At 34.8% G+C, this 128,968-nt stretch overlaps 4 protein-coding genes and 2 long non-coding RNA genes across 8 annotated transcripts; 3 read left to right on the top strand and 3 right to left on the bottom strand.

Moving 5' to 3' along the window:
- Positions 1-9,114: 9,114 nt before the first annotated feature.
- LOC144342287 (uncharacterized) lies at positions 9,115-24,772 on the bottom strand. 3 transcript variants are annotated; one of them, XR_014930886.1, is made up of 6 exons: positions 24,679-24,772; positions 19,510-19,574; positions 11,445-11,571; positions 10,460-10,518; positions 9,564-9,699; positions 9,115-9,465 (listed from the first exon to the last, which is right to left on the bottom strand). It is a non-coding gene; the product is annotated as an uncharacterized LOC144342287 (long non-coding RNA). The 3 variants fall into 3 exon arrangements; XR_014930885.1 differs by lacking the exon at positions 19,510-19,574; XR_014930884.1 differs by lacking the exons at positions 11,445-11,571; positions 19,510-19,574.
- Positions 24,773-24,995: 223 nt separating this feature from the next.
- On the top strand, positions 24,996-32,193 carry LOC100368769 (cyclic GMP-AMP synthase-like). The gene is made up of 2 exons (XM_078007042.2): positions 24,996-25,049; positions 28,682-32,193. The coding sequence occupies exon 2, from the start codon at positions 28,719-28,721 to the stop codon at positions 29,817-29,819; it is 1,101 nt and encodes a 366-aa protein (XP_077863168.1). The 5' UTR covers positions 24,996-25,049; positions 28,682-28,718; the 3' UTR covers positions 29,820-32,193.
- Positions 32,194-34,232: 2,039 nt separating this feature from the next.
- Positions 34,233-38,791, top strand: LOC100313731 (Sin3A associated protein). The gene is given in 3 exon segments (NM_001168185.1): positions 34,233-34,322; positions 35,781-35,887; positions 37,719-38,791. Coding segments are annotated over 3 exon segments (468 nt in total). The 5' UTR covers positions 34,233-34,244; the 3' UTR covers positions 38,002-38,791.
- Positions 38,792-41,367: 2,576 nt separating this feature from the next.
- On the bottom strand, positions 41,368-50,852 carry LOC100367710 (acetyl-CoA acetyltransferase, cytosolic-like). Its single transcript, XM_002732148.3, has 8 exons — positions 50,720-50,852; positions 49,473-49,607; positions 48,397-48,578; positions 45,889-46,006; positions 44,612-44,878; positions 43,734-43,888; positions 42,527-42,637; positions 41,368-41,765 (listed from the first exon to the last, which is right to left on the bottom strand). Exons 1-8 carry the CDS (start codon positions 50,766-50,768, stop codon positions 41,595-41,597), a joined length of 1,188 nt encoding a protein of 395 aa, XP_002732194.2. The 5' UTR covers positions 50,769-50,852; the 3' UTR covers positions 41,368-41,594.
- Positions 50,853-51,277: 425 nt separating this feature from the next.
- Positions 51,278-102,393, top strand: LOC100368924 (peptidyl-prolyl cis-trans isomerase-like 4). The gene is made up of 13 exons (XM_085505373.1): positions 51,278-51,434; positions 53,030-53,097; positions 54,135-54,199; positions 58,285-58,402; positions 59,876-60,018; positions 60,233-60,329; positions 61,442-61,558; positions 61,995-62,119; positions 64,887-64,953; positions 68,935-69,049; positions 86,053-86,122; positions 101,142-101,259; positions 101,779-102,393. Exons 1-13 carry the CDS (start codon positions 51,365-51,367, stop codon positions 102,079-102,081), a joined length of 1,476 nt encoding a protein of 491 aa, XP_085361499.1. The 5' UTR covers positions 51,278-51,364; the 3' UTR covers positions 102,082-102,393.
- Positions 102,394-107,416: 5,023 nt separating this feature from the next.
- LOC146735859 (uncharacterized) lies at positions 107,417-113,219 on the bottom strand. Its single transcript, XR_014930883.1, has 2 exons — positions 113,022-113,219; positions 107,417-107,587 (listed from the first exon to the last, which is right to left on the bottom strand). It is a non-coding gene; the product is annotated as an uncharacterized LOC146735859 (long non-coding RNA).
- Positions 113,220-128,968: the final 15,749 nt, after the last annotated feature.

Raw genomic sequence — 128,968 nt, 5'->3', positions numbered from 1 at the left:
TCCACAATGGTGTAGTACTAAAGGGTCATCGAATCATCATCCCAACGGAAATGCGAGACAGAGTACTCCAAATACTCCACAAACAACACAAAGGTATAGAAAAAAACACGCCTCAGAGACAATCAGTATATTGGCCTGGTCTGAATGCAAACATAGATTACATGATAAAAGACTGTAACCAATGTCAAACATATCAGAGAAGTCAGTCAAAACTCCCAGTACAAATAATCTACAGTACTGAAGCCATAAACATGGTTGGTTTGGACATTTTTGAATTTGATGGCTCCCAATACCTTTTAATCGTTGGTTACTATGCTGGTTATTTTGGGGCATACACACTTCATAACATGACTAGTTCAACTGTCATCAGCAAGATTGATGAAATATTCTCCATTTTTGGATACCCAACAGACTTAATATCGGACAATGGGCCACAGCTTACAAGCAGTAAATTTCAAGAATATTGCCAGACTTATGAGATAAGACATACAACCAGTGCACCCCATCACCAACAAGCCTATGGATGCGCGGAAAGTAAAAATATACACAGCGCCAGTGGCTAGTATTTATAGTTCACCAGCGGCTTGTATTTATAGTTGTGTGCGCTCCTTTAGTAGCGCTGTGCATGACGGGTGTCTTCCGCCATTGTTGTTGCTTTTCAATAAAGCTGTTTCTTATCGTTCACCGGTGTTTGTATCATTACTGGCCCAGTCAAAATTATGCTCAAAAAATCTCTTCAAAAATGGGAACCTGAGAGAAATCCTAACAACATTGAGAGACACTCCCATTACAGCTGATATTCCAACTCCATTTGCATTAATGTTTTCCAATAGAAAAGACCAATCTCCCATTTCTACAGTATGGACGCCATCAGTCTACACATAGTTATAAGGAGAAGATTGGACAGAGAGCAAATTCTTATGGAAGTCAAACGGACATTACACCATTCAAAACAAACTCTCTATGTAGATTTCAGAAAACACCAGGTTCAAATTAATAAATTATCGGACAGAAAATACACAGTGCTGACGCCTGACAGCACTCAATACCAACGTAATCTATCTCGCATCAAACCTGCACATGATAAGCCGACCATGGATATGCAAACCAATCCTACTGAAAGCAAGAACCACAAGGAATCAAAAACACACCTAACAAAATTAACCCACCAGCCAAAGAAAGACCAAAGAGACATTGCAAAAATCCAGCAATGTATAAGAATTGTGTATTGACATAAACTGTAATATTTGAAAAGCTCAAATGAGAGCTATGTTATTCAATTTCTATTGTGTTTATTGAGTTCCAGAGTTTTAAGTTGATTTAATATTTAGAAGTTCCATAGAAACTTATTATCTGTATCGATACACGACTATATATATTTCCATCCTAGGACTCTGAACCAGTACCTGAACATTTATTATTTAACACTTCGTGGATTAGCATTATTTAGCTTGAGGAGGGGGATGTTATGATATCACATATGTATAGTAACTGTAGTAGTGCGCCCTCTCTTGGCGGTAGCCATTGCTATCAGTTTCACGTGATGTAAACCAGAGTTGTTTAAGTTGAATTATTATAAAATGAGTTCATCAATACATAACAGAATCTAGACTGTCGACAGTCCTCAAGGCCTAATGTCGACAGTCTATATAGAATCATGCACCGGACATCACGGGAAGGCAATAACTGAAATTATACGGATTTTTCCACATACAAATGTATGTACATAACTCAGTAAAGGACTCGGGAGCATTGATCGGATATGGCGTTCAAATTAACTACCAAATAATTATCTTTAATAGTGTCCCTTATGTCACCCCAAGGATCCCCATAGAATAATAGTCTACCCGGTATGTGTATCCCACGTGACAGCTGACCACCAATGCGCGGAGATGATACGTGTGTTAAGACTTCAAAAGTGTCCTTGACTTCAAAAGTGTCCCAGAGCGTAAATGCAGTAAGATAGGGGGTTATGCTCGGTGTGTATCCCATGTAACGATGTAGTAAGTCACCATAGTGAAATGACAGCAATGCTAGCAAACACTAAACACCGAAGAGATATATAGTTTATTATATAAATATTAGGTTATAAATAAATGATATATACAGGTCGTATAATGTAACCTACAAAATAGTTTTAACAAACACAATTAATATTGCTTATAATTTAGTATTTATAACATATTGAAGTTTCGTTTAGAGATTGTTAAGATTTAGTGACTGAGGCTAATTTGAAAGTGTGATGAAAATTAGTTCAAATATGCATTTCTAGTGCGTGCAAAATAAATGCAATTTATTAAATTATAAATATTAAGGGACACTTTTGAAGTCGTATTAATTTGTTATATTCATGAACAAGTAATGGTGACATAAATGCTAACTATTAAATTATAAATATTAAGGGACACTTTTGATGTCATATTAATTTGTTATATTCATGAACAAGTAATGGTGACATAAATGCTAACTATTAAATTATAAATATTAAGGGACACTTTTGAAGACATGGGGACACTTTTGATGTCATATTAATTTGTTATATTCATGAACAAGTAATGGTGACATAAATGCAAACTATTAAATTATAAATATTAAGTGACACTTTTGAAGACATGCAGACACTTTTGATGTCATATTAATTTGTTATATTCATAAACAAGTAATGGTGACATAAATGCAAACTATTAAATTATATATATTAAGGGACACTTTTGAAGACATAGGGACACTTTTGAGGTCATATTAATTTGTTATATTCATGGCCAAGTAATAGTGACATGAATGCAAATTATTAAATTATATATATTAAGGGACACTTTTGAAGACAGGGACACTTTTGATGTCATATTAATTTGTTATATTCATGAACAAGTAATGGTGAAATAAATGCAAACTATTAAATTATATATATTAAGGGACACTTTTGAAGACATAGGGACAATTTGAAGTCATATTAATTTGTTATATTCATGAACAAGTAATGGTGACATAAATGCAAATTATTAAATTAAAAATATTAAAGGACACTTTTGAAGACATGGGGACACTTTTGATGTCATATTAATTTGTTATATTCATGACCAAGTAATAGTGACATGAATGCAAATTATTAAATTAAAAATATTAAGGGACACTTTTGAAGACATAGAGACACTTTTGAGGTCATATTAATTTGTTATATTCATGGCCAAGTAATAGTGACATGAATGCAAATTATTAAATTATATATATTAAGGGACACTTTTGAAGACAGGGACACTTTTGATGTCATATTAATTTGTTATATTCATGAACAAGTAATGGTGAAATAAATGCAAACTATTAAATTATATATATTAAGGGACACTTTTGAAGACATAGGGACAATTTGAAGTCATATTAATTTGTTATATTCATGAACAAGTAATGGTGACATAAATGCAAATTATTAAATTAAAAATATTAAAGGACACTTTTGAAGACATGGGGACACTTTTGATGTCATATTAATTTGTTATATTCATGACCAAGTAATAGTGACATGAATGCAAATTATTAAATTAAAAATATTAAGGGACACTTTTGAAGACATAGAGACACTTTTGAGGTCATATTAATTTGTTATATTCATGAACAAGTAATGGTGAAATAAATGCAAACTATTAAATTATAAATATTAAGGGACACTTTTGAAGACGTAGGGACACTTTTGATGTCATATTAATTTGTTATATTCATGAACAAGTAATGGTGACATAAATGCAAATTATTAAATTAAAAATATTACAGGACACTTTTGAAGACATGGGGACACTTTTGAGGTCATATTAATTTGTTATATTCATGAACAAGTAATAGTGACATAAATGCAAATTATTAAATTAAAAATGTTAAAAGACACTTTTGAAGACATGGGAACACTTTTGATGTCATATTAATTTGTTATATTCATGAACAAGTAATGGTGAAATAAATGCAAACTATTAAATTATATATATTAAGGGACACTTTTGAAGACATAGGGACAATTTGAGGTCATATTAATTTGTTATATTCATGAACAAGTAATGGTGACATAAATGCAAATTATTAAATTACAAATATTAAAGGACACTTTTGAAGACATGGGGACACTTTTGAGGTCATATTAATTTGTTATATTCATGAACAAGTAATGGTGACATAAATGCAAACTATTAAATTATATATATTAAGGGACACTTTTGAAGACATAGGGACACTTTTGAGGTCATATTAATTTGTTATATTCATGGCCAAGTAATAGTGACATGAATGCAAATTATTAAATTATATATATTAAGGGACACTTGAAGACAGGGACACTTTTGATGTCATATTAATTTGTTATATTCATGAACAAGTAATGGTGGCATAAATGCAAACTATTAAATTATAAATGTTAAGGGACACTTTTGAAGACATAGGGACACTTTTGATGTCATATTAATTTGTTATATTCATGAACAAGTAATGGTGACATAAATGCAAATTATTAAATTACAAATATTAAAGGACACTTTTGAAGACATGGGGACACTTTTGAGGTCATATTAATTTGTTATATTCATGAACAAGTAATGGTGACATAAATGCAAATTATTAAATTAAAAATATTAAAGGACACTTTTGAAGACATGGGGACACTTTTGATGTCATATTAATTTGTTATATTCATGACCAAGTAATAGTGACATGAATGCAAATTATTAAATTAAAAATATTAAGGGACACTTTTGAAGACATAGAGACACTTTTGAGGTCATATTAATTTGTTATATTCATGAACAAGTAATGGTGACATAAATGCAAATTATTAAATTAAAAATATTACAGGACACTTTTGAAGACATGGGGACACTTTTGAGGTCATATTAATTTGTTATATTCATGAACAAGTAATAGTGACATAAATGCAAATTATTAAATTAAAAATGTTAAAAGACACTTTTGAAGACATGGGAACACTTTTGATGTCATACTAATTTGTTATGTTCATTAACAAGTAATGGTGACATAAAAGCAAATTATTAAATTATAAATATTAAGGGACACTTTTGAAGACATGGGTACACTTTTGAGGTCATATTAATTTGTTATATTCATGACCAAGTAATGGTGACATAAATGCAAATTATTAAATTATAAATATTAAAGGACACTTTTGAAGACATGGGGACATTTTTGATGTCATATTAATTTGTTATATTCATGACCAAGTAATGGCGACAGAAATGCAAATTATTAAATTATATATATTAAAGGACACTTTTGAAGACATGGGAACACTTTTGAGGTCATATTAATTTGTTATATTCTTTAACAAGTAATGGTGGCATAAATGCAAACTATTAAATTATAAATATTAAGGGACACTTTTGAAGACATGGGGACACTTTTGATGTCATATTAATTTGTTATATTCATGAACAAGTAATGGTGACATAAATGCAAACTATTAAATTATAAATGTTAAGGGACACTTTTGAAGACATGGGGACACTTTTGAGGTCATATTAATTTGTTATATTCATGAACAAGTAATGGTGACATAAATGCAAACTATTAAATTATAAATATTAAGGGACACTTTTGAAGACATAGGGACACTTTTGATGTCATATTAATTTGTTATATTCATGAACAAGTAATGGTGACATAAATGCAAACTATTAAATTATAAATATTAAGGGACACTTTTGAAGACATAGGGACACTTTTGAGGTCATATTAATTTGTTATATTCTTTAACAAGTAATGGTGGCATAAATGCAAACTATTAAATTATAAATATTAAGGGACACTTTTGAAGACATGGGGACACTTTTGATGTCATATTAATTTGTTATATTCATGAACAAGTAATGGTGACATAAATGCAAATTATTAAATTAAAAATATTACAGGACACTTTTGAAGACATGGGGACACTTTTGAGGTCATATTAATTTGTTATATTCATGAACAAGTAATAGTGACATAAATGCAAATTATTAAATTATAAATATTAAGGGACACTTTTGAAGACATAGGGACACTTTTGAGGTCATATTAATTTGTTATATTCTTTAACAAGTAATGGTGGCATAAATGCAAACTATTAAATTATAAATATTAAGGGACACTTTTGAAGACATGGGGACACTTTTGAGGTCATATTAATTTGTTATATTCATGAACATGTAATGGTGACATAAATGCAAATTAATAAATTAAAAATATTAAGGGACACTTTTGAAGACATGGGGACACTTTTGATGTCATATTAATTTGTTATATTCATGAACAAGTAATGGTGACATAAATGCAAATTATTAAATTACAAATATTAAAGGACACTTTTGAAGACATGGGGACACTTTTGAGGTCATATTAATTTGTTATATTCATGAACAAGTAATGGTGACATAAATGCAAATTATTAAATTAAAAATATTAAAGGACACTTTTGAAGACATGGGGACACTTTTGATGTCATATTAATTTGTTATATTCATGACCAAGTAATAGTGACATGAATGCAAATTATTAAATTAAAAATATTAAGGGACACTTTTGAAGACATAGAGACACTTTTGAGGTCATATTAATTTGTTATATTCTTTAACAAGTAATGGTGGCATAAATGCAAACTATTAAATTATAAATATTAAGGGACACTTTTGAAGACGTCGGGACACTTTTGATGTCATATTAATTTGTTATATTCATGAACAAGTAATGGTGACATAAATGCAAATTATTAAATTAAAAATATTACAGGACACTTTTGAAGACATGGGGACACTTTTGAGGTCATATTAATTTGTTATATTCATGAACAAGTAATAGTGACATAAATGCAAATTATTAAATTAAAAATGTTAAAAGACACTTTTGAAGACATGGGAACACTTTTGAGGTCATATTAATTTGTTATATTCATGAACAAGTAATGGTGACATAAATGCAAACTATTAAATTATAAATATTAAGGGACACTTTTGAAGACATAGGGACACTTTTGAGGTCATATTAATTTGTTATATTCTTTAACAAGTAATGGTGGCATAAATGCAAACAATTAAATTATAAATATTAAGGGACACTTTTGAAGACATGGGGACACTTTTGAGGTCATATTAATTTGTTATATTCATGAACATGTAATGGTGACATAAATGCAAATTAATAAATTAAAAATATTAAGGGACACTTTTGAAGACATGGGGACACTTTTGATGTCATATTAATTTGTTATATTCATGAACAAGTAATGGTGACATAAATGCAAACTATTAAATTATAAATATTAAGGGACACTTTTGAAGACATAGGGACACTTTTGATGTCATATTAATTTGTTATATTCATGACCAAGTAATAGTGACATAAATGCAAATTATTAAATTAAAAATGTTAAAAGACACTTTTGAAGACATGGGAACACTTTTGATGTCATATTAATTTGTTATATTCATGAACAAGTAATGGTGAAATAAATGCAAACTATTAAATTATATATATTAAGGGACACTTTTGAAAACATAGGGACAATTTGAGGTCATATTAATTTGTTATATTCATGAACAAGTAATGGTGACATAAATGCAAATTAATAAATTAAAAATATTAAGGGACACTTTTGAAGACATGGGGACACTTTTGATGTCATATTAATTTGTTATATTCTTTAACAAGTAATGGTGGCATAAATGCAAACTATTAAATTATAAATATTAAGGGACACTTTTGAAGACATGGGGACACTTTTGATGTCATATTAATTTGTTATATTCATGAACAAGTAATGGTGAAATAAATGCAAACTATTAAATTATATATATTAAGGGACACTTTTGAAAACATAGGGACAATTTGAGGTCATATTAATTTGTTATATTCATGAACAAGTAATGGTGACATAAATGCAAATTATTAAATTACAAATATTAAAGGACACTTTTGAAGACATGGGGACACTTTTGAGGTCATATTAATTTGTTATATTCATGAACAAGTAATGGTGACATAAATGCAAATTATTAAATTAAAAATATTAAAGGACACTTTTGAAGACATGGGGACACTTTTGATGTCATATTAATTTGTTATATTCATGACCAAGTAATAGTGACATGAATGCAAATTATTAAATTAAAAATATTAAGGGACACTTTTGAAGACATAGAGACACTTTTGAGGTCATATTAATTTGTTATATTCTTTAACAAGTAATGGTGGCATAAATGCAAACTATTAAATTATAAATATTAAGGGACACTTTTGAAGACATGGGTACACTTTTGAGGTCATATTAATTTGTTATATTCATGACCAAGTAATGGTGACATAAATGCAAATTATTAAATTATAAATATTAAAGGACACTTTTGAAGACATGGGGACACTTTTGATGTCATATTAATTTGTTATATTCATGACCAAGTAATAGTGACATGAATGCAAATTATTAAATTAAAAATATTAAGGGACACTTTTGAAGACATAGGGACACTTTTGAGGTCATATTAATTTGTTATATTCTTTAACAAGTAATGGTGGCATAAATGCAAACTATTAAATTATAAATATTAAGGGACACTTTTGAAGACATGGGGACACTTTTGATGTCATATTAATTTGTTATATTCATGAACAAGTAATAGTGACATAAATGCAAATTATTAAATTAAAAATATTAAAAGACACTTTTGAAGACATGGGGACACTTTTGAGGTCATATTAATTTGTTATATTCATGAACAAGTAATGGTGACATAAATGCAAATTAATAAATTAAAAATATTAAGGGACACTTTTGAAGACATGGGGACACTTTTGATGTCATATTAATTTGTTACATTCATGAACAAGTAATGGTGACATAAATGCAAACTATTAAATTATAAATATTAAGGGACACTTTTGAAGACATAGGGACACTTTTGATGTCATATTAATTTGTTATATTCATGAACATATTTAAGAACAACTAAGGGCGGCATAATTGCTAATTATTAAAATAAACTATTAAGGGACACTTTTGAAGTCATTCTCAGGGCCACCCAACTCCTACAAAATGAGATGAGTGGTACCAATAAAATGTATGAGATAAAGATTGAGCAAGTGCAAGTGTTATTATTTTTATTGCAAATTACAACTTTTATTCAAAATTTTTTCACAGCACATGGTTGTTACAGTGGCATGAATAAACTAATACATTGTTCTCAAAACTTGACAAACTCTGTGGATGGTACATGTAACGCTAATGTCTGTTGCAATCTCTTCTTCGTTTCCAATCCTGCACTTTAGTTACTAGAATTATAATCTTATAATTCAACCACTCAAAATGCATTTCTGATAATTTAACAACTCAAAAGATAATTTATGTTTTTCTTCTAATAATTCTATCACTCCCAAAAACAATTATTTTTTCATGGATTGTGGTAATGTCTGATGAAGCTATTGAAGTCTGGCTTTTCCCACCTGATGACAAAACAGAGATAATTTTGTTAATGTATTTTCTCAAGTGTTGGTATAAGATACAATAGAATTCAAGCAGATTTGTATTTACATGTAGTTACCTTATCTTTTTAGCATCTCTGTTAGCTGGCAAAGATCATTGGCTGTTTTTCATGATGTACGGTACCATTCTTTCTTGCCACTAGAAATGCTATTGCTTCTTTAAGCAAGAAATCTTGCACAAATCTGGTTGCAAAACTGTAAATAAGGCAGTAACATCTATTATAAATACATAGGTACGTTTTATGAAAAATAACATAGTGAAAGTATTATAAGCTTCCCTGTGGTATAGTATAAATGCTATAAGTATATTATAATCAACATGCATTGAACACCTTGCAACATGTAATAAATTTTTGCTTAATAAACATTTTTCTTACTCTAAACCTGGGCTAAAATAAAAAAGTAACTCATTACATTGGTGAATCAATCACTTCCTCCATCATTACAATTTGGAGGGATGTACACAAAAATCTTGTACACACCTCAAAAATATTGAAAAATAAAATAGTACCGTAAAATCTGTATTAGAAGCCGCATCCCTAATAGAAGTCGCACCCAATCTTTTTGTACAATTGAGAACCAAAAATTCATCATTTCTCATATGTGTAGATGCTCTAATATAAGCCGCATCCCCTCTGTTGCTTTGTACCAATTTTAATAGAAGCCGCGGCTTCTAATACAGATTTTACAGTACATGTATCATAAATATATCACGTAACAAGCAGTAGCACAAACAAGAATACAGTTTCAAATAAAAAAAGAAATACATATCACCCCAAATGTGAACATTTACAAGAGTATGCAATGACAAAAACAATTTTACACTGGGAGACATTATCAACAATTTTCATTGGCAAGTTTACAATCAACTTGCAAAATGATACATTGATGCTTGGATATAATAGTTAATAAGCTAGCATTGGATAAATGATGCATATTATACAAAACTAAATACCTTTCCGTCATACTCTTCAGCAAAATATATTTTTCTCTCCAGTTGAAGGAGGAGTTGTTCTGAAACAAATGAATATCCTTTTCAAATATATTTATACACATATTGGGGAGAAACCATTGACAAAAAGATCTCTGAGATTCTTTATAGATCTTGCTTCCTACATACAATTTTCTTTTCAAACGTTTTTTTGTAATTTCCACACAAGACACTTTCCAATCAATCATGCATAATACATGCCCCATTGTAGTAACAGGCAGAATAATTTTACTACTCATATTTCATAACAGTTGTCACATATTCTTACTGGTATTTGTATGCAGTAACTGCTATAACCATACAAAATTAAGGGTTTCCTTTTACAATATGTTGAATTGAACAGTGTACTTTTTTATAAAGTCTTTGTGCCTAATTAGGTGGTTTTGCAATTTGTATGTAATTTGTAGAAGGATTTAGCAACAAAATGTTTCCCATATTTGTTTTTATTTTGTATGTATTCCTATGGAGAAAATAAAATACCTATATGGCATTAATTCAAAATGAAATCGGCTTTCACTCAGTATGCAATGGAATGCTTCTGTCCATATTCTGAATTATAAATATTTCAACCTTTTTAAATATGTATACTGTACTTGTATCAAAAATGCATCTTTAACAGTAGAGCATATAAAACCTGAAACAGTACATTTTCTGTATGATATGTACTCAGAACATTCATTCAATCTTTCAGTTCTTCACTATTCAACACAGCACTAATGTAAAGACAAACAACAATTCATTGTCACCGAATTAGTCCCCATCCAGTCTTAATAGACTGACATGCCATTATAAATAATAGATTTTAAGTATTCAGCAAGGTAAAAATATGGCAACATGTGACCTCATTAATTATGAAACAGATGCCTGAAAGCTTGGGTCCAAATGATACTACTTGTGGCTTTAATTATTCATATTAAGATATTTGAAATTGATTCTAATGGAAACTTACAACTGCTTTGCATTTTCGTGTTGTAGTTTTTCGTTATGGTATTCTTTCTACAGCAAACTTTGTTCATTTGGTAAGAACACTTTTATTTACTTTCTTCAAACATGACCTTGAACACTGGCAAAAAGAACTAGATAGAAAAAGAAGGAGATAGTAGTTGAGCAAAACTACAACTTTTAAAGGAAAGAGTATATGTCAAAAAAATCATAAATTGAATGTTGCTATGAATATCTGCATGATTGGAAGCAATCACTTTTACATGATTTAAGAAACTTTAAAGGCATTGATTATTAGAACTGATGCAGAGCAATCTGATTATGGGGGGGGGGGGTTATATGCTGTCATACTGGTTTACATTTTGTGCTTGCATGTGTGCACAGTAACTGGTTGGCTATAACAATGTATTCGCACCTGAAGAGAAAAACATAGTTGATCTCTGGTGACTTTACCCTTTGCTATATAATGTTATTCCTTTATCATAGTTTGTTTAAATATGAATATGCATTGTCATAATCAATTTTGAATTAAAACAAGTTTTGGGAATGAAACAGCAGTGGGAATGCTCTTAAAATATAAATATCTTACAAAAACATTGATGTCTAATTTGTTTAATTATTTTAAGCTTTATTCAAAGAAATTCTGATATTTTAGTATAAAAACAAATGCCTCATCTCCGAAAAAAAGTGCTGCATTTAGACACGAATAAATTCATATAACATGCAAGATAACAGAATATTTTAGCTGGCTTTTGTCCAAGTATTTTGTACAGGTGTCTGTCAAAAATTAATGATTCACTGAGACAAATATGAACTGCCTTATCATATGCAACTACTGTATTGTTTGAAAAATAAAAAAAACACCCTCTATGTAAATCAAATCAAACAGTTGGTTGGTGTCCAGTGAAAAGCTAAATCAACAATACTGTTACCTCCTAAGAATCTACATCTTCAAACACTGCAATCTTTGTTTTTGAAGTACATTTTTAAATTAGCATTATAAAAGCTATATCATTCTGTTCTAATAGCTGAAAAAAATTCCTGTGAATTTTAATTTTAAAAATTTATACATTTCAACAAAACATTATTTGTCGCTTGAACTATATTTTTGAGTACAATTTTTCTTTCAAAATGTGGATGCAACTTTTTGCTTTTTATGTATTTTAGCGTTGTTTTTGTTTTGATAACTTTGGACTTAACAGATTTTCTTTTGACTGCAGATCTTGATCAAAAGTTTGGCACCCAATTCATAGGAGTGCTTATATTGATTTTCTGACATCTTGTTTTCTGTAAAGATTTTATTGGTAGGTTTGCAAATGTGTATCAAACTGTGCAAAAACTCTCTCCATGAGTTGGTTTTGAAACCCAGTCTAGTATTCCCATGGGATTTGAGAGATACCGTAAAAACTCTAAAATTTCGATCGTTCTAGAAATTTGACCGCCAGTGTTTTTGGCGAGTTTCTGTAATTTTACGTCCTCCGAAATTTCGACCCTGCCCGGAAATGTCGGCTTCAGCGACTCTGAAAATTCGATCAAACTTTCATATTCCGGAGCTCTTGGTAATTTGCACCAGCTCTGTCAGATTACGTGTTTCTGTACTTCTGTACTCGTCGAGTGTGAGCGAGGTCAGGTTTGCCTCCGCGTAATTTGCATGAACTAAAATAACATTGAAATCACATGCATTTATTTTTATATCTATGAAATTTATTATTTAATAAAAAAAACATCAGAATTTGTATTTGCTTTTGAAAAAAAGTCGATTCGAATAACAATCACAATCTGTATTTGCTCTTAAAAAGGTTGATCCAGAATAAAACGTTTTTGCCGGTCGTTGAGAAAAACAATTTGCATAAAAAGCAAAGGACAGCCCCCATTGCTTGAATCCAGTTCTGTGATTGCTTAGACGCTTGACTTGTGTCACCGTCAAATAAGTCAAAATTTACAGACGTGGGCGACCAAAGAGTACAGTATGATTATTACTAGAACGAGTACAGAAATTTCTCGAATGTAAGCAGAATGTCCCCGCAAGGAGCTGTATTGAACGGGGTGTCTATTTCCCGGAGTATGTTTTACATCGGCCAAGCTCCCATGCATTTTAAACACTCGGTATGGAATAAAACAAAAATTGAGTAAGTAAATAAATTGGAAACTAAGCTCGCAAGCTTCCAACTTTAACACTTATTTGACTTCCCGGTTTGCGTATTTTAAAGCGACGTAGGCCTATTCGCAGTTTATTTTCCCTCATGTAGACACCGCCAAAAATCACAATTTCACCGCAGTGATTTTCAAAACAACAGTGTCTGGTAATACCAGTCTCGCACAGTTGGGACAGAGTGAAACACATCCGCCCGGACATCCGCTAATCCGCATAACCATTGCACTGGATGGCAGTGAGAATAGCCTCACACAGAACGAACAGGCTGTTTGTGGAGGGACTGTGGTTCAAGGTGTTCACCGACATCCGCAATATATTTTGCTGCACAAATCAAACGGCCCTTTTTCAGGGCCACCACATCCTCCAAAAAGAGATACCGTTACAATCAAAGTTTATTGTATTGAATAAACTAAAGTTGCATTTTTTCAATGATTTACATCATGATGAATTCATACCAACAATAAAAGTTTTATTTATTTATTAACTCAATAACTGCAGATATTGTAATGACAGTGGCACTCTATCAATAACTGCAGATACTGTAATGACAGTGGCACTCTATCAATAACTGCAGATACTGTAATGACAGTGGCACTCTATCAATAACTGCCAATACTGTAATGACAGTGGCACTCTATCAATAACTGCAGATACTGTAATGACAGTGGCACTATCAATAACTGCAGATACTGTAATGACAGTGGCACTATCAATAACTGCCGATACTGTAATGACAGTGGCACTATCAATAACTGCAGATACTGTAATGACAGTGGCACTCTGTCAATAACTGTAAGACTACTGTAAAAAAGGACATTTACAAATTTCATTGATCACTCAAAATGTAATCTTTTCTGAGGTCTATAACTTATTAGTAAACTTTACTTATACGCCGCTACGTGCTTGTTTTTTTCACTCTTGTGTAAATTAGGTCATGTAGGTCGTGACCCCTAGCTGAACATGTACCGCACGTTATTGCAAACAAATTTGTCCATACTATCGTTGTTTATTCCACTTTTTTAAGAAATCCAAAAAGCTTCCCATGTTATTCCAAAACAACCAATATTTCTTCCAAAATTTTGTCAACTTTAGAATTTTTTGTGATTTTGTGAGTCTAAAAATTCGACTATCAAAAAAAAAAAACTAATTAAAACTGGTCGAAATTTTAGAGTTTCTACGGTACATTACCATTGAAATTTTCATAAGATAAATGATTTACTTCATTGAACACATACAACAATGCATATTCCCACTGGGATCAGTGACCTTTGAATGTGTATCACCAGTGATCAGTCAAGTAGAAACAGTCGAAATATTTTATCAGATTTTCCCAATTTTTGCACGATTTTTTTTACACAGGTCATCCTGTCGTTTGAACTAAGGCAAGATTTTATATTGGCGAATTAGGTGACTGAGTTTAATAAAGTTTGGAATAGAATTAGTGAAGTTATTGTGCACACATTGACAATTATTAACAACGATGACGACAACATCGACGACAGACATTCTCCCCTCAATATATCTTTCCCTTCCATCTTTGATGATATGGGCAAGGTAATAATAGCATTACAACTTCTGTTTATTAAATTACATTTGTGTGTTTCTGGTAATAAGACAACTTCATGGTAAGCGACATTTGTTATCAGACAATTGCATGCTGGTTGGCAAAAATATAAACAAGTGACAGCCTATTTGTATGTGTTTAAAAAAAAAAAAATCAGTAATTTTGAGGGAAGTGGTTGCTGCAGCAATGAACAAATTACATGCTTTGCATCAGTTAATAATCAACTGCCCCTTATTATGTTGCGCTGGTTGGGTCAGATAGAGAGAACCACTGACATACTTTCTTCTTTATATTAGCATTTCCACTTTATACATGTTAGTGTCAACCAAGGTTTATTTTTTTCCTGTCAGCTTTGTTTTAGCTTGCAGCTTTATTATAACCTTGTCATTTATTTCATATAATGTATAAGTATGTTTTGCTATATTTCGATGCAACATTGTGCTGCTTCAAAACTTGTTTTACTGGCTTTACTACAAATTTCATTTACCAAAATAATCAATTAGAAAACGCTTGCCTACTTTCAAGTGTTGGAAACTTATTTTGAAGATTCCACTTAAGATAAACAAGCCATGCATGGCACAGTCCCCGTTAGTTATCAAATTAAAGATATAAAGTTTTGTTTATAGTAATATAGCTGGAATATAAACATGTCAGAAATATGATGATTGTTTAACATTTAAATGATTGACATTTGTATCTGATCGTCAAATGAGTATTGAGAGATATTGCTCTAGAGCAGCATTAATTAAAACAAAATCAGCCATTATGAATATATGAAATTTGAACATAGTCAGTCAAAGCATGTCAGAGATATGGCTCTAGAAGCCCATTCATTAAAACAAAATGGCCACTAGTCAGCCATTCAGAATTCGATCTAAAAAATAAAACATTTTTTTAGCACAAAAATAGCCACCATTAGGCCACTTTGAAAAGGATCGTCAAACCAATATATCCGTATATCTGTGACATGATGTATAATGAATATTAAAAATTTGAACATAATCAGTCAAAACAAGTCAGACATATGGGTCAGGAAACCCATTCATTAAAACAAAATGGCCACCGGACAGCCATTTTGAGTCTGATCTGAAAAATAAAATGACGTGCATCAGGAACCCGTAATGTCTAATGTATGTACCAAGTTTGAACGAAATCCATCCATAAATGCCAGAAATTCTTGATATTTGATGATTTTTTTTACACAAAAATGACAACCATTCGGCCATTTAGAATAGAATCGTCAAACCAATATATCTGTCTATCTATGACATGATGTATAATGAATATTTAAAATCTGAACATAATCAGTCAAAACAAGTTGGAAATATGGGTCGAGAAGCCCATTCATTAAAACAAAATGGCCGCCAGTCAGCCATTTTGAATGTTATCTGAAAAACAAAATTATTTGCATCAAAGTCCCATAATGTCTAATGTATATATCAAGTTTAAACAAAATCTGTAAACAGCTGAGAAATGCTTGATTTTTATGATTTTCAAGCACAAAAATGGCCGCCATTCGGCCATCTTGAATCAGATCGTGAAACAAATTGATGTGCATATGTATGATATTATGTTTGATGTATGTGTGAAGTTTGATTGTGATTGGTCCAGGCATTTCTAAGATACAGCTCCGGATGCACGCACAGACGCACGCACGCACAGATGCACGCACGCACGAACGGACACACGGAGGTCAAAACATAAGTCCCCGTTTTCGGACTTCATCCGAACGGGAACTAAAAAAATATTAAAAAATAGAGGTACGTATGGGGGTCTAAAAACTAACTCTGCGACGCGATTGTGCGACTCGTCGAATGTTGATTATTGCACTCTGCGGCAGGATCGCAGTGTCATTCTGCGAAGAGCACGATTTCCATTGGTTGGTTGGTCGAAAAGCGCGAATCTCAATGGTCGATAGATGTAAGGGTGCACAGCATGCCTCATAGAAATGTTCAGTTTTAAATGGTTATTTCGCTGACTGCTCGCGAACTACGGCAAACAAGTATTTATCGACAACATTCCGCACGGTTCTGTAATCAGCAAGTATTTAACAATGATTAATTAACATATATAACATCTCTCGGAGGGAGTGAAAGGGGTTACAAAACACACGCACATTGGTGTTGGCTGCCTTATTATGGTGTAACATCTGGGAGCTGGTAACATTAACGCCATCTTGAAGTTGTAAGGCTTCGTCCGCAACTAGGCTCATTAGCATAGGCGGCAGCTTTAAAGCGAGTAGAGCGCGAAGTATGTTTCACATGATGTTACGTTCTTTTTTTTGTCATTAGCAAGTATAATTTGTTATGACTATATTCATCACTTTGAACTCCCAAATAAAACGTGTAGTGGGTCAAACTGTTTCTAGGTAATCAATATCGTTTTATTAAAAATATTAAGAGAGAAAAAACATAAAGCTGTGTGAATGGATTGAAACTACTGCTGAAGATAGAAAACTAAAACGGCAGTGTCAACGGAAAATTAGATGGTTGCACGCTCTCTGCATAAACGGAAACAATGACTTTGTTTATTTGGCCGATGTTGACGAGCAACAGATTTCCTGTACTCACTTCCTCGTCTGATCAGCGGCCCTCAACGGTCTCGCGTATCGGTGTCGTCATCGGTTAAGTAGTTGAAACTCTTTCGCGTTGATGCAAATATTTCAGCCTAATCGCCCCTTTCGAACCACTCGCGAGGTTGGTCATAATATGATCTATACGTGCTTGCAGTCTGTTGCTATTCTGATGAAAAATTCTTGAAAAATAAATATAAATTGCGTAAACGAGGGGTGAACGCAAGAGTCCTGTAATTTTTCATCGAAATTACAACAGGCTGCAGGCAAGTCTAAATTAGTAAATATGACCCCGAGTTGCAGATTTTTCGTTGCCTCGTCTGTCATTGGCGTCTTTGCTTTCTTTTTTTCATTGCATTGCATTAGTAAGATGGTGTTATTAAAATCAAATATAGAAAATAAAACGATTTCTCAAACAACAGGAAGCTTGTCACCAGTTCTATCAGAATCGTCAACAACAGAGTATTACCAGTAGTATACATACACATGTTATAAACATTATGCAAATATTAACGAAACGGTAGTAGTGTTAGCATTTGAGCACTGGTCTTTCCGAAATTTCGAAAAGCTGGGATGATGAATCAAGGTACATGTACAAAGTAACCGTTTTATCAATTATTCAAAAATCAAGAAGAAAAAAAAAGAAAATTTCCCTTCCCGCTACATTAAGATCAATATGGACCACCAAAATTTGGCGTTCATTTAAAAAAATAAACCATACCGGTAATTTTCAGTAATACTGACTTCGAAAATTATGATACAAAAATAATTTCATTCATACCACAAACCAACGCCGTTTTTGTTTACTTTTCACAATTGTTACAAAGTATTTCATTTCTGGTGGTTAAAATACCAGCTAATCGATCGTAGACCACAAGTTTGGAGTCTGTTTATGATCTAAAAGAAGGCAGACGATTGCAAACAACTGCTATCGTGGCAAAACGTTGCACATCGTGAATGATTTTTTTCACTGCATGCAAATTATTTTCCTTGATGCACTCAACAAAGTCAAAGCAGACGTACAACATTCATTGCAGAACGCGTGAAAAGTACTTCGCGTTCCACTCGCTTTGAAGCCGCCGCCTATACTAATGAGCATAGTCGTCGGGACTAAGCCTTACAACTCCAAGATGGCGATAGCGTTACACCGTAAATAGGCAGTCAAAACCAACGTGCACGTTACACTATTTAATTTTTCTAGCCAGCGGTGTGATGTGTCTAATCACCGTAAACCATGTGTCATTTGTTTGGTCCCACAATGTGTCCTCCATGTGCTTGCCGATCACCGAACAGTGCGGCATGTCGCCGGTACATAGTGTTTACACACTTTTTACCATACCATTTTTACCATTTAAAACTTAATTTTTTATAAGGCAAGCGGTGAACATCGACCATTGGGATTCGAGTTGTTCGACCCACTAACCAATAGGAATCGTGCTCTTCGCAGAGTGACACTGCGATCCTGTCGCAGAGTGCAATAATCGACATTCGGAGAGTCGCACAATCGCGTCGCAGAGTTAGTTTTTAGACCACCATACATACATGAAAAATAACTATAATGGACACACTAATGATTGATCATACGAAAAGCAATCATAATGAAACTACAGTATATGTCAACAAATTTAAAGAAACAAATATGCAATGATATTGGTAATCTTGCTGTCAAAATAATCAAACAAAACATCTACACGTATATATTTTCATTGAGAATGTGCTAATTAAACTAAAAGTTAATTTACACATGTAGTTACGAAAGATAAATTGTTCAGACAACTTACTTCTTCATCAGAATCTTTAACATCAGGCTGTCGAACATACTGATTATTTGGTCTCGCAAAAAAAGCTACAAAAGGAGTCATTTTTGAAAATACACAATATTAGTCTTTTTAACAAAATTACCAGGCAAGAACAAAAAATGTGTTCCCACTAGAGATGCTGGAATGGACATTTGTGGAATAAAATAATATAATAAATTATTTAATCAACAAGTCATTGAAAATGACACAGTCCTTGTTAAATTTTTGAAAGTTCTCTTTGTGCTCGTCATATTAAAGTGGAGGGGTTGTCGTGAGCATATCCTTGAAACTTCAGTCCCAAGTGGCGAATACAACAGATTGTTTATTTACATCAAATTCGAAAATGTGTTGTGTGATGACCCCTCCGGTTTAAGACATAGCAAAGAAAAACATAGATCACAAGTGAAAGCATGTCCCAGTTATCACATTTCAAACAGTCAGCCAAATTTGATCAAATTGCAAATTGAATTGACATGTACATGTATCCATTCATGACATGCTAAATATCAATGAAAATGCTACATGGGTGACAGAGATATAGTAATATGGCCGCAAATAAAAACAGCCGTTATTCGGCCATCTTTGATCAGATTATGAAACAAAGTGACATGTCTGATGTATGTGCCAATTACGAATGAAAATGGTACATAAATCTTGGAAATATAGTAGTAAGGCCAAAAAGTCAGATGGCTGTCAATCAGCCATCCTTGATCCGATTTTGAAACAAATTGTCATGGACATGTATCTTTACATGTATAAAGTATATGCCAAATCATGTCCATTTTGAATCGTATCGCTAAATGTTTAAATGTGCATACATGTATGTCCCAAATAAAGTACGAGGCATGCAAAGAATGAACAGAATCGGTCCAAAGATTCTGAAATATGACCTCGGACGGACGACGCACAGACGGACGAACGGATGCACAGACGGTCAGAGGACATGTGTCTCAACATGTATAATCTATGTACCAAATTTGAATGAAAACTGACAAAGCATGTCCAAAATACAACATTTTCAAAAAATCAAGATGGCTGCCAGTTGGCCATTTTTCATCGAATTGCTAAACCACTGCATGTGCATATGTCCCACATAAAGTACTAGACACATGCAAAGAATGAACAAAATCAGTTCAAAGGATTCTGAAATACGACTCTGAACAGACGGACAGACGGACGGAGACCGAATTATAAGTCCCTGTATTCGGACTTTATCCGAATGGGGACTAATAATTCAATAAAAGATTCTGAGTCCGGCTACAGTCTGTTTTTCCAACTTCTGCCGAAGTGAAACTGCACCACTAAACGGCAGGAGAAGCCATGCAAGTGCAATGCACTGAATACCATAAAAACTCACTGGTGTAAAATTATTCCGTTTTACATGTGTGTAAAGAATTGTCTGAGAATTAAATCGATCAATGAATAAAGCAAACATTTAATTGTACAACAAGCTTTTGTTCTTCTATTTCTCTCGCCATAGATGATTCAACTTTAAAATTTCACTACATATACCGGTATTCATACAGAGAATTACAAGTACATAAACCACCTGAAAATTGGACACTTAATTAATATGAGTACTTAAACATCAAATTACCAAGTGAGTAAAAATCAGCCCGTTTTCTGGACCTATTATTATGAGTATTAATTAGCAGAGCAATTTCAAGCCAGTTTAGATAATTGTATGAACTGTTATTTAATAACTACATAGTTAAAAATCAAAGAACGCTAAGGAAGATTTTCTGTGTGCTGAGAGCATTTATTTCTTATTGAGGTTAGTAGTTTGATTAATTCCAACAAGTTTAATTAAAATCAGATTTTATTGAGATATGAAGATCACCTTTGCAAATGAGGTAACTAATGAGCATTACTTTAATCAAATTATTTGTGTTGTGTTGTCCCAGAGCATCTATGTACCAAATTTCAATGAAATGCAAAAATTGGTTCTCAAGATAATGGTGGGACAAACATACACACATAAAGCAGGGTGACCGCAAAAACATCTATTGCTTCACAATATTATTGTTAAATTTGGTGCAACCAAATGCTGGAATAAATTACAATTTTCAAAATGCATCAAAATAAAAAAACACTATTTTATCATGATTCATATTACATGTGCAAAATCTTTTTTTCTTGACTTGCAAAATGCCATATACAGAATTTTTTTTTTAATCATAAAGATATAACAATCATTAGAGAAATGCACAACATAAAATAAAATAAATATCCCATAACAAACAAACAAAATAGGTAGTCTCTGCCTATTTTCAATCTAAGTACACATACATGTAGAAGTGCATGTGTACATGATGTGCAACATGTTTTATATGTGGATGTGAAGCTTGAAATATGATTGCTCGAGGCATGTCAGAGATATACCGGGGTACATGTAGCTCTGGAACAGCCACCAAACTGTCATATTAAAACTGATTCAAGAAACAAAAGAATGTGCATGAATATCCCCATTATATAAAATGTGTGTTTTATTTTTATAGATCTGGTTCCGAAATGACAGACATGCTTGATTTTAATGAATTTTTGGCATTAAAATGGTTGCCATCGTAATTTAGATTATGATTATACATCCCAAAATATATATGAAGTCACTGTATTATTGCATGTATGAAGTTTGAGATATAGCGGTAGCTGTAAGCTGACAGATTGACGGACAGGACACAGAAGTGCACGGAAGTGAAATTTATATTTATTTATTTATTTTTTTTTATTAACACTTACACATTCCCCGGAGGGATTGGCAATGGTTACAAAAGTTTAAAAAGGAATAAAAGGTTACAAAACAGAAAATAGATAATAAAAAAACAAAAAAAAACAATCTAAGCTAATACATTACAGATAATACTGTAAAGGGGGTAATTATTCACTGGGTTTTAATTTAGCTTATTTCGCTGACTGGAAAAATGCGCTAAATTAAAACACAGTGAATATGTAAAATTTAGCATAGAACACATTATCTAAATGACAAAACCGTGAATTTAAAACCCACTGAATATGCCTGAAATGGCAAATCAGTGAAATTTAAACCCAGGGAAAATTAGTCATTTTACAGTAGCTAGTATAAAATTATGATACTACGATAGATAGAAAACCAAAATGCAAAACTCAAATAGTGAGAGGAGGTTGTCACTGAGGTTGCTGTCTTATTTCAAAACACTTCTTTAGGTACCTTGCTACGGGGAGTGTTAGGCCACTGTTGTTTAGCAAGGCTATGAATTGAGTCTTTAGCGGCAAATTTTTAAAGTTTTGGATTTTGGTTTTTGCTATTTCGAATAGGACATTTCTTTCGGGGGTATATCTTTTACATGACATCATGAGGTGATACTCATCTTCTACTTCATTTTTATCACAAAGGTTGCATAATCTATTAGCAAGGGGTATTCTTTTGTGTCTGCCAGTCTCAATTTTCAAGTTATGGTCACTGAGGCGGAATTTAGTTAAATTTTCGCGCATATCAATGTTTTTCAGGGTAACAAGGTATGTTTCGAAAGCAAAATTGTTTTTTAATTCTCTGTATGTTCTTAATTTATTTTTTTCATTTTGTTTTGATCGATTGTCATTATGTAATTCACTTTTCCAAGTTGATATGAATGATGTTTGTATATTTTTGTTGATTTGTCCTAATTGCCTTGCAGTTAGAGTTTCATCGTTGTCGATCAGGTAAGAATGGTTGATGTTATTTAAAAGGGAATCTATATTGGTGTACCATTTACTATTAATTTCTTTATTTTCTTGGAAAGCTAGTTTTAGTAATGGATTTGACGAGTTCTTTATACGATTAAAATATTTTATCATTTGTTTTTTGATAAAAGTCTCCAATGGGTAACGTCCAAGTTCGCCGTATAAACCCATTGTTGTAGTGTTTTTGGATGTACCCAAAAGAAAACGAAGATAATTTATATGTACATCTTCAATTGGTGATTTTAGTGAAATTTCATCTCCCCATACATCACTACCATATATGAGAATTGGTCTGATTAGTTTATCAAACAGAGAGAGTGACAGTGGTATACTTAGATTTTTGCCTGTTTTTCCCTTTAAGGAAAATGAGGCCTTTAAAGCTTTTCTTTTTATGCTTTTTAGGCCTTCCTTGAATTTTCCATTAGCGCTTATTATTAATCCTAGGTAATTGGTTGATTTTACAGTAATCAACTCACAACCTTCAAAGAAGAAAATATCATTCTCTAGAAGTCTGTTTGATCTGTTAAAGATCATAGTTTTTGTCTTTTCCGTGTTAACAGATGCCATTTTTTAGTGTATATCGATAAATTATCAAGGCAAGTTTGTAATCCTGTTTTTGATTCAGAAAGTATTACAAGATCGTCAGCATACATTATACAGTTAATAGGTGTGTTTTGTAGTTTGGGTGGGTCACATCTAGGTTTATTAAGGACATCAGGTAAATCGTTTATGAAGATGTTGAATAGGGTTGGGCTTAAATTACAGCCCTGTTTTACTCCCACCCTTGAAGTGAAGTGTTCAGTTAATCCTTCTTTGCTCTTAACTTTATATTTTACCTTACTATACATATTTTTTATAATTTTATAGATTTTACCCGATATTCCAAGTTTTAACAATTTAATATACAACCCAGACACTGTCGAAGGCCTTTTTTAGGTCAACAAAGCACGCATATATTTTATTTGTATTTCAGCGTTTTCTGACTTTATTCAAACAAGGACCAATGAGATGATGAGGTGTGGACATAGTTGTGGACGAAGGATCAACACAAAACATTGTCGTACAGCAAAGTGACAAGTAAATTGACCAGATCCAAAAATTGGCGACTAGACTTGATGTTGCCAGTTGATAGCCGGATAGCTCCAAACTCCTTTTCCAAAAAACAATTTTCGATAATTATTACTGGTTTATTTATTATACGAAATTTATGGTAATGAATAAATCAGAAACTCTTCGTTGTGGTAAGGATTAATGCTGATGTGTCATATTGTAAAGTCTATCACAGGCGTTTGATCTCTGAGCCGTTACCACCAGTCCCCGATTACCGGTATCACACGTACTTAAGTTGAGCATAGACAATACGGTATACAGCACAATCGCTGACATACGAGTGTACACGGTTTCTAGTATCAACCCTATTGTCAAATAATACGATTAAATGACACAACTTACCGTCAGTGAATGAAATATAGTCATGCAGCGACACTCTGAAAAACGGCCATACTACGAACTAGAAATATCCCATAATGTCTTCTCCATGCCCCCCTAAGCTAGTGAAAAATTGCGACGTGAATTTCGCACCAGTGTCGGATGATAAAATGATATTGAAAGTTAAAACAACGATTAAAGTGAGGGCATTATCACTAAAGAACCGCAAAACAGATTGGTATTGTGCACAATATAAATATTAACAACTTTATACTAAAATATAAATACAAGTATTCTTAGATTGTGCGGCAATCAATTTCAACAGAAAATAGGGGGACACTTTTGAAGTCAAGGACACGTTTGAAGTCTTAACATACGTGGCTAAGCATCGATAGGTGAGTAGTGTATGTGTAATGTATTGAACAACGAGTTATTGTCCAGTTTTGTTAACGTTGTTCCAATTATATTTAATAATTCTGACACAATTGAACACCTGAGCCTAACAATAACACATAATATCACAGGAGTTTACGTATATGACGTATGACTATGTATTTCTGCCTGGTTTGAGTGTTCGTTTTCCAAGAAAACACCTCTAAATACCGTAAACAACGCTGTGCAACGATTGATGGGGAATCACGTGATCTAATTACGAGATGTGTTGTCATTGTGCAAAAATGAGTTTCGAATAACAATTTACTCCGTTTCTATCAATTTAAATAATGTTCTTATTTTTTATAGTTGATATATGAAAAATACTCTCATTCGTGGTACCCGAAGAATTTAATAATTTGAATATGTCTAACCATGATTCATAACTACTGATCACCACGTCATTATCATTCCAATATGGCGCCGGCATATCAATAAATTCATGACGCCACGTATTTAAGTCATGGAGTCGGGTACACCGGGAGGGGGGACATAGAACTTGTCTAATAGGAACGTGCCCCTGCAATGGGTCTCGTTTTTTGGATTTTAGGTATAAGTATCGGTCTTATTTCTGGTCAAGATAGGTATAAACATCGGTAATATTTTTCCGATTTGGTATACTTATGGGTCCGTATATGAGCGACCATCTTCATCTCAGATCCCGGCCTCAGATCCATATATACATCAACCCGGAAATTAAACAAGGCAATCAACATTTAAACGGAGATTTAACACGGAATAGAAGATGGCGCACATTCCTCAGTAAAACTTATTTGGAATAAACAGTGATGACAGAATGGTACTATCCAGGTATAAAAATGGTCACACTTTTGAGCACTCAGGGCACTCCCTACCCATCGTATGTATCAACTCCCCCCGGGGGGGGGGGTACATCGGTCACACATATCTATTTCATGTCACAATGATTACCGAACATCACACAGAGAGGCTCCAGGAACCAGCATGCCATTTTACTTGAAAACACACCCTTTATCCCTTTATCATAATGCGAGAATATGACATTGTTGACGTCCGGTGTCATTGACCTATAGAATATGTGTGTGGTGGTAGAGAGGGTGTGATACGATTACGACAATAAAACCACAGGATAAAACATAGCCAAAATTAGTATTCAAAATATTTGTTGCACAGAACAATATGGACTTACTTGTCATGCATTATGTTGTGAGTTTTCAGCCTGTCAACAGACTTTCTTTTAGGCGATAAATTATGTTTATTGCAAGCAACTCTACTATTGTCATTTGAGTAAACACTTTGCGTAGTAATTATGGCCATATTGTCGTGTAATATTTTACAATGGCTTTCTCATGATCGAGGAACATTCACATAAAACATAACATTTTTGTATTCAATAATTATAATATAATTGTGGGTATTACATAATTACATAATAAAGGCACAATTCTTATCCATACTTGAGAATAAATTTATCTTGCAATTATGTTAAAACTGGGTCAATTAGAAATCAACCGAGGTCACGCAGACCGCTCGAAGAACGTAGCGGTCTCCCAGAGGTCAAACGGAGCCAACTAGAGGTCAAAATCTTCTTCAATCTTGACTCTCCACATTGCTTTACACATATTTCAAATGTACAATCTGTAATATCGACTCATTTAAACTATGTACTACTTTGTTGTTTTGTATGATATACCTCTTTCACAAGAAGGTTGAGGTAATTAGATGAATGCCTATTCGCGTGAACTAGTGCTCCATGGTTTTAAGGTAGTAAAGGGGTATGTATGGTACTGGTGTATTACATTTAATATAAACTGTACCCTATAATCTTTTACTAGCCATAAGCTAGGCAAAACGTATGTTTAAGTTGAATTACCTTTCAATATAAATTATGTTTTCTGATGACTATAAAAACGTCCTGTATAGTGTATGTCCTCGGAAGTTGGTATACATCTGTATTTCTGTCCTCGCAACACACACACACACACACACACACACACACACACACACACACACACACACACACACACACACACACCACACACACACACACACACTTGACTGAATAGTTCTTTTCTGAGATCCTGGTTTTTATTGCATTTGATGGGTGAGCAAATGGGTTTCAACTTCCGCCTGACACGTCACAGATTCTGACATTCAGAGAGATTCTTTTGTGACTCCAAACTTCCAATTTTTCAAGTGTGGTCACTCAGTCAAAATTTGGAGAGACAGACCCGTAAATCTGTATTTTTCTAGTTTGTAAGACAGGCTTACAAGATTGTTGGTTCAAATGTTCTGAGTGGCTTTTCTTGGTGCTATTCAGCAAATCAGTTACTTTCTGATATCATTGGCTGCTAATGTATTTATAATATTAACCATAAAAGCTTCTATTAACAGTGAGTTTGTAGAGTCTTTAAAATATGTGATACTCTTTTTAATGAATACATTAAGGGGTACCTATCAAGCTCATTATAAATTCCTATTATGGATGTATTTTGAAAGACGCCTGACAGAAATCTACAAACCCCCTGAGGGACTTGGTGACTTAATTAATTTTATTTCAGTTCCCACTGAAATTAACAACATCTTACCTGGTTTGTACAATACAAAATGCATTTAATCTGCATATTGCGAAACAGAGGGAAACATTATTCAAAAAAATGTTTTATTTTTTATTAATTATGAGAAGTCAGACAATTCCGTCGGACAGCAAAGAAATACTTCTAGAAAATAGTTTACATATATTTTGTATGCCATGAACTCCGGTTTTTGTTTTTTATGTCTACACAAATAAATATATATTTTTGCTACCAGAAATAGGAAGCTGGCTAAACACGGGGAATGTTGATCCCGAGTAGGAATGTTGTACATTCGTGAATGTCCTCAGGCTTTGCTTGGCACCCAAAGCACATACATTGTCTGACAAGTTCATCAAAATGCGAGAGAAAATGTGTATTGTTGGAATTATGATTAGAGCCAATTTTTGATTTCAAAGAAAAAGGTGCATTTTGAAATTCGTGTTTTTAAGCTGTTCACCTGTTGTTATGAATAACAATAAAGTAACACTTACTCAGTGTATCATTAGTTAACTCCAAGATAAGCACACATACTTGTATTGCTATATGTTCCGAGGAATCTATCCGATTAAGTTTTAATATAGTTGAATTAACTTTTAATGTAGTTGCGTTATGTTTAGATACACGGTTGCGATTTAATTGAAGTTTGATTAAACTCAATTAAATTACAATTTACACTAGTGTATATTATATTGCATTTTAATTCAAATTTAAATAAATGAAAACGCAACAAAGTAGAAATAACATCATACATTCTGTGAATTAACATATGACATGTTTGTGAAGCTTAGGGTTAAGTGAAGGGATTATGTATGGTACAGTTGTATTTTGTACCATGTGTAAATTCTGTACCATGTGTACCCTGAATAAACAAAAACTTGTACATGTGCACTTGTTAACAATTTTGGACATTAAATAGACCCTTCCCCAAACCTGGAACACTTATGCACAGACTCTCCTATTCCCCACACTCAGGCTCCACGTGGCCGTATACGTTCATGATATAATTCTTTCAATCCACTGTATATGTTTTTCTCTCTCAGAGACTGCGTTTATTGACCATAACAGGACAAGGAGGGTATGGCGGCAGGTTCTAAGGACACAGGCGGCGGATGGAAAACTGTATCTGGCCGCGGAAAATCTTCGTCGTCGCCAGGGGGCGCTTCTCTACTAACATCTTTAAGGCGTTATTCATCAAGTAAAGTGTCCATACCACGAACTGAGCAAGAAAAAGCAAGAAATTTAGTTCATGCTAAAATTGAGAATTTGCTTAAATTTTTAAAAGAAAATGACAAAGCTTTTTGTAGTTTCGATTACCAGGGGAGCGCGTACGATGGACTCAAAGTTGGACAAGCTGATGAATTCGACGTTATGGTAGCGTTGAATGGCAAAAGCGACATTGAACCCATACCAGTCGTACCCGGGTATGCACTCATGCAACCTATCAAAAAAGACGACTTCAGATTCAAGAAGTATGTTACTGATGACGGTTACATGTCAGGTGTCCAGTTTAGACAGAAAAATTTTTTCAGCATGGTCCACAAATGGTCAAACACGGGGCAAGAAGATGATGGGATCAAGCTTAAAATTTCTGCCCACGGACCGGCTGTACAAGTTGACCTCACGCCGCCCAGAAGTACTGGTCTTGCATGCGACATTTCGGTTGACTTGGTGCCCACTTTGCGAATACGCGAGGATGCACATTATGTTGCTAAACCGTACAAATCATACGCGGAGATACATACACCGTTGCCATGCGACAGTCAGTTGTTATGGAGACAGTCTTTTTCCAAGTCAGAGAGAGCAATTTTGAAAAAGATCGACGGGGACGGTGGGTGCAGGAAGGACTGTTGCAGAATTCTGAAAAGTATTCGCAACGAAGACCCTACCCTGCGAGCTTTGACTTCATATCATTTAAAAACGGCGCTTCTTCACGAATGCGATATTGTGAAAGACTGGGACAAAAATAAGCTCGATCAACGATTTTTGGGAATGCTGGGAAGTCTGGCAAAGTATTCACGGGAAAAAAGCCTTCCTCATTATTTCGTTCCTGAATTAAACCTGATGGAGGGATACAAGAATTCGACATTGGATAATATTCACGGCAGACTAAGTCGACTTCAGAATAGCCCATTGGAAAGAAGTAAACTTCTTTCGCCAACGGAAATCAAAAACAAGTGAGCTTATATACTCGACTACAAGGCTAAGTGGTGGTAGAAAAATGAATTGTTTTTATGAGTACTCATTATTACTCCACATTTATAATATTGTTTTCATTAGCTGTAGGTGCACGTTAGGTCAACGCAAGGCTCTCCGGGTAAATGTGGGCGACGTTTTCCAATTTATACCACTCTAGGTCACGTGTACCATTGTTCTCAGCGTTCATTTATTATTGTAACATCTATTGGTTCTTATGCAGATTAGTAAACCTTCGCGGTTACATTGATATTCAAATTAGTGAATCTTACAGTTTTATGAATAGACTCATTTAACATATGAATAAAACTGTAAGGTTTACTAATTTGAATATCAATGTAACCGTGAAGGTTTACTAATTTACATATGATACGTAACACCACGTCACTCAATAAAATATTCAAGACAGATAGAAGGTGCTTTAAAGCACCTGCTTTTAATGAATTCATCAGTACAAAATTACAACACAATATTTACTTTTTTATCGCCATGTTGATTTTGAATAGAAACGCTTTGAAAGGAAACTCTAGATTCACTTTGAATGGTGGTCGCTATTGGTTGCGTACGATGAGGTGATGACACGCGTTCTTTTTGGTCCTTGACGCCAAGTTCAACCACTGGATTTGGCGGTCGCAGAACATCAGACACTGTTTTCTGCAGGGAAGTGCTGGTTCGCTTGTTTGTGCGCAGACCACCATCAGAGCGGTGCCCGGTGCGTTCTTTGATAAGTTGCTCATCGAAGTGGCTGCTGTAACCTCGAAACAACATAAAATTTAATCAGTTATACTTTAACAAATAACAAAAGAGTCAGCATTTCAAGCTCGCAATTCTTGTGCATATTACAAAAAACTTCTCGTACAACAAAAAAGACGTTCTCGTAGGTTTACAATTCTAAACTTCACTGTTGTGGGTAGAACCCCTTCGGCCTCGTGAAGTTTACAACATTCTACCCACAACAGTGAAGTTTAGAATTGTAAATCTACTCGAACCCGTACAATTACCTATATTAATTCTCTGCTACGTCGCCATCTTGTGATGATGACGAGTGCAACACGGTGAAGTTTCGAACCAGATGATGACACCACTATCTGAAATATGATACGATATGTGTAGCATAACGTCCAATGAAAGTTAATTAGTGCTTCACGTGGTCAGGGAATGATGTAGCAGAGCTGTGTGAAGAACACTTGAATTATTTTTAGTGAAACCCATGATATTGGAGGCTAAATTGCTCAAAACCCCCATCCCTTTAAGCAACCCTTTCCAAGAAAACTCACCCCTTGAAAGAAACTCTCAAGAAAACCTCACTCTTTGAAGTAGTATAAACATTTTCTTGCAGCTGAAATCATGGTAAAATTGACCTATCATTGTCATATATTAGACATTACTAGTATATGAACACAGGATAAAAATACAACCTCTTTGATTTTGTCTAAAAGGAACCCCTCGACCTATGTAAAAAGGAGACCCCTTGCCCCATTTTGAAACTTAATTCATAGACCCTTTAGATATGAGGTATATCAGTTGGTATTGTTTTTACTAGTTACCCCCCCCCCCCCCCACCATCAGCTGCAGCCCTTTCCTTACTAAATTTATGTTTCCGTCAATTGTTTCCTAGACTTACTGGTTGTCGGAATAAGCTGGGATAACAAGAGTATAGAGTGTACATATTAGGAGTAGGGTCTTGTATTTTGACGGGGTCACATGAATGGGGTTAACTCTAGTTTATCATATGTCAATTTATTCATATAATCATATTTTTACATCCTTGGGACACATATGTTATGAAATATTTAGAAGGACTATTACAGTCATAATGCAGGATTCTTGTATCGTTACGGTGTGTTCAATGCTACAATAAACTACGGTAGTCATAATTTATGTTTGTATCATTCATTTTCACACACACACAAAAACAAAAACAAAAAACGAACAACTACAGTAATTCTGTTTCCATAAAGTCAACTATATAGTTAATTTTTCCAGTATATGCATGTGTTTTGGTCACTCATAGGAGATCGGAAACTTAGGTTAATTTTTTTCGCAGAAATAAAACGCGAATGACGTCAAATATCAGTCTGCATACAGGTGACTTCAAATTGGCATGTATAGTCTCGTTTCAGAGTGCTGGGTCACGCTAACTTGCGGAAGACGGAGAGGTAATTCCATCATTGAACACACGCCTCGCCATTTGATGGAACATTCTACACATAACATAAATTAAGCGAATTGTTTTCAGCTTACCAGGCCTGGTATACCACACCAAACAAAATACCCTTGCTCATACATTCATATAAAATTTAAGCATTCTTTGTTTAAACTGTTCTTGTAAGAATAAACTTACTTTGCTGAACCTAAACATTTGCATAATTTTGTAATTTTTTTTGTTATTTACTTATACACTTTTTCGGCTTAAATTTTCAAAAAAAAGACATTTTAGGGCGAGAAATATAGTCGTATTTATATACGTAGTCGTCGCGCCACACATGCGCGAGATATATTATGTCGCATAGTACTAGTAAACAAAGATGGCGACTTCTACTGTTGCTCAGATCAATGAGTGCAAACTGAAGTTTACCAAGCTTTAATTAGGTATATTTTAATGTGATTGGAAGGTATCGAAGGAGTAACCGGTGGTAATGTTGCAAGTCGCACCAAGTTCAAACCTCATACTTGTGATTTCCATCAGAAGAGCCCATTAGATTGTGGGAAAATCAATTTTTATCAACACAAATGTCGCACATGCGCAGCGCGACGATCACCGCCCTTTATATCTTGCCCAAAAAGTGAACTAACTATTCTATAACTATTCATGATTGCATACAACAGAACACTAAAAATGCATTCTGCTTATCAAAAAGGGCAATAAATCAGACAAAGTATATATTACCATGGAGTGCGATTTAAATCTGATCGCCATCTCTCCTTTTACGCACCTGGAGTCGCGGTTTAGTCAGGTGCAGCCAACGGCCAAATTTTCCAAAACCGTCATTATTAATAATTGTCCATTATGTACATACTTTTTATCGATATTTGACACGTTTTTAAATTTGGAGGGGAGGGATTAAGCTGTTCGTAATTCCCCTCCCACTAACGTCAAAAAAAAAAATGCCCTCCCACTGCATCTTGGTTCCCGCTGCCCTCTCCCCACCCATCACCCCCTGTCACTACCTTCCCTCCCACTAGTGCCTGCAAAAAAATGACCTCCCACTGGGTAGTGGTCTTCAGAGCCCTCTCCCCACCTGTTCAACCTACTTAAATCCTACATGCAGTTAATTCTTCAACTTGATGTTTTATGTGTAGATTCAAACCATACTCGAGCATACCTCAGCCATGACTCGGCATATTTCATTAAACATCAAGTAGTGTGCGGGCTTTTTTTTGTTTTTGCTAATTATTATTTTGAATTTAATTACTTTTTGTCAACATCTAATCATAATGTTGTCAAATTGGCGTGCCCACACCCACATGTTTCCCATATAAGGGAAGACGTTGATTTATCAACAAAAGAAACTAATATCAACAAACATAAAACTCGATTGATCACTGATGGACGAATGATATCCTGTCGGCTTCTTCGTCGCATTGAACTCTTCGCTGTTTGGTGGCGTTCATCATATCAAAGACACAACTGACCTTGCTTGACCCAATCTGGCAACCTGACGATTCATCGGTATTCTATGGGTATTATCTCTATATTCTCCCTCCCGATATTGTAACCACAAGTTCCTCTTTACCCACTGATAGTTATAATTTTCTGCCCACCATATGTTAACAATTCTGCCTGCCCACTTCCAAAAATGCATTACCCACACCCACTCCCCACAATATTAAGTCAAATTTTTCTCCCTCCCACTGATTAAATTAAATTTTGCCTGCCCACAGAAAAACGTTCGCGAACACCTTTTTGCACGAACAGCTTCGTTGACTGCACCTGTTTAGTACAAAACTTCTGAAGGAAATATTGACATGTAACTATTTTGAAAGGTTGGGCATGTGGGCATCTATGAAATTACATCACCTTCACGAATTTCACTCTGAGGACGGGTGTTACACTGAAACATGTTGGCTGTCACGTGATTAACACTACAACTATTCGAGGTAGCTTGATAGCTAAACAACAAACAATTTTTTTTGGTAAAAACGTTTGCTCAATCCACTTTTGGTGAAAAAAGTTTGCTGGTAAACAAATATTCCTTCTAGCGCTCTGAAAAAAGACAAACTGCTGAAATGATTGTGTAAAAAATATTCCTTTTCATACCATTTTCTATAGCCTACAAATTACAAATGGGTAGCCCGTAGCCCATGCTGACACCCCTCGTAATAAAGTGTTTCGTTCCTAATATTCGATCGTTCACCTTTGACCTTTGTGATTAAAATTTGTTGCGCATTTATTTAGCGCATTTCAACATGGCGGCGATTGAGTCTCGGGTTTTGGAAGTCGACAACAGCCAGAAAGAACCAATAAAACCTGTAGACAGAGAAAAGGTAAGGCGATATTGCTAAGATACTAGATACAACAAATGGCAGCGAACAGACTGGTATTATCTGTTGTCGTTCAGCTTTTTAGTTCCCCCAGTATCATCGACTTGACGAAGCACATGTCCATTTGCGTTTTTCATTTGTGAAAAAAACGGGTAATACAGTACACTCGGTGTTGAGGGACGGTGACTATACACGGCAGTGGTTGATAAACAAATGTGTATTTTTTTACGGAGTGGTTCGTGTACCCGCTAAAGAATATCTTAACATACAAAACTATTGACCTGGACCTCAACGTGCAACAGAATGCACAGACACAAACCATAAACAACAGCACATACTGACGATGAAGTTCTCCAGCGTAATTTGTTCACCCATAATAGTGACGCTGTGCTGTAACCGATGAATTTCTCGTCTCTTTCATCCTAAAGTGTACGTTATAGATTTCCTAGAACATAAACAAGTTGTGAAATGCAGAAATTAACAACTTTCCTTTCGTAGGTGTATTTTTCTTGCCCGAGTTCGGCATATGGCTTCACCAAATAGCACCATTTCTAGATGTTTCGACACTGCTTCCTTCCGGCCCCAATAAATAATAGACGTTACGGCCCTGGTATAAATGATAGTACAGTAATGTTCATATCTAGTACTTGCGCAACAAAGGTACAGCTTAATTAAAACATTGTTTTTGTCGGGCATTTTGAAAATTCATGAAAATAACACAGCAAATTAGCACTTACACTTTTAGCACAATGCAAGATCAGTGTACACTTTCCCCTAGTGTCAAAACACTCACAAGAATTGAAATGGTAATGAGTGCATTCTGAATGATACAAAAATTAATCACCATGTAGAGAAATCTATCACTAGCACAGGCAATTAAAAACAATGGTAATATTTTGAGCAATTTCAGTGGTTATTAAAGTTCACAAACTTTAATTTGGATTTAATTTAGAAAATTTTATTTATCACTATTAGTGAAAATAGCTGAACTATCTGTCTACATAAATTACCATTATATTCTGACTAACTAATTGATACATGCAACTCGCCATGGAAACATCTTCTAACAAACTACAAGTATCCAAAACTGAAATGTATTACCCTGCAATCAAAAACTCAACGTATAAAGAACCAGTTTAATTGTTATTTAATGATACAACGTTAAAACTACTGTTTTGTTTGATGACATAAACTGCTACATTTTTTTTCCTAATTCATTACACAACTCACCATAAAAACACCTTCCAACAAACTTACAAATGTGCATTTGAACCCTAACCGAACCTGAAATGTAATAGAAGCGTGTTGTGTCAGTGGGCCATACATGTCTACTTGCACAGGTGTCAATCAACCTCCAGGGATGTACTGTGTTTATGCCTTGCATTGTGTTAAAATAAAAGTATTTGCTGCATTATGTCCATGAAATTTTATTTTAGACTATGCTTTACTTTAATTTTTCAGACATGCCCTCTTTTGCTGAGAGTTTTCTGTAGTCATAATAACCATCATAGACTAGGAGAATATGCTAGGGGGAATGTGCCTGCAAATGAATTACAGATATATACATGGTAAGTAATAACTGTGTTATCAATTATACTTCACTTTTCAGACAAAATTAACCTTTGAAGGGAAGCACAAATTTTAAATGACATAATATTACCAAACTCTTGATCAAATGCTAGTATGTAGTCATTGGCCCAAAATTATATAGAAAAATGCATGAAAAACTGGTGAAATGTTGCACCAACAAATTATTATTACACTTGTAGGGTTAAACCTAAATTCCGTGTTTTGTGACTATCTAATGATGAACATTTTACTTCAGACAGGATTCAAATATTACATGATTCATAGAGTAGCAGGGTTCTCCCCAGAAAAAATGCATAGCGCCGGGGCTAATTTGCATAATAATTTGCATATGATTTACATATCTTTCCTTCATTGATTAACAGAACTTATTTACAATTATGAATATTAGTGAGCTCAGTCACAGGGCAAATATTTTTTTTAATGGAATCAACACATTATGTTTCACAATTTAGAAGAGTTTGAAACATTCTCGAAATACAAATGCTACAGACTAAAAACAAACACAAATACATTATTGTTGCAATTTAATTGTTTTGTAAAACGTTGAAGGAAACGCATTCAAAACGTTAAGCCAGATTTATGTTCACGAATCTCATAATTTTATTCACTCCAAAAACATTCTCCTTCAAAAAATCGATCACGTAATTAATTGACGTATTGTTGTAATTTATTATTTGTACCATCAACTTCTAAAACGTTTACAATTACAGTAATGAGCGAACAAATGAAGCTTCAAAACGATCATCAAAGTTACGACGTGACATAACTTACTTGGCCATGTTATACACCAGTTATAGCAATAATTCCTCAACAAATTTTACTTCTTTTTTTTTGATATGAAATGTAAGTAAAATCCGACTTATTTTTATCGGGAGCGATTATTTTTGATCACTTGATCGCTTCGGTAAAAAAAAACAGACCCGCCATGATGTTTGTGAAACATTAGCATGTGTCCTTTGACCCGATGGGTCAAGAATTCCATTAACCAATCAAAATGCCGCATGGTAATGCCGGTAGAACCCGAAGTTTTCCGAATGGTAGTGATCATAAAAATTACATTGCGGAAGTAAAGCGATGTCGTAGCACGATGTGTTGGCATCGATTTCAATTGAAAACTGCATGACAGCTTTCGAAAGAGGTGATTTGCAATTTTTAAAAGGTAAATTAGGTCTTGAAAGAAGAGTTTTTACATGATTCGCAATGATAACAGTTCAAATGTATTTTACCAAATCACGCAATAAACACGTTGTTTTTTTCTTGAGTAGCGTGAACTGATCGTGAACTCCGATTTGACCATGTTATATCGAGGTGGAATTGATTTTGAAATAATTTTAGCTTTCAATCTAAAGACTGTGTCTATCGCAGAAAGTATTTACTTACAAACAAAGAGGTGCTAATTCCACAAATTTGACTAGCCGCTACGTATCGTGTGACTAGGTCTATTGTTTATAAATTATAATCCACGACTGGCAGGATGCATGTCGGTCGGTACATAATTATACCAACAATCAGACAATAGTCCTCGTCGGAAGCATTTCCGTGGTGGTCACTAATTTTGAGTGACGGTCGGGGCCGACCGGCGTGGCGAACAAAGCTTTTTCACATCTGATATTGGCATGTCAAATATGAAATCAAGCGCCGAGGTGGGAACACATAGCGCCGAGGTCCCAAGTGAAGCGCCGAGATTCACAGGTATAGCGCCGCGGACCTCGGCGCTAAAAAGCCCTGGGGAGAACCCTGAGTAGTGATGGTATAGTGTGTGAGCAAGATGAACCACAGTCTGACTTCACTTATTTCATTTGATTTCAGGCTGGATGCCACTCTCAAGGAATTGTCCAGTCTAGTAAAAGAAGTCAATCCAGATGCTAGACGGAAAGGCACGTTTTTTGATTTTGCAATTGTATTCCCTGACTTCAGAAGACAAGGATTCAGAATCAGAGAAGTTGGAACCACATGTTCTGGGAGAAAAGGTGCTGATGATGCTGTGACATTGGGAAATTCTCAATTCAAAATTGGTGATTACTTGGATATCGCTATTACCATTCCAGGACGAGGCCCTCCACAAAATAGAAGAGACAATAGACCCTTTTAGTTTTTAATTTCTGGTAGTTTTTTTTGGCAAAGCTATTGGTGCAGTTTTGTATGTAGTGATGTTTTTTTAGCATTTCCTGGAACAAGTAAAAGATATAATCTGGGCTTCACTGTTGCAGTTTTCATCATGAGAACATGATCAGGTTTGGTTTAGTGTTCATAAGTACATTCAAAAAATTCTGTAAATGAATAATTGCTTTCTTTTGCAACCAACAAATACTATAATCCAACGTTCTTGGAGCAGCAAATACATAACTTGTTACGAAGTAATTTTTCACCCGGTGTCAAATTCTGTTGCATCATTTATTCACTGTTTTATTTTCACTGTTAAGTAAAATCCACTAAATTAAATCTTTGTGAACATATAAAATAACAACCAAATTTACTGTTTCCTTGACAAATTTGTGAAATTAAAAACACAGTGAATATGCTCGAAACATTAAAATAGTTATATTAAATGTCAGCAAAAATAAATGGTTTTACAGTATTTGAGTTTTTTTAAAACAGTGCAGTGTGTAGCTCTCTAAGTTTTTGTTGCAGCAGTAAAGATCACATAGTTTCGACATGTCAGATGTGTAGTTTACGCTTTACTTTTAATAAAGTTAAACTGATTTCTTTCTTATAAATGGTATGATCTATTTCAAAATTCATTTTAATGATGCAACATGGCCCTAATGAGGAAAATGTATACATGTTGTGCACATCAAGACACTACATGTATTTAGGATTTTTATTGTGATGCCCGTCTTAACACAAATATGAGAATAAAGTCGTTTGCTAGTGTTATTGGACAGTGAAGTTGTAGAGAAAACATGTCTTGACACCACAGCCCATGTTACCGGTAGTTCAATAGTAAACAAATAAACAAGTCAGCCATTTTGAGTCATAAGGCCAGCCTTTTTTTATTCCCAGTTTCTCAATAAAGATAAAAATAATTTTTTTTAGTAATTTTTTGCACTTACAATTCGGTGGGCGTGAGAAATTACGCTGAAATAAAATTTAATTTTTATTTCATTTTCGGCTCCTGTTCATTCGGTCGGTTTGCAAAACAAGGGATAAAAGTCTGGCTTAACATTTGGTAGGCATAAATTGTGAATGCACTTAATCAATGTGTGTCAGGCATGAATCACGAACAGCATTTGGTCATTTGAATACAATCTGAAAAGAAAGACGACTATCCCAAGATGTGGGCAAAGTTGGATCGGCTGAGACATGTTCTACATACAGGTACACACACACAAAATGGAAGTCTATGAAGTCAAGTTTTTTGACTACATCTGAATGAGGATTAAAAAAAAGGCCTGCATAATAATAATAGAGGGTGCTTGTACATGTGATATTGTTTGTGAAGGACAATCTTGTTCAAACTTGTACTTGGTGCCATTGATTATTAATGTAGATTTTCCTTTTTGACATGCCTGGGGAAAGATATGTCTGTAGTCTTGCACATTTACTTATAAGGGGACCGCTCAATCCCATGGATTGCACCACGTGCTCATGGGTAATTAATTCTGCCTCCGTCCACTAAGTAATGAATGCTTATTATGTTCGCTTACTCAAACTACATTAGCCGCCATTTTAAACTCAAGATTTTTACTTGTCATGGCACGTTTCGACCGAAAACAACATTTATACATCAAAAGCTCAACCAGATGAGTGTATTCGTTAGCGTACATATTCATGCCCCCATGGAAATGTATTTGGAATCACAGCCTGATCTCTAAACATCGTAAATGGCATATTTCACGGAGCTCCCACCATGTCAGCGGCTTGGTTGGGATTAGCATACTAATTGCGGTGGCTCAGCATTCTCTGGGGTTGCACCAGTGCATCATGGGTATTTTAATTTGTATGGTCCACCCAGTTGTTTACTTGGTACACAGCTGTTATCATTTCAACCAAAAGTGTTAATTCTGTAAGCTAACATTATGCATTATGCTATTATCCGATTTGAAAGGACTTATTGAATAGCTTTGTTCAACGCTTTGGGTCCTCATGATCTTTTGAAAGCAACTTTCTTACTTGCATAATGGAGCTCCTTATTTAGTTCTGTGCTTGCACGAAACAGCACATTGTCATAAATAATTGTGGTTTATTTGAATGACCTACACAATGTAGTTATCGCACAGTACAACGTTTACCATAATGTGTCTTGTCGGCTAGACAATAATGACGTCAATAACGTGTGAAAAAAAAGGCGCCAACAAATTAGAAAACACAAAAAAACTGGCACGGGCATACTCGCCTGCTAGACGCCCAATATACACGAATATGTGTGAGATTCGTACATTGCAAAAAGTTCATGAACATGGACAATGTTGTTGGTCACATTTGTGCTTTTGAAATTGTCATAATAAATTTGAGACATATTGTCAGGACGTATTTGTTGACGAGCCCCTCGAACGAACCTCTCTGTTATCATGACCAACCAGAGGCATCAAGTCTACTAATGAAATAAACCACAGCAACTGTGAATGTCTTTTCTTTCAGCGCATAAACTAAGTTATTGGAATGTTTACGCACAGTCCCAGTCTCGTGCACACTTCAGCTCGTGTCATCTGCACATGCTCGACGTATTTTTCCTTTTATACACCCAGAGCCGCAGTTTAAAGGGTAGATGCAGGAATGAGAATTTTCCGTGGATTTCTAAGCCCTAGGGATCGATTTTCTGAAACGTCTAAATCCAAAGAGAAAATTTTAGGGGGGGGGGGGGTAAGAATACAAATCTTGTTCATTCACTGGAAGTAAACACGCTGTTGGGTCATTGTTGTCGGCTGCAAGAGGCCTGTATCAGTGTATGGTCGAAGGAGGACAATTCGCGATGTCTCCAATGCAGAATGTTTGCGACTCTTTTCATCAGTGCAATCGTAAAATCTGAAGTGTTCGAAGTAATATATAACGATTAACATGATTGGCTGGGTTTGCTCTGATGGGCCAATCGGTGAAGAGCTTTCATTTTTCTTTTCACCAATGGCGCCATTTTATTGTTTTAATGGATCGTTGTTTACAGGGTTGTTTACAAGTTTCATGCAGCGATAATGGTGAAATTGGTTACAAAAGATAACGAGTCAGCTGTGCAAAATATTGATAAAGACATTAGGAACAAATTCATTGGGCATGGCTTGACAAGGAAGTGATGACTGCGCGAATCGGGACTACGGTTCTCGGACCCTGGCTACTTTACTTTCAGCTGAAAATTAAAACTCTCATTCTCATCCCTGTAGATGGAACCCGTAGCAAGGATGCAACACATGAAGTCCATAAATAGATGTAAAGTTTGGATATTAAACCATAGATTACTTGCAAATTTGCTTGTGATCACAGTATCTAGTAAAACAATAAAAATGGTGAACAGAAACAACCGACATTGTTTTTGAATTTGTGCAAATTATGTTTAATACGTATCGGATTACAACCAAAAGTTGTATTTAGTTATTTTCATGTTTGTCAAACTTGCAGTCATATACCCAACTAATTTATTAAGAGATTCATCCCTTTATTATACACTTTATCAAATACCGATATTCCAGTAGATTTCATAGCTCTCTCAGATGTAGAGTTGTAGCCCATTTGTCGAACAAACTCAACAGTATTTTAATCTCGTTCTACACAAACTGCTATTCCCATACCACCACCGACACACAATGCAGCGACACCTTTCTTTCCTCCACTGGATTTCAATGCGTGTAGTAGCGTTACAAAGATACGTGTGCCAGAAGCTCCAATGGGATGTCCCAAGGCAATGGCGCCACCACGGACATTAACCTAAAGAAATAAGAAAACCTTATTAAACATAAGTGGAATGATGCAACAACACATAGAAGATGCTTACCTATGCTAGATTTCAAGGATCATAGCAACACAGAGCCAGAGTTTAGGCTTTATACACATGTAAGTATTGGCATCACAAAAAGAACATGTGTGCCAAGTTTTGAAAACTTTGGCGAACATTCTCTGGTAGTTGTATTGTAAACATGTGTAAACCTTTTGTTCCTTAAAAATACCATGTCATGTCACGTGCATTACATAAGAAACCTGTGTTCTAAATTTGAATTACCTAGCTATTACTCCTTATAGCCCATTACATGCATTAACACATACTGTGAGTTGCATGTGAAACACATCTGTCATGTCTTGAAGTTCTGGCTATTTTCCCCTCTAGATATATACAAAACATACATAAATTCAAACTGTGATCTTGACCTTGTCATGTGGGTGACAGAGAAAATTTGTGCCAAGTTTGAAGTATGTACCTATTTTGACTTTGAGTTATATTGTATACATACACACACGCATTATGGTATACTGATATTAGCCTATATGAAGGAGTGCTTCAAGGTCTGAGATCTCTACAATGAGTCCAGAATGTAGGTGTATATATATCGGTAAATGACTGTATTGTCATATTTTAGGTAAAAAATCAGAAATATATATACCAGTACACTATAAAATTGAAAATATTCACTGATATTTCCAGTTGAGTAGGAAAAACAGGCATAGTTGTTTTTTAGGAACAATATTTTTACCTTTTCAGGATTAAGATGAAGGTCCTTTACAACAGCCAGTGACTGTGCAGCAAAGGCTTCATTTAATTCATATAAATCCACCTCATCTTTATCCCAACCAGCTTTCTCTAACTGTAATCAAACGTTCAGTATTAAACAGTGATAGTAGTAGCAGCTGAGCACACAATAACTTTAATGCAAGACTTTTTGTTTATCTATGAAAAATAAATCCATTCGTCATCAAAATTTGTAATATAATAGTTGAATGCAATACTAGTATTATCAATGCAATAATAGTATTATAGTGACCAACCAAAAAGTTATATTTCATACTTCTCCACTAATTTCTGCATAAGTTTTTGTTTTTGTGTCACACAAAAATGAACGGTGAGAGATGTCTCACTTTGTGAAAAAAAATCAAAAAAAAAATCAAATGACCAGAAAGGAATCATGCAGTAAAACAAATGTCCTCAAAAAGCTCATCCCATTAAAAAAAGACAACTGACCAGAAACAGCTCCATGGAAGAATAAAAGAATAAACTCCTGCATGATGAGGGAATTGAATACATAAATATAGCACTGCTGTCAAAGCAATTTGATCCACAATATTGACAGGGGGCACCTATGTTTTAAGTTTCATTGACATATGCAGAAAAGTTCTTGAGTTAATACTAAAATAGCTAAAATTGTTATGCAAATTAGATTATTAATAACATTTGTTAACTGAAAAATAATCAGATCTGGATATTATCACAGTGCATCTATGTTTCATCAGTTTTTGATGTATCACTTGATATACAACTAATTATTGGCTACTTTTCATGCAAATTAGGTAATTAATATGCAATGTTTTCCACCATATTTCTAATCAGGTCTGTGTATTACCCCAATGCATCTATATATATGTTGAACGGTTCTTGAGAAATCAGATAAATTGCTGAAAATTGGCTCATTATTATGCAAATAAAATCATTAATATGCATGGATGTGAACCAAAAACTAATCAGGTCTGTGCATTATCTACCCCGGTATATACCAAGTTTCATGAAAACCCAAACAGAAGTTTTTGAAATACTGATGGAACAGCAATACAGAGAGGGTAACCACAAAGATGCCCAATGTGTGCTTTGCATATTGGAGTCTAAAATACAAATGATCATGTCTTAGTTGACCAAATTTATAAATTAAATATTTTTGATATAATACCTTAACCTCATCCTATACTTACAGCTTTCTTGACAGCTGGTATTGGTCCAGTACCCATAATAGCAGGATCTACTCCGGCTTGTGCCCAAGACACTATCCTTGCCAATGGTTTCAAACCACGTTTACTGGCCTCGGATTGTTTCATTAAGACCACTGCACCTGCCCCGTCATTAATCCCTGCAGTTTAAAAAAATAAAACACTTCTGAGTACACTGAATTTCAATAAACCATGAGTATTTTTATATAAAACATTTATTGAATTTTTTGAATTCAAAAGATGGTTAAAGACAACTTGAACTACTGACACTGACAAACCCTTAGAATGACAAAGACCCATCATAACAAATTCCCGATACCTGAACAAGAATATATTGGATACTAAACTATAGTGACAAAATTACTTATAATATTTTAAAATATATGCAAACATTTTTGTATTCTTTGATGGAATTTATGTTCTGATTGATTTGCAATGGGTGCAAATCAGATACAGAAACTCAATGGCATGGGTTTTATCAAAGTCACTGTACCAAATGTTGAACTTGACAAAACATGCATAAGATACCGAATTTTCAAAAAAAAAAAATGGCTGCCAGTGCATGTGCATATGTCCCAGATGAAGTGCCAGGCACATGCAAAGAATGAACAGATTTGGTCCACAGGGTTCTGAAATATGATGAGAATAGATGGATTATAATTATAGATCCTTGTTTTGAACTTCGTTACATGCTATTTTCATACATGTGTATTATTCAAAATATGTGTATCTATCAAGTAAATAGTGTTTGTTTACATACACATAATTTGTATGGCCAGAGGTGAGTATGAAAATAATTGTCTTGTGTTCTTGATTATCACCTCCAACAGCGCCCTCTGTAGTCAGATCCATGATTATCTTACCTGAAGCGTTTCCAGCAGTCACAGTTCCAGTTCCATCTTTGATGAAAGCTGGTCTTAACTTAGTTAAACCTTCCATTGTACAACCTGCACGGGGGAATTCATCTTGAGTTACTTCTGTTGAGCCCTTCCTAGACGTTATTGTAACTGGTATTATTTCTTCCTTGAATAAATAATTTTTTTGTGATTCTTCTGTTGTTTTTTGTGACTTCAATGCAAACTCGTCCTGCTTTTCTCGTGTAATATCCCATTGTTTGGCAACATTTTCAGCTAACAGGAAATAACACATCAATAATTAGTTTTTAAGAGCATGCATAATTTTTTTAATCTCAATATTGCTCTATATACAATTAATGTTTTGCTTTCAAAAAATTAATATTTGCAATTATTAAATCATGCAAGATGTTACACCTTACTCCATCAGTTACACTTTACAGTAATGCTCACAGCTAGTTTATTAATCAATGATTTTTTTTTGATTTTTTTTAATTTTAATTTTTCAAAAAAAAAATTACTACTGTGATAAACAATAGATAAATTGACTCCAAATATATTTACACATTGGAAATCTATAGGATTTAAAAAAACAAACAGATATCAAACATCCAGTTACATGCATTTACACTATTGTTACCAGTATTTTCTGTGATTGACTCACATTTAACAATTATGGACATCATGTACAGGGGCATTAACTATCAATATTTTTTTTGTATTATGCAGATTAATGGGCAAGCCAAATTACAGATGGGAGTGAGTGTAAGTTACAGTCATCCTGCAGAAACCCACTCCTCTCTGGAACAATTAGAACACATTGACTAAAGACAGAAACACGCAATCAGGCTTTTAGCCAGACATTTGTTCACCTGTTAATTTTAACAGACACTCCAGATTTTAGACAGATACAAAACTTGATTTGACAAATTGATTTGACAATTGAAAACCATTTTTACTGAATAACCACAAATAACCAATAACCAACAAAAAGACTACAAGTGACTACAGACTAGTAACTACAATCTTGCATTTCGACATTGATTTCCAGCTATAACCTTGGTAACAACACATTGGACCAAAAGTTTCTTCTGACTGGATGCTGCAATCCAAACCATGAGCCTAGCAAGTGGGCAAGTGGGCAATATGTGCTTGTTTTGTACTATTGAGTGTACAGCCAACCATGAAAATCAGACCAATAATCTTCCTGATGCAGGGTAGGCATGCTAGCTAATTAAGTCTGATTATATATCATCTCAGTAAGCTGAGTATGCTAATCAACTCACCAGTAATTCCCATGTGATATTTATTTATTGCACATGTTAATCCATCACTCATCATGCTGTCTGCTAATCCTACATCACCAAACTTTAAACCATTTCTCACATGTATACAGTGTGGTGCCTAAAACAATTAAATACAAAAATTATACATTTGAATAATACTATAATATGTATATATGCACTCTCTGCATGTCCTATATATGACAATCAATTTACTAAGACAGGATGATTTATAAATAGTTTGGCATACCCATTTTACATCAATGAATTGAAATATATACATTATGTAAGCAAATTGGGGTCACTATTGACAATTCACTCAATAAGTACAATTTCAGAAAACCCATCAATTCTAAGTCAAAATGGCCATAATTCTGTACACTTGAAAACTGATGTTGTACATATTCATATCTCCTCTATTATGGTCAGTCACTAAACTGACAAAATTTATGAATTGAATCATGGATGAATTTATTCGCAATTTATTGTTCATAGGTTCAAATTATGTGTTTAGTCTCCATGTATTAGTCTAGTGTTCAAATTATGTGTTTAGTCTCCATGTGTTAGTCTAGTGTTCAAATTATGTGTTTAGTCTCCAAGTATTAGTCTAGTGTTCAAATTATGTGTTTAAGTCTCCATGTATTAGTCTAGTGTTCAAATTATGTGTTTAGTCTCCATGTATTAGTCTAGTGTTCAAATTATGTGTTTAGTCTCCATGTATTAGTCTAGTGTTCAAATTATGTGTTTAGTCTCCATGTATTAGTCTAGTGTTCAAATTATGTGTTTAGTCTCCATGTATTAGTCTAGTGTTCAAATTATGTGTTTAGTCTTTATGTATTAGTCTAGTGGTCAAATTATGTGTTTAGTCTCCATGTATTAGTCTAGTGTTCAAATTATGTGTTCAGTCCCATGTATTAGTCTAGTGTTCAAATTATGTGTTCAGTCTCCATGTATTAGTCTAGTGTTCAAATTATGTGTTCAGTCTCCATGTATTAGTCTAGTGTTCAAATTATGTGTTTAGTCTCCATGTATTAGTCTAGTGTTCAAATTATGTGTTTAGTCTCTATGTATTAGTCTAGTGTTCAAATTATGTGTTCAGTCTCCATGTATTAGTCTAGTGTTCAAATTATGTGTTCAGTCCCATGTATTAGTCTAGTGTTCAAATTATGTGTTCAGTCTCCATGTATTAGTCTAGTGTTCAAATTATGTGTTCAGTCTCCATGTATTAGTCTAGTGTTCAAATTATGTGTTTAGTCTCCATGTATTAGTCTAGTGTTCAAATTATGTGTTCAGTCTCCATGTATTAGTCTAGTGTTCAAATTATGTGTTCAGTCCCATGTATTAGTCTAGTGTTCAAATTATGTGTTTAGTCTATATGTATTAGTCTAGTGTTCAAATTATGTGTTCAGTCTCCATGTATTAGTCTAGTGTTCAAATTATGTGTTCAGTCCCATGTATTAGTCTAGTGTTCAAATTATGTGTTTAGTCTCTATGTATTAGTCTAGTGTTCAAATTATGTGTTCAGTCTCCATGTATTAGTCTAGTGTTCAAATTATGTGTTCAGTCCCATGTATTAGTCTAGTGTTCAAATTATGTGTTCAGTCTCCATGTATTAGTCTAGTGTTCAAATTATGTGTTCAGTCTCCATGTATTAGTCTAGTGTTCAAATTATGTGTTCAGTCTCCATGTATTAGTCTAGTGTTCAAATTATGTGTTCAGTCTCCATGTATTAGTCTAGTGTTCAAATTATGTGTTTAGTCTCCATGTATTAGTCTAGTGTTCAAATTATGTGTTTAGTCTCTATGTATTAGTCTAGTGTTCAAATTATGTGTTCAGTCTCCATGTATTAGTCTAGTGTTCAAATTATGTGTTTAGTCTCCATGTATTAGTCTAGTGTTCAAATTATGTGTTTAGTCTCCATGTATTAGTCTAGTGTTCAAATTATGTGTTCAGTCTCCATGTATTAGTCTAGTGTTCAAATTATGTGTTTAGTCTCTATGTATTAGTCTAGTGTTCAAATTATGTGTTCAGTCTCCATGTATTAGTCTAGTGTTCAAATTATGTGTTTAGTCTCCATGTATTAGTCTAGTGTTCAAATTATGTGTTTAGTCTCCATGTATTAGTCTAGTGTTCAAATTATGTGTTCAGTCTCCATGTATTAGTCCAGTGTTCAAATTATGTGTTTAGTCTTTATGTATTAGTCTAGTGTTCAAATTATGTGTTCAGTCTCCATGTATTAGTCTAGTGTTCAAATTATGTGTTCAGTCTCCATGTATTAGTCTAGTGTTCAAATTATGTGTTCAGTCTCCATGTATTAGTCTAGTGTTCAAATTATGTGTTTAGTCTCCATGTATTAGTCTAGTGTTCAAATTATGTGTTCAGTCTTCATGTATTTTTGTTTATTTACTGATTGCAAATTGTACAATGTAATTTACATCTTCACAATTATTTCATGCAAAATTTGCATCAAAAAACTACATTGCATCTCCCAAAATGAAAGTTACAACTTACTTTACTCATGCTTTCTTGACCTCCAGCCACTACGATATTAGAATCTCCTAGTAGAATTGCCTGTGTGCCTAATACAATAGATCTTAGACCTGAACCACACAACATATTGACTACCATTGCTGGCACACTGTGTGGTATACCAGCCTTTATACTGGCCTGCCTTGCTGGATTCTGACCTTGGCCTTTTATAAATAAATGGAGGAAAATTAAAACAAATTAGATAATTGAAATGAAGTCAAAAAATTGAAATAAGTATTCAATGTTATTTTTTTTCTTTTTCAAAACTGCTACTTATAAACATATTTTAAACAATGAATGCTTCATAGTAAATATTTTGAGTGAGAACTGTATTAATGTGTAGAATTTAGTCTGAGTCCAATAATACAGCACTGCAGGGTGAGTTTAATATTGTAATTAGTGATATACCGGGGATATATAGATATACATCGACCACAATCACAAAGAGTTGAGAGTCACTTCCTGAGAGGATGTCACAAATTATGTGAAGTGGAGAGGATATCCAATACCATATTTGCTCTATTAATAATATTAAAATTTAAGCATTTCTGAATGAATTTAACCCACTGACTCACTTTGGATTTTTTAACCATCTACATTGTCTTTTGTAGTGAAACTAGGCTAAAAAATCATAAGTTTTTTATGTACCATATACCAAAACATATTCAGGGTGATTTCCAGAGCATTACAGAGTAGACACAGACTTCACCCCTATACTGTAAAATACTTTATTTTAGCTGGAATTAATTTTCGCTGAAAAGAATTTTTGGGTGTTCTGTATGGAAATTATTTCCCATGATTTTTGACAAGCTGAATGTAAAATATAAGGAAAAATCATTCTTTCAGCAAAAATAGCGAAAATAAAGTATTTTACAGTAATTTTACATAAACAATAGAGTTTGATTATCATAGCAATAAATACACTAAAACTGATTACCATATTATATTGTTATGCAAATTGACCTATAATGTGTAGGATGCCTTGTGACCTAACAAATTGATCCATACACATTCTAATCATGGTGTGAAACCTGTATTACAACTACACTGTACATTACCTCCTGTTAGTACTTGACCCAGTATAACCTCTGAGACTTCATCAGCTTTGACCTGTGACCTCTGAAGGGCTTCTTTGATGACAATGGCTCCCAAATCTTGGGCAGTTTGTGACTGCAATGCTCCATTGAAAGATCCTAGTAAAACAGTGATATAGTATAACTCACTGATGGTCACACAACCACATATCAGTGTTAACCCATTCTAAAACGGGAAGGGGGGCGGGCAGTTTTGGTTAAAAGAAACTTTGCACTGTATAATATTTTTATAAAGAATTTTATGATTAGAGTATGCAACTTTTATAACTATGGATGGTGATGTGATGAAGATTTCACGAGAAGTGAACTCTTGTAATTTGTGAATGTTTGAAAGAGATCCTCTTCCAAGATTATTAGTGCATTCAAAATGCAAAATGTGCATATTATATGATTTACAAATAAGCACAGACACTACCAAAAACAGTGAAATTAACATGAATCAGTTATTTTTTTGGCTCACTTGTTTTTGCCATTTTATGACTATCACATCATGTATGAATGCCTTTTTCAAACGTGTGTGATCTTCTGTACATATCATACACCTAATCTTATGATCCTTGATGTGAATAACACAAGAACCTGAAAATAATAGCAAATTTGAAATGGACAATGAGACAATCATCTTTTAAACAATCTGATAAACTACACGACTACATATACTAGGCTTAGCAACAATAAAATAAATCGACATGAACATGGCGTCTGCTTTACATTCCATATTCGTCTGCTACATTACTTCCGGGTTGTCATCCTAAACATAGAGTCGTATATAAACGTGTATACAATTGAATTTGATTATTTTATGCATTGGCAACGTTGATCACCAAGTTCTTCGTTGTGATCAGACCCTTCAATGAACCGACGATTATTAATAAATTACAGTTATTATAAGCACTGCTATGATGTTGAGACGCAAATGGCCATTCTTTCTTTACGGTACTGATTTGAATACAAATTACAATCACTGTGAAACATAATCATATCACGCCTTGTTTTGTCGATCCACAAATCGGGATTTTGAATACATTGGAAATGCATAATAGAATAAAATAGAATATTGCTTTATTACAACGTTAAAGAAAATAAACACATGTAGAATGGAATTATGCTATAATAAATATGTAAGAATTGATACGAGCAAGCATAAACATGATATCAACGATCAACTATATATAGAAGGTTTTTAATTAATGAAATTATAATTTTCCTACCTACTGGAGTACGAACGGCTGACGCTATAACCACTGGGTCTGACATCATAGAAGACAGGTTGCACTACGAATAAACTGCAGTGGAAAGTGAATGATGATATATAGACAGCCGATACACGAAGCCAATCAAAATCACTACAGATCGTACGTTGTGAGGTCAGAGGTCACACGATAATATGTGCAATGAGCGAGTTACAGGTGCTGAATTACGTTTAGAGGAGATTGTAGAAAATTTTTGTTTTGTTTAGGTGGTATATCTTATGAATAAAATTCGAGAATTCGAAGGCGAAAAATCATTTGTTTTTTCGAGTGTACGAGCTAGAAATGTGTAAACAAGTCAAAACCATTCAATATTGAGGAACACAGGTATATGCAATTAAAATGTTTTGGCAAACCACAGTCCCTCTCAGATAGAGTGACAGTGGGCAAACACGTTGTTTTTGTTAGACATACAATGGTATTTTTCACATGTTTTCTTATGTTCTTGCTATAGAACGAAACGAAACAAACTAACGGGAACGTACCACGGCACTTCGTAAAATGGTTCATTCCAAAACATAAAATGGCGGCGACCACAACTTAAGAAGTGTGTTTGTTGTCGTTGTGTTTGTCAAGTTCTTATTGTATGTAACGACACTGAAAATTATGGCTGTTATTCTAGAAACAACGCTGGGCGATATCATAGTTGATTTGTATACCGAGGAAAGACCACGATGTAAGTGTAATAACGTTGTATAGTAATAGGTAATAAACTTGTAGTGACAGTGACACATGAAGTGTAAAGTGTGTGTACTACCCACAGTCACTTGGGGGCTGAAAATCAATAAATACTAATTTTCAAAAAAAAAAAATCATCCGCTATACGTATATAAATATTTATATATTTATATACGTATAGAGGATGATTTTTTGGAAAATTAGTATTTATTGATTTTCAGCCCCCAAGTGACTGTGGTACTACCGCCCTGGGCTATTAGTGTGAATGTGTCGTCCATTTGATCCCAAACTGCACACTGCTTTCTTGCACCATGCAGATAATCGTTTTTATCCTGTCTGAGCTCTCATATCACTGCAATACAAACGGTACCATGCATGATTCTGTTTTCTCTGCGTGCACATCCCCACATTTACTGTGAAACATCAGTATATGATATTTCGCACTAAATTTAACGACTGTGAATGATTTACACTGTGGTAATGGGGTAATGTTTATAAATTAACCGTAAATCTGCAATAAGATTATAGACTTAAAGGGCGGTAGTCGTCGTGCTGCACATGTGCGACATTTGTGTTGATAAACATTGATTTTCCCACAATCCAATGGGCTCATCTAATTAAAATCACAAGTACATTGTATGATGTTTGATCTGGGTGCACCCACTTGTACTAATTACCGCCGGTGACTCCTTCGATACCTTCAAATCACAAGTACATTGTATGATGTTTGATGTGGGTGCACCCACTTGTACTAATTACAGCCGGTGACTCCTTCGATACCTTCAAATCACAAGTACATTGTATGATGTTTGATGTGGGTGCACCCACTTGTACTAGTTACAGCCGGTGACTCCTTCGATACCTTCAAATCACCTAAAAAATCTAATTAAATCTTAGTTAATTAAATCTGGCGCAACGACTCACGCCCTTTAAGCGCATTGTATTTGGATTTACATCGAATGAGTGACTGATTTGATTATTTTCAAATTATATCTGCTATTTTTCACATTTAAATTTCTTCGCAACTAGATGCAATAAATAGTGGCTATATCATCAAAAACTAATAATAAACAAAAAATAATAACTAGATTCTCATCTGACGTGAAAACTCCCTGCTCAATATTGGCTTTGATACTTGGTATATGTGTCAAATTTGTTCATTTCATGACACTATCTTTAATTTCTTATTTTTAGCAAACATTTTTGGTAAAAAATGCTATTTTTAACTTCTTGTTGAAAACTACCAACTCAATTGCTTTGATATTTTTTATACATGTTTCTTTGGCGGACCTCTGTCAAATTGCCAAACTAATTTCATTTTTAAGAAAAAGGCTTCACGTTAAATGCGAACAACAATTGATACAATCTTGATACAATCCAGTTTGTTCAAACTATTGAGGCAGTATTGTGGATATTATTGTTAACTCATTACATGTATTTATTTTAATGATACTCTTTATTATTTAGCTGCATTTGATGAAATAAAATTCATTTATTTAGTTAGCGGAGCTACATGTATTTACACCATGATGTTACTTGTTAATCGTGACTAACCACTGCAACAAAAATGACAAGTCATGAATTCTTTTGCAGGTTGCCTTAATTTTCTGAAGCTATGCAAGATAAAATATTACAATTACACTATATTTCATTCTGTACAGGTAAGAAACAGGCTGCCATTTTTTGTTTTCTCTTGGTATTTTAAAATCCATCTCAATAGAAATTTGTCACAAAAACAATGACTTTACATCATTTAACTTTACCAACCCCAGCTAAATGTCCATTTTGTTGATAAAAATACACATGTCAAGTTGTATCTGTGCCTGTTATTGTTATTACATGTTATTACATGTATCTATTACAGGATCCTTGATTCACTTTATTGATTTCTGGATTCATTATTTAGGTAGTTACGCCAGCTTTTCCATCTGTTTCTCTGCTTCACTACTGAAAAAAGGCTTCTGTACATTTGCTGTATGATTCCTGTCGCCCACTTTAATTTGCATGACTTGACTTTTATATTTAGCCTTTGAAAAACACCCAATTGTGTAAGACACAAAATCAGTACCACCCACTTAATTAATATATAATTGTTATTAATTTATTATTAATTATTAAATTACATATTTGTCAACTGACAGGTGATTTAAACACCACAGAATCATGTAGGCTTGTGCTGTTGTTGTACTTCTGTTTACTCTTGACATTATATTTTCAAAGTTGCAGTAAATCAAAGGAGACTTTGAGTAAAATATAATTCACTAGTACCTTTATCGAAAATAGTATGTTTTTTCATTGGGAAGTAAATAGATGAGGTGGGCAACACTTTGTCACATCAAAGAAAACTGATAAAATGTTGCATTATAACTTCGATATTATTGCAGCAGAAATGTGCAATCCGAAATAGTGACTCCAAACAAATTTATTCCTTTGTTGGAATGAACTGTTGTATATGTTTATGGGACTTGTGTGTATCTAGTTAACATCTAAAACCCTTCAAAAATCTATTCAAATTAAACTGAAGCAGTATCAAACGACTTTTGGCTTTGGCAGGTTTGTGGACGTAAAACACCCCTCGCCTTGCTCAGTTTACAAAAGTTAATCTGAAAGTTTTAATGCAAACTCTTTTTCAATAGTTACGTGTTGCTGTAGTTTGATGATTTTAGTTTTTGTGTTGATGACATTCTTTATTCCACAGAGGAATTTCATGGTGCAGACTGGAGATCCTACTTATACTGGTAAAGGAGGACAATCTGTATTTGCGTAAATATTCTTTTTATTTAATTTAGTACATCATTCATGTTATAATAATGTACATTGTACATATGTATGAAATGATTACCATAATCCTTCCATTACCCTGTAATTAAACAATTCTGCATTGAGTGTGCATCGTAGCTAAAACAGTGCGATTCAGTCTCTAGTTTTTCGACTGAGTTTTCTAAAGAAACTGTGAACTGTTGGTAACAGTAGACGTAGTGGCTAGTAGGATAAGTTTTTCATACTTTGGGCCCATGTCTGTTTCTGGAGCCAAATCTCACGCCCGACCGGATCCCTTGTTTCCTTTCCCTGATCCCAGTATCACAAATTTTTGTTTGCTGGGACGGGCAAAGATGGTCGCGTTCATGGAATATTCAGTCAAAAACAATCCACGGCCTGAGAGCAGAGTGGCGACCCTCAACTTTGAGTTTGTGGCCAGCCCACTGGAACGCATTGTTTTGCGCCTCCAGCACTCTGAAGTCTCAAAGGCGAAACGCACCCGCCTCCCAGACCAGCAGACACAGACGTGGGTGGGACACCAAATGGTTACGCAGAATATCCTGTGGTGTCATCTTGCTCTCGTGGCAGGGGCTGCCTCTTTGCAGCGGGATGCTGTTTTGGCTGTTTTCACTGGGTGCTTCACCGCCTCAGTTATGCAGACTGGACCTCCTTCACCCTCTTTCATTTGAGGATGGAAGGAGTAGTCTCGGTGCTTCGGGATCTCACCGACCAGTTGGTACAGGTGAGATCCGCGAGCCAGTTTGGCTTCTGCCAAGGGCAAGTGGAAAGGACCCCAAGCTGAGAAAACGTAACAACCAAAGTCAGCACCCACTGGCAAGAAGTAGCCGGGGGAGGGAAGAGTGGCGGTGTGCCCCCAGGAAGAAGGGATCAGGTGGTGGTCCCCCTCTTCCTCGGCTTCCGGCTGCGACGAGGGGATGTGCATATGTTCGGTGGGAGGCAGAGTCTGAACCTATCGATTTCTACATGCCTTGCGGGGTCTCACCTCGCGGAGGAGAGATAACCCCAATGTAGAACCACTGAATCCACATGTCTCTGTCACACACAGGTTGACCCTGTGTATTCCGGCTGCGATCTCCACCTCCTCTGTCAACATCCCCCAGTTTAGGGCACTACCAGGAAATCCCGCAAAGCAAAATCAATTCGACTGGATAGAGGACCCTGCATTAAGTCTGGGCTTCTACTCACAAGTGTTGGTGGTTCCAAAGACTACAGGTGGCTGTGTTAAGCAGACATAATCAGTATGTGCTTCCTGGAAACGCCGAGTACCGTTTTACTCTGTGCTATATTTCTACTGCTTAGCCTCGCTAGACTTGAGCAATGCTTACCCGCACATACCCATGCATCCAGCAAGTCAGCGACTTCCTCGATTCGTCCATTTGGGCCAAGTAGTCTAGTTCAGGGTGCTCCCTTTCGGGTTATGCACGGTTCCATACCTGTTCACCAGAGTGTTGAAACAGGTGGAGCTGCTGTTGCACCGGGCATCAGTACACATAAACCCGTACCTAAATGACTCATTGCTACACAACCAACAAGGTGTTGTTGGCTGAGCAAGTAAGGCTAACACAGGATTTACTATACCATTTAGCCTTCCTAGTAAATCGAGAAATGTCCCATCCACAGCCAATACAGCGTTTGACTTTCTGGGCATGAAGTTCGACTTGGAGGCGGGCTTGGTACGTTCATCGCAGGCTCGTTACCTAGCACTAAGCAGCCTAGCCAAACGTCTAGTCAACATTCTCGCTGTGTCTCTCCAAGAGCTGATGTGTATCATCGGAATTATAACCTCAGTTTGCAGGGTAAACTTCTACCCATAGTTCGAGTCCACAGAGTCTTGCTTTGCACCTGACAACAGTCAAGCGGATGCCCTCTCGTGGAGACTGCCTTTCCAGAGCGTGGAGTGGCAGATACCCCAAGGATAGCCTCCAGACCCATTCCAAAGTTAGACCCATTCACCACACCCTGAAATGCCAAGCTTCTGACGTACGTGACACTCCTGACTGGGCCAAGGACGCTTTTTCGTTCCCTTGGACCCACATGGACATGTGCGCCTTTTCTTTCTTCACGCTATTCACCGGGTGCTGGAGGAACTTCAACAGGAGCGCACCTGAATTTTGATGCGGGTGGCACCAGGCCAAGCAAGTCCTGGCTTCCACTACTGTTGGAAATGTTAGTCGAAACACCAGTAGTGCTTCCGGACTTTATCTGAGCGACTTTATCTGTCTGGCGAACATGCTCGGTTCGAAGGGTCAAAAGAAGTTGCTTCTTTGCCCGGTTCGAGCATTGAGTTACTACGAGAACCATATTAGAGAGTCGAAATATGGCAGCAAGCACATGTTTATGTGTTATGGCCAGGGTAAGCAGAACAGTCTAGCCTCCCCAACTTCCATTTCCAGGTGGATCACTGCGACAGTGTGTGAGGTTTATGCCCATCAGGAATCCTCGACACAGGGTCTACAGAGACACCGAGTATGAGCACATGGGGTTCATGCGATCGCTAACTCATTTGCTCTTGCATCAGGTGCCCCTCTCGAGCATATACTGAGGGCGGGCTTCTGAAGAACGCAAATGTCTTTACCAGTTATTACCTAAGGGACACCCAAACCGTTGAGGAGGGTCCTTTTAGGGTGGGTCTTCTCGTAGTGGGTCAGACTTTGGTTTCTGACTTGGCCCGGACGACAGCAGGGATCCCTGCACATTAGCTATAGAGTCTGCTACAGATTTGTGTGGAGAAGTTTCTCCCGACAGTGCTCCATGTCTCGCTTTCGACCTATGCCCTCATGCAGAACTGTGTCTGCCTCTTTCTTTGGAATGCTAGTCACCCAAGAATCTGGGTTTGTGTCTAGTGTCCTCAGGCATGCCAACCCCATCACCCTATCAGCAGTTGCTTTGTTATGGGGACAACATGGCAAATTAAGACACCATTTGTCACTGGTCTTATCTAGGTGGTAGTTGTAAGTAGGGAATATTGTCCCAGGCTGGGACACCCTTTATTGTTTCTGTTTTTGCTTGGAAACCCACCACCTCTCGACGTCTAACTCTGCCTACAGTTTAAAATAGTCATTTGACTGACCAGAGTCTATGGTGCGTAATTGAACATAGTAAATTTAGGCAGAGGGTTTTCAATTGCTTATTCACATAGTTCATACCCACCAGGTCCCTTCCGACCACCCCACTTTTCCGTAGTGATTGGCTTAGTCCTTGTTTATGGATAAAAAAACCCCAGAAGTGTTCATATGGCAAGATGGCTAGATTTCTCTCTCTGTCATTGGCTGAATCGTAGATTAATGTCTACAGTTCAAAATAGTCATTTTGACTGACTGGAGTCTATAATGGTGGGTATGAACTATGTGAATAGGTAGGTTGAAATCTCTCCTAAGTTACAAATAATTGTTGGCTGTATTGTGTTGCGAATAAAGCTGTAACTATCAATCTTTTTCTCTTATTTTTAAATTAATAAAACATTTACTGTATCATCAGTGTCAATTAATGTAATTACCCCAGTAATGCCATTGCCTGAAACATAGCATATATGCTCTATACCAACGTTGTATGTTAAATCACTTGCAAGTAAAAAGGATGGCAACGAAGCTGCACCCAGGTTTCCATGGGTGCCATCCATTGAAACCCAGTTTTCAAGTGAATCTCAGGGATGACAACTTACCAGGTTGCCTGGGCTAAGCCTCTCTCTGACAACCTCTCACTGATGATTTGGTGTGTCATTTCCCATAATAGTGTGTGTCACATGCATCATCATTTTCGACAGTCCACATTACAAGACTCACTGATTTCAACAACAATGCTTTTTTTTCACATTGCATTTTTTGTGATATTAGCTTTGTTTACTGTTATGCATTTCCATCTAAAGCAATGTTTCGGTAACATTTGGTCATTTTTATGTGGTTATATTTAAAAATAAATGTTGAAAATCACAACTATTGCCACTTTGTGAAAGTTTGTTTTAGAAAGTAATAATTAAATTGTAAATGTCAATGAATAAAGAGAAAACACTGTTGTGGTATTGGATTGTGTTACTGACTGTGTCATGATGTCATGTTATTATTACATAGTAAATTATATGGTGATCAGGCTAGCTTTTTTGAAATGGAAAATAGCCCAAGAATAAAGCATAAAAAGATTGGAACTGTGTCTATGGTGAACAATGGGAGTGACATGCATGGATCACAGGTAAATAACATTAGCAGTCTGTACTTGTGTTTCCATAAGTTGGTATAATAATGTAACGCCATAAGTTATTTTGCAGTATTTTATGGGGTATTTTCATCATCCCGCTGCGTGTTGGTCGATACTCCCACTGTACTGTCTTCATACATACTTTGGGGTATCCTCATAATAATCTCATAGTATAGTGCACCTCGTAGGTAAAGGGCAGATGGCATATTCAAGATGAAAAAAATGCTAAAAATGCTAAAAAATGCTTTATTCTAACCATTCAGAAAAATTTACATTTCTAATTTGGTTACATGCAAAACAAAGTAAAAATACAAAATAAATTTTCAATAATAATGAAATATAAAATGAGATAACTGATATGTTAAATCCTATTACAAGTTTCCAGGTAGTATGATGGTGCAACTATAATATTGTGGTGTTTTGATTTGAGTATTATTTGAAATTGTTCAAATATAAATGTTATATAATTTTGTGAATTTACTGTTTATTTAGTTATTTGTGTTGAATAACATGTTTCTTTCGTTCTTGAATAATTTATTGAAGGCTACAAGGCTACTTACCACCGAAATTTGATAAAAACAATAACGCACCCATATCACATTTCTGTCAGTTGAATGGTATTATTTTCATAAACTCAGAATGTGCATTTCACAGATCTTCTTTGGTCTTTATTTGTAATTCATATTGACATCACCAAAGTGATATTTCAACTAGAAGTGCTTAACACTGAAGTGTGTTTGAATAATTAATCTACATATGTATGAACCCAAACTGTTGTTATCACTAATATGCAGATTAAAAAAGCTTTTGAATACAATCTTCATATGCAAAAACAAATATGTCCAGATTACAAAATCTACATAGAGACAAAAGACCAAGTGTGAATTTTCAGAAATAAATGTATGACCAGGACAATTGTTCACATGACCATGATTGGTATGAATATGTAAATTAGTCACTAAACATAATGAATTATCCACAATGTTTTGACCTAATGCTGTGAACACTGCAGTACACTGCAGTAGATTGCAAGAATCAACTATAAACTTCCTATTATTTCTTAATAAATGGATTTCTGGGTTTTTGAATTCTGATATTATCTCTTGCAAAATTATGTCTTATTAATTAATTTATGTCTTATATTGTGTTTCATAAACACAGTTTGGCTAAAAATGTTAGGATGCTAGTGTTCATGTCTTGTACATTGTATATGAATGCAAGCAAATCAGAGCAGGGGTGGGGTGGGTGTAGCATTGTGGCAAATAAATAATATGAACTATATATATTATGGAAATGTATATATATTACCGTTATAAGCATTAAGAGCTACATACATGGAATTGTCAAACAATAAATGTACTGGGGAACCCAATAATGCTCAATACTTCATTCATTGGCTGTAACTTACAATTGGTATTATATTCCATTTAAACATTGTAACATTAATTGGATATATTTCCATTTCAGTTTTTCATCACAACATCTGATAATTTAGACTACCTAGATGGCGTGCACACAGTGTTTGGTGAAGTCAGTGAAGGTATGAATATCCTGATGAAAATAAACGAAGCATTCACTGATAAAGAACACAGACCATTCCAAGATATAAGGTAAGGACACTAATCAGTTTTGTCAAAGAATCACCTATTTGCATTTTATTTATAGAAATGTATGCATGCTTTGTGATTATATTGTAATTTGTGTGACTTCTTCAATTCATACCACTTGCATGTCCTTGTCTTAAAAATTCTTGCTTCTAAATATAAATATACTGAATTATTTTTCAACTGATTTGAAAACTTTATTTATTTTGTTCATTACCAGAATAAACCATACTGTGATTTTAGATGACCCTTTTGATGACCCGGCAGACTTGGAGATACCAGACAGATCACCAGAACCAACCAAGGAGCAGCTTGATGTAAGTGTATAATCTAATAAGTCTATATGTATTACACTGGTCAGCACACTACATGTATTGCACTGGCCAGCACACTACATGTATTACACTGACCAGCACACTACATGTATTACACCGGCCAGCACCTTACATGTATTACACTGGCCAGCACATTACATGTATTACACTGGTCAGCACATTACATGTATTACACTGGCCAGCACACTACATGTATTACATTGGCCATCACACTACATGTATTACACTGGCCATCACACTACATGTATTACACTGGCCAGCACACTACATGTATCACACTGGCCAGCACACTACATGTATCACACTGGCCAGCACACTACATGTATTACACTGGCCAGCACACTACATGTATCACCCTGGCCATCACACTACATGTATTACACTGGCCAGCACACTACATGTATTACACTGGCCAGCAAACTACATGTATTACACTGGCCAGCACACCACATGTATTACACCAGCCATCACACTACATGTATTACACTGGCCAGCACACTACATGTATTACACTGGCCAGCACATTACATGTATTACATTGGCCAACACACTACATGTATTACACCGGCCAGCACACTACATGTATTACACTGGCCAGCACATTACATGCATTACACCGGCCAGCACACTACATGTATTACTCTGGCCAGCACACTACATGTATTACATTGGCCAGCATACTACTGTGTATTACACTGGCCAGCACACAACATGTATTACATTGGCCAGCACATTACATGTATTACACTGGCCAACACACTACATAAAGAATAATTACAGTAAATGTCATTTTGTATTTCTCTTCCAGATTATAGATATTTATTTTCTTAGTTTCAAAGTCTAAGTTTAACACACATTATTTTGAAAACTGTTTTTTGTGAAGTGAATATGTGTAAATTGCATGCTGACTTGCTAACTCTCCCAATACCTACTGTGTACTGTCCAATTTTGATATTTACTAAATTTTATCAAGTTACAATGGCTGTATGGTCCTTTCCTCTAATCAACACAGTTACCTCTGCCATCTCTGATGAATTTCTTGTTTTTTGTGTGTTTTACACCTTGTTTTGATGTGCATGGATGTCTCTCACCAGACTGGAAGAATTGGAGCTGATGAAGAAATTGACGATACAAAAGGGAAATCTATAGAGGAAGTTGAGGAGATGATTCAGTCAAGGGAATCAAAGGCTAAAGCCCAAATATTAGAAATGGTAAATGTTTAAACACAGAATGCATGTTGACATGGCATAGATGTAATTTCTTACTGAAATTAGGTTTTTTAACATATTTGTTTGAGAAATAGAATATAAAATAAAATCTGGACAATATGCCTGATTGCAACATTACTACACTGAATAATGCACTAGATTTTATGCAAGAGAACAAAATAAGAAAATCATAAAATTATGTTAATCAGTAAATCAGAAACTAACAACTTCTGTGCTTATAAATATAACTTGTATTTTGAAATTAAAATATATCAAACTGAAAACATAGTATGAAACATTTCTAACATTCCAGAAACAAATTTTCAGTGAAGTATATAAATAACAAAACCATAATTTTTATAATTATTTCTATGATGAAGCTACATTCTTGTATTAAACTAATCTTGTGTTAAACATAATTAATATTATGTCTTGATAGGTCGGTGATTTGCCAGATGCGGATGTAAAACCTCCAGAAAATGTTTTATTTGTCTGTAAATTGAATCCAGTGACTACATCAGAAGATTTGAATGTAATCTTTTCTAGATTTGGCTCAATTGAGAGGTATGTGTGTGTCTTACTGTACTGAATGTCATGTCAAACTCTACTGAATGTCATCTCTTACTCTACTGAATGTCATCTCTTACTCTACTGAATGTCATGTCTTACTCTACTGAATGTCATGTCTTACTCTACTGAATGTCATCTCTAACTCTACTGAATGTCATGTCTTACTCTACTGAATGTCATGTCTTACCCTACTGAATGTCATGTCTTACTCTACTGAATGTCATGTCTTACTCTACTGAATGTCATGTCTTACTCTACTGAATGTCATCTCTTACTCTACTGAATGTCATCTCTTACTCTACTGAATGTCATCTCTTACTCTACTGAATGTCCTGTCTTACTCTACTGAATGTCATGTCTTACTCTACTGAATGTCATCTCTAACTCTACTGAATGTCATGTCTTACTCTACTGAATGTCATGTCTCACTCTACTGAATGTCATGTCTTACTCTACTGAATGTCATCCTACTCTACTGAATGTCATGTCTTACTCTACTGAATGTCATGTCTAACTCTACTGAATGTCATCTCCTACTCTACTGAATGTCATGTCTCACTCTACTGAATGTCATGTCTTACTCTACTGAATGTCATGTTTTACTCTACTGAATGTCATGTCTTACTCTACTGAATGTCATCTCTAACTCTACTGAATGTCATGTCATACTCTACTGAATGCCATGTCTTACTCTACTGAATGTCATGTCTTACTCTACTGAATGTCATGTCTGACTCTACTGAATGTCATCTCTTACTCTACTGAATGTTACGTCTTACTCTACTGAATGTCATGTCTTACTCTACTGAATGTCATGTCTTACTCTACTGAATGTCATCTCTTACCCTACTGAATGTCATGTCTTACCCCACTGAATGTCATGTCTTACTCAACTGAATGTCATGTCTTACTCTACTGAATGTCATGTCTTACTCTACTGAATGTCATCTTACTCTACTGAATGTCATGTCTTACTCTACTGACTGTCATCTCTTACCCTACTGAATGTCATCTCTCACTCTACTGAATGTCATGTTTTACTCTACTGAATGTCATGTCTTACACTACTGAATGTCATGTCTTACTCTACTGAATGTCATGTCTTACTCTACTGAATGTCATCTCTTACCCTACTGAATGTCATCTTACTCTACTGAATGTCATGTCTTACTCTACTGACTGTCATCTCTTACCCTACTGAATGTCATGTCTCACTCTACTGAATGTCATGTCTTACTCTACTGAATGTCATGTCTTACTCTACTGAATGTCATGTCTTACTCTACTGAATGTCATGTCCTACTCTACTGAATGTCATCTTACTCTACTGAATGTCATGTCTTACTCTACTGACTGTCATCTCTTACCCTACTGAATGTCATCTCTCACTCTACTGAATGTCATGTCTTACTCTACTGAATGTCATGTCTTACTCTACTGAATGTCATCTCTTACTCTACTGAATGTCATGTCTTACTCTACTGAATGTCATCTCTTACTCTACTGAATGTCATCTCTTACTCTACTGAATGTCATGTCTTACTCTACTGAATGTCATCTCTTACCCTACTGAATGTCATCTCTTACCCTACTGAATGTCATCTCTTACTCTACTGAATGTCATGTCTTACTCTACTGAATGTCATCTCTTACTCTACTGAATGTCATGTCTTACTCTACTGAATGTCATGTCTTACTCTACTGAATGTCATCTCTTACCCTACTGAATGTCATCTCTTACTCTACTGAATGTCATGTCTTACTGTACTGAATGGCATGTCTTACTCTACTGAATGTCATGTCTTACTGTACTGAATGTCATCTCTTACTCTACTGAATGTCATGTCTTACTGTACTGAATGTCATCTCTAACTCTACTGAATGTCATCTCTAACTCTACTGAATGTCATGTCTTACTCTACTGACTGTCATCTCTCACCCTACTGAATGTCATCTCTTACTCTACTGAATGTCATGTCTTACTCTACTGAATGTCATGTCTTACTCTACTGAATGTCATCTCTTACTCTACTGAATGTCATGTCTCACTCTACTGAATGTCATCTCTTACCCTACTGAATGTCATTCTACTCTACTGAATGTCATCTCTTACCCTACTGAATGTCTTGTCTTACTCTACTGAATGTCATGTCTTACTCTACTGAATGTCATGTCTAACTCTACTGAATGTCATCTCTTACTCTACTGAATGTCATCTCTTACTCTACTGAATGTCATCTCTTACTCTACTGAATGTCATGTCTTACTCTACTGAATGTCATCTCTAACTCTACTGAATGTCATGTCTTACTCTACTGAATGTCATCTCTTACTCTACTGAATGTCATGTCTTACTCTACTGAATGTCATGTCTTACTCTACTGAATGCCATGTCTTACTCTACTGAATGTCATGTCTTACTCTACTGAATGCCATGTCTTACTCTACTGAATGCCATGTCTTACTCTACTGAATGTCATCTCTAACTCTACTGAATGTCATGTCTTACTCTACTGAATGTCATGTCATGTTACTCTACTGAATGTCATGTCTTATTCTACTGAATGTCATGTCCTACTCTATTCAGTAGAGTAAAACATGACATTCTGTAGAATGAGACATTGATTTGTATTGACAAATGAAAATATCCAAATAATTTTCATAACATCATTATAACTTTATTAACACTGACTTTTGTAGAATTCTTTGTACGTTTTATTTTAGCATTGTGTATCTATGTACTTATATGCTTACTTTGTAGTTGTGAAGTTATCAAAGACAAGAAGTCAGGGGACTCTTTGTGCTATGCATTTATTGAGTTTGAAAAGGTAAATCAATATTTTTATTATTATTATTCATACTTCTTGACCTAAGATCTGTGTGAGTGGTTGATATTTGCATTTGGTATGTCCTTGGTGGTGTTGAATTGGCAGCTTGTGTCTCTTACAGAGTCATGTGTTCATAGTGGTGTTGAATTTGCAGCTTGTGTCTCTTACAGAGTCATGTGTTCATAGTGGTGTTGAATTTGCAGCTTGTGTCTCTTACAGAGTTGTGTGTTCATAGTGGTGTTGAATTTGCAGCTTGTGTCTCTTACAGAGTCATGTGTTCATAGTGGTGTTGAATTGGCAGCTTGTGTCTCTTACAGTGTTGTGTGTTCATAGTGGTGTTGAATTTGCAGCTTGTGTCTCTTACAGTGTTGTGTGTTCATGGTGGTGTTGAATTGGCAGCTTGTGTCTCTTACAGTGTTGTGTGTTCATAGTGGTGTTGAATTTGCAGCTTGTGTCTCTTACAGTGTCATGTGTTCATAGTGGTGTTGAATTGGCAGCTTGTGTTTCTTACAGAGTTGTGTGTTCATGGTGATGTTGAATTGGCAGCTTGTGTCTCTTACAGAGTGGTGTGTTCGTGGTGGTGTTTAATGGGCAGCTTGTGTCTCTTACAGAGTTGTGTGTTCATAGTGGTGTTGAATTGGCAGCTTGTGTCTCTTACAGAGTTGTGTGTTCATAGTGGTGTTGAATTGGCAGCTTGTGTCTCTTACAGAGTCATGTGTTCATAGTGGTGTTGAATTGGCAGCTTGTGTCTCTTACAGTGTTGTGTGTTCATAGTGGTGTTGAATTGGCAGCTTGTGTCTCTTACAGAGTGGTGTGTTCATAGTGGTGTTGAATTGGCAGCTAGTGTTTCTTACAGAGTTGTGTGTTCATAGTGGTGTTGAATTGGCAGCTTGTGTCTCTTACAGTGTTGTGTGTTCATAGTGGTGTTGAATTGGCAGCTTGTGTCTCTCACAGAGTGGTGTGTTCATAGTGGTGTTGAATTGGCAGCTTGTGTCTCTTACAGAGTGGTGTGTTCATAGTGGTGTTGAATTGGCAGCTTGTGTCTCTTACAGAGTGGTGTGTTCATAGTGGTGTTGAATTGGCAGCTTGTGTCTCTTACAGAGTCATGTGTTCATAGTGGTGTTGAATCGGCAGCTTGTGTCTCCTACAGAGTCATGTGTTCATAGTGGTGTTGAATTGGCAGCTTGTGTCTCCTACAGTGTTGTGTGTTCATAGTGGTGTTGAATTGGCAGCTTGTGTCTCTTACAGAGTCATGTGTTCATAGTGGTGTTGAATTGGCAGCTTGTGTCTCCTACAGAGTCATGTGTTCATAGTGGTGTTGAATTGGCAGCTTGTGTCTCTTACAGTGTTGTGTGTTCATAGTGGTGTTGAATTGGCAGCTTGTGTCTCTTACAGAGTCATGTGTTCATAGTGGTGTTGAATTGGCAGCTTGTGTCTCTTACAGTGTTGTGTGTTCATAGTGGTGTTGAATTGGCAGCTTGTGTCTCTTACAGAGTGGTGTGTTCATAGTGGTGTTGAATTGGCAGCTAGTGTTTCTTACAGAGTGGTGTGTTCATAGTGGTGTTGAATTGGCAGCTTGTGTCTCTTACAGTGTTGTGTGTTCATAGTGGTGTTGAATTGGCAGCTTGTGTCTCTTACAGTGTTGTGTGTTCGTGGTGGTGTTGAATTGGCAGCTTGTGTCTCTTACAGAGTTGTGTGTTCATGGTGGTGTTGAATTGGCAGCTTGTGTCTCTTACAGAGTGGTGTGTTCATAGTGGTGTTGAATTGGCAGCTTGTGTCTCTTACAGAGTGGTGTGTTCATAGTGGTGTTGAATTGGCAGCTTGTGTCTCTTACAGAGTCATGTGTTCATAGTGGTGTTGAATCGGCAGCTTGTGTCTCCTACAGAGTCATGTGTTCATAGTGGTGTTGAATTGGCAGCTTGTGTCTCCTACAGTGTTGTGTGTTCATAGTGGTGTTGAATTGGCAGCTTGTGTCTCTTACAGAGTCATGTGTTCATAGTGGTGTTGAATTGGCAGCTTGTGTCTCCTACAGAGTCATGTGTTCATAGTGGTGTTGAATTGGCAGCTTGTGTCTCTTACAGTGTTGTGTGTTCATAGTGGTGTTGAATTGGCAGCTTGTGTCTCTTACAGAGTCATGTGTTCATAGTGGTGTTGAATTGGCAGCTTGTGTCTCTTACAGTGTTGTGTGTTCATAGTGGTGTTGAATTGGCAGCTTGTGTCTCTTACAGAGTGGTGTGTTCATAGTGGTGTTGAATTGGCAGCTAGTGTTTCTTACAGAGTGGTGTGTTCATAGTGGTGTTGAATTGGCAGCTTGTGTCTCTTACAGTGTTGTGTGTTCATAGTGGTGTTGAATTGGCAGCTTGTGTCTCTTACAGTGTTGTGTGTTCGTGGTGGTGTTGAATTGGCAGCTTGTGTCTCTTACAGAGTTGTGTGTTCATGGTGGTGTTGAATTGGCAGCTTGTGTCTCTTACAGAGTTGTGTGTTCATAGTGGTGTTGAATTGGCAGCTTGTGTCTCTTACAGAGTTGTGTGTTCATGGTGGTGTTGAATTGGCAGCTTGTTTCTCCTACAGAGTCATGTGTTCATAGTGGTGTTGAATTGGCAGCTTGTGTCTCTTACAGAGTGGTGTGTTCATAGTGGTGTTGAATTGGCAGCTTGTGTCTCTCACAGAGTGGTGTGTTCATAGTGGTGTTGAATTGGCAGCTTGTGTCTCTTACAGAGTGGTGTGTTCATAGTGGTGTTGAATTGGCAGCTTGTGTCTCTTACAGTGTTGTGTGTTCATAGTGGTGTTGAATTGGCAGCTTGTGTCTCTTACAGAGTCATGTGTTCATGGTGGTGTTGAATTGGCAGCTAGTGTCTTTTACAGAGTCATATGTCCTTGATTATGTTAATTATATTAACAATACTACAAACTGAAAGCAACTATTTCCGTGTTAGCACTTTAATAATAATCCTTCAGTATTTCCCAATAATTGGAATCAAACTTAATTACGTAGCCATCTTGTGACCACTTCTGATTTTTTAACAAAGAACTGCTAAAAACAAAGTTAAAATCTGATAATACTGCATTGGGCAAAACATATTGTAATATTGTGATTTCTGTGTTTATTTTCATACATGTAGTTGTCAAAATGAAATCAGTTTTCAGCTTTTTATTTCTCCAAGGCAAAAGTGGTTGTCTATGACGTCCATACAACTCCCAATTTTGACCTATGGCGTTTCTTCGCCCATTTAATCAGAATTTGAGAAATGCCCAGAAAATGTAAAATACAACATATGTAATTATTTTGGTTTTCATAATTCTAAGTTCCAGTTCAACTAATGCATGGGTATTGGGGATATATATATCATTTCGCATCAAGTGTTTGCAGGTTGAAACATCTGCTTTCAATGAAACTAACTTTTTAAAGTTGAATTTTACTTATTTAATAAAAAATCAATGATATGATTTTTTTGTATGCTCTTATAATCACGAGTAAAAATACAAAAAATTTGTAACATCTAGAAAAAAAGTAAGTTGCATATGAAACAGCATAAACAGATTGCACTACAGTGATCGTTGTGTTTATTTTTATTTGAAACTTGTTCTATAATTGTCATTACCAACAAAATTAAAACCAATGTGCATTACACTTAAATCAAGTATTTTTTGTTATAACATAGAATTATCAATAAAGTATTTTTGTTGGACTATAAACTTGTCAACTGTTTGTGACCAAATTATAACCAAATTATGGTGTTTCACTCTCATCTGTTACCTAAATTGATGCCGAATAATTATGGTAACACCAGCCAGTGTGCTTCTCAGATAGGTAGAACTTAATATCTGGTTAGTTTACTACAACTACTGTAGTAATGTGCAGTTTGAGTTTGATTTTGTTCAGGGTTTATATGTTAAATAAATTTTAATTATTTATCTAGTGTTTCCATTGTTGACACTTAATAATTTTTATCATGTGACTGATGAGATTTTGTCTGATAGGAAGAATGCTGTGAGGAGGCGTATTTCAAGATGGACAATGTATTAATTGATGATAGAAGAATACATGTAGACTTCAGTCAGTCTGTTGCTAAGTTACAGAAGAAGTATAATCTAGGTAAAGTAAACAACTCAATTACCATGGGGCTTATAGCAAACATTGTTGTGTGGAACGTAATGCATATAAGTTCATTCTATTCATGAATGCAATGAGTTTATTATATTATGTATTTCCTACTCATCAAATCTCAACTCTCATCCTTGAGATACACATTTATTTCCTACTCATCAAATCTCAACTCTCATCATTTAGATACACATTTATTTCCTACTCATCAAATCTCAACTCTCATCTTTGAGATACACATTTATTTCCTACTCATCAAATCTCAACTCTCATCCTTGAGATACACATTTATTTCCTACTCATCAAATCTCAACTCTCATCCTTGAGATACACATTTATTTCCTACTCATCAAATCTCAACTCTCATCCTTGATATACACATTTATTTCCTACTCATCAAATCTCAACTCTCATCCTTGAGATACACATTTATTTCTTACTCATCAAATTTCAACTCTCATCTTTGAGATACACATTTATTTCCTACTCATCAAATCTCAACTCTCATCCTTGAGATACACATTTATTTCCTACTCATCAAATTTCAACTCTCATCCTTGATATACACATTTATTTCCTACTCATCAAATCTCAACTCTCATCTTTGAGATACACATTTATTTCCTACTCATCAAATCTCAACTCTCATCATTTAGATACACATTTATTTCCTACTCATCAAATCTCAACTCTCATCCTTGAGATACACATTTATTTCCTACTCATCAAATCTCAACTCTCATCCTTGAGATACACATTTATTTCCTACTCATCAAATCTCAACTCTCATCCTTGAGATACACATTTATTTCCTACTCATCAAATCTCAACTCTCATCTTTGAGATACACATTTATTTCCTACTCATCAAATCTCAACTCTCATCCTTGAGGTACACATTTATTTCCTACTCATCAAATCTCAACTCTCATCTTTGAGGTACACATTTATTTCCTACTCATCAAATCTCAACTCTCATCATTTAGATACACATTTATTTCCTACTCATCAAATCTCAACTCTCATCCTTGAGATACACATTTATTTCCTACTCATCAAATCTCAACTCTCATCATTTAGATACACATTTATTTCCTACTCATCAAATCTTAACTCTCATCCTTGAGATACACATTTATTTCCTACTCATCAAATCTCAACTCTCATCTTTGAGATACACATTTATTTCCTACTCATCAAATCTCAACTCTCATCCTTGATATACACATTTATTTCCTACTCATCAAATCTCAACTCTCATCATTTAGATACACATTTATTTCCTACTCATCAAATCTCAACTCTCATCTTTGAGATACACATTTATTTCCTACTCATCAAATCTCAACTCTCATCCTTGAGATACACATTTATTTCCTACTCATCAAATCTCAACTCTCATCCTTGAGATACACATTTATTTCCTACTCATCAAATCTCAACTCTCATCCTTGAGATACACATTTATTTCCTACTCATCAAATCTCAACTCTCATCCTTGAGATACACATTTATTTCCTACTCATCAAATCTTAACTCTCATCCTTGAGATACACATTTATTTCCTACTCATCAAATCTCAACTCTCATCCTTGAGATACACATTTATTTCCTACTCATCAAATCTCAACTCTCATCATTTAGATACACATTTATTTCTTACTCATCAAATCTCAACTCTCATCCTTGAGATACACATTTATTTCTTACTCATCAAATTTCAACTCTCATCTTTGAGATACACATTTATTTCCTACTCATCAAATCTCAACTCTCATCCTTGAGATACACATTTATTTCCTACTCATCAAATTTCAACTCTCATCCTTGATATACACATTTATTTCCTACTCATCAAATCTCAACTCTCATCTTTGAGATACACATTTATTTCCTACTCATCAAATCTCAACTCTCATCATTTAGATACACATTTATTTCCTACTCATCAAATCTCAACTCTCATCCTTGAGATACACATTTATTTCCTACTCATCAAATCTCAACTCTCATCCTTGAGATACACATTTATTTCCTACTCATCAAATCTCAACTCTCATCCTTGAGATACACATTTATTTCCTACTCATCAAATCTCAACTCTCATCTTTGAGATACACATTTATTTCCTACTCATCAAATCTCAACTCTCATCCTTGAGGTACACATTTATTTCCTACTCATCAAATCTCAACTCTCATCTTTGAGATACACATTTATTTCCTACTCATCAAATCTCAACTCTCATCCTTGATATACACATTTATTTCCTACTCATCAAATCTCAACTCTCATCATTTAGATACACATTTATTTCCTACTCATCAAATCTCAACTCTCATCTTTGAGATACACATTTATTTCCTACTCATCAAATCTCAACTCTCATCCTTGAGATACACATTTATTTCCTACTCATCAAATCTCAACTCTCATCCTTGAGATACACATTTATTTCCTACTCATCAAATCTCAACTCTCATCCTTGAGATACACATTTATTTCCTACTCATCAAATCTCAACTCTCATCCTTGAGATACACATTTATTTCCTACTCATCAAATCTTAACTCTCATCTTTGAGATACACATTTATTTCCTACTCATCAAATCTCAACTCTCATCTTTGAGATACACATTTATTTCCTACTCATCAAATCTCAACTCTCATCCTTGAGATACACATTTATTTCCTACTCATCAAATCTCAACTCTCATCCTTGAGATACACATTTATTTCCTACTCATCAAATCTTAACTCTCATCTTTGAGATACACATTTATTTCCTACTCATCAAATCTCAACTCTCATCTTTGAGATACACATTTATTTCCTACTCATCAAATCTCAACTCTCATCGTTGATATACACATTTATTTCCTACTCATCAAATCTCAACTCTCATTCTTGATATACACATTTATTTCCTACTCATCAAATCTCAACTCTCATCTTTGAGATACACATTTATTTCCTACTCATCAAATCTCAACTCTCATCCTTGAGATACACATTTATTTCCTACTCATCAAATCTCAACTCTCATCATTTAGATACACATTTATTTCCTACTCATCAAATCTCAACTCTCATCCTTGAGATACACATTTATTTCCTACTCATCAAATCTCAACTCTCATCATTTAGATACACATTTATTTCCTACTCATCAAATCTCAACTCTCATCCTTGAGATACACATTTATTTCCTACTCATCAAATCTCAACTCTCATCCTTGAGATACACATTTATTTCCTACTCATCAAATCTCAACTCTCATCCTTGAGATACACATTTATTTCCTACTCATCAAATCTCAACTCTCATCTTTGAGGTACACATTTATTTCCTACTCATCAAATCTTAACTCTCATCCTTGAGATACACATTTATTTCCTACTCATCAAATCTCAACTCTCATCCTTGAGATACACATTTATTTCTTACTCATCAAATCTCAACTCTCATCCTTGAGATACACATTTATTTCCTACTCATCAAATCTCAACTCTCATCTTTGAGATACTCATTTATTTCCTACTCATCAAATCTCAACTCTCATCCTTGAGATACACATTTATTTCTTACTCATCAAATCTCAACTCTCATCCTTGAGATACACATTTATTTCTTACTCATCAAATCTCAACTCTCATCCTTGATATACACATTTATTTCTTACTCATCAAATCTTAACTCTCATCCTTGAGATACACATTTATTTCCTACTCATCAAATCTCAACTCTCATCATTTAGATACACATTTATTTCCTACTCATCAAATCTTAACTCTCATCCTTGAGATACACATTTATTTCCTACTCATCAAATCTCAACTCTCATCTTTGAGATACACATTTATTTCCTACTCATCAAATCTCAACTCTCATCCTTGATATACACATTTATTTCCTACTCATCAAATCTCAACTCTCATCATTTAGATACACATTTATTTCCTACTCATCAAATCTCAACTCTCATCTTTGAGATACACATTTATTTCCTACTCATCAAATCTCAACTCTCATCCTTGAGATACACATTTATTTCCTACTCATCAAATCTCAACTCTCATCCTTGAGATACACATTTATTTCCTACTCATCAAATCTCAACTCTCATCCTTGAGATACACATTTATTTCCTACTCATCAAATCTCAACTCTCATCCTTGAGATACACATTTATTTCCTACTCATCAAATCTTAACTCTCATCCTTGAGATACACATTTATTTCCTACTCATCAAATCTCAACTCTCATCCTTGAGATACACATTTATTTCCTACTCATCAAATCTCAACTCTCATCATTTAGATACACATTTATTTCTTACTCATCAAATCTCAACTCTCATCCTTGAGATACACATTTATTTCTTACTCATCAAATTTCAACTCTCATCTTTGAGATACACATTTATTTCCTACTCATCAAATCTCAACTCTCATCCTTGAGATACACATTTATTTCCTACTCATCAAATTTCAACTCTCATCCTTGATATACACATTTATTTCCTACTCATCAAATCTCAACTCTCATCTTTGAGATACACATTTATTTCCTACTCATCAAATCTCAACTCTCATCATTTAGATACACATTTATTTCCTACTCATCAAATCTCAACTCTCATCCTTGAGATACACATTTATTTCCTACTCATCAAATCTCAACTCTCATCCTTGAGATACACATTTATTTCCTACTCATCAAATCTCAACTCTCATCCTTGAGATACACATTTATTTCCTACTCATCAAATCTCAACTCTCATCTTTGAGATACACATTTATTTCCTACTCATCAAATCTCAACTCTCATCCTTGAGGTACACATTTATTTCCTACTCATCAAATCTCAACTCTCATCTTTGAGATACACATTTATTTCCTACTCATCAAATCTCAACTCTCATCCTTGATATACACATTTATTTCCTACTCATCAAATCTCAACTCTCATCATTTAGATACACATTTATTTCCTACTCATCAAATCTCAACTCTCATCTTTGAGATACACATTTATTTCCTACTCATCAAATCTCAACTCTCATCCTTGAGATACACATTTATTTCCTACTCATCAAATCTCAACTCTCATCCTTGAGATACACATTTATTTCCTACTCATCAAATCTCAACTCTCATCCTTGAGATACACATTTATTTCCTACTCATCAAATCTCAACTCTCATCCTTGAGATACACATTTATTTCCTACTCATCAAATCTTAACTCTCATCTTTGAGATACACATTTATTTCCTACTCATCAAATCTCAACTCTCATCTTTGAGATACACATTTATTTCCTACTCATCAAATCTCAACTCTCATCCTTGAGATACACATTTATTTCCTACTCATCAAATCTCAACTCTCATCCTTGAGATACACATTTATTTCCTACTCATCAAATCTTAACTCTCATCTTTGAGATACACATTTATTTCCTACTCATCAAATCTCAACTCTCATCTTTGAGATACACATTTATTTCCTACTCATCAAATCTCAACTCTCATCGTTGATATACACATTTATTTCCTACTCATCAAATCTCAACTCTCATTCTTGATATACACATTTATTTCCTACTCATCAAATCTCAACTCTCATCTTTGAGATACACATTTATTTCCTACTCATCAAATCTCAACTCTCATCCTTGAGATACACATTTATTTCCTACTCATCAAATCTCAACTCTCATCATTTAGATACACATTTATTTCCTACTCATCAAATCTCAACTCTCATCCTTGAGATACACATTTATTTCCTACTCATCAAATCTCAACTCTCATCATTTAGATACACATTTATTTCCTACTCATCAAATCTCAACTCTCATCCTTGAGATACACATTTATTTCCTACTCATCAAATCTCAACTCTCATCCTTGAGATACACATTTATTTCCTACTCATCAAATCTCAACTCTCATCCTTGAGATACACATTTATTTCCTACTCATCAAATCTCAACTCTCATCTTTGAGGTACACATTTATTTCCTACTCATCAAATCTTAACTCTCATCCTTGAGATACACATTTATTTCCTACTCATCAAATCTCAACTCTCATCCTTGAGATACACATTTATTTCTTACTCATCAAATCTCAACTCTCATCCTTGAGATACACATTTATTTCCTACTCATCAAATCTCAACTCTCATCTTTGAGATACTCATTTATTTCCTACTCATCAAATCTCAACTCTCATCCTTGAGATACACATTTATTTCTTACTCATCAAATCTCAACTCTCATCCTTGAGATACACATTTATTTCTTACTCATCAAATCTCAACTCTCATCCTTGATATACACATTTATTTCTTACTCATCAAATCTTAACTCTCATCCTTGAGATACACATTTATTTCTTACTCATCAAATCTCAACTCTCATCTTTGAGATACACATTTATTTCTTACTCATCAAATCTCAACTTTCATCCTTGATATACACATTTATTTCTTACTCATCAAATCTCAACTCTCATCATTTAGATACACATTTATTTCCTACTCATCAAATCTCAACTCTCATCCTTGATATACACATTTATTTCCTACTCATCAAATCTCAACTCTCATCCTTGAGATACACTTTTAATTTCTACTCATCAAATCCTAAATCCCAACCTTCAGAACTCACTGTTGTTGTTTTCAGAAGTTATGTGCAGATTAATTGTTACATCAAAATAGGTGCTTTGTACTCATAGCTCAAAACATGCATTTATTTATCCCAGCTTTTTGCGTCAGATTTGAACTTGTAAGTTCAGCCTGAGTGATTAGTCTTGTTAATTTGATGAATCATGTGAGTTCAAAAGTTTGTACTCTATAACGTGTCTGTGGGTGTATCATCATTCTCAATTGTGGAGCAAAATTCATTCATATTTTTTCATTTTTCAACAGAAACATTTACGTATTATTTTGTCATATTTTTGGCATGGAAAACATTTCATATTTCTCTGAAGTTATGCATGTATCACCATTCTATTTGTATCTATTTGTAACAGCTCCTGCTGTTCGGTTGAGGGTGAATATTGACACGACACAGTTGATTGGATAAAACACAACTTTCAACGCATTGATCACTTTAATCACATCTAGTAGATATACAAGGTCAAGTTACGATAGAATATTGGCAGTGACAATGACAATGGTTTCAACTGTAAAATGAATAAAAAAGAAAATAAATAAAGAAATTACAAAGGTATAAATAATGTACAAGTATAATGTAAAAACATAATTTTAGACAATAAAATATGATTCACACCTTGGTAATATTCGCGGCTTACAGACCAATAATAGCGAACAATAAAAATACAGAAGTAGGTGTTGCGATACAAGTCAATTACATCACACATGGAGATAGCGGTCACGTGATAAGCATCGAGTGAAACAAAATTGCACATAATCGAAATAAGGTTGCGAATCTTGAGATATAACAATAAATCGTTGAATCAGATTAACTAGACACGCATAAATCACTAATTAAGGCATTGGTTGCACGATCATCGATCAAAAACAAATACATAAAGTTTCACGGAATTTTCCACATCATGTCGACCTACGACGCCTCGTGTAAAATTGCATTTAGAAACCTCGCTGAATTCACTCATCAAAAAATTAGTAATTCTGAACGATGTCATTATTACAGTAACAGGAAATAAGATCACACTTACGTTTGTGTCTTGACCATGGAATAGCGTGAATTGAATGACGAATTGAGCGTTAGTGACGAGTCAAAATCAAATGCCGCGGTAGCGTGAAAACTTGTGATCTTCAAAAGGTAAAAGGTCAACTTTGAACAAAACGAAAGGGCCACTAGAGGGCGCCACATATCTAACTGTGTTGCAAACCGGCAGCAACACTCCGGCCCCTTAAAGGCGAACAATTGAGCCTTTATAACATTACTATCTAAATTACAAAGCAATGTAAACAATAAATACAAGTATGACTGTCATTAGGGGTAGACTACCCTTCAAGTCGACACTGGGGATTATTCTGCCCCTCTGTAAACAAGAACACAATAACAATCGACATACTGTCAGACACAGATATTGCTACTGTTCAATGGCTAGTCTTTTCCAGAAATTTCAAGGCACACAATCTTCGTAATTGGTCTTACTAGCATCCCAGTTGATGTTCTTAACTTCACTGAGCGAACCATATTATCTGAGGTGGTTCTAAATACTTCCACAACCTGAGCAAGAGGCCATGAACATCTTGGAGCTGATGGATCATGAACCAAAACAACATCGCCCATCTTGACATTATCTCTTGCTTTGCGCCATTTTTGTCTCTCCTGAAGAGCCGGTAAATACTCTTTTATCCATCGATGCCAAAACACATCAGCAAGATATTGTGCTTGGCGCCAACGCTTTCTCACGTAACAGTCCTCCTTGACAAATACTCCTGGTGGAAGTTTCGGTCCTGCTCTCAGCAAGAGCAGGTGGTTTGGTGTGAGGGTTTCACAATCCTTTGAATCATCTGATAACCTCGTAATAGGTCTCCCATTGACTATCATTTCAACTTCACAGAAAAGTGTGTGAAGGACTTCATCATTGACGGTCTGTTCAGTTGTCAAGGTACTCAACACCTTGCGCACAGTTCTGATGCAACGTTCCCATACACCACCTTGATGTGATGCTGTTGGGGGGTTGAATTTCCACTCAACCTGATTTTGTAGCAAGTATTGGTGAATTTGTTCTTGATTCCAGTTCTCTATGGCCAATCGCAGTTCCCTTTCACCTTTCACAAAATTTCCTCCATTATCGGACCTAATTAGCTGTGGCTTACCACGTCTAGCTATGAATCGCCGCAACCCATTCAAAAATGAGTTTGTGTCCAGTGAATAAGCTACCTCGAGATGCACAGCTCGAGTTGTAAGGCAGGTGAATATTATACCATATCTCTTCAACATGGACCTTCCATTTTTGACATAGAAGGGTCCAAAGCAATCAATGCCTACACAAGTGAAGGGAGGCAAGGTGGGAGTAACTCTATCTATTGGCAAATCGGCCATCTTCTGATTGGGTGGTCGAGCATGTCTTTTCCGGCAATCAACACAGTTCCTTGAAGTTGCTTTGGCAGTTGCACGCCCACCAATGGGCCAAAACCTTTGTCTGATTTCACTAAGAGTGTGATTTGTACCAGAATGACCAGTACAAATATGATAGTGGCGAACAATGAGTGTTGTGACATGATGACCCTTTGGTAAGATTATCTGATGTTTTGCATCTTCATTAATTTGTGAATTTCTCAGTCTGCCACCAACTCTCATAACACCTTCTACTAGAATTGGGTCAAATTTTACCAATGGGCTATTTGAATTAACTTGTTGACCATTGCGCAGGGACTGATCTTCAGCTGCATATGACTGTTGCTGGATATACTTCACTATAGAAATTTCAGCACCCTTCCATTCCTCCACTGAGATTGGTCCTGCGACCCCTTTTCCCTTTGACTTGACAATGTGTTTCCATCTCAGTATCCAGGATACAACCTTTATTAGTTTTGGCCAGCTGGAGAAGTGATTCATTAAGTAACTAACACTGCAATCCCTTCTAACTGAAACCGTAGATACAGCCTTCAATTCTGGGTCCCTTTCAGAGATACCCAGGTCAGCAGGATATTGTGGCCATTCACTTTCGTCTTGTTTCAAAAACTCTGGTCCAGAGAACCACAGATCACTCTTAATTAATTCCATTGCCCTCATCCCATGAGAAGCAAGATCTGCTGGGTTCTGCATTGAAGGAATGTAGTGCCATTGATCCTTGCTAGTACATGAGACAAGATAGTTGCAATGCGATTGCCCACAAACGTTTTGAAGCGTGTTGTTTCATTATTTATGTATCGTAAGACGCATGTGCTGTCCGTCCATAGAATAGATTTATCGATCTTGATCTCCTGAAGTTCGTCGCGAATCATCTGGTCCAAGCGACATGCTAAGACTGCAGCCTGGAGCTCCATTCTTGGGATCGTCTGCATTTTCATGGGGGCAAGGCGAGACTTCGCTGCGACAAGCGCACAACTGAATATACCTTCTGCGTCCTTCTGACAAAGATAGGAAACAGCACCATAACCCGTTGATGATGCATCACCAAAGTGATGTAGTTCTCGATACACAACCGCTCCAAGTTTCGGCTCTTTATAACTACGCCGAATTCTCAATGTTGTCAGATGGCTCAAGTCAGACAGCCATTTGTTCCACTCAATCTCGATTTTCTTAGGAATGTCTTGGTCCCATTTACAATTAAGTAAGCACAGTTCTCGAAGCAGAAATTTTGCCTTCAGTATAAATGGAGATACCAATCCCAATGGATCATACACCGAAGCTACCACTGACAAGATACCTCTGCGTGTACTGGGTTTGGTTTTTGGAGAGATAACATAGCCAAGACTGTCTTCCTTGATGAACCACTGGACTCCGAGAGCCCGTTGCAAGTCACCACCTCCCAGAGATGATAGATCCTTTGATTTATCCTGTTGAAGGGAAGGGCATTCAATAACTTTACGGAATTTGAACTCCACTTGGTCAGGTTGAAACCACCCTTTGCAAGCAGATGCTTAAGATTTAGAGCAGTGCTAATCGCCTCATCTTCACTATCTAAAGACTTGAGACAGTCGTCAACGTAAAAGTTGTTTTCAATAGTATTAGTGATATTCTGCTCATGTTCTCCTGCACGGTCCTTTGCCACATTTCTAAGGGCAAAATTGGCACAACTTGGTGACGATCGTCCACCAAAAAGATGTACCCGCATTTGATATTCTTGTGGAGAATTATTCAGATTACCATTTTCCCACCAAAGGTAAGTTAGGTAGTGGGAGTCAGTTTCAGGCACTCTAACTTGGTAGAACATTTTCTCAACATCAGCCGAGAAGGCAACTTGACTGAGGCGAAACCGCATCAACACACCCATTAGGGAACTGGTTAAGTCCGGCCCCTGTAGAAGAAGGTCATTGAGGCAAACATCTTTGTATTTTGCTGAGCAGTCAAATACTATACGCACCTTCTCCGGCTTTTGAGGATGTATGACTGGGTGATGTGGTAGAAACCACCTTGATTCATGGCCTACAGCGGAACACACCTTTCTAGCATAGCCGTCCTGGACTAAGCCTTCCATGAACTTAGTGTACTTCACCTTTAGAATGTCGTCTTTCTCAAGTCGAACCTTGAGAGAATTCAGCCTTTTCAAGGCCATTGACTTGTTGTTGGGTAGCACTTGAGGATCTGTCTTCCATGGCATAGCTACTTGATAATGACCATCTTCGAAGCAAATTGATCGTTTCATGATGTTGATAGCCTTCAAGTCATCACGAGACATCACAGTTTTTCCTATATTAGTGTCATTGAAGTCAATGTTACAAAATGTTTTAAATTGTTCATCAAGAGAAGGATACTCTAGGCATTGCCTATTGGAGTTAATGAAATTACACATGTTCTCTTGTTGGCCTATATATAATGGACCATTGACGACCCAACCACACAATGTTCGTGTAGCATAGGGGCCACCATTAGTTGATGTTTTGACCTCAAGGGGTTGATGCAGTTCTGGAATGTTAGTGCCAATCAATAGTCCAACTTCTTCATTAATATTTGTCACCTGAACACCATCAAGATGTGGCCACTTATTGATTTCTTCCTGCTTAGCAATTGTGTGGCTGTCCACTGGCAAAGTTGGAATAGTAAATACTTCGGGAGCCATAACGACAATATCCCCATTCAAATTGGAGATTTCAAGTGTTAGTAGTCTCCGTTGATTGGTAGATGTGCGGTCTTCAAGTCAATTTCGGTTTTCTTACCCTGGACGCCTAATTTCTGAGCAAGAGATTCAGTACAGAAACTTATGTTTGATCCATTGTCCAAGAATGCATATGTCTTTACAGTTTTTCTTCCTCCTGAGCACCTAACACTGACAGGCACTGCTGCAAACCCAATGATGCTATTTTTGCAAGTAACGGCTGTAGATGTACCCTGATGCGACTCACTCAGATTTTGAGCTTGAATTGAAGATGATGCTGGCGAATTACTAGGTGTGGTTGTTTGATGTGTCGTAACTGGATGAAAAAAACTTGAATGCTTATCAGCACACAGCTTGCAAAAACTTCCCTTTCTGCAAGTACTAACAAAATGACCAGGGTTGAGGCAATTGCGACACAGCTTCTTTTCTTGCACAAACCTCCTACGTTCCCCAACTGACTTCTCCTTGAATTCCCCGCACTGTGACAGCCAATGTGAAGAACTACACAGGGGACAGTTCCTTCTAAATGGTTTTGATTCAGAAATGTGAGGTGACACACTAACTGCAAACGATCTACCACTTTCCTTTTGTTGATTGGAAATTACAGAGAAACTTGGATCATTTCTCATTACTGATTCTTGATGAATGAAATTGTAGAATACTTCAAATGGTGGAAATAAAACGTTGTTGTTTGTCTTGAAACTAGCACCATGCTTCATCCACGAAACTTTCAGGCTTGGAGGTAGTTTTTGTACAACTACATTGAGCCCATGGGCAGAGTCAAGGCTGGCAAGACCAGGATATTTTCCAGACTCCTTCATGTGAAGAACTTCTAGAAGTAGGTGATCTAAATGCTGCAGCTTGATTGATTCCTTAATGGTGAACCTTGGAAATTCTTGTAGACGATTCATCAAATCTTGTTCAATCACCTCTACTGCACCATATGTTTGGTCTAGGAGATTCCATATATGTTTCAGAGCTTCGATTGGTTTGTCTACATAAACACTTTGAAGTGGTGTAACCAGTTCTCGTGAACTGTTTCCCAACCATCGCATAATCAGATTTACCTCTTGTGAGGGGGGTACATTTAACTCACTTATAGTGCTCATCATTAATGCCTTCCAGGCCCTGTAAGAAGTTGCACTGTCATTGAAAGTTCGAAGACTGGAACTCAATAGCTCTTTTCTGAACATTATGTTGCCCATTTCAGTGATCACATTTGCTGATTGATCAGACTGACTCTTGGTAGACTGTTGGCTGATGTTAACTAACTGCTCCTCCACATGAGTGGATTGTTGTTTGCTCTGAGGAGTGCCTGATTGACCTGTTGTCAAAGGTAGTGCTGGGGATGGCAAAGTCACATCATTCACACCGAGTGGAGAAAGAAGATTCACATTTCCTTGAGGGGGTTGAGCTGACCACCATGGGTCTTCAAACGACAGCACTTGAGATCCCAGCTTCTCCTCTCCCTTTGTGACATCTTCGACTGGATTTGACTCTAGGGCTTCATATACCCGTTCTTCCGCCTCTGACTCGGCAAGCTGAGTTTCTTGCTCGAAACGTATCCTTTGTTGCTTTAATTTGAGCTCCTCCAGTTCGAGTGCTTCTGTCTGGGCCAGTCTTTGCAGTCTAACTTTCAAAGCTGCACCCTTGGCTGCTGCTCTTGCCTTTGATGATGCCGTACTGGCACTTGAAGATACGGAAATATTGTCTGGTTGATCCATGACATCAAGAAACTTGAAACTGTAACAGCTCCTGCTGTTCGGTTGAGGGTGAATATTGACACGACACAGTTGATTGGATAAAACACAACTTTCAACGCATTGATCACTTTAATCACATCTAGTAGATATACAAGGTCAAGTTACGATAGAATATTGGCAGTGACAATGACAATGGTTTCAACTGTAAAATGAATAAAAAAGAAAATAAATAAAGAAATTACAAAGGTATAAATAATGTACAAGTATAATGTAAAAACATAATTTTAGACAATAAAATATGATTCACACCTTGGTAATATTCGCGGCTTACAGACCAATAATAGCGAACAATAAAAATACAGAAGTAGGTGTTGCGATACAAGTCAATTACATCACACATGGAGATAGCGGTCACGTGATAAGCATCGAGTGAAACAAAATTGCACATAATCGAAATAATCTTGAGATATAACAATAAATCGTTGAATCAGATTAACTAGACACGCATAAATCACTAATTAAGGCATTGGTTGCACAATCATCGATCAAAAACAAATACATAAAGTTTCACGGAATTTTCCACATCATGTCGACCTACGACGCCTCGTGTAAAATTGCATTTAGAAACCTCGCTGAATTCACTCATCAAAAAATTAGTAATTCTGAACGATGTCATTATTACAGTAACAGGAAATAAGATCACACTTACGTTTGTGTCTTGACCATGGAATAGCGTGAATATTGAATGACGAATTGAGCGTTAGTGACGAGTCAAAATCAAATGCCGCGGTAGCGTGAAAACTTGTGATCTTCAAAAGGTAAAAGGTCAACTTTGAACAAAACGAAAGGACCACTAGAGGGCGCCACATATCTAACTGTGTTGCAAACCGGCAGCAACACTATTTATTCCAAAGCATACATATGTTTTTCTCTGTATACCACATGGCATGTGTGAAAAGCTGTTTATATTTCTGAAAGCATGCATGATTATGTTCATGTCCCAAAGTAAATAATTTGCATCTAAACTGTGTGTGAAAACTGGCAAACTTACATGCGAATGGATGCAAATAAATCCATGCGTTAGGTCACTAGGGGTCAAATTAGGTATTATTTTTTGGGGAACAAAATGTTAAAATTATTATCAGTTTTCAGAACAACCTTGTCATCAGTATGACTGTGTTTGTTAAGATATATACTAATCATTTGATTATCTAAATTTCCTAATCATGCCAGTATCATTTATGCTCATAACAGTGAATATATTGTCTTTTTCTTTACTTTCACTAATTTCATATACCATTCTGATGATACAATGATGAAGAAAATTAATTGAAAATATGGGGTCTCCATACTCAGTTTAGCATGTTTTGTTTGTTTAGGGATTTTACTAAATGTCACTCCCCTGTGGTATGGATTAATCTCAATAACACATTTTTTCCTCAGTGACATATGGCGAAAAATAGATATATTATAATAGTTTTTTTTTAAATTAAAAATTGACAATATTCTTAGTGAGTTTTTTTAAAAAAAAATGTGTTTTCATGGTGATCTATGAAAACTGCTGCTAAAATGGTATTTTATGCGTACTTTTTCACTTATTTTTGTCAAACATAATTTCACATACTGTTACTAATACTAAAAAAATTATTATAATTGTAGACTAATTTTGACTGCTGTATTCTCTAAAATAATCGCACATGTGAATACCATCCAACCTTAATAATTATAATTTGTCTCTGAAATCCATCCACATGTTCCAACAAACCATGATTTGTAATATTAATTAAACTGAACTCATATTAGCACCAAAAAATATGTTTTGAGCAAAATGGTTGAATCTAAAAAAGACCCTCAATACGTCTTTCATTTAATGGACAATCCTTTCCTTGTAGAGTAATACGTATAAAACAGATTACAAAGGAGTAATAAAGTTTATTACATTAAAAAAACAAAAACAAATCTGAACACTAGAGGGCAACAAACATTTTGCTGCAGATTTATAATCATTTTTGATCTGTGTACTTCAGTAATGTACTTTTAGTAATTTTATTTTTAAAATTAATAAATCATATTTGTCATGAGTAAATTTTGACTTTCATAGATGAAGAAGGTAAGAATATTTTTTTGACTAAGTAATTTTAATTTTAATGTCGTAGCAATGACAATCACTTCAACTGAATATTTTTCTAAATAAATCAAACGACGACATCCACACACTTGTCCTCACAGTGACCTGACATGACCCATTTCAAGTTAATGTTAGTTCATTTGCGAGTAGTTTTTTGTAGCTGTGATTCATGAATCAAGGATACAGTATATTAGATTATTTATTATTTCTCTATGTCACTGATCATTATAATTCAAGGCTTATAATATCATTTAAAATCATTTTTGAATATAGAAAGGGTTCAGCGAAATTCTCTCATAAGGACGTTGATCTTAGTGATGCTAGAATTGACGGATGTCGCATTTGACTCAACCCTATACCAACAATCTTGATAATCTGAGTTATGGTACAATCTCCCTCAAAGAATAAGTACATGTGGGTCAATTTAGTCAAACAACAAAAAAAGTGAATAAGAAAACACCACTTTTTGCACTCGTGGCTATGGGCACTGATCAACGACCTCTCTTTGTTATGTCACTAGAGGAATTTTTGTATGCAAATAGGAAGCTAATGAGGACTATTGATGAGCCTCGTTTTTAGGTACACTAAAGTTACATTGGCGTAGACCGAGTTTAAAACCATTTTTTTCATTAAAAAATATTAATTTTATCTTGAAACACATAAACCATATTAATACTTCATCACTAATAATTGATTTGGGATATAACGAGCATTTCATCAGCACTTTAAATGCTTATAACGCTGTTATTCAGGGGTTATTCTAGGAAAAAAACTGCAAGAGGGAGCACTGCAATTTAGCAGCACCACCAAGTGTGGGAGATAGCGTTCTCCTTCCCAGGATGTGGAGTTTTTGATAATTCTGAGTTATAATGGAGTATCCTATGGCTTCTTTGGGGCTAAAATTACTATCAGATAGGTTGAAGTTGAAGAATGTGGCCACATGTGATCCCTGGTCAATCAGAATTTGATATGTGCCAGAGGATCTGCTCCCCAGGGTAAGGGGGCGCATGACCTTGGCATGAGGGTGCTGCACCCCTGTTCCTTTGTTTAAAAAAAATCCCTGCTGTTAGCAATATATAAAGGTAGTGGTATTCTTAATGTGAGGGCGCTATTTCATCCAGGTAGAGAATTTTTAGACAATGACATTTCATCACCTTGTTATTTATTAGTTATTAGAACACTAAACTTGTTGTTGTTGTTTTACATTGTTTGAATCAGTGTCCAGATGACATGTATAATAAAATGTCTTTTTTTTTAGTTTGTGTGAAAAATTCATCATTATACCTTGGTTACAATTATCGTCAAGTAAAGCATCTTAAAAAGTCATTTTTCTAAGATGAATAATATTAATGTTACCATATTATACATCTGTACTATTTGTTGTATTAGGAAATGAATCTAAGGAAGATAAGAAATCAAACAGACCACAGTATGTAGTCAAAGATAAAACAAGAAAAACGTATCCTTTTTATTGGTTTCTGTGGAAATGATAAAACATTGTCTCTCTCTCTCTGTGTCTGTGTGTGTGTGTGTGCGTGTGTGCGTGCGCGTGCGCGTGTACATGTTTATATCAGTTTACTTTTATGTGCTTGCACTGAATTTACCATGATATACATTTGTAATAATGGGTTTATAAAAGGTTTATACACACATGTATGTATATATTAGGGAATACTGTAGGAAGTCTAATGTATGTTTCAAAAATTAACTTGATTTTTTTATTAATTCAAAATAAAAAATGCAAGAGATCAGCAATCAAATTTACTATTAAAAAAACATATTTCTGACTTCACTGAATAGTAGATTAACCACTCGGCTATATCAATAATTGTTATAATCTATATGTTATTTATAGGTTAAAATAATAAAATGTCATGCTATTCCTACTGTATTATGAATGCTTACTTTGTCTGATGAATTCTGTCCAATCATTTATTTGTTCTGTTTGTATAAATAATAATACAGTTTTATTATACCGTAATAAAATTACAAATTCATTTTTGGCTGAAAGTAATAAAAGGTAAGGTAAAAAGGTAAGTAAAAAACAAAATGTTAAAATAACATAAGATTAGGCAGTAAAAAATGAATTTAGGTTTTTTTTTTTTTTTTTAAAAACATTGAATGTCACCGTTGTCTCTCCAGACTTTTTTTTGTATGTGCAAATTGCAAGTGCTGACACTTAGTGCATTTTTGCCACAGAAGTCATATTCATGTTTGGGACTACATGACAGTGGCCATCTTCCTATCAAATGGCAATTTAATACACTATCCTGGAACACAAGCACCTGCTGACCTTAACCAAGGTTCCCCCAAAGTCGCATTCATTAGTAAATGAATCTCGGCCAGTGGAATTGGCCTTCCCATTGAGTCTGTGGCACACTCACCCAGGGTAGAGGTCGACCCTTTGATGTTCAGCCTGAGATAGGATTTGAACTTGGGTCTACCGATCATGAGTCTGATGCGACAACCACTGCAGTGACTGGTTGATGAATGAATGTGTTTGTGTTTTTATAAATGACTTTTGTTCATTTAGATATCATTTATGAGAAATTTATTCTTGCTCTTATTGAATTCAATATTCAGACACCAATGTGAAGTGTGATAATCTTTGACTGTATTGGATATTGTAAGTTATAGATAGTTATAGGTATTGATGAATAATAGAGTGAATATATTTATTTGAAATTCAGTAGAATGGGATTGTTATCCACTAATGTAAGTATGAATATAAGTACTAATAATTACTGTAATTTGTACAGGGATGTGATTCTTGATGTGTCAAAGAAATTAATTCGTATGCTATGCAGAACAAAATGATTCTTTTTAATTTGTGATAATTAATTTTATGATATAAAACACTGGCTTCATGAATAAATCTGGCCATACATGGGAGGCTGATGATATCAATGATATTGCATTATTATTTTTATTACAAAAGTAATAAAAAAATAAAATTAAAATAAGTTTATAGCCAAAATAATTAAAGCCTGTACACTACATCAGATTTTAATCAGATTGAGCGGTAAACTAATGTTTGCTGCCACCAAGCAGTCTGATAAAAGTATTCAAAATCTTTATTATTCTTCACTTCATGAGGATTTCTATTGTAACTAATCTTTCAGTAAATATACACAATTTAAAATTAAAGACATTAATCCAAAATAGCATTCAAAGTAGACACAGGTGTACACTAATCTTTTGATGTGATAAATATGTATTTTGTTATCAGTAAAATGAGATTTGATTTGAACTCCAATTAGTCAATGTCTCAATGTAGAATGCAGGAAACATGATTACACTATAATCTTCTGAATTCAAAGTTATCTTTTTAATTATGTTAGCGGTTAATATTTTATTTCTGGATATTTTGTTAGTTCTCAATTGTCAAAGTAGTATTGATTTATGTGTGTGCTGTAAATGTATAGCAATGAACTTGATACATCAGGTACTGTGAGATTCAGTAATCAATGTTTTTGACTTTAGATCATGTTACTGCAATAGTAGGTTAAGTAAAATCGTTTCCATGACAATCATGTATGAAAGTGACTATTCAAATAACCCATTCTTGAACAAAGTGGGTGTAGTCAGAAATATAAACAGAACAGCATAAACAAACAAATCAAAATGTTTTTTCATGTATTTTTTACCTGCAATTGTTATTTTTTCACATAACTGGCTGTTTGGCTCTACTGATAATTAAATGCTAGTTTATTTCCTACTCATCAAGCTACAATTTCAACTAGAGCATGTGACAACTGCGATGGGAAAAAAATAGGTAGAGATTTAAATTTGAAGAACTTGCTGTAATAGGGGTCAAAGGTCAGGTCACAGTACGAGTTTACGTGTATATGTGTCTGTCATATAACTGAAGGGGAAATAGCTAGAGCCTTCGAACTTAACAATCATGTCATGTGATGTAGGTATATTCTTGGGACATACCCGGTAGGTCAAAGTCACAGTGTGTGTTTATGTGTGTACAGTTTGAACTACAAGATGGTGGGAAAACCTGGCACATAAGTTTCACATACGTCTTGCACAACCTTGTTACAATTTGGGATCAAAGGTTTAAATTTACGTTTTTTTGCAATACAACTACAAAAAAAAAATATTCAGTGCCATCAACATTAGCATACATGTATGTTCTTCATGTGATTCACAAGACCTTGCTTGATATGAGAATGAAGAACAGATTGTCATCTTAGTACTGTCTGTTGGTAAATGTTGGTTGCTATATTAAAAATGAGTTATACATATACTTATGTTTAGAATCATAGAAATGTTTTACTTATTAATAACCTACTTAGTTACATGTATGTGACTGGAATACTAAACACTACATCTTAAATTAGATTCATAGTGGAGTAGTCAGTTTATTGACATCTCTGTAACCGCAAAGTTAATTCCCAGCTATTTATTATTAGTTGCCTTTAGTAGTAGTCTGAAAAAAGTGACTTATAATGTGCCCTCTGTATGTGTGTCTATGTGGATCACAGACATGCCAGGGTCAATTTTATTCAAACTTCACACACATCAAAATGGTCGACTGGTGGCCATTTTTTTAAACAAATGCGGTTCCAGGATCTCTGACATGCTCTGACCAATCAATCACATTCAAACTTTACACATACATGTACATCACACATATTATACAAGCATGTGCACTTGTTCCATAATTCAATTCAATTGCTGCTATTTTAACATGCTGAAAATCCATTAAAATAATTAAAATGTATTGAAGGCTATTATTATTTCAAAACTTACTTATGTATTTGGATAAATTGGTGAACTTCCATTAATAGAAACACACTGGGTGTAGCCTAGGTGTTTGTAATCTCCCATTACCAGAGGTGGGCACTGGGTGTAGGCTAGTTGTGGTAAATCTCCCATTACATGACATGGTGTGGGTAATCTTTCATTACTAGAGGCTGACACTGGGTGTAGGCTAGGTGTGGGTAATCTCCCATTACTAGAGGCAGACACTGGGTGTAGGCTAGGTGTGGGCAATCTCCCATTACTAGACGCAGACACTGGGTGTAGGCTAGATATGGGCAATCTCTCATTACTAGAGGCAGACACTGGGTGTAGGCTAGATGTGGGTAATCTCTCATTACCAGAGGTGGACACTGGGTGAACACTAGTTGTGGTAACTGCAATTACTAGAGGCAGATACTGGGTTTAGGGTAGGTGTGGGTAATCTCTCATTACTAGAGGCTGACACTCGGTGTAGCCTAGGTGTGGGTAATCTTCCATTACTAGAGGCTGGGTGTAGGCTAGTTGTGGTAACTCTACAATTACTAGAGGCAGATACTGGGTTTAAGCTAGGTGTGGGTAATCTCCCATTACTAGAGGCAGACACTAGGTGTACGCTAGTTGTGGTAACTCTACAATTACTACAGGCTGACACTGGGTGTAGGCTAGGTGTGGGTCATCTTACATTACATGGCATGGTGTGGGTAATCTCCCAGTACTAGAGGATGACAGTGGGTGTAGGCGAGGTGTGGGCAATCTCCCATTACTAGAGGTGTACACTGGGTGTTGGCTAGATGTGGGTAATCCTTGGATGTTATTATACATCGTGACTGATTGGTTACTCCCTGGATGTTATTATACATTGTCACTGATTGGTTACTCCCTGTATGTTATTATACATTGTCACTGATTGGTTACTCCCTGTATGTTATTATACATCGTGACTGATTGGTTACTCCCTGGATGTTATTATACATCGTGACTGATTGGTTACTCCTTGGATGTTATTATACATTGTCACTGATTGGTTACTCCCTGTATGTTATTATACATTGTCACTGATTGGTTACTCCCTGTATGTTATTATACATCGTGACTGATTGGTTACTCCCTGGATGTTATTATACATCGTGACTGATTGGTTACTCCCTGGATGTTATTATACATCGTGACTGATTGGTTACTCCTTGGATGTTATTATACATCGTGACTGATTGGTTACTCCCTGGATGTTATTATACATCGTGACTGATTGGTTACTCCCTGGATGTTATTATACATCGTGACTGATTGGTTACTCCTTGGATGTTATTATACATTGTCACTGATTGGTTACTCCCTGGATGTTATTATACATCGTGACTAATTGGTTACTCCCTGGATGTTATTATACATCGTGACTGATTGGTTACTCACTGGATGTTATTATACATCGTGACTGATTGGTTACTCACTGGATGTTATTATACATCGTGACTGATTGGTTACTCACTGGATGTTATTATACATCGTGACTGATTGGTTACTCACTGGATGTTATTATACATCGTGACTGATTGGTTACTCACTGGATGTTATTATACATCGTGACTGATTGGTTACTCCCTGGATGTTATTATACATCGTGACTGATTGGTTACTCCCTGGATGTTATTATACATTGTCACTGATTGGTTACTCCCTGGATGTTATTATACATCGTGACTGATTGGTTACTCACTGGATGTTATTATACATCGTGACTGATTGGTTACTCACTGGATGTTATTATACATCGTGACTGATTGTTACTCCCTGGATGTTATTATACATCGTGACTGATTGGTTACTCCCTGGATGTTATTATACATCGTGACTGATTGGTTACTCCTTGGATGTTATTATACATCGTGACTGATTGGTTACTCCTTGGATGTTATTATACATTGTCACTGATTGGTTACTCCTTGGATGTTATTATACATCGTGACTGATTGGTTACTCCTTGGATGTTATTATACATTGTCACTGATTGGTTACTCCTTGGATGTTATTATACATCGTGACTGATTGGTTACTCCCTGGATGTTATTATACATCGTGACTGATTGGTTACTCCTTGGATGTTATTATACATTGTCACTGATTGGTTACTCCCTGGATTTTATTATACATCGTGACTGATTGGTTACTCCTTGGATGTTATTATACATCGTGACTGATTGGTTACTCCCTGGATGTTATTATACATCGTGACTGATTGGTTACTCCTTGGATGTTATTATACATTGTCACTGATTGGTTACTCCTTGGATGTTATTATACATCGTGACTGATTGGTTACTCCCTGGATGTTATTATACATCGTGACTGATTGGTTACTCCCTGGATGTTATTATACATCGTGACTGATTGGTTACTCCTTGGATGTTATTATACATCGTGACTGATTGGTTACTCCCTGGATGTTATTATACATCGTGACTGATTGGTTACTCCTTGGATGTTATTATACATCGTCACTGATTGGTTACTCCTTGGATGTTATTATACATTGTCACTGATTGGTTACTCCTTGGATGTTATTATACATCGTGACTGATTGGTTACTCCCTGGATGTTATTATACATCGTGACTAATTGGTTACTCCCTGGATGTTATTATACATCGTGACTAATTGGTTACTCCTTGGATGTTATTATACATCGTGACTGATTGCTTACTCCCTGGATGTTATTATACATCGTGACTGATTGGTTACTCCTTGGATGTTATTATACATTGTCACTGATTGGTTACTCCTTGGGTGTTATTATACATCGTGACTGATTGGTTACTCCCTGGATGTTATTATACATCGTGACTGATTGGTTACTCCCTGGATGTTATTATACATCGTGACTGATTGGTTACTCCTTGGATGTTATTATACATCGTGACTGATTGGTTACTCCCTGGATGTTATTATACATCGTGACTGATTGGTTACTCCTTGGATGTTATTATACATTGTCACTGATTGGTTACTCCTTGGATGTTATTATACATCGTGACTGATTGGTTACTCCCTGGATGTTATTATACATCGTGACTGATTGGTTACTCCTTGGATGTTATTATACATCGTGACTAATTGGTTACTCCCTGGATGTTATTATACATCGTGACTAATTGGTTACTCCTTGGATGTTATTATACATCGTGACTGATTGGTTACTCCTTGGATGTTATTATACATCGTGACTGATTGGTTACTCCTTGGATGTTATTATACATCGTGACTGATTGGTTACTCCCTGGATGTTATTATACATCGTGACTGATTGGTTACTCCTTGGATGTTATTATACATTGTCACTGATTGGTTACTCCTTGGATGTTATTATACATCGTGACTGATTGGTTACTCCCTGGATGTTATTATACATCGTGACTAATTGGTTACTCCCTGGATGTTAATATACATCGTGACTAATTGGTTACTCCTTGGATGTTATTATACATCGTGACTGATTGGTTACTCCCTGGATGTTATTATACATCGTGACTGATTGGTTACTCCTTGGATGTTATTATACATTGTCACTGATTGGTTACTCCTTGGATGTTATTATACATCGTGACTGATTGGTTACTCCCTGGATGTTATTATACATCGTGACTGATTGGTTACTCCCTGGATGTTATTATACATCGTGACTGATTGGTTACTCCTTGGATGTTATTATACATCGTGACTGATTGGTTACTCCCTGGATGTTATTATACATCGTGACTGATTGGTTACTCCTTGGATGTTATTATACATTGTCACTGATTGGTTACTCCTTGGATGTTATTATACATCGTGACTGATTGGTTACTCCTTGGATGTTATTATACATCGTGACTGATTGGTTACTCACTGGATGTTATTATACATCGTGACTGATTGGTTACTCCTTGGATGTTATTATACATCGTGACTGATTGGTTACTCCCTGGATGTTTTTATACATCGTGACTGATTGGTTACTCCCTGGATGTTATTATACATCGTGACTGATTGGTTACTCCCTGGATGTTATTATACATTGTCACTGATTGGTAATCCCTGGATGATATTATACATCGTGACTGATTGGTTACTCCCTGGATGTTATTATACATTGTCACTGATTGGTAATCCCTGGATGTTATTATACATCGTGACTGATTGGTTACTCCCTGGATGTTATTATACATCGTGACTGATTGGTTACTCCCTGGATGTTATTATACATCGTGACTGATTGGTTACTCCCTGGATGTTATTATACATCGTGACTGATTGGTTACTCCCTGGATGTTATTATACATTGTCACTGATTGGTTACTCCTTGGATGTTATTATACATTGTCACTGATTGGTTACTCCTTTGATGTTATTATACCTCGTGACTGATTGGTTACTCCCTGTATGTTATTATACATCGTGACTAATTGGTTACTCACTGGATGTTATTATACATCGTGACTGATTGGTTACTCACTGGATGTTATTATACATCGTGACTGATTGGTTACTCCCTGGATGTTATTATACATCGTCACTGATTGGTTACTCCCTGGATGTTATTATACATCGTGACTGATTGGTTACTCCTTGGATGTTATTATACATCGTCACTGATTGGTTACTCCCTGGATGTTATTATACATTGTCACTGATTGGTTACTTCTTGGATGTTATTATACATCGTGACTGATTGGTTACTCCCTGGATGTTATTATACATCGTGACTGATTGGTTACTCCTTGGATGTTATTATACATCGTGACTGATTGGTTACTCCCTGGATGTTATTATACATTGTCACTGATTGGTTACTTCTTGGATGTTATTATACATTGTCACTGATTGGTTACTCCCTGGATGTTATTATACATCGTGACTGATTCGTTACTCCCTGGATGTTATTATACATCGTGACTGATTGGTTACTCCTTGGATGTTATGATACATCGTGACTGATTGGTTACTCCCTGGATGTTATTATACATCGTCACTGATTGGTTACTCTCTGGATGTTATTATACATTGTCACTGATTGGTTACTCCCTGGATGTTATTATACATCGTGACTGATTGGTTACTCCTTGGATGTTATTATACATCGTGACTGATAGGTTACTCCCTGGATGTTATTATACATCGTGACTGATTGGTTACTCCCTGGATGTTATTATACATCGTGACTGATTGGTTACTCCCTGGATGTTATTATACATTGTCACTGATTGGTTACTCCCTGGATGTTATTATACATTGTCACTGATTGGTTTCTCCCTGGATGTTATTATACATTGTCACTGATTGGTTACTCCCTGTATGTTATTATACATTGTCACTGATTGGTTACTCCCTGTATGTTATTATACATCGTCACTGATTGGTTACTCTCTGGATGTTATTATACATCGTCACTGATTGGTTACTCCCTGGATGTTATTATACATCGTGACTGATTGGTTACTCCCTGGATGTTGTTATACATCGTGACTGATTGGTTACTCTCTGGATGTTATTATACATCGTGACTGATTGGTTACTCCTTGGATGTTATTATACATCCTGACTGATTGGTTACTCTCTGGATGTTATTATACATCGTGACTAATTGGTTACTCACTGGATGTTATTATACATCGTGACTGATTGGTTACTCCCTGGATGTTATTATACATCGTGACTGATTGGTTACTCCTTGGATGTTATTATACATCGTGACTGATTGGTTACTCCCTGGATGTTATTATACATCGTGACTGATTGGTTACTCTCTGGATGTTATTATACATCGTGACTAATTGGTTACTCACTGGATGTTATTATACATCGTGACTGATTGGTTACTTCCTGGATGTTATTATTAATTGTCACTGATTGGTTACTCCTTGGATGTTATTATACATCGTGACTAATTGGTTACTCCTTGGATGTTATTATACATCGTGACTGATTGGTTACTCCTTGGATGTTATTATACATCGTGACTAATTGGTTACTCCCTGGATGTTATTATACATCGTGACTAATTGGTTACTCCTTGGATGTTATTATACATCGTGACTGATTGGTTACTCCTTGGATGTTATTATACATCGTGACTGATTGGTTACTCCCTGGATGTTATTATACATCGTGACTAATTGGTTACTCCTTGGATGTTATTATACATCGTGACTGATTGGTTACTCCTTGGATGTTATTATACATCGTGACTAATTGGTTACTCTTTGGATGTTATTATACATCGTGACTGATTGGTTACTCCCTGGATGTTATTATACATCGTGACTGATTGGTTACTCCCTGGATATTATTATACATCGTGACTAATTGGTTACTCTCTGGATGTTATTATACATCGTGACTAATTGGTTACTCCTTGGATGTTATTATACATCGTGACTGATTGGTTACTCCCTGGATGTTATTATACATCGTGACTGATTGGTTACTCCTTGGATGTTATTATACATCGTGACTGATTGGTTACTCCCTGGATGTTATTATACATCGTGACTGATTGGTTACTCCTTGGATGTTATTATACATCGTGACTGATTGGTTACTCCCTGGATGTTATTATAAATCGTGACTGATTGGTTACTCCTTGGATGTTATTATACATCGTGACTAATTGGTTACTCCCTGGATGTTATTATACATCGTGACTAATTGGTTACTCCTTGGATGTTATTATACATTGTCACTGACTGGTTACTCCTTGGATGTTATTATACATCGTGACTAATTGGTTACTCCTTGGATGTTATTATACATCGTGACTGATTGGTTACTCCTTGGATGTTATTATACATCGTGACTAATTGGTTACTCCCTGGATGTTATTATACATCGTGACTAATTGGTTACTCCTTGGATGTTATTATACATCGTGACTGATTGGTTACTCCTTGGATGTTATTATACATCGTGACTGATTGGTTACTCCTTGGATGTTATTATACATCGTGACTGATTGGTTACTCCTTGGATGTTATTATACATCGTGACTAATTGGTTACTCTTTGGATGTTATTATACATCGTGACTGATTGGTTACTCCCTGGATGTTATTATACATCGTGACTGATTGGTTACTCCCTGGATGTTATTATACATCGTGACTAATTGGTTACTCTCTGGATGTTATTATACATCGTGACTAATTGGTTACTCCTTGGATGTTATACATCGTGACTGATTGGTTACTCCCTGGATGTTATTATACATCGTGACTGATTGGTTACTCCTTGGATGTTATTATACATCGTGACTGATTGGTTACTCCCTGGATGTTATTATACATCGTGACTGATTGGTTACTCCCTGGATGTTATTATACATCGTGACTAATTGGTTACTCCTTGGATGTTATTATACATCGTGACTGATTGGTTACTCCTTGGATGTTATTATACATCGTGACTGATTGGTTACTCCCTGGATGTTATTATACATCGTGACTGATTGGTTACTCCTTGGATGTTATTATACATCGTGACTGATTGGTTACTCTCTGGATGTTATTATACATCGTGACTGATTGGTTACTCCTTGGATGTTATTATACATCGTGACTGATTGGTTACTCTCTGGATGTTATTATACATCGTGACTAATTGGTTACTCCCTGGATGTTATTATACATCGTGACTGATTGGTTACTCTCTGGATGTTATTATACATCGTGACTGATTGGTTACTCCTTGGATGTTATTATACATCGTGACTGATTGGTTACTCCTTGGATGTTATTATACATCGTGACTGATTGGTTACTCCTTGGATGTTATTATACATTGTCACTGATTGGTTACTCCTTGGATGTTATTATACATCGTGACTGATTGGTTACTCCTTGGATGTTATTATACATCGTGACTGATTGGTTACTCCTTGGATGTTATTATACATCGTGACTGATTGGTTACTCCCTGGATGTTATTATACATCGTGACTGATTGGTTACTCCTTGGATGTTATTATACATTGTCACTGATTGGTTACTCCCTGGATGTTATTATACATCGTGACTGATTGGTTATTCACTGGATGTTATTATACATCGTGACTGATTGGTTATTCACTGGATGTTATTATACATCGTGACTGATTGGTTACTCCTTGGATGTTATTATACATCGTGACTGATTGTTTACTTTTTAGTCCCCGTTCGAACGCAGTCCGAAAACGGGGACTTCTGTTTTGACCTCTGTGTGTCCGTGCGTGCGTGTGTGCGTGCATGTGTGCGTGCGTGTGTGCGTCTGTGCATGCGTCCGGATCTGTATCTTAGATATGCCTGTATCAATCACAATCAAACTTCACACATACATCATACATGATATCATACATATGCACGTCAATTTGTTTAATGATCTGATTCAAGATGGCCGAATGGCGAACATTTTTGTGCTAAACATCTTCAAAATCGAGCATTTCCCCTGCTGTTTACAGATGGATTTTGTTCAAACCTTGTATATACGTTGGACATTATAGGACCTTGATGAACATCATTTTGTTTTACGATCTGATTCAAGATGGCCGAATGGTGGCCATTTTTGTGTTAAAAAATCATAAAAATCAACCATTTTCTTGGCTGTTTACAGATGGATTTTGTTCAAACTTGGTATATACATTAGACATTATAGAACCTTGATGAACATCATTTTGTTTTACGATCTGATTCAAGATGGCCAAATGGTGGCCATTTTTGTGTTAAAAAATCGTAAAAATCAACCATTTTCTTGGCTGTTTACAGATGGATTTTGTTCAAACTTGGTATATACATTAGACATTATCGGACCTTGATGCAAATAATTTTGTTTTTCAGATAACGTTCAAAATGGCCAACTGGCGGCAATTTTGTTTTAATGAATGTGGTTCTCGTGCCATATCTCCGACTTGTTTTGACTGATTATGTTCAAATTTTAAATATTCATTATACATCATGTCATAGACAGATATATTGGTTTGACGATCCTATTCAAAATGGCCGAATGGTTTTCATTTTTGTACTAAAAAATATCATTTCTGGCATTTATGGATGGATTTCAATCAAACTTGGTACATACATTACACATTACGGGTTCCTGATGCACGTCATTTTATTTTTCAGATCAGATTCAAAATGGCTGACTGGCGGCCATTTTGTTTTAACGAATGGGTTTCCAGACCCATATGTCTGACTTGTTTTGACTAATTATGTTCAAATTTTTAATATTCATTATACATCATGTCATGGATATACGGATATATTGGTTTGACAATCCTTTTCAAAGTGTGCTATTTTTGTGCTAAAGAAATCCTCGAATATCAAGCATTTCTTGCATTTATGGATGGATTTTGTTCATGTATTCAAAATGGCTGATTTTGAATGTTGTTCCAGAGCAATATCTCTCAATATGGACAAGTATTTGTTTGACGATCAGATACAAATGTCAATCATTTTAATGTTAAAAAATCATATTCCTGACATGGTTATATTCCAGCTATATTACTATAAACATAACTATATATCTTAAATTTGATAACTAACAGGGACTGTGCCATGCATGGCTTGTTCATCCTAAATTCTTTGAAAGTCAAATTTATAACTCGAAAATAAAAATGAAAATGGAACGTTTTCTTTTAAATAAATAAATAAATAAATAAATAAATAAATAAATAAATAAATAAATAAATAAATAAATAAATAAGCCTTTGTTTGAAATATTGAAGAAAAAACGTGTGCGTGACCCGGATTTACGCATTCATATACATAATAAAAACTGTTTGAATAAATTTTACTATGTTAGCAGCAAACAATTTTGTTTTACTTTTTTGACATGCTGATAAATATTCTTAAAGTGCTCCACTTCACTTCTTAAGTTTTACAGTTCTGTGTTTGAGCGATTAATGCACTATATAAAAAGCATGATGCAACCACCAGCGATTCACCATGGCAACAATGTAAAACTATTCCAAAGATAGCTTTAACTGGGACATAAAAGTTGATCATTTTAACTTTATTCGACCAGTTGAAAACAAAACATTAATGGGTTATTACAACGCAAGCAAGTAAATCTTCAGATCTTTTCTCAATTGAAAAATGACATTTCATTCATGTTTGGTCATAAATATGTATGTTGTGTCTGCACAAGTGTCTTGATATTGAAGTTAGATGATTTCAGTGCACATGATAAAATAAGTCTTTGCAGGTATTTGTTTAAATAATTAAGCTGAATTAATTAACAGCATTTGGTTGACTTGGCAACGTTTTTAATTTAGTTTAACTTTTTGTAGGTTCATTTTTGCCAGATGGAGTTCCCAATTTTACTCGTGAATTCTGCACATTTGCAACAACTTCTCGTTGCTACCTATGCTTTCTCGCAAATATAATACATGAATACAACAGACACTTATTCAAGATGGCGGCGTAAATTTCTCTAATACAAAAATTGAAATTTAAGTCTTGGCGTTTATGATCTTCCGCGCACAGACACGGGCGTCATACCAAGACATGGTTACGTGTTTAACGATATGCGTTCCCTGTTTGTATATTTATTAATGACCAAATGCTAATCGGATTTTATAGAATAGTTTGAAAAAAGATGTTTTTTTGTTTAAAAAACACAAACATTATCTACCTGTCATTTGTTTGTCTATCGTAGTGCATTAGTTGAATTGATCGCGACGTCAAACCTTGTTATATCATGTTCTTGTTGATTTTTAGTCATCGAGTTCGGATCCCTCAAGATTCGAAAACAATATTGGCTGAAGTGATTAAAAAAAAAACGTTGACAACTGACTATACACGGTTATCACAAATCAAATTACACGCAAATCCCAAGTTATGTGACTTATTACATGTGCATGGGTCTATCCCTGCTGTGAATACTCTAGTCAACATGCACTGTATTTGCCACGACTCATTGTACTATCAGCATGTCACCTCAGAGCTATAGCTTCCAGTTTGATGCTTAACGAGTTATTTCCTATAATTTATTATTAGTCTTTGATCGTAATAGCTCGCCTAACAATGTCGTGTATGAAGCCAACCGTGGTCGACACTGGAATATTATTAGTTCGTATGTGGCCCCTAGTATTACTTATATTCATTTTCGTTGCAATTTGATTGATTTGAATCTTTTCAAGATAAATCATTTTAAATGACTGTATAACTTGCGGGTGTGAATCATCGCGAACGTGAAAATTAGATTTTTATTAAATTCTTAGATATTCCCATATGACTGTTCACGACTAAACAGTATTTTTATTAACAGTATTTGTTTAAAAACAGAATGATGTACTTTTGACAAATTATCAGTTATTGCAAATTATTTAATTCTCGACAACATCAAGAGAAAAAAACGATATATTTGTGTTCAACAGATGACTTTGCATTTCCAAATGCTGAACGTTGAAACAACTAGTTTGTGGTTGATATTGTTAGTTTAGAATGGTTGTTAATTCTTGGCATATAACACTAAAGAGTCTTCATGCTAGTTTACTGATGCCTAATATATGTATGCATGACTGCACTCAGTATTTCAACTCTTCTATTTGACAACTGTTAGTAACATTTCATTTAAAATAGGCTAGATCCTTGACATGTGCAAGATAAGTTATATTTATTTAGCTTTTTGTTTTAACATCGCCTTTTTATTATTAGGTAGCACAACCTCTTTTGTTTTCTCCATACAAAAGAAAAAAAACGATTCCTTAACAGATGTTTTCTAGACAATATGATCTCGTACTTGAAGACGATTATCATGAACCTAGTACGTCTACTCATAAACAGAAGAAGAGAAAACATGAGAGAGGTGAAAGTGAAGAAAGACATTACAGAAAGAACAAGGTAATTGGGCACTGTACATTAAGCATTACTTAGAATGAAATGTTTGTGATGTATGTCAATGAAGATATATGCATCCATGCATATGAATGTGACACTTCTAGCGAATATACTAAATTATTCAGCAATGCTATAACGAATACAACACAACATATCACTGTTATACTCTGGGGGAAGTGTCATGCACTCTCTTTGCTCGTTTTGATGGATAAGAAATTGTAGTTGAAAGAAAATTTCATGAGGTAATTTAAACAATAATGATTCTTTTGCATCGCCATATTGGACAAGGTGAATTGTCTGTTAAAATAATGTGTGAGGCAAAGCTAAAATTTTCTAAGAGTTGTCGGCCTGATGTGAGCCTCGAGAATATGGTTGACTTCATTTAGTAGATGTATCTAAGTATGGATACAGGTTTATTTTACATTCTTGAATCTTAAAATTAATAATTTCTATATATAGTTAATGAGGCACGTGCACAATGCTTTATACAGTGAATATTAACTCTACTAACTTTATATATAGGATAACAATAAAGACAGAAGACACAAAAGTGATTCTGAGGAAGATGATGTGCATCACAGAGACAAACAAAGAAAAAGAAGCAGTGACCGACATGAAGAGAGACATCGATATAGGGACCGAGATGATCATAGGGAGAAACAGAGAGATAAGAGTACTCATCATGACAGACATAGAGACAAACACAATAGCAGAGATAGGGACAAATATTATGACAGAGATAGAGATAGAGGAAGGAATAATGAGAAAGATAAATACAAAGATAGAGAAAGGTGCAGAGAAAGAGATAGACACTATCGCAGCTAATATTCTACAGCCTTAGGTTTGAATACAAATTAAACCTACACTCGTGTATTGCTATAAACACTTTTTATGTGGACTGCTTATTTTGTCTTATGTTTGTACATTAAGTTGTATTAGTATCCAATGTTGATAAGCTATTTTACTAAATTCATGAAGGATGGGTGGGCAACACATTATAGCATTTCAGTTACATTAATAAAATAATGGTGATAATTGTTTTGAAAAAAAAATTAAAACTTAGTTCGTGTGCCTGTTATGATTATGACACAATATTTATCAACTATGTTATAAAATAAACGTCATGGAGATAAGTGCTGTGTTGTCTGGTTTTTACGCTATTGAGATTGCACAAGCTTATTTTTATTCGCCAATGAACATTATGTTGATTTAAGGAGCAGTTATGTTCAAGACTGAAAGTGTAACGGATTGACATCGTTGTTTTAACTTCAAACCTGAAATTTTGTTTTTCTTTTGTCTGTGTTGGTGTATAAATCTGAATATTGTACGTCAAACGCAATGAGCAATTGACATGAACCTACATCTGGGTATTTTGTTTGGCATCGGATATACCGGTAGTTTGTTTTACAGAAGAGAGTTTTTATTTTGAGTGACACGTGTAAATAATTATAACCAACAGCTTGACGTTCATTTAAAAGTTGATAGAAAATGACACTTCATATCCTGAGTTCATTTCCCATATTCCTTGAAGCGAAACAAAGGTTTTATGCCAAGCTTTGAATAACTATATGTCCTTGGGCAGTGGCGCCATGCTACGTGAACAAACTCGTCTGTTATGTTCTAGGCTATGGCACCGACATAGTTGAATGAAATGCAATGTAAATTATTTTCCCAGATGTACCCTAATGTACCCGTAGAGTAAAAGTGATCAATCACATGTGTGTGCATGCATGGACATTGAACGTGGCACACATAGTATACATGTTTTATTCCTGTGGCACGTTAGTATGCATTTGCTGTATTTCAAACTCTGATTGTTGCATTAGTGTGGCGCCAGCAACCCCGTGCACAACTCAGAAGATCAATTACTCAGATTGATTTTCCTCAATTAACGATACTGGAACACGTATTGTTTCACGCATAATAAAATGAAAGCGTCGTAAAGATAACCAACCAATTATCCAATCAACATTATTATTTGTGTATATTTAGTTTTCATGGCACACTCTATCACAGCATAGTACACATACATAATTATATACAGCTCTTCTGGAGATTATCATGAAATATTCAATACGCACACTTTTCCAAGGAATGTTGCTTCATTTTGTTCGAATATGTTGGTGTTTATTTGTGTAGTACCATAACATGTAAATGGATTGTATAGTACCACTTCCAAGTTAAGAAAAACGCATATGGTGACAATGAAAGATGTGAATTACCAGACACAGCTACCAACAAGGATGCAACATTATTTTGATTACTAGGACAGAAAAAATTATATCCTGTCGTCAAATATTCTACACGCCAGCTGGTTTTCTTGTTTATTTTCCTATATCTATGTGGATTTTGATGAGTTTATCGAACTTTATTCAGAAATAGATAATATTGATGATTTAAATCTGAGTGATATAAAACACCATTTAAATATTCTGGATGGGTAGATTGTACTGGGCAAAATTATTGCAGCTATTGATAAGTAAATCCTAACAAGGCGCCAGTTCATGATGGTACTTGCCCTGATATATAAACCATTTAGCAGAAATATAAAACAGGTACTACCACAGGGAGCCCAGGAACTATAATCAACTGTAATACGCAGTCTCTATGAGCGGGGGGGGGGGGGTATCGGCTGGTATCTAGTGTAAGAAATAGACAGACCAGTTGAGACCAGTTGAGCAAGGCTAAATGAGTCGTGTGTTAGGAGTTCAAAGGGTCCTTGCGTTGCGGTTCAAAGGGTCCCATGTCCCAATGAACAGAAGCTTAGGTGGTACTGCATAGGTACTGTCTGATAGCATATTTAATTCATGTTACTGCCTGCTCACCACAAATGCAGGCGTTTTACACATAAACTTCACTTTCTGAGGTTGTCTAAAAGGAAGATAAATGAAATTTGAAGACATTTGAAGAGAAATATGAATACTTATACAAAATCAGTTAATGTTAACTATGTAAATTAGACAATTTCCATATTCATTCTTTAGTAAATTGGGATTATCTCATGAAAACTCAACGGATTTGAACCAAATTTGATACGGGTGCTCATTGATGTTATTTGCAGGCATTATTACTGTTGGGTAATTTACATATGCAAATTAGCATATTTGCATTTTTTCACTAAGTTTGGATTCATTCATCAACACTGAACAGATTTGAACTAAATTTGGTAGGGATATACATTGGCATCATTTCTATAGCCCCTACATTTAGAGATAATTTGCATATGTAAATTGCCTCATTTGCACATTACTAAATATGGATTATCTCAACAACTCGACAGATTTGGACGAAATATGATAGGCACATACATTGATGCAGTCTGCATCCATACTACTAGTGGTAATTATCTGAATATGCAAATTAGAATACTAATGATTGTTTAATTTCATGAAAAATGGTGAATTATAAATGTTTCACCCATTTTCTAGAGATAAACTATGCATGAAAAACATATCTGAATATTTTATTTTAAGTATATCAATGAGCTAACTAGAACAATCTTGAGTTTTGACATATTTGGTACAACTGTAATTGTTTGAGCTTCAGTACAAGATTTTTATTTCTGGTCTCATTACCCTTTCTAAGATCTGTTAAACGTTCGATATTACGAGGTTTTAGAACGCCAAAAAAATGATGCTCTTTAACTTCGTTGAAAAATAAGAATTTCAATGTAAACTTATTTATGACTAATATTAGTAGACAGTTATTGAAATCTTCTATTACCTAACTGTAAGATATTACCAGTATACTTTTGAACGTAAATAGGATACTTTTGAACTTCCATTTATTTCTAATTAATATTAGTAGACATATATTGAAATCTTCTAATACATAACATTACGATATTACGAGTACACTTTTGAACGTAAATAGGATACTTTTGAACTTCCATTTATTTCTAATTAATATTAGTAGACATTTATTGAAATCTTCTAATACATAACATTACGATATTACGAGTACACTTTTGAACGTAAATAGGATACTTTTGAACTTCCATTTATTTCTAATTAATATTAGTAGACATTTATTCAAATCTTCTAATACATAACATTACGATATTACGAGTACACTTTTGAACGTAAACAGGATACTTTTGAACTTCCATTTATTTCTAATTAATATTAGTAGACATTTATTGAAATCTTCTAATACATAACATTACGATATTACGAGTACACTTTTGAACGTAAATAGGATACTTTTGAACTTCCATTTATTTCTAATTAATATTAGTAGACATTTATTGAAATCTTCTAATACATAACATTACGATATTACGAGTACACTTTTGAACATAAACAGGATACTTTTGAACTTCCATTTATTTCTAATTAATATTAGTAGACATTTATTGAAATCTTCTATTACATAACATTACGATATTACGAGTACACTTTTGAACGTAAACAGGATACTTTTGAACTTCCATTTATTTCTAATTAATATTAGTAGACATTTATTGAAATCTTCTATTACATAACATTACGATATTACGAGTACACTTTTGAACGTAAATAGGATACTTTTGAACTTCCATTTATTTCTAATTAATATTAGTAGACATTTATTGAAATCTTCTAATACATAACATTACGATATTACGAGTACACTTTTGAACGTAAATAGGATACTTTTGAACTTCCATTTATTTCTAATTAATATTAGTAGACATTTATTGAAATCTTCTAATACATAACATTACGATATTACGAGTATACTTTTGAACGTAAATAGGATACTTTTGAACTTCCATTTATTTCTAATATTAGTAGACATTTATTCAAATCTTCTAATACATAACATTACGATATTACGAGTACACTTTTGAACGTAAACAGGATACTTTTGAACTTCCATTTATTTCTAATTAATATTAGTAGACATTTATTGAAATCTTCTATTACATAACATTACGATATTACGAGTACACTTTTGAACGTAAATAGGATACTTTTGAACTTCCATTTATTTCTAATTAATATTAGTAGACATTTATTGAAATCTTCTAATACATAACATTACGATATTACGAGTACACTTTTGAACGTAAATAGGATACTTTTGAACTTCCATTTATTTCTAATTAATATCAGTAGACATTTATTGAAATCTTCTAATACATAACATTACGATATTACGAGTACACTTTTGAACGTAAATAGGATACTTTTGAACTTCCATTTATTTCTAATATTAGTAGACATTTATTGAAATCTTCTAATACATAACATTACGATATTAAGAGTACACTTTTGAACGTAAACAGGATACTTTTGAACTTCCATTTATTTCTAATTAATATTAGTAGACATTTATTGAAATCTTCTAATACATAACATTACGATATTACGAGTATACTTTTGAACGTAAATAGGATACTTTTGAACTTCCATTTATTTCTAATTAATATTAGTAGACATTTATTGAAATCTTCTAATACATAACATTACGATATTACGAGTACACTTTTGAACATAAACAGGATACTTTTGAACTTCCATTTATTTCTAATTAATATTAGTAGACATTTATTGAAATCTTCTAATACATAACATTACGATATTACGAGTACACTTTTGAACATAAACAGGATACTTTTGAACTTCCATTTATTTCTAATTAATATTAGTAGACATTTATTGAAATCTTCTAATACATAACATTACGATATTACGAGTATACTTTTGAACGTAAATAGGATACTTTTGAACTTCCATTTATTTCTAATTAATATTAGTAGACATTTATTGAAATCTTCTAATACATAACATTACGATATTACGAGTACACTTTTGAACATAAACAGGATACTTTTGAACTTCCATTTATTTCTAATTAATATTAGTAGACATTTATTGAAATCTTCTAATACATAACATTACGATATTACGAGTACACTTTTGAACGTAAATAGGATACTTTTGAACTTCCATTTATTTCTAATTAATATTAGTAGACATTTATTGAAATCTTCTAATACATAACATTACGATATTACGAGTATACTTTTGAACGTAAATAGGATACTTTTTGAACTTCCATTCATTTCTAATTAATATTAGTAGACATTTATTGAGGGCACTTTTGAACATCATGTTTTATAAATTATTGAACTATTCGTGAAGTAGACGGGGAAACAAAACAAACACCTAAAATGTATCATTTGAGAAAATCATTTATTCAAGTTAATATTAAACACACATTTGCAAAACAAAACAATAATATCAGGTTGCATGTATGCAAGGTTCAGGAGGGTCAGGACCTGACAAATTTCCACCAATCCGGTCTTCATTACAACTCCTTAGTTAATTGGTGTATTGCATTTATCCTGTGAATAAAAAGAAATGTACAATAAACCTTAATTTAAACCGTACAGAAATATACTACAACATTTTATTTTGTGCCAGCTTTCTTGAGAAGTAAATATATAATATAAAACATGCAATATATATGCTCCTAATGCGGATATCAGAATAGCTTGTTGACATACGGTTGCTGCATATATACTACTTAAATATTAAGATTAGTTATCAAGGTACAACTGGAACAAGAATTTATTCATACAAAAAAGTTATAAGTTAAAGTGAATTAATTATGCACAGATTGACACCAACAACTAGTTAGATCTTATATAAGTGCCTTAAATTATCTGTGATTTCATCCGATTATTAGAAATATATTTTTCAGTGTTCTGGGTTGTATGTGACGATTTTGTTTTAGGATATTAGCACCAGAAGAATTCATTATAATGCAAATTTTCCTGATTAAATATGAACAGACTTGTAACAAAACCATCGTTTGTCCCATACTATCCGATTGCCGAGTTTTGTCTGAATATGATTACTGGTTCTCGATTTATATTTATATTTATTTATTTCACCAGTATACAAACAAAATATTTACATGTTCATGTACGGGACAAAATTGTATAATACTGGTGGGGACCAAGGAAATAGTCCACATGGACTAGTCTAGTCCATGGCCCTTAATATTAAATAAAAAAATTAAGTCGTCATAAAAGTCACAGTAAACAAACAAACAAAAGTTATGAATTAAATAAATGAGATCAACCAGTAAATAGTATAATCAATCATCACAATGAATGAATGATATTAAAATTATTTAATAAGAGTATTCAAATTGGCATACTTTTAAAATGAATATGCTCTATGTACATAGATAAATATAATTCACTGAGAAGCATTTTCTTCAGCTCTTGTTTGAAAATGCTTCTACTGCCCATGCTTTTTAGGGTTGGGGGGGGGGGGCAGAGTTCAGATGTTTAATAGTGGCGTATTGAAAATTATGTTGTGTAATGGTTAAACACATGTAAGGGACAGTGAAGTTACCAGTAGACCAGATGTGGTTGGATAGGGATGTGAATGTGCTGGGGGAAATAATCGCTGACACTATGGACAAATCGATTTGTTTTGAGGTCAAAATTTGTAATTGTAATTTGTTATTTATTCATTTAAAACAGTACATTCATAAATGGTTTTTCATGCACAGCATATAGATATAACATTTAACATACAATTGAACAATCCACTGCAAAAATGACGAGAACACAATAAAGAAATGCATAAATAGGGTATAAAATAAAATGACTACGAAATAATATGATAACATTACAATTAAAAACAAGTCATTGAAAATGAAACAGTCCCCGTTAAATTTTTCAAAGTTCTCCTTGTGCTCGTCATATTAAAGCGGAAGGGTTGTCACGAGCGTGTCCTTGAAACTTGAGTTCCAAGTGGAGTATACAACAGATTGTTTATTTACATCAAAACACGTGTGTTTCGTGTAGTAGTAATATGGCCAAAAATAAAAACAGTTGTTATTCGGCCATCTTTGATCTGATCATGAAACACACTTGATATGTATGATGTATGCCAAATACGAATAAAAATGGTACATAAATTGTGGAAATATAGTAGTAAGGCCAAAAAGTCAGATGGCTGTCAATCGGCCATCCTTTACCAGATTTTGAAAACAAATTGTCAATGACATGCATCCTAACATGTATAAAGTACATGTACATGTATGTGCAAAATTTGAATGAAAACTGACAGAGCACGTCCAAGATACCGCATAAAAAAAAAGATGCCTGCCAGTCGACAATCTTTGATCCAATTGCGAAATAAATCGTCATAAACATGTATTCTAATATGTATAATCTATGTACCAAGTTTGAATGACAACTGACAAAGCATGTCCAAAATACAACATTTTCAGAAAACAAGATGGCTGCCAGTCGGCCATTTTAAATCGAATCACGAAACCACGGCATGTGCATATGCCCCACATAAGGTACTAGGCACATGCAAAGAATGAACGGGATCAGTCCACAGGATTCTGAAATATGACTCTGGACAGAGGGACACACGGACGGACAGACGGACACACAGACGGATGGATGGACGGACACTCAGGAACTCACGGACGACCAGGGACATGTATCCTAACATGTATGATCTATGTACTAAATTTGAATGAAAACTGACAAAGCATGTTCAAAATACAACATTTTCAAAAAACAAGATGGCTGCCAGTCGGCCATTTTGAATTGAATCGCTAAACCACTGCATGTGCATATGTCCCACATAAAGTACTAGGCACATACAAAGAATGAATGGAATCGGTCCAAGGGATTCTGAGATATGACTCTGAACGGACGGAGATCGATTTTCGGACTTTGTCCGAACGGGGACTAAAAACATAGTCCGAAAAAAAATGATAAAATGCATAAATGGGGTAAAATATGAATTTACAACAAAGTGGTAAGATAAAATTATACAATATTGTTAGCAGCTGTAGTAATAAGTGAGAATTCAAAAATATAATTTTTCAACATACATGTATATGATTGTGGTTTTTAACAAGTCGAAAATATCACTTTTACTAAAAATGATAAAAATATTCATCAAAATTAGAGAATTGAAGTGTCATCATGAAATGAACAAATTTGAGAGTGGTCCACATGTAGTACCTATATATGTAATATCAAAGATTAGACTTGTGGTTTTTAACAAGAAGCCGAAAATATCACTTTTTACCAAAAATGACAAAAATATTCACCAAAATTAAAGAATTAAAGATAACATTACAAAATGAACAAATCTGAGAGAGGTCCACATGTTGTACCTATATATGTAATATCAAAGCAATTGGACTTGTGGTTTTTAACAAGAAGTCGAAAATATCACTTTTTACCGAAAATGGCAAAAATATTCCCCAAAATTCGAAAATTGAAGATATCAATACAAAATGAACAAATCTGAGAGAGATCTACCCAAGGTACATATACACCAAGTATAAAAGCATTCAGGCTTGTAGTTTTCAAGAAGAAGTAGAAAAAGTAAAACATTGACAAGGACGACGGACGGACGAAGACGGACAATCACTTATATGATAAGCTCCGCTCGACAAAGTCGACAGCGATGCTAAAAATCATCCCCCCTTTTCATACAGACTGCTCAAAATTTAAATCCTTTTCTGACCGCACATGTATGTGTTGCATCCGGTTAGTTATACATGTACAGTTTCCAAATAAATAAAACGCTATTTACTGGTAATGGTGATTTTGTGTGTTAAGTTCAATAAATCACTTTGTTCAAATGTCTTCATATGTAAATAAAACAAAAAAACCCATCAGAGATGGTTGATTCCCAAACTGTTCATGGAAAATTGGAATCATTCAGTTACAACTTTGGGTACCTTACACTGCTATTACAGTGACTATAAGGCAGTGTATGCTATTTTTGAATCTGGTTGATTACACTGAACAAATCTGTATGTAGTTGCTAGAAATTTTTGAACTCTTTGTTCTTGCAATTAAAGTTAAACACTGAAAAGCTTTAGTGTGAATGGAGAGAATTTGTAAATTGAGAGCAACAGTTTTAAAAATAAGCGTGACAGTCAAAAGTCAGCATAGAAATGCCAGACACAATTTGGTCTATAAGCATTAATATATGCAAACGTATGCAAATTAGCACACACACAATATGTTGTCAGAACCGGAACCATAAGTACACTAACCATACCAAGTTTGGAGAAGATCAACATAGAAACACCAGATACGATTTCGTCCACAAACATTAATATATGCAAATAATATTCAGATATGCAAATTAGCACACACAATATATATTGTCACCATCGGATCAATAATTACATTAATCATGCTAAGTTTGAAGAATATCAGCCATGCCAGAGATATGACTTCATCCATAAGGATTACAATTTACAAATATGCAAATTAGCACACACACTATATGATGTCAGCACCGGACCCATAAGTACACTAATCATACCCAGTTTGGAGAAGATTGGCATAGAAATGGCAGAGATATGACTGTTCGTACACTTGTAACCACTATGCTGGACCAAACATTGTGAAAAGGGATTGTCAATGGAGTTCCAACCAATCATGCAGATAAATCAGTAACGGAAACACAGACGTGCAGATTTGCCGGTTAGAACCTTCGTTAAAAGTGGTCAGGTCAATCATGAAATGTACATGATTGTTTAGACAAAACTCAATCAGATCAAAGGCCGCGCCTTTGGAGTTTAGATACATGTTTCACGGGCAGTTGGGAGATACCACTTTTATGACAGGCATGGAGATGCACAACATGTGAGAATTGTTTAACTTAAATACAACATTTTCTGTTTTGTATACTATGCTGTTGTAAATATGTGTGTACAGTAGTGTACGCCTGTGTTTCCTTTGCTGTATTTTTTCTCAATTTCTCTAAAAAATGTTTTGTAAGTTCACTCAAAAACACTACTTCAAAATAGTATAAATTATAATAATATGATCATACAAAATCTTGGATAAAAGAATAAAGTGTGTACAGTTTGTGTTTTTTCCCAAATTAAATTTATCATATAAAATTTACAAACAGGTTCTCATTCTTTTTAAAACAGAATAAAATAATAAATTCATAGTAAACATATTGTTTCTTTAGATCTTGACCAAATGCAGACAGAAAATGTTACATCAACAACACAAAACATATGGTAATGTTCAGTATATACTTTTATGGGGTACAAATTAAATAATTTTGAATAGGGTCACAGTGACCTTTAAATTATGATAAGACTTGTTAGTAACTCAAAGTTTGTAACTCAAACATATTTGCCCTCCTTTGGGTAGGGGTATTTCAGTGTATCAATTTATCTCGACAAGTTAATAATGCGTATCATTGTACATTCGATCAATTGGAGGCACACATGGAATGACTTGATGGGGCTTGCGTTGCCAGTCTGCTTCTAATTTTCGTGTTCGAAGCTGTACGACGCACAGGCATATTTTCAAAAATCAGATTTCTCAAAACACATTACCAAAATTACAAAAACACTGGAGACATGCAGACTGTCTATCAAAACACGGATGTTTTTTACCTCCATGATCAGGATAAGTGGCGACCGACTAAACTGCGACGAGCTGTTTGTCGGCCTGAGTCACTCACTTCACTGAACGTACCCAATATTTTCGAATAGTACGGGCATATTTTAGAAGCAACATGAACAATTTATATGCTAGCTATGATTGCTGATTACATTGTATCTCCCAATTCATAGCACCCGGACTGCAGCTCACATCATCACATCACTGCACTAGTAAACGAGCACGCTCGTCTCTGGCACTGGAACCAGCGTCAACTGTCCACGAAGCGATTACAATCATGAAACACCCACCTCCCATTATTTAGTATTTGTACATGTTTGTTAACAAATTGAATGCAATAACTACCCACCTTTTAGTCGCAGCGATGTAAAATAGCAATCTATGTGGAAGATTCGCGGGACGGTTCAACAGCAACAGAACGGCCATTGATTTCCGGTAGACAAATTTAAAGTTTTCCCATGATGCCATTTTCATACTCCTCAGGCTAGTAGTCAATTATCGACGGGTTTTTTCGCACGTTTGAAGAAGTAGAACGGGGTTTCCGACGAAAAAGAGTTATTAATAATAAATAGTCTCGCTAAAATTAGGAAACGCCAACAGTATCTGTTGATAATATAAAGTTAAACAACTTCCTGCTAAAATATGAATGTAAGAGTCATAAATTAGTGAGTAATTAAGATATAAAAAATATACAGGGGAGACTTTTGAACGTAAGGGTCTTTTGAACTCCTAACAGTCGTGACCTCGATGTGGTTCGTAACCAGTCTTGTGATTGGTTGTTGACAAATGCTGAATAGGCCACGCCTCCAACTGTGCCGTGCGTTCGGGCAAACCGTGAGGAATTCCTAAATGGAGTAAATTTGTGTAGTTTTCTTGATTTATTCTGCAGATATCGGTAAAATGTAGGTAGGGCTTTGGCGAAATTTGAAGAAGCAACTAATATTCTTCAACCTGGTATTTTTTTTAGATTTTATTTTTCATTCTTTTCGTCTGTTTTTTCGAGTTTAAAAAATGTGAGCTGGCTGGAGCCTTCATCCCTTGTCTATTTCTTACACTGGATACCAGCCGATACCCCCCCCCCCCCCGCTCATAGAGACTGCGTATTACAGTTGATTATAGTTCCTGGGCTCCCTGTGGGAAGACTTTAATAACAGGGCATATCCTTACTTCCAGTTATTGGGAAGGTGTTTACATCAATATTGTATTCCAGAATATTTGAGTGGTTCAATATTAATTCACCCATTGAACAATGGACAAGCAGGTTTTAGCAACAATACTTTACTATCGACAGCTTATTGTCAATACAACCAGGAATCGTTATATGACGTTAAACTGTCTTCTATCTAATCTTATTCTAGCCCCTTGGGAGTTAGTGTATACATGACAACATTCTCATTTGGTGACTTTACTCATCAGAACACGAAAGAAAGAATTATAAAATAATGAATATTTATATAAATAACATTGTATTAAAAATCGATTTGAAACGTATCGTTTTATCAAGTTGTATATTCAATGCAGGGTAGAGTGGGAGTACAGATAATAGGATAATTGAGACAAACAACTGAAATGTATATTAATCTTGAAAACAGAATTTATTTGAACTCATTTCCATCATCAGAAAACGTATCTACTGATATGTACATGTTCTGTTCGCCATCTCTAACTTACTTTGAGTATTGGATTTAAGGATCCCCGTAGAGTAAATCAAACATGCAATTTCTGATTGTATTCCGCAGTATGTTTCACGTGTAGAATGAGAAATATACAGGAAATTGGGGATTTATATTTCCTTTCATCAGCTTAACACAGGATGGCATAGTACAATGACCAATCATGAACGACATTACTTATGAGATGCATGTTTCACCAATTTTTCCAGAAAAAACGAACCTTTCGTACTTTTTTAAATACTAGACACTGACCTCTTTACTTAGTCAAAATGTCAAAGCGCTACCGTACTTAGAAAATGCATTACAGAAAAAAAAACATGGAAATGTCTGTCAATAATACTTTATCATATGCATATAATCTTTGCATAGAGAAGTGAATATGTTTCACTGGTTATTGTGATTTATTCAAATAGACATAGACTGCATATTCATGCAATACAAGTGTATTAATTAGTTTCCAGTTATAAGACCCGATATGTTGAATGCCATGAAAGTCCAGTATAACCATATACACTTACCTGTGAATAAATACAACAGATTACTTGATTAAAATAATCCATTAGTTTTTATTAATTATTTTAATATACAAAATAAACTACTCAGCATTCCTTGAAGTCCTTATTTCTAAACCTCGATTGTTCTTATTCCTCTTCACTTTTTTTTAATTGACCGATGTTTGGTATACATTCAGCATCATCATAATACACCAAGACATAGACCAACACTCATATTTATTCATTCAAAGCAACCAAGATATACAACAAATAACATCAGAAACATTCGTGCAAAGCCGGCAACTAATGCATCAGGCCCATACTAAAACTACTCATCCAAAACAATCAAGATAAACATCAGAACTACTATGAAACCAAATATGCAAATCCACACAGTAAAGGACCAACACTCAAACCACGAACACAAACAACGCATGCAAATCCGACACGAAAAGCCACTCTACCAGAGCCACCAGGCAATGTGTCAGTTATACCCTGAAAACACACATGCAAATCCACCAAGAGATGCATCATACCCACACTCATACACCACACCATACATGCAAAGCCAATATATAGGTCAGACTCATAGTAAAATCACTCACTCAAAGCCAGATGTGGCTGACCTATACTGGATCCATCACAGTTGAGTAAAGTCACCAAAGGATGCGAAAGACCTACACTAAACCACAAGAGATACATGAGACTCAAATTAAAACAACTCAAGCAGTGCCACCAATTCTCCTTTCAACAATGAAACATTAAATAACTTTGTTAATCCGCCAATTTGCGTTCTTTATTTAGTTTGTTTAGTGTTTTTGACTTGCCAAAGTAAATTTAATCAAGTTTAATCTTATTATGTATGGTAGTGCATTTTCTGACTGAATATTTACTAGTGGTTGAGAACAACAGCATGTTGGGTGTCGGAGTTTATAAAATGAGTAGTTATGACGCTGTTGAAAAGATGAATAGATGTTTCAGACACACACTAAAAGCATTCCGACAAAGCCTCATCGCTAACCTTCGATAGCAACGGTTTTTGTGCTTCATTTATTAGGAAAGTACTTCATCTTTGTTCCAAACAGTACCTGTTCGCTTGTTTCTTTGTTTCCAACAATAACCATTTATTAGGAAAGGACTGTTTTTTTTTCAGAACTTACTAGGAGTCAACTCACATTTACTAGGAAACGACTTTTTTAAGAACTAGGTTATTCTCACATGACTCAAGTGAAGAGCACCACTTTCCCCTCCCTATTAAAAAATGTCACTTTTTCAAGCACCCTGGATTTGAACCATCGATTTTAAATGAGCTAAAAAGTGGTCTGTGATTGAAGGCAACATGTAGTTTACTAGTTTACAAAATACATACCTAAAACTACTGTTCTGGTAAAATATTTAGTAAAACCTCGCCCCAAACAAGTCGTTAAATACTGTTAGCGTTTTCGTAGCCGTACTTGAAATATCATAAATATTTATTGTCTCTTCTACGATTTTATGATCTGGCATAATCTGGCTCACAGTATATGTATAAGCTCTACCTCGATGTTCTATGATAGATGAGTTAAGACTTCATCGATCTTGTCTCCCGGTTACGATTTGTGTTTATTATTTTTGTTCTTAGTGATTCTCGTAGATGAACCACAGACATTTCGCAATAAGCGTTTTTCTCCACGCCCACTTAGCAGTCTGTGACTTTTGATATTTTCGTTTATAATTCCATCTTCCGTTTTCACTGCTAGGTTTAAAGATGCAATGAACACGAGAATATATGTTTTTTCTAATATTGTCGTGTAATAATTTATGTTGATGAATACATTGAACTGTGATTTATAACGACATGAAAACGTCGACCTTATAGCACATACTACAGTTTTCGTTCAATGTAACACTATGTAACAATGCTGTAGTGAACACTAGTGTAACAACGCTGTTGTAAACACTAGTGTAACAATGCTGTAGTGAACACTAGTGTAACAACGCTGTAGTGAACACTAGTGTAACAATGCTGTAGTGAACACTAGTGTAACAATGCTGTAGTGAACACTGGTGTAACAATGCTGTAGTGAACACTCGTGTAACAACGCTGTAGTGAACACTAGTGTAACAATGCTGTAGTGAACACTAGTGTAACAATGCTGTAGTGAACACTAGTGTAACAATGCTATAGTGAACACTAGTGTAACAATGCTGTAGTGAACACTAGTGTAACAATGCTGTAGTGAACACTAGTGTAACAACGCTGTAGTGAACACTAGTGTAACAACGCTGTAGTGAACACTAGTGTAACAATGCTGTAGTGAACACTAGTGTAACAATGCTGTAGTGAACACTAGTGTAACAATGATGTAGAGAACACTAGTGTAACAATTATGTAGTGAACACTAGTGTAACAACGCTGTAGTGAACACTAGTGTAACAATGCTGTAGTGAACACTAGTGTAACAACGCTGTAGTGAACACTAGTGTAACAACGCTGTAGTGAACACTAGTGTAACAATGCTGTAGTGAACACTAGTGTAACAATGCTGTAGTGAACACTAGTGTAACAACGCTGCAGTGAACACTAGTGTAACAATGCTGTAGTGAACACTAGTGTAACAATGCTGCAGTGAACACTAATGTAACAATGCTGTAGTGAACACTAGTGTAACAATGCTGTAGTGAACACTAGTGTAACAACGCTGTAGTGAACACTAGTGTAACAACGCTGTAGTGAACACTAGTGTAACAATGCTGTAGTGAACACTAGTGTAACAACGCTGTAGTGAACACTAGTGTAACAACGCTGTAGTGAACACTAGTGTAACAATGCTGTAGTGAACACTAGTGTAACAACGCTGTAGTGAACACTATTGTAACAACGCTGTAGTGAACACTAGTGTAACAATGCTGTAGTGAACACTAGTGTAACAATGCTGTAGTGAACACAAGTGTAACAACGCTGCAGTGAACACTAGTGTAACAATGCTGTAGTGAACACTAGTGTAACAATGCTGTAGTGAACACTAGTGTAACAACGCTGTAGTGAACACTAGTGTAACAATGCTGCAGTCCATGTGTTATTCGTGGGTTGATGGAATTTTTTGGCATATGTGACATTATGTGACTTTAGTTTGAGTCAGTGTTGACATCTTGCGTAAGCGAAATATTGTAAGGTTCTATCCCAATAACAATCCATGATCATTTAGAATTACCTCCTGGAGGGGATATTATTTGTTAATATGATTGCCATGAATGGTTTAATGATACCATGTGATTGGCTGGTGAAACTTTAGAGGGCGGGGTTCATGTCTTTCAATTATACCGTTATAAGCCTTCACTTGTATTTGAATCAAGTAGAAACAATGGAGAATCCATTCCCTAGTACCAAGGTGACGGCGACAAAAGAGCAGGACATTCGCCATCAGAGCGTCGTAGCTTTACGATAATGTAAACCTCTATTTGCACGCAATTCTTTACAACAAAACGCACCAACTTTCACTAGTTTTTTTTTATTCTGATGATGGTGAATTATCACCCAAAGTGTCATAGAAGAATTTATTGTTTAAATAACTGGATAGCACATGATACAAATCGACTAATTAGAACGCACCGTTACAGCGCACATTATGTTTTTTTTATAGTTATATATACAGTAAAACACAGTATCATGATTCACGAATTTATGACCACCAAGAGACAGTGTTGAGTTCATCATGTTTATTGCTAGTAATCAAGGCAAGGGCTTTACATCCGAGTACTTCTTTGAGTCATCTTAGGTAAGATTAGTACATGACAGAATGCCCTAAATAAGTTTGTTGTTGCATTGGAAATGACGGTGTTTTACGAACGCAACAGGCTTATTTATATCGAACCCATTGATAAATTCGAAGGCTTTAATATTTAAAATTCCCAGTATTTAGGACACCTAATCACATCATGCCAGTAAGCTGATGACACGTTGACAGGTATTCATGAGATTGATGCTACGCCTTCTGCTTTTAAAATACCAGTCTTTTTCACTTTCGAAATTTCCCATGGGAAGCGTAGACTTCTATCTCTGTTGTAAAAGGGATTTATTTAGCAGGATTTGTTAGACTACATTTTTATGCTACTGAGGTTTTCTATAAAAGATGATCACTCAGTCGGACTTTTGACTCCCAAATAAAGCGAGGCATGCAATCTTTGTGATTACTTTATACACTATGCCTATGTATATATGTTTTTCTATTGATATTATAAAAATAATAGTTTATGGTTGAAATATGTGCATATTATTTAACTTATTTTGCAATTAAGCAACTTCTACTTTAACAACCACTTAACAGGTTTAAATGACACCAGGTACATAGTTGGGTTGGGTGTTAGTATTGAATTATTTATTAATTTCGATTCTTTCATGACAATTTTGCAAATGATCCGTCTTCATTGTCTGGTGCCGCCAAGTCTCGAGATAGAGGTGTCATGTATTCAATGATATCAACGTTAAGATACACATTGAAACATCCTATGTCTAAAAATATACAATGTTTTCATTTTATTATTTTTACTTGAATATTTTTCTGTTAGCCTCGGTGGTTGGTCGGCACCCGATTTGGTATATATACCTTTAATGTGTTGAACATAATAAAAGTGTGCATGCTACATCATTATACCCATTAGTATGTTTACATGTAAATTACTACAGTAGCCAAGTATCTTTACATCTCACTTGCAATGTACACAATTATTGTAATGAACACATTAAAATGAGGTGTATGGGTGTAGGTCACATCAACTTATGAAGGACAAAAACTGAAGACATTTCCATTGATGTCATGTAGCCTGAAATCTCTTACTTCTAATCTGTGTCAATAATCTCGGAATACACACGACTTACACGTGACATTAAGAATACACACGACTTACATTCATTTTGAGAAAAGCCTGATATTGTTACTCTCATACATAACTACTTATACATCAACTCAACACGTGACATTAAGTATACAACATGAAGGCTAACACTTTTGTGTGTGTTTTTTTAGAAACATGTTTCGACTACATTCGGACATTTTGACACGATTTTGTTCATGAATGATCACGCCCTTAACGCAAGTGTTGCTGTCCAACCAATGTCTTTGAGATTATGTTTGTGTTCTCTGTTCTTTTTCGATAAAATCTATGGTTAATCAATTATACATATAGTTATCAGACCAAATTTGGAAAGGGGTGATATGTTATTTATAATTTTCTAGTTTGACCACAATATGAAAGAAAATGAATACAATTTGCTATTTTGATCATATTAACAATGCATGTGTATTGCTATAGAATGCTGGAATTATCAACAGGACATATACTTAGTACCCATTAGTGATGACGTCATTCATGATAATCAATATGTGGGTTAAGTACAACACGAGATTTAATAGAAATTAAATTTGAGAATGTCATGTCCCATTTTCACATTTCTAAAACCTAATGTTGCAAATACTGAATATAAATGGTATTTAACAGCGACGCGGCCTGTAGTAAAATTACATGGTTTGAAACTCACTCATGTTTGCGTGTAACTATGTATATTACACGTCATCTGTCGAACTTGGAAGTGTGAAAGTGCCACAATCGCCATAAAGCGACAGTGTAAATGAGCAAAACATTTTACGCGTGTTGAGCTCAGTGAAGTGACGACTTGCGTTCAGAATGTGATCCCCTAAACTCGCCTTTAATTTACGTGAGTCCGAGGCGATTTTTCCAACATTTTGACATTAGTGTTCAGTGATGCGGATCCATGTATGTCTTTTTGTACCTGCACTATAGGCAGTCACTCAAACTTGCGTGACATAATCCTGGCCACTGGCAAATCCGCTGAGTAGTAAAAATTTAAAACAGTATTCGTTCTTTCTCTTCCTCAGATTTTCATCAGTTAAGTACTATTGAAATATATAGTATGTAAAGCACATTCTAATACCAGTGCTATACTATTGTATCGCAATCTGTCTATGTGACATAGGGCGTAATTTCTCTGTATCAATCATAGCTACACACTGTGTAGCAATACTGTATACAACAAATAACCTAATGAGTCAAGTGAGTCTAATGAATGTGTGCTCCAGAGTTACAGGCCTGTCCCTATTGATGTACATATATTATTTCAGAACATAGTTTATGTGTTTATAAAATATAGTAGCATATTGCCATCATATGTGTGATCCAAATAACGCATTATTAATTTACACATATATAGAAACTGATTCTTATCTAAATGTTGTATGTAAGTTTATCTAATATTTCAGAAGTCATTTTATGATGTTTACATGTATATATATTCATTTTGAGATTTTAGTAATTCTTGGGTGATATTTTGAGTTTAAAACATAACTATTTTTTGGCGTAATATGGCGGTACAAAGGTGTCACTTTTGTCACAATAGTGTTTAGTGTTTCCAACACTGTACTTAAAAACAGTTTTCAAATCGTAGCGAGTAGCATTAGACATTAGTGTTCAGTGATACGGATCCATGTATGTCTTATTGTACATGCACTATAAGCAATCATTCGAACTTGCGTGACAAAATAATAAAGTATACTTTACAATCCTGGCCACTAGCAAATGAACACACCTTAGAAAAACCGCTGAGTAGTAAGAATTTAAAACAGTATTCTACTAAGATTAAAGATTAACTCACATATGCCCCAAAGCAAAGATTACATTCAACGAGTATTTGCAGGTAAACAATATAAGCCTTAGTTTAAATACGAAGAAATTTAATGACGATTGATGTCAATGGAAAGTATCACTATGAAATGTTCTATTCAATGATTAGTTTGGCAATACATCAATATTACTTGGCGGTGTAAATAATATTTTAATGTATTTATTTATTTATAGACTTCATCAAATACACCGTAAATACATATGCATACATCATATAATCATATGAATACACCATAAAAGTATATGAATACATCATAGAATAATATGAATACACCATATAAGTATATGAATACATCATAGAATAATATGAATACACCATAAAAGTATATGAATATATCATAGAATAATATGAATACACCATACAAGTATATGAATACATCATATAATCATATGAATACACCAAAAAGTATATGAATACATCATATAATCATATAACAATACCATGAAAGCATATGAATGCACCGTAAAAATATACGAATACATTTTAAAAGCATATGGATACACCATGGAAGCATATGAATACACCATGGAAGCATATGGATACACCACGGAAGCATATGAATACACCATGGAAGCATATGAATACACCATGGAAGCATATGGATACACCATGGAAGCATATGAATACACCATGGAAGCATATGAATACACCATGGAAGCATATGAATACACCATGGAAGCATATGAATACACCATAGAAGCATATGAATACACCATGGAAGCATATGAATACACCATGGAAGCATATGAATACACCATGGAAGCATCAAGTGGGTAATTAATAGTGTTCATAGTTTCAATGGCGGTGTATGAGGAAATAGTACGCCTTTAACGACTTGTATTTGCGATACACGTTTGTGAAAAAAAAACATATCATATTTCCATATCTGTGTCGATAAAAGCTGAAAAATAATAAATTGGAGGGCACTGAATGTTCCAGTAATTAGTAAAATGCCACCACAAAAACTAACGACCGACCTACAAAGAGTTATGAACCAACGGCTAGATAAGTATCATATTATTGTATCGAATCAACGCGATATTTGCTATAACTTATGTAACATGATGTAGACAGCATAATCACTATAAGCATTCACCATGTAGTCAAATGCTGTATGCCAAAAATGTGTACCTCGGGTTAGCTGAGGTCTCTAATGAGCGCGTGCTCTAGGGTTACATTCTTCGAAAAAGTCCTCATAAATTATACACATACATAATTGGCAATTATCATGAACTAGAAGCAATTCAACATTGAACATTTTTAGGTGGTTCATTAGTTTGTTGATATAGCGGTCGTTGATTCGCTATTTGGTGACTACAGTGATTATCTATCCACTGTATGTCTGTATACTCGTGATCTGGGTTCCAAACCACCGCAAAGTAATACATAAATGCAAAATCACTGTAATGCTTAGTAGCAAAATACAATTTCCGAAAGGTAATATTACACCAAATAAATTGCTTCTCAGATAAGCATACTAAGTCCAGTTTTCAAAATCATAAAACGTTCACGCTAAAGTAAATACGATGTTATTATTTAACATTAAAGGTACTCAGTGTCAGTATTTTAAATTGTATAGCGTTATAATATTATTATTAGTGTTTACTAAGACCCCCCCCCCAGTGCTGTGTTGTGCAGACAAATGTATATCCTATGTAGCGTTGCTCAATCGACAATAAACAAAAAATTCTATGTAGACAAAATCAGATGTAATAAAATCCATACCAGGGATTAAAGCGGAGTTTATGTTATTAGTTCTATTTCCAGTAGTAATTCGGACTCAAGATATTGCTAATTTGTTTCGATGAAAAAACACACATATTTAATGTACACAACAATGACCTGTCGAGATTAGTTTGTCTGAGGTTAGATATTCCTGTGCGTTTTTTCATTTAGACTCAATTTCATGGTCTGTTTGAATGCACTTATTCATAGATTTTATGACATGGTATCCTGTGATAATTCCGGTTTACAGGGTTGATATCTATATATATAACATCTACAGCACTGATACGTGCTAGAAAAGTTGAATTGTAATTCTTGAGTGAGGAGGAGCCCCAAGCATCAGGAAATGGTGAACGTTTATACTGAATTGAAAGCATTTTTGATTACAATATTATGCATCAGGAGATCAGCAATGCGGAACTTTCTTGTTTGACCGCAAGGTGTGTGCGCTGCATACGGTATAATTGATCTCTATATTGCGGTATGTTTGTTCGTAATTTCACAAAGAAAACGAGTTTCGCATGAAATTAATTCATAAACACAATGCTAATATAATTCAGTTAATTTTAAGTGTTGTATAACAACTCGTAGTTTTGTGTTTTTTCTCTACAACTTTAGACATCTAATCAATAATGTAATGACAATATAGACGCAGTAATAATACTTGCACTACTCTATGTTTATAGCGAGCATTGATGATTGCCACTTCAAGACAACTAATATACCACGCAGACGACGTTCACACACCAATGTTACCCAACTCTTACATAATATTATTTTGACGTAGCAGCCCTCGGAAACATGCGTCACTGTTCAATCGATACTATCGACAAAGCTCGACTATATTAACACGAGTTACCATTTGTCAATCCGTGTGATGAGATCTAGGAGTTACAACCACATCACAAAAACAGATTCAGTTTACCGATTAAGTCAAGAATTGATTTACACATATTGAACTTTCATATCTTTGAAAAGAACATAGTCAGATTTAACAACCAACCACTATGTGTCTGTAGTATGTCCAATCAAAGTAAAGATGTACTGCGTGTGTTTACTTTGATTTGATATAGTATTTATTCTCTCGTGTATTCGGTTTTATTTAGTTGCTTTACTTTCTATGCTACCATGAGTTAATTATGTACATGGCTAGTCTAATTTTGGGGACGTGTCTTCACTTTATGGCGTTCCATATAATTGGCACGCTTTAACTTTAGACTATAGACAACTAAATCACGCTTAGCTCCTTGTACTGTAAATTGCTTCCTTATAAGTATTGATGATTTAATGGTCACAGCTGTCTGTGTCAAAATAGTAAATCTATTAAACTATTTATTTATTAGCGCAAATTGTACTAAACTTGTCAGTATTCTTACGTTAACATGCTTATATTGATTGTATATACAGAACATTCTATGTGTTCTGTTTATATTCGATTTAGATTAGGTGCTTTGATTCATTGACTGTGATTGGCAGAGATTCCTATAGTATTTACACGATATCTTAACATTCTGCAAGACTTGTAGTTCATATAAAAGTCACAGTATATAATGACTATATTAAATGAAACACATACAAATTAAATCAGCATGGCTACTAGTCGGTCATTTTCCATTAACAGACGTGCATCCGTAGCGCATCACTAAAAACAACTTTTTACTAACAACTTATCAATTATCTTGCATTTCTACCAACTGAAACAAAAAAATAGTGAAAGTGTATCTGAGGAACATAGAACATATGATAAAATCAACAAAACAACTATACACCGGTCGGTCATAGTTCAGTGACAAATCCACATACGTATGTATACGTATGCATCAATTTTGAAAAAAATCAGTTAATGCGGGTTCGTCGAAACCCAAAACATACATTCGAAGTAGCTATTTATTAATTTCATAACGTACGTCGTACATAAATAACAATATCATTTGAAATTATAATATAAATTTAATTATCTTTATTACTATCATTATAGTATTACTGAGTGAAGTGGAGTAATACATTGAATCTCCAAACCTGATGAGGTTCACTGTTCAAATTCCAGCTCCGTTGCGTGTTTTTCGTGGTTATTTGAATTATTTGGAAGGGGGATACTAAATACACACACATTTAATTATATTTTTATTTGATGTTTCAAGTGATTTTTGCTATCGTCTTCTGCGAGCATTTCATAATTGTCAGGTTTATAATTGTTTAACCAACCCTCTTACATACCATCGTTGGATTGTATTGGAAAAACGCAAATACTCTAAATGTACGTTTCCAATGCTAAAAATGACCCGTTACGAGTATATTGAAATGTTCTGAAACTGTAAACAACAAACGAATTATACTGTATCCCGCGTTGGACTAGTTTTACTAGAAAATATGGTAGTATCATAATCCGAGTTCAATCCTTTCTTCTGACACTAATAAATAACATACACCCCTGTGTCTGGTGGAGGTAAATAGTCATTAACAATGACAAACGGTATTTTTTAATACAAACACACGAAACGAACTCATATAGGCGGATAACAACTCTGTAATCTGGTCATTTCAAAACACTGAATTTCTATGGAAACTGTGTGCATCAACTCATCTCTTCATTATGTCTAGTGTATAGATTGAATACCATGTGACGTAAAACCTTAATGGTGTTGGTACTTATACTAAGTGTAATAATGCATTTTTATCTGTCACAATGTTCTAGCCATAGCGATGTCATTACCGATGAAAGTCTCTGTTGAATATTCTTTCAAATATACCATGTTATGCCTTAGTGACGTGACACGTAAGCGTTTCCATCCCTCAGACACTTCACAAAATGCATTTATTATTCGAATCAATGTAATCCTCCGCGGTGAACATTCGAATAACCCTTTGGTGAAGTAAGTGGTTTAATCGTTGTACGTGGTTATAGCATAAAATAATTATTATTACGATGTACTTAATTTAGTGTGTGACATACACATTCTAATATTTCATATATATGTCATGTATGTCACATCACAGGTGTCTTCGTGGTTGTCCAGTATGGGATCATCACTAAAAGAAGTTGTTTGCTGTTGGCACTGATCTCTTCCAAACACGATTCTTTAATTACAATAAGTAGACCAGTCGCTTAGTTACTATCACAGCCATTAGAGCAAGTCGAGTACACAGAGATAGTTGTTTCAATCTTCAATCTTCAATGAAAAGGTGCTTATCAACGATAATGTATTGGATTAACTGATTATTTTCTTTAGCACATAAAATAGAATATTATATGCACAGTAAATCAAATTATAGATGTTAGATTTCAAAGAAACACGAATTAATTAATATCCATTGTTTAATATTTGATAGCAGTACAAAATGCTGCCTAAATGATTGATTAGGTATCATGTCTGTTCATTCGTTTTTAAATTTATGTATCCGTGATAAGAAGTAATTGGTTTTCTTCAATGAATGATATATTAATGTGCATAATAATTAATTAACTGACCCTGAGTTGTCGCTAAGTTAACAATGTTATTCAGCAGTCAGGATACAGTGCATCGTCAAACAAATGTTTTGGATCTGGTAGGTTTGATGATATTTAGCGAAACACAATTTTGACATTTTTACTAAATTGTTCCATCTGAGTAGTTATTTGACATTCCTAAGACAAGACATTGTATCACAGTGTAAGGCCTGCTTATCGCAATTAAGAGGGCCACCCACAGAACTCACACTGGACAGGGGGTTCATTCACTACTAGAATGGTTCACAATTTCATTGTTTTGAAGTACGGGTACACTCTATTTTTATTTGTTCAATATTATATAGTTGATGGAACCTTTTACTCTGTTAGCTAAAAGGAATTTGTTGTAATTTACTGGCTAACCACGTCTACTGTTAAAAGCTTATTGAATAACTTTAGGTTAAATCTGTTAATAAAAACTACGAACATAATACAGTGTAATTTCATGGCTACCGGTGTATGAAATACATTAATGTCAATTTTACATAATGAAAAATTATTGTGGAGGAGAGAATAAAGCATATTAATTACATTTGAAATAAATTCTAAATATAAAATATATCATCCATGTTCTATAAAACCGGTGGATTAGTGAATATGACGTCATAATATATATCTATACACAGTATCCTGAAAACAAATAATCTTGAGTTTCTATTTCATGTGATACGTGTTGCAATATATTATGGCAGCAGAGTCGAAGCTACATTAGAGAGAACTATTCCATATGCAGATCTTATCCAGTTTAAGTGATACTCATACCTACCCTGTATCTGTTGCGGGTAATGACCGTGTAGTCGTCGTTATTTAATATTTATACAGTAAATACAATTTGCATTGGAAATTCAATTGAAATAAAAGCGAAATCTACTACATTACTGCTATGTTAATGTTATATGAAATATCTCCTCATTTCATACCAAAAATCAATATTTAGAGATGGAGTTTGGGCGCATCCATAATTACAATACGACTTGAGGTAACGTAGACTTGTAATTATTTACTGGTATTGGAGAAAAATGAATAAAAATTGCCTGCAACCAGAATGAAACGATGGTGACAGCTGGAAGAACCTCATCCATAATGATGCAGTATTCACCATGACAACGCATCATTTTTAATATGTCCTGTAGTTATATCGTGTGTTGAATGTTTTGTCAGCATGGCGGAAACATTGCATTAAGTATACACGAGCGCCTATGCGTTTTAGTTTCATGGCTGTGACTCTAATTCATAGTGGATTCTCGATTATCTACCTCAGAAGGACAGAGAGTGTGGCGATTCAGTCATGCTTTGAGATCCCAAGCTATTACAATTATTCGCCTCGGGATGGCAATCACACAAATTACCCTACTCGGTAAATTGTGTATTCCTATTATGTGATTCGCATTTTAAGTAGAAAAATATGTTCTCATTGCCAAGTACATCGCAATGTAGCGAGGAAAGGTGGTATGGATTCAATGCAATTATATTTGCTATATGACGATATGTTGTACCGAATATAGCCAGCATATTTATTCATGCCGTCGTTGAGTAAGTTTCAGTGCACTTTATAAATGCGTGGTGACAATTTTGAAATTATAACAGTGTTCGTACATTTTATATATATTTACTAAACTAAGCAGTTTTAGTTCAAACAAGTGAAGGCTCATACGGTCGGGCATTATCGTCGTTGTTTCCTAATCGGATTCAGAAAAAGTTCATTACTTGAAACCAACGAAATAGCTACATGTAGTTTACGTAGCTATCACTCTTCACTGAGTAACTGTCATTAAAATATTTACAATTAGTATTTTGTAAGCCACAACGTAAGAATCGTTATTATCTAGGAAATGCTGCAAATGGAGCTAGATTAAAGATAGCTGCATTCTTATTTGCCTATTTATTTTTAGAATTATACTGAAATATAAAGGATTACTTTTGAGGTTAAGAAATAATGCAATCATTCACGTGTGAGTCTTTCCAGCTGTATACATGTGTCTGTGTTACAGTACTATCGTGCTAAAGTTCAGAGTATTGTTATAATCGCACTGTCTGCACAAATAATAATGGGAGTCGAGAATAAATTACTGTTCACATTCCTGCTTCTCATATTGTCATCTACAAGCTGTGATAATATAGTATTATTCGAATTATGCTGTGTACTATTTGTTGATGAAGTTATGTTGAGGATATTCCAAAGATGTGTTTTATGTGAGAATTTATTATACATATAATATTACATATTGATTTATAAAC

Source organism: Saccoglossus kowalevskii, chromosome 11 (assembly GCF_978046115.1).
Source record: "Saccoglossus kowalevskii chromosome 11, keSacKowa6.1, whole genome shotgun sequence".
Taxonomy (NCBI): domain Eukaryota; kingdom Metazoa; phylum Hemichordata; class Enteropneusta; family Harrimaniidae; genus Saccoglossus; species Saccoglossus kowalevskii.
The sequence above is the reverse complement of the archived record's forward strand: the minus strand, read 5'-3'. Positions and strand labels throughout refer to the sequence as shown.

What these genes read in the sequence shown, in the direction of transcription:
- LOC100368769 (XM_078007042.2), top strand. Translation starts at nt 28,719, where the DNA reads ATGGCGGCAGGTTCTAAGGACACAGGCGGCGGATGGAAAACTGTATCT.
- LOC100367710 (XM_002732148.3), bottom strand. Translation starts at nt 50,768, where the DNA reads ATGATGTCAGACCCAGTGGTTATAGCGTCAGCCGTTCGTACTCCAGTA. An exon ending in GACTGCTGGAAACGCTTCAG is followed by an intron (nt 43,889 to 44,611) that starts GTAAGATAATCA and finishes TTTAAACTGCAG; the next exon opens with GGATTAATGACGGGGCAGGT. An exon ending in TTCATCTTAATCCTGAAAAG is followed by an intron (nt 41,766 to 42,526) that starts GTAAAAATATTG and finishes TTATTTCTTTAG; the next exon opens with GTTAATGTCCGTGGTGGCGC.
- LOC100368924 (XM_085505373.1), top strand. Translation starts at nt 51,365, where the DNA reads ATGGCTGTTATTCTAGAAACAACGCTGGGCGATATCATAGTTGATTTG. An exon ending in AAGCCCAAATATTAGAAATG is followed by an intron (nt 61,559 to 61,994) that starts GTAAATGTTTAA and finishes ATGTCTTGATAG; the next exon opens with GTCGGTGATTTGCCAGATGC. An exon ending in ACAGAAGAAGTATAATCTAG is followed by an intron (nt 69,050 to 86,052) that starts GTAAAGTAAACA and finishes TTGTTGTATTAG; the next exon opens with GAAATGAATCTAAGGAAGAT.